Source organism: Doryrhamphus excisus, linkage group LG13 (genome assembly GCF_037039965.1).
Source record: "Doryrhamphus excisus strain RoL-2023G ecotype Guam linkage group LG13, RoL_Dexc_Guam_v1.1, whole genome shotgun sequence".
Classification (NCBI taxonomy): domain Eukaryota; kingdom Metazoa; phylum Chordata; class Actinopteri; order Syngnathiformes; family Syngnathidae; genus Doryrhamphus; species Doryrhamphus excisus.
The window spans coordinates 18,584,730-18,728,908 of record NC_136369.1 but is presented as its reverse complement, the minus strand read 5'-3'; the positions used below and the strand labels follow the sequence as shown (position 1 = coordinate 18,728,908).

At 38.9% G+C, this 144,179-nt stretch overlaps 2 protein-coding genes, 1 long non-coding RNA gene and 1 other non-coding gene across 11 annotated transcripts; all 4 read right to left on the bottom strand.

Annotated features, from left to right (window-relative positions):
- Positions 1–24,215: 24,215 nt before the first annotated feature.
- chd9 (chromodomain helicase DNA binding protein 9) lies at positions 24,216–122,268 on the bottom strand. 8 transcript variants are annotated; one of them, XM_078795571.1, is made up of 39 exons: positions 121,934–122,268; positions 112,264–113,912; positions 83,615–84,015; positions 66,944–67,046; positions 64,554–64,676; positions 62,664–62,732; positions 61,565–61,620; positions 60,144–60,261; positions 58,327–58,413; positions 57,955–58,092; positions 56,603–56,724; positions 55,823–56,066; positions 53,993–54,169; positions 52,345–52,488; positions 50,510–50,765; positions 48,686–48,896; positions 48,322–48,517; positions 48,062–48,244; positions 46,618–46,803; positions 46,391–46,501; positions 44,829–45,028; positions 44,540–44,739; positions 43,064–43,223; positions 39,753–39,842; positions 39,147–39,250; positions 37,984–38,101; positions 37,838–37,895; positions 37,307–37,355; positions 36,931–37,177; positions 35,275–35,480; positions 33,643–34,509; positions 32,783–32,949; positions 31,306–31,530; positions 29,206–29,383; positions 28,986–29,125; positions 28,693–28,917; positions 28,457–28,606; positions 27,970–28,074; positions 24,216–26,542 (listed from the first exon to the last, which is right to left on the bottom strand). In XM_078795571.1, exons 2-39 carry the CDS (start codon positions 113,806–113,808, stop codon positions 25,631–25,633), a joined length of 8,871 nt encoding a protein of 2,956 aa, XP_078651697.1. In that variant the 5' UTR covers positions 113,809–113,912; positions 121,934–122,268; the 3' UTR covers positions 24,216–25,630. The 8 variants fall into 8 exon arrangements, with proteins under 8 accessions (XP_078651697.1, XP_057945432.2, XP_057945433.2 ...); XM_058089449.2 differs by having other exon boundaries at positions 64,539–64,676; positions 121,934–122,267; XM_058089450.2 differs by having other exon boundaries at positions 29,206–29,380; positions 64,539–64,676; positions 121,934–122,267.
- Positions 47,843–47,981, bottom strand: LOC144901643 (small nucleolar RNA SNORA16B/SNORA16A family). The gene has a single exon (XR_013629704.1). It is a non-coding gene; the product is annotated as a small nucleolar RNA SNORA16B/SNORA16A family (small nucleolar RNA).
- On the bottom strand, positions 109,685–111,514 carry LOC144901588 (uncharacterized). The gene is made up of 2 exons (XR_013629643.1): positions 110,625–111,514; positions 109,685–110,006 (listed from the first exon to the last, which is right to left on the bottom strand). It is a non-coding gene; the product is annotated as an uncharacterized LOC144901588 (long non-coding RNA).
- Positions 122,269–123,021: 753 nt separating the features above from the next.
- Positions 123,022–129,809, bottom strand: aktip (akt interacting protein). Its single transcript, XM_058088999.2, has 10 exons — positions 129,676–129,809; positions 128,992–129,133; positions 127,818–128,026; positions 127,635–127,699; positions 127,450–127,550; positions 126,209–126,297; positions 126,040–126,138; positions 124,993–125,100; positions 124,867–124,927; positions 123,022–124,042 (listed from the first exon to the last, which is right to left on the bottom strand). Exons 2-10 carry the CDS (start codon positions 129,031–129,033, stop codon positions 123,935–123,937), a joined length of 882 nt encoding a protein of 293 aa, XP_057944982.2. The 5' UTR covers positions 129,034–129,133; positions 129,676–129,809; the 3' UTR covers positions 123,022–123,934.
- Between the last annotated feature and the right edge of the window lie 14,370 nt (positions 129,810–144,179).

The window sequence follows — 144,179 nt, the reverse complement described above, 5'->3', positions numbered from 1 at the left end:
TTCCTTCCTTCCATCTTCCCGTGCTTCCTTCCTTCCTTCCTTCCATCCTTCCTTCCATCTTTCCTTCCCTCTTCCCTTCCTTCTTTCTTCCCTCTTACCTTCCTTCATACCTCCCTTTCTTCCATCCTTCCTTCCTTCGTTCCCTCTTCCCTTCCTTCCTTTTTCCCTCTTCCCTTCGTTCCTTCCTTCCTTCCTTCCTTTTCTACCGAGGGTCTAGGGCAGTGGTGGGCAAACTACGGCCCGGGGGCCACATGCGGCCCACCAAGTGTTTGAATCCGGCCCGCCAGTTGCTTTTTCAGTATTTCAACTTTTAACATACAAACTGGCAACATGTCTTATTTAGTCATTTTTTTTTTTTAATGTAAAATTTAGTGACATAGTTTGATGTTTAAAGTGCACCTGAAAAAAGCGACATGAGAACATACAGCTACAATTAGACAAATCATTCAAGGAAAATGTGTGTGTGTGTTAAATACATGTTCTGGCCCCCTGGACAATTTTGTTAACTCAATGCGGCCCACGAGTCAAAATATTTGCCCACCCCTGGTCTAGGGGGTGCTGGAGCCTATCCCAGCTGTTTTCGGGCGAGAGGCGGGGTACACCCTGGACTGGTGGCCAGCCAATCACAGGGCACATATAGACAAACAACCATTCACACTCACATTCATACCTATGGACAATTTGGAGTCGCTAATTAACCTAGCATGTTTTTGGAATGTGGGAGGAAACCGGAGTACCCGGAGAAAACCCACGCATGCACGGGGAGAACATGCAAACTCCACACAGAGATGGCCGAGGGTGGAATTGAACCCTGGTCTCCTAGCTGTGAGGTCTGCGTGCTAATCACTCGACACTATTTTATGCGTAATTTTCCATTATTATGTCTACTATATTTGGTAATAAGCATATACAGGTGACTATAGGGGTGTTATTTCATGTCTAGAGGGCTCTAATCGTGTTTGTAAAAAAGCATACTTAGAAGGTTGGAATATTATATATTAGATTTGGTTTGTGTCAGACCTTCTGGAACAGATTGACACTAAGCAAGGTCTGCGCGCTAACCACTCGACTACCGTGCAGCCCCCATTAACATTGTGTAAATCTATTTTATGTGTAATTTTCCATGATTATGTCTACTATATTTGGTAATAAGCGTATACAGGTGACTATAGGGATGTTATTTCATGTCTAGAGGGCTCTAATAGTGTTTTTAAAAACGCATACTTAGAAGGTTGGAATATTATATATTAGATTCGGTTTGTGTCAGACCTTCTGGAACAGATTAATGACACTAAGCAAGGTCTGCGCGCTAACCACTCGACCACCGTGCAGCCCCCATTAACATTGTGTAAATCTATTTTATGTGTAATTTTCCATTATTATGTCTACTATATTTGGTAATAAGCGTATACAGGTGACTATAGGGGTGTTATTTCATGTCTAGAGGGCTCTAATAGCGTTTTTAAAAAAGCATACTTAGAAGGTTGGAATATTATATATTAGATTCGGTTTGTGTCAGACCTTCTGGAACTGATTCATGAAACAAAGCAAGGTCTGCAAGCTAACCACTCGACCACCGTGCAGCCCGGATTGCATACAGTATTTGCAAAATGCACATCTTTTTTTTTTTTACTTTTGAGTGCAGCTCCAGCAAGAACTCACAATGTCGCAGCGTCCTATCAAGTACAGGTAGCGGTGGCGTGTTATTGATGCATGACAGTGAGGAGTGAGATGGCGGCGTATAAATGATATGTATCTACAAATCAGCCGCAATCTGATGGACTCAATGTCTTTCCTCAGCAAAAGTGGCAAAATGTGTTTCTGGAGGGCCGTTAAGCTTCAGCATCTCTGACAAAATATTTATCTGGCAGTGACACTGAGACGTAGATTGCATTTTTATGTCGCTCCATCGCACGGCTGGCTCTGGACTAAAATGTTATTCCAAAAAAAAAAAAAAAAAAAAAAAAGAAAGTGACTCTTACTCTGCTACATTTACTGCTTACTTGGGATTTTCCCCCTCAAGTCTCTTTCCTTTTTAATATTAGCCCCCGCTGACTCTCTCCACGCTGCTTTCTTTTATCTGCAAGTTCATTATCATCAATAAATCAACTACTTTCTATCTTTCATCAGCATATCGTGTTGTTCCCAACTGCGGCACCCGTTCTCTCGCTGCCTTTTTTTCTGTGTAAACCAATTTATTTACCTTCCCTTCTCCTCTATTGCAGATAGTATTAAACAATGCCCTAAGAGCAGTGGCTGTCTGAATGGGAATGATTTATTACAAAGAGAGAAGTCTGTGCATCAGTTTGCAGAGGACTGCGCTGTAAAATAAGCCCATTTATATTCTATATGGTCAGGCCTGCCTCGCTTAATATTCCTGCCAGCGCTTGTACGCCTCGTGTCGGCCTCGCCCGCAATAAAGCCTTTGAAAAGTCTACAAACACTATTAAGCACATTTTTATTGGATTAGTGCATGCAAGGTGGAGCGCTTTTAAAACAACACAGTGGGGTCAGAGTGTGTGTGTGTGTGTGTACATGTGTGTGCATGAGGCTACATGAACATCAGGACCATTACAATGGAGATATGCTTCAAGAAGCTACTTGCTACTGGCTACCTTTGTGTGGGCAGGCAATGTGGTGCCTGTGTGAAATGATAATGATGACGCGCTTGGTGTGTGTGCACAGTGTAAGTCATTGGTCATGTGATTAATTCTTCATGCAATCAGTGATTGTTCACACATGTAATTATGCACAGTGCAAGTTATTGGTCAGTCATGTGACTAATTCTTCATGCAAACATTGGTCAGTTCATGACACACATAATTATGCACAGTGGGAATCATTGGTCAGTCATTTGATTAATTATTCACGCAAACATTGGTCAGTCCACGTTTTAATAATTATACAAAGTGCAAGTCATTGGTCAGTCATGTGACTAATTCTTCACGCAAACATTGGTCAGTCCACATTTTAATAATTATACAAAGTGCAAGTCATTGGTCAGTCATGTGACTAATTCTTCATACAGACATTGGCCACTTCATGACACACTAATTATGCGCAGCGGGAATCATTGGTCAGTCATTTGACTAGTTCTTCATGCGATCATTGGTTGTTCGTAGGTCAATACTTGCACAGTGTAAGTCATTGGTCAGTCATGTGACTAATTCTTCATGCAAACATTGGTCAGTCCACGTTTTAATAATTATACAAAGTGCAAGTCATTGGTCAGTCATGTGACTAATTCTTCACGCAAACATTGGTCAGTCCACATTTTAATAATTATACAAAGTGCAAGTCATTGGTCAGTCATGTGACTAATTCTTCACGCAAACATTGGTCAGTCCACATTTTAATAATTATACAAAGTGCAAGTCATTGGTCAGTCATGTGACTAATTCTTCATACAGACATTGGCCACTTCATGACACACTAATTATGCGCAGCGGGAATCATTGGTCAGTCATTTGACTAGTTCTTCATGCGATCATTGGTTGTTCGTAGGTCAATACTTGCACAGTGTAAGTCATTGGTCAGTCATGTGACTAATTCTTCATGCAAACATTGGTCAGTCCACGTTTTAATAATTATACAAAGTGCAAGTCATTGGTCAGTCATGTGACTAATTCTTCACGCAAACATTGGTCAGTCCACATTTTAATAATTATACAAAGTGCAAGTCATTGGTCAGTCATGTGACTAATTCTTCACGCAAACATTGGTCAGTCCACATTTTAATAATTATACAAAGTGCAAGTCATTGGTCAGTCATGTGACTAATTCTTCATACAGACATTGGCCACTTCATGACACACTAATTATGCGCAGCGGGAATCATTGGTCAGTCATTTGACTAGTTCTTCATGCGATCATTGGTTGTTCGTAGGTCAATACTTGCACAGTGTAAGTCATTGGTCAGTCATGTGACTAATTCTTCATGCAAACATTGGTCAGTCCACGTTTTAATAATTATACAAAGTGCAAGTCATTGGTCAGTCATGTGACTAATTCTTCATGCAAACATTGGTCAGTCCACAATTTAATAAGTATACAAAGTGCAAGTCATTGGTCAGTCATGTGACTAATTCTTCATGCAAACATTGGTCAGTCCACAATTTAATAAGTATACAAAGTGCAAGTCATTGGTCAGTCATGTGACTAACTCTTCATTTGATCATTGGTTGTTCGCAGGTCAATACTTGCACGGTGCAAGTCATTGGTCAACCCTATGAGTCATCCTTCATACAGGCATTGGCCGGTCCGTATTTCAATGATTATGCACAGTGCAAGTCATTGGTCAGTGATGTGACTAATTCCTCATGCGGACATTGGCCAGTTCATGACACACTAATTATACAAAGTGCAAGTCATTGGTCAGTCATGTGACATTTTCTTCCTGCAGACATTGCTCAATCCATGTCCCAATAATTATACACCGTGCAAGTCATTGGTTGGTCCACATCTCAATAATGAAAGTAATTGGTCAGTCATGTGACAAATTCTTCCTGCGATCATTGGTTGTTCACAGGTCAATACTTGCATTGGTCAGTCTTATGAGTCTCATCCTTGGCTGATCCGCATTTCAATAAATATGCAACGTCCAAGTCATTGGTCAGTCATGTGACATTTTCTACCTGCAGACATTGCTCAATCCATGTCCCGATAATTATACATAGTGCAAGTCATTGGTTGGTCCACATCTCAATAATGAAAGTAATTGGTCAGTCATGTGACTAATTCTTCATGCAGACATTGGCCAGTTCATGACACACTCATTATGTACAGTGGGAATCATTGGTCAGTCATTTGACTAATTCTTCATGCAGACATTGGTCAGTCCACGTTTTAATAATTATACAAAGTGCAAGTCATTGGTCAGTCATGTGACTAATTCTTCATGCGATCATTGGTTGTTCGCAGGTCAATACTTGCACAGTGCAAGTCATTGGTCAGTCCGATGAGTCATTCTTCATACAGACATTGGCCGGTCCATATTTCAATGATTATGCACAGTGCAAGTCATTGGTCAGTCATGTGACTAATTCTTCATGCAGACATTGGTCAGTCCACATTTTAATAATTATACAAAGTGCAAGTCATTGGTCAGTCATGTAAAGAATTCTTCATGTGATCGTTGGTTGTTTGCAGGTCAATACTTGCACAGTGTAAGTCATTGGTCGGTTCGATGAGTCATTCTTCATACAGATATTGGCCGGTCCATAGTTCAATGATTATGCACAGTGCAAGTCATTGGTCAGTCATGTGACTAATTTTTCATGCGGACATTGGCTAGTTCATGACACACTAATTATACAACGTGCAAGTCATTGGTCAGTCATGTGACTAATTCTTCATTTGATCATTGGTTGTTCGCAGGTCAATACTTGCACAGTGTAAGTCATTGGTTAGTCTTATGAGTCATCCTTGGCTGATCCGCATTTCAATAAATATGCAAAGTCCAAGTCATTGGTCAGTCATGTGACATACTCCTCACACTAACATTAGCGAGTGTTCCCCCCCACCTGCGCCTCACTCGTGTTCCACCCAGCTGTTTCCTGTTAGCATACCCATACGGTCTATCCACCAGTGTCATCATCCCGTCTCCATGTTTTACACGCCTGTTGATGAGACGTAATTGGTTCTTGTCGCCTCGCCCTTCCTGTTCTACACACCTGAGTCTAATCAGCCTGTCCTCTCGGTTTCTTGTTAGCATGCCCTCATGGGCTATATTTCTGTATTTCATAATTTTGCCTTCATATCCAACCCCCCCCATGTGTCCCACCATCCGACCATGCAGGTCCACATTACATACTTCCGGGGTCTCTTAAAGCCACGCCAAAGTGAATGACGTAGCAGTATAGGAAGCCATTGTGTAAAGATGTAAAAATGCAGCTGTCCAGGTGAAGGCTGCTGACCCGTGAGAGCGCAGCTGCCATCAGGCACACAATACCACACCTTCCTGCGACCCAATTTACACACGCCACTTCACCAACGTATTCAGCGCTCGTTTCCTCTCCGGGACGTTCAGACTAAGATTTTCTCTTATGGAAGGGAAAGAAAAGGTGCAATACAGTAACGTCTTTCTCCTCTTTCTCGTCTTTCTCACGGTTTGCATCATAATAAAGCCTTTTAATTGACATAAATGGAGATATGAGGAGTGCCCGGGGGGGGCGGGTGGTTCGTTGTTTGCCCGGTAGAGGTGCAGCAACAAATGTGTTCTGTTAATCACATGTGAACACACGGCTAATGAGTAAGGGGCCCTGGGCTAATTGGCGGCGTTTGTCTGCAGCTGGTTGTGTTGCTTCGAGGACCTCGCAGAAGCTTCCCACCGCTATTCAGGCTTTGTGCTCCCAAGCTGAGACGCCAAGCCACTAAGGGGGTTAGAGACCCCCCGCCCCCCCTTAGCCCCGGGACCCTTCCGTTTAGTTAACAAGTGCGACTTTGGTGCACCTTGGGCGCTACCTTCATCCCAGGAGCTCAGCTTGATTCTGTGCAGGTTCCTGCTATGTTTCTGTTGGCAGGTGGTCTCGACGCTTGACGTTTTTTACAGTATATTGGATTAACATCATGGCAGCTTCTAAAAACAACAAAAAAAATTCAATTTTCAATTTGCTTTATTCATTTCCAGGAGTCAAAGCAGAAGAACAAAACCTGAAGGAGACCGATAATGATGAAAATCGGTTAATTGACATTTTTTTTGCGCGCTAACGAGCTGTTGTGGAAATTTCTAGTGCAATAAAGTGAGATTTTTACTATGGAAATACAATGTAAAATTAATTAATAGTACATACCAATGACTCAACCACTGTGGTGTTCATTAATAAATAAAATTATTGTAATTTAATGTAATTTTAATTTAAATGATCAATTTAATGCAATAATTTCATTAGTAGTACTATCCGCAACTTAGAGACATTCACATAACAAAATAATGAGTGCTATAATGCTGTAAAAAAAAATAATATATAAAATGCAACAGAGTATTACAGCCGTATTTGACTTATAAATACATTTATGTCTTTATTCATAACTAAATTTATGACAAAAGAGATGGAAATTTGAGGTAAAATAAGTCAAAGGTCACTTAATATAATACATATAATAAGTTGTATTATTTAAAGACTTTTTTCTTTATATGTATGGCTAATTCTTGTTAATTTTCAACTTTATTCTGAGAAAAATACTTAATTTTTAATTATATTATATTTTACTTATGTTTTAAATATGTTTTATTTTACTTTGAAAAACACTTTATTGTTGGAAATGTACAACAGTTTTTTCTCATCAATTTACGACTTTACAGTAAAAAAAAAACAACAAAGGAAAGACAGATGCAGCTGATTGGCTGACACGATAATGAAGGAAGGGGCGGGGCAGGCAAATAAAAATAATACAACAGTTTAAACTACGTGAAAAAATGAAATGTTGATCATATTATTACATCATATTATTATGTCATTATTATTGTGTCGTATTTGGTTAATTTAAATAGAAAATCTCATTTGTTTACATTTTTAACAATAAAAAGAATTTCATGAAAATATGGAGATAATATTTCACTTTATTTATAATTATATTATATTTTCATTATATTTAAAAAAATATTTTACTTTACAAAAAACTTCATTGTTGGAAATTTCCACTGTTTTTTCTCATCAATTTATGACTTTACAGTAAAAAAAAAAAACAACAGAGGAAAAACACAAGCGTAGGGAGGGATGCAGCTAATTGGCTGATGCAATAATGAAGGGGCGGGGCAGACAAATAAAAATAATACAACTGTTTAAACTACGTGAAAAAATGAAATGTTGACTTTACGTCATATTATTATGTCATTATTATTGTGTCGTATTTGGTTCATTTAAATAGAAAATCTCATTTGTTTACGTTTTTAACAATAAAAACAAATTCATAAAAATATGAAGATAATATTTCGCTTTATTTTTAATTATATTTTTGTTAAATTTTAAATATTTTTTATTTTACTTCACAAAAAACTTTATTTTTGGAAATTCATAACTGTTTTTTCTCATCAATTTATGACTAATTTAAATAGAAAATCTCATTTGTTTATGTTTTTAACAATAAAAAACAATTTCAAGTCCACCAAAAAAGAACATCACAATCTCTCCTTTTATCCAAGCGGAGTAAACAAATGACTTAAGAGCAGATATTTCCTACCCGGCAACAAGAGCGAAATCCATAGTGATTAAGGAGGATAAATAAGCGATGAAAACAACAAGCGGCGTCGTGATGGTGGTGGGGGGGGGGGTTATTATGCTGGAGGAGGAGCTCCATTAAAATTTCATCATGCGTGCATATTTCCACGAATGACATTATCCGCATTATGCTAAGTCACGTCAGCTTGTCTGCCACCGCACTAAAGTGGGCACGTCAGCTGACGGCAGGCCGCGTATGCTAATCGCTAGTTAGCCGCGGCACCGGAGGCATCGCTTTGTAAAAGCCAAAGGAAGAGCACGTGTCGCCGTGCTTGGCAAGTTTTGTCTTTAAATCCCAAACCACACGAAAATCATTCAGACATGACTTTTGCAAAGTTTGCTCGAAATCCGTCAAGGTAAAATGCTAACGTATTTTCTTAATAAAAACAAAAATATAAGTAAAATTACTACTTACATGTAGACATTTTCTGTATGTTTTTGTGTGTCTTCTCCATTGCGTTTGTTTTCATTACGCTACTAACATTGTTAGTAGCGTGTCTGCTAAATAAGCTCGTCGATTAGCATGCGCATGCATAAGCGGCGCCGCTCCATTAGAATTCCAAAACATCCATATGTTCTATTTTGTACAGCTGAAAAATGAATACATTTGAATAAGTTTTGCCGCCGCATTGTTCACTGAATCATGTCCACAAAAGTCACATGACTCGCATGCTAAAGTGTTGTGATGAAAAAGTTCACAAGGTATGCACATAGTTTTTCATACATTTGCTGCCTTCCTGCCAGCGTCCACGTGGTTGCTATTTCACCTAAAAGTAAATAAATATCTGCCCCATGCTAACGTTAGCCGCCAGTGCTAGCCGCATATGCTATTCATTCCATCCATTGGAACGTTGAAATCTTTACATTTGTCTTTCAAGAGAGTATTTAAAAAGTATTCCACCTCTGAGACTCACAAAGATGAAAACTAAAATTTGGGTAAAAGATAAATACAAAAAATATTAATTACAATGAAAAAAATTATAGTAATAATAATAATTACATTTTGAAATTTGAACTTGCAAGTATTATTTTGTGCCACGTACCTTTTCAAGAGTAGCAAAATTAAATTAAATTAAATTAAATTAAATTAAATTAAATTAAATTAAATTAAATTAAATTAAATTAAATTAAATTAAATTAAATTAAATTAAATCTTTAATACATTGCTGGCTAATATACCCTAGCAAAAAATGAATTAAAAAAAAATTAAAATGAAAAATGAAATCATAATACTACATTGTGTGACTATAAAAAATATACACAAAATATACATAACACAAAAATGAATTTAAAAATGGCATGATGTGAAGAAAAAATATATATAAGGATAATATGAAATGCAATATGACTGGTAGTGTATCCTAATTAAAAAATCTATATGTGAAATCAAAAATCAAATAACTGGCTAATATGCCCTAATATAAAACTGAAAAAAAATTAAAATACAAAAATATATAACATATGAAAATGAACATAAAAAATAAATAATATGAAAACACACAGTATAAATAAGTAAATAAAAAATACAAAATGTGATTATAAAATAATATAAAAATCTAATAAATTATAAAAAAAAAATCACTAGACTGCCACAGAGTCCTTAAAATGAAATCATAATACATTGTGTACTATAAAAAATATAACACAAAAATATATTTTAAAAATTGCATGATGTAAAGAAAAAATATATGAGGATAATATAAAATGCAATAATCCTAATCCTAATAAAAAAACTAAGAAAACTGAGAAAACAATAATTAAAATCCCAAAAAATAAAATTAACAGTATGAAATCACACAGTATAAATAAGTAAATAAAAATACAAAATTCGATCATGAAATAATATATACAAATCTAATGATATTTTTTTTTAAAAAAATCACTAGACTGCCAGTCCTTAAAATGAAAAATGATGTATGAATAAGTAAATACAAAATACAAAATTCGATTATGAAATAAAATATAAAAATCTAATAAATTGTAAAAAAAAAAAAATTAAATCACTAGACTGCCAAAGTCCTTAAAATGAAAAATGAAATCATAATACATTGTGTACTATAAAAAATATAACACAAAAATATAGTATGAAAACACACAGTATAAATTAGTAAATAAAAAATACAAAATGCGATACAAAAATCAAATAAATTATTTAAAAAAAAAAATGAATCACTAGACTGCCACAGAGTCCACTCAGGTTACAAATGTTTCAAACCGCTTATCCAGGCACGACTGACGGCTGCAGAGCAACAAAGTGAAAACGTTCCAACGTTACAGTAAAAGCAGAAAGCAAGCAACACTCGGCGGTGCCGTGCTGGCTTGCACACTGCACAGCTGTTAAGTGCTATTTAGCCGCGCTATTGTTCCGCCAGACAAAACAGCCCATTCAGCCACCAAATGTTTAGCGTTGTTGTGACACCACAGAGGCCGGGACAGCAGGAGGTCCACCTATGGATGGCAGCCAGCTAATGCGTGTGCGTACTGTAGGTTAGTCAATTAAAATATAAAAGAAGAGCTTGTGTCCGTGCGCGGTGACGTACAGTACGTCAGCATAAACAAACATCTTCTTTCTTCTGTTCTCCAAATCGTGCAAAATGAGGTTAGTGAAGCTCCAAGATACAAAGATGATGAGATAGTTTTTTGAATTTCTTCATCCTGCGCGGGTCATTTCTTACTTTATTCTAATTGCATACTTTCCATTAAAAAAGGGGGGGGGAGAGAAAAGCTTGTTTTCCTTGATTACTTTGATGTAGAAATGGGAGCAAGGGAGCAATTTACATTTATTCTGTACTATCTCCATCCCTCCACCCACCCTTTCCTCTTTTGTGCTAACAGCAGAATTCCTATTTATATATTGGCAGTGGAACTAAATTACTGCAAACATCTCTGAGGGCCAGCCAGGCAGAACAGATTGGCACAGTACTGTATCGTGTCAGTGCCCCCTACCGGCCCTTAGGGGAAGTGCATGGTTGTTTTTTTCCAGTACAGCAATGGTGTGTTGACTTGTGGTTTTTTTTGCTGTGTTTTTAAATAACTGCATCATAATTATTTATATGCATTTAAAGCAGCAAATCAAGGCATGGAAATAACTTGAAGAAGGCCCATGGTAAATACAAACAAGTTACATTGGTACTGCATCACATACAAACATACAAAATAAGAACAACAAAAATACAAAATAAAAAAATAGAGTGGATAACATGCTAACATAACTATCTAGATAGCAACTTGAGTACAGGAAGCATGCCATAAACACGTGAATTAGACTGTATATATGCATCGTACCATGTAAGATACTATTTATTTGATAGTGGTGCTAACATGCTAACAGTTGGTATGCTAACATGCTGTACAACAAGCCAACAGCTTGAGCCCAGAAAGTACAAAAGCAGACCCATAAGGGGTTTAATTCAATTCAAAGAGTGATATAATGATCAAGAGTAATTTCTCAATGATGCACTTCTATGCTAGGACTACGTTATGCTAGCCATAGCATTTCAGTATGTGGAATCAAACTATGGAATGGATTGAGTAAGGAAATCAAACAATGCACAACGATGAGCCAATTCAAGAAACAATACAAGCAGTTGATGTTTGTTAAATACAAGGATGAAGCAGATGAACCAGTCATTAATTTTAATTTTAATTTTAATTTTAATTTTAATTTTAATTTTAATTTTAATTTTAATTTTAATTTTAATTTTAATTTTAATTTTAATTTTAATTTTAATGACGGCTTCATCTGCTTAATTTTAATTTTAATTTAAAATTGACTTTAATTTTAATGACTGGTTCATCTGCTTAATTTTAATTTTAATTTTAATTTTAATTTTAATTTTAATTTTAATTTTAATTTTAATTTTAATTTTAATTTTAATTTTAATTTTAATTTTAATTTTAATTTTAATTTTAATTTTAATTACGGCTTCATCTGCTTAATTTTAATTTTAATTTAAAATTGACTTTAATTTTAATGACTGGTTCATCTGCTTAATTTTAATTTTAATTTTAATTTTAATTTTAATTTTAATTTTAATAACCTAAATTAAAATTGAAATTTTAAAATTTAAACTAATTTTAATTGAAATTTACAAGGAAATTAAAATTAAAATTAAAATTAAAATTAAAATTAAAATTAAAATTAAAATTAAAATTAAAATTAAAATTAAAATTAAAATTAAAATTAAAATTAAAATTAAAATTAAAATTAAAATTAAAATTAAAATTAAAATTAAAATTAAAATTAAGCCGATGAACCAGTCATTAAAATTAAAGTCAATTTTAAATTAAAATTAAAATTAAAGTTAAAAAAAAACTTAAATTATATTAGGAAAGCAGGAAGTGAACAAATGTAACAGTTACTGATTGTAAAAGTACCAGATGGAGGGGTAGGATTTAATAAGCTTTGCTTCTTCCTACTCCTTTTGGACATGTGGAACTGTGAACACATTCAAATAATGAATATTCACTAGGAGTACTGTAGTATCATGCATTGCTGTTAGAACACACAGAGTAACCCCATCAGTGATACTCCCATGACTTTATGCTGCAACACAACCAGACTTTTGCCTTTTAGAGTATTTTGTACACACACACACGCACACACACACACACACACACAACACCTGAGGTCTTAATGGGCTCTTAGCAGTCAAGTGCGGATCAATTAGCAGTGTTCAGCGACTCCACTGGCAAAAAAAAAAAAAAAAAGAAGCTTTCGGTGGCGTTCATCCTCTAAATAGGATCCAGTGTTTCCGTTTCCACGTTTCCAGCCAACTGCGTGATGAAATAGTTCTGATTTTACTCGAAGGGATGAACACTTTAAGACGCGACACTAATTTACGTTTACAAAAAAGGGAAAATGGCGTCGTTAACACTATTTCTCATGTGGCTGGCAAATGCCAAGATAATTGAAATGTCATAAAAAGTTCATGACGCCTGAGAGGTGACTTGTATACAGAAGCTGGCTTATAATTATGTATTTATTTTCATCACTTTCCTGGAGCAGCATAAAATAAGAAAAAATAAGAAACGAAAGATGATCTTAAGTCGACGTCTTTTAGCAACATGTTCGGCTATAATAAAAACGTCTGTGATGGGACCGTTTTGACAATACGGTCGTTAAATGTCTCACGCCGACAGTGTTTGTAGTGATGCCAAATTAGCAGTTAGCTCACTATGCTTTTGAATGGCACCACTCGAAACAATGCACAATGCAACAATATCATTGTTTCAAAATAAAAGTATGTTACATATTGTTCGATACCGAACCGTGACCCCTGTATGGATAGTTGGATATGTTATATGAATATATAAATCATTCCAAAATATTTTTCCGCCATATTATTTTCCTATAAGACGTCACCTGTGTCTCCATTACAGCAAGGTGCTGATTATTGCTATTCCAACGGCGTCGGCTTACAACAGTGTCATCTGCCAACGTTATTTCATGCTCGGTTGGCTGGGAATCAATTTTACTCGGGGAAACAATTACTGAAGCTTTTTTTTTTTTTTTTTTTGTGCATCCTTCCAATCATAATATTTGAATCCAATTCATTGTGCCCGAGCCAGAACCCCAACTCATCAGCTGCTCACTGATTATGTGACACTGATGCGTGTGACAAGCTGTTTGCTTCAGTTTGGGATTCTTCCCAGCGCTTCTCTGGTGTGATGAAGATTCGTGGTGACCCATCACAGCTCCGACTCGAAGCGTTTAGCTTGCTAGCGCTCTCGTACCAACGACCAAGTCCATCTAGTCTCCATTTTTTTAACGATCAGGTGGAGTTTAAAGAGACTACAGGGAGCCTCGTTCTCACAGTACATTTATACCAGGGGTGTCCAAAGTGCTGCCCGGGGGCCATTTGTGGCATGCAGGTGTTTAATTGGTTAAAAATAAAATTTCACAACCTAATTAAAAAGGCAAACATGGAAAATTCCAAATATTAAGAGAAAAAAGTTGTAATTTAATGACAAAATGTTGTAATTTTACAAAAATAATATGAGGAAAAGGTCATTTTAGTAGCATAAAGTGGAAATATTCATGAAAAAAGATTCCATACTATTAGTATTATTCCCATATATTACGGGAATAAAGTCATAATTATGAAAATAATATTTAAGAAAGTTAAAATATTTGAAAAAAATGCATCATCATGAGAAAAAATAATTTTAGTAGCAAAAATTGAAAAAATATTAAAATAAAAATCATAAAATGAAAACCAAAATATTTTTTTTTTTTTATTAGGTTGTGGGAAAGGTTATATAATGGTAATAATATACAAAAATTACTTAAGAAGAAAGTTAAGAAAGTTGAAATATTTGGAAAATAAAAACAAGAACGATTAAATTTATTAAGTAATTTTTAAGAGAATTAATAAATGGTGTTTATGCCATACTATTAGTATTATTCCCATATATTATTGGAATAAAGTCATAATTATGAAAAGAATATTTAAGAAGGTTAAAATATTTGAAAAAAATGCATCATCATGAGAAAAGTCATTTTAGTTACAAAAATTAAAAAAAATATTAAAATAAAAATCATAATAAGAAAACCAAAAAAATGTATTTTTTTTAATTAGGTTGTGGGAAAGGTCATATAATGGGAATAATATACAAAGATTACTTAAGAAGAAATTTAAGAAAGTTGAAATATTTGGAAAATAAAAACAACAAGGATTAAATTTATTAAGTAATTTTTAAGAGAATAAAAAAATGGTGTTGATGCCATAATATTAGTATTATTCCCATATGTTATGGGAATAAAGTCATAATTATGAAAATAATATTTAAGAAAGTTAAAATATTTGAAAAAAAGGCATCATCATGAGAAAAAAGTCATTTTAGTTGTAAAAATTGAAAGAAATGTTACAATAAAAATCAAAACGTAATTAAAAAAAATAGGTTGTGGGAAAGGTTATGTAATGGGAATAATATACAAAGATTACTTAAGAAGAAATTTAAGAAAGTTGAAATATTTGGAAAATAAAAACAACAACTAACCTAGCATGTGTGCTTACGTTTAAAAAATCAGAAATATCGAAGTGATCTTATTGTGGCTAATAATTGACAGCTTCCTGTCCTAAACAGCAGAGGAAGAAGAACTGTCTGTGGATGGTTACCACGACGATATATCTATTTATCCAGCAAGGACGGGAGCCACAAATAGATGAAGTGCAACAACATGACATTTGCTCTACTTCAATTACTTTTGCGGGGCCCGGGCCACGTGGGTTAAAAGCCAACAAACCATAACTTTCTGTGACATTCAGCTCCTCTAACTGCGACCTGTGATGGATTCTCCCCGACAAAGCCTTCATCATCACAAAGAACACAGAGTACAGTCTCCGCCCTCCAGCAGTACACACGGACAAGAACTGAACCCGATTGGGACGTCAGCTTCATCGCTGCTGCAACATGCAGTCATCGACATGTAAGACGGATGCAGTTTTAGACTGGTCATTGACTTAAGTGACTGACCAATACCTACAGTATCAATACTAACATGACTGGCCAATGACTGTAATGATTGATATGTGACTGACCAATACCTAATACTGATAATTGGTAGCATTACTGACCAATGACTGTAATGATTGATAAGTAGACAAACCAATACCTAATACTGATACTTGTTAGCATTACTTACCAATGACTGCAATGATTGATAAGTAGACAGACCAATACCTAATACCGCTAGTTGGTAGCATTACTGACCAATGACTGTAATGATTGATAAGTAGAGAGACCAATACCCAATACCAATACTTGGTAGCATTACCGACCAATGACTGTAATGATTGATAAGTAGATAGACCAATACCTACAGTACCAATACTCAGTAACATGACTCGCCAATGACTGTAATGATTGATATGTGACTGACCAATATCCTAATACCGATACTTGGTAGCATTACTGACCAATGACTGTAATGATTGATCAGCAGATAGACCAATACCTAATACTGATACTTGGTAGCATTACTGACCAATGACTGCAATGATTGATAAGTAGAGAGACCAATACCCAATACCGCTACTTGGTAGCATTACTGACCAATGACTGTAATGATTGATAATTAGAGAGACCAATACCCACTACCAATACTTGGTAGCATTACTGACCAATGACTGTAATGATTGATAAGTAGATAGACCAATACCTAATGCCGCTACTTGGTAGCATTACTGACCAATGACTGTAATGATTGATAAGTAAATAGATCAATACCTAATACCGATAGTTGGTAGCATTACTGACCAATGACTGTAATGATTGATAAGTAGATAGACCAATACCTAATACTGATATTTGGTAGCATTACTGACCAATGACTGTAATGATTGATAAGTAGATAGACCAATACCTAATACTGATATTTGGTAGCATTACTGACCAATGACTGTAATGATTGATACGTGACTGACCAATACCAAATACCACTACTTATTAGCATGACCAACACACATTTAACCACATGATCAGGCCGACCAATGACTGTTATCACATCTGGTGAATTTACAGCAGTTTTTATCCCATTTCTATTGTTTTTTTTTATTTCATTTCAACTTTGTGATTTTTTTTCTCACAATTCTGACTTTATTCCCATTTTTGGTTTGTTTCACATAATATTTTTTTTAATAATGTATTTTTTTCTTTGATATTTCATCTTCATGCTGCTAAATGATGTTTATGTCTATGTGATGCTGCTGGTTGCTATGGTGTTTCCTGGCCCTTGCAGTCTAAAGGTGAGGGGGCGGGGCATCAATTCATGCATATTCATATGAGAGCAACATGTGTCATATTCCACATATGTTCCCCTTTAAGAAGCAGCAGGCTGACCTGATCCAATGGGACAACAAGGAAACCCGGATCCCGGAGGCCACGTGGCTATTGGGGTGTGTGTGTATTGGGGGGGGGGGGGGGCATGGTCACATGATGTGTTTGTGCCCTCACTGTCAACACCGACTATAATGAGCGAGTGCTGCACTTAGCTTCTTTCACAGGAAAGAACAAATGAGGAGGAAAGCATACACCAACACCACCAAGACGAGGAAAAAAAACACTCCCTTTGGACTGGAACATTGTGTTTGGAACACCGTAAATACAATTTGATTGACACAAACAGAAGACTGTTTGTCAGGCGGAGATCAAGACAGGACCGGTGGTGGTCTCAGCAGCTGGTGCAGGTAGACTGGTGGAACAAAGCCTTCTTAATTGGCCTCCTAATGGTCCCTTTAATAGCACACTCATTAGCATTTTAATGATAGGCCTGTAATTAGGGTGGCCAAAGGATATTAGGAGAGCCTAATAATAATAATAATCATTACCATCATAATACCTCTCAGATCACAGGGAAAAGACACCGTCACCACGACTTGTAATATTATGTACTTTTCTCATCAATTTATGACTTTATTCTTGTAAAAATGCATAATATTATGAGAAAAAAGTCATTATGAGAATGAAGTTGTAATATTACGGGAATAAAGTCGTAAATAATTTGAAAGTTTTCTTATAAATGTATGACTTTATTCTTGTAAAAAAAATATAATAAAAAGTTATTATGGGAATAAAGTTGTAATATTAATATTACAACTACATTTAGTTGTAAATAAAAATGCATAATATAAAAAATCCATAAATAAAAAATGCACAATATTATATATTATTGTTGTATATTAATATTACAACTATATTTAGTTGTAAATATTACAACAGTAATATTAATATTACAACTATATTTATAATACATATTATATATTATTGTTGTATATTAATATTACAAATATGTTTAGTTGTAAATATTACAACAGTAATATTAATATTACAACTATATTTATAATGCATATTATATATTATTGTTGTAATATTTACAACTAAATATAGTGTAATATGAATATTACAACAAATATTAATTTATGAGAAAAGTTTCAACTTATTTACGACTTTATTCTTGTAAAAATGCATAGTATTAGAAAATATGAGAAAAAAGTCATGAGAATAAAGTTGTAATATTAATATTACAACCATATTTAGTTGTAAATTTTACAACAGTAATACGTATTAATATTACAAGTATATTTAGTTGTAAATAAAAATGCATAATATGTTATTGTTGTAATATTTACAACTAAATACAGTAAATAAAAATGCATCATATTATACATTATTGTTGTAATATTTACAACTAAATATATTTACAACTACATATAGTTGTAATATTAACATTAACTCATATTAATTTATGAGAAAACTTTATGAGAAGACTTTATTCTTGTAAAAATGCATAATATGAGAAAAAAGTTGTAATATTAATATTACATTTTTTAATATTACATTAATATTACATATTGTAAATATTACAACAGTAATATTAATATTACATTATATTAATATTAATATTACAGTAATAAATATTACCACGATTTAGTTGTAAATATTACAACAGTAATATTAACATTACAGGTAATATTAATTTATGAGAAAAGTTTCAACTCATTTATGACTTTATTCTTGTAAAAACACACAATATTATGAGAAAAAAGTCATTATGAGAATAAAGTTGTAATATTACGAGAATTAAGTCATAAGTTGAAATTTTCTCATAATTTTTGCAACTTTATTCTTGTAAAAAACGCATTATATTATGAGAAAATTAATTATGAGAATAAAGTTGTAATATTAATATTACAACTAATATTAATTTCAACTTATTTATGACTTTATTCTTGTAAAAACGCCTAATATTATGACTTTATTGTTGTAATATGATGTGTTTTTTGTCCGAAATGTCCAGGCCATAGAAAGACACCACATAGAGCAGATAGATGGCGTTTTAGTGGTGGAGTCGCCACCATCACACAGACTTTTATGTCTTTCTCTTCTTATCAAAAGTGGTATTTAGCCAGCCTGCTCACGAGGGGAAGAGATGGCTGTGCTGAAGGTCACTTTGTGAGCTGAAAGAATGACATTTGAAGATACTACTTCCTCTTTTTCCACCCGTGACACACGCACGCACACACATCACTTCCTCCAAAAGGAGCGTAGTGTAGTTACGGCACGGTAAGGAAACAACACCAGATGAGTTGTTGTTGTTGTTGTTGTTGTTGTTGTGTTGCGTCGACTAAAAGGACAGTCAGTGTGTCCTTACGCTGCCATCTGCTATAATCAAGTCACGGCGGTCCACATGTCTCCTCGTATCGGCTGACCTTTTATCTCCACTTAAATCTTATTTGCCTGCAGGACTTTTATGTGCATTCATAATCTATTTGTACTCATGCTTCTCATGACATTTCACCAAAAACAACAACTGCTCAGAGCACTGTAAACATACACCAGATCCATGGAAATGTCTTAAAATATCATCATATCATCATATTGCAAGAAAAAAATAAACATAAAAAATAAAATTATTTAATATATTTATATATAAAATATAAAAAAAATAAAATATATATATTTAACATATAATTAATATATTAAATATATATTTTATAATATTTAATATTTTTATTTATTGAGAAAAAATCATATCTTTGCAAAATATCATTACATTTCAAGAACAAAATAAATATTTAAAACAATAATAATAATAATAAAATATTTAATATATTTATATATAATATATTAAAACAATTTAAAATATATATTTAACATATATTTTATATATTAAATATATATTTTATAATATTTAATATTTTTATTTACTGAGAAAAAAGTCATCATATTACAAGAATAAAGTCAGAAAACATCACCATAAAAGTCTTAACGTTGGTTGGAAGTTGAAATATTACAAGGATAAAGCCATACTGTGGCAAAAAATAAAAGCATAAAATTATTTAATTTAATTATTAATATTAAATATATATTTTATAATATTTTTATTTATTGAGAAAAAAATCGTCATGTCATCTTTACAAAATATCATCATATTGCAAGAAAAAAAATGTAAAAAATAAAAAATATAAAAATATTTAATATATTTATATATAAAATATTAAAAAAACAAAAATATATATTTAACATATATTTAATATATTAAATATATATTTTATATTATTTAATATTTTTATTCATTGAGAAAAAAGTCATCATATTACAAGAATAAAGTCATAATATTGCAGAAATAAGGTTAAGCCAGAAAACATCATCATAAAAAGTCATCATGTTGGTTGGAAGTTGAAACATTACAAGTATAAAGCCATACTGTGGCAAAAAATAAAAGCGTAATACTGCCAGAAAATAGTTGTAACGTGGCCATAAAAAGTAATAATATTAGTAGGATAAAATCATAATATTGTGAGAATATTTTTGTCTTTATCAAGAGGAGAATGTTGCAATATTATAAGGAAAAAGTCACTATAAAAGTCATTATAGAGTAGAATACAAATTAAAAAGTCATAATATTATGATAAAAATGTAATACTACATGGATAAAGTCATAATTTTATGAATAAAGTTGTATTTTGCACTGTTTTGTGCTACCAAACATGATTATTTGGAATTAATTCATTGTACAAAGTACATCATTTTGTTGTGAGAATACTGAGAATCAAACATTTCTATGGATTGAAATACGACAAGGGTCAGACAGCTTAGTGGCTAAAAAAAAAATAAGCACAAGAACATAAAAATATGACCCCATCAGATAAACAGGCATTACAGTAGGTACAGTATAATAGTAATACGGTAAACACGGTAAACACGGGAAGGCGGAAGCAAGTAAAAAGGAAGGCGCTGATTGGTGGAAACGTGATGACGACAGTTGAAAATAATCACGGACAGACACAAAAAAGGGACAAATCATATTAATTAGCTGATAAAGCTTCTAAAATAATTTCTTCTTATGACGCTACTTAAATTAAAATCCTCCCACCAACCCACATTAATAATTTTCTTATTATTCAATTATATTTTCACAACATGACCGATACTTGTTATTCAACATTTGCAGCACTCTTCTGCTCTCTGGTGGCGAAAGAGTGAACTACATATACTTTTTTTCCTTAAATGCGTCGACATCTAGTGGTCGACTGGCAGCACTACAGTTTAATATGGCTATTGGACTCCTTGGAAAATGACTAATTATTTTGCTTGTAGTTTTTCTTGTAGAATTACGAATGAATTCTCATTAAAAACTGTTACTTGCTATATAATATGAGAAAAGGAACCATGAATTAAAAAAAATACTTACTTTTTAAAGTGAACATATATATGTATCACTGATGAAAGTTGTAGAGGCTGACACAAGGAGAGTTATGATGTGAGGGCATACGTCTGGAACTTCCTGGTACGTCACAATTCGATGTCTTCCATTGCTGATAATGTCTTCTAATGTCCTCCATTGAATTCCATTTATTTGGTCAATAGTTTCTTCAAATGGCTTATTAATGCTTGTTAACGTGCCAGCCAGCAATATGTCTTCCGTGGCACGTGCTGGTAAAGTTCCACATGATTGTTATTGGGGGACAAGTGGGAGGAGCTTGCCAAAGACGTTCGGTGGGTTAAGACAATACGCCGCCCGAAAGGATCGCTGCAGGCTAAATAGTGCTAGCTAGCAAAAGGTTGTGATTTTTTGTGATCGATCTCGTGATTTTTGACGAAAATCGGCCTCTTATATGTAATTTTAATGTTGTATAGTAATATTACAACTTGAATTTGATAAAAACGTGGACTGTTTCATATTACAACTTTACTATTATGATTTTATTCATATGAAATGACACTTAAAATACTACAACTTTGTTTAGTTTTTTCCCTGTAATATTCCAACATTCTTTTTATGATTTTTTTCTTGGAAAATACAATTTATACTGGTAAAATTATATATACATTATGTTATAAGTTTAGACAATATATCTATATCTAAACTGAAAATGAAATAATATTAAAAAATGTGTTTTATCCCAAAAATACTTTATTAAGATAAACATTGTGTGTGTGATGGACAGCAGTGGTGTCTTGTTGACCGTAGACATGCCAATCTGTAAATCATACAAATCATAATCAATACCATTTCTGATCACTCTCCTAATAAGGTGATGGTGACTTACTTTAGGATGAAGTGACGCCAATCAGCTGGAACCTTCCTGGTTTTCCTGTTGGTCCTTGTCTCCATCTTCTCCCTTGGCGTCCTCCGGAGGTGTCTCAGGAGCGGACACGGCCGTCTGTGGCCTTTCTTTGGGTTTTTGCGAAGGATCTGCGGCCTCCGTGACGGCGGCGGCTCTGCTGGTGTTGCAGCCCATGACTTTGTCTGATGTTCCTTCTCACCTGGTCCAAGTATGAAGACCCGATCAGGCCGCTTCCACGTGTCCGCGTGACAATGAATCTCAGCATGTTTTGGGTCACCACGGCAACCGCAGACACTTCCTGTTGTCTCGACACGACTGTTTCTTCACCTGCCAGGTAACAACGGCAGAAACCAAACAATGGCATGTGACCGTCTGTGTGGTAACCACGGCAACAGCAGTCCTCACTATGGACATTCTGTTCTTATCAACTCTTGCTGAGTCATCACAAAACCAAAACAGAAGCATAAGACTAACAAGTATGTCATCCTTTTGAATTTTTGGACACAAAATAGCACAAATTTGGTGACAATCGTCTTCTTTTAGGGATTATATTTTTATACCCAAGCATGAAAATCATTATTTGGATTATTTGGTTACATCCAAGCAATCAAAGCATGAAAACTATCACTTTTGGACAAGATTAGGGATTATTTGGTTACATCCGAGTGAGAAAAATACTGACTCACGAAGAACATATATTATTTCATGTCATGGGGGGAAAAATTACAAATTTTAAATAAATTCTGGGATTATTTTTGGAACATCCGAATGAGAAAACTAGAGATTTTGAGCAATATCGTAGATTATTTCATGTTATAGCAAGAAAATTACAGATTTTAAATGAGGCCAGGGATTATTTGGTTACATCCGAGTGAGAAAAATACTGACTCACAAAGAATATATATTATTTCATGTCATGGGGAAAAAAATTACAGCTTTTAAATCAAATCTGTGATTATTTTTTGAACATCCGAATGAGAAAACTACAGATTTTTGACCAATAACGTAGATTATTTCATATCACAGCAAGAAAATTTTGAATGGGGTCAGGGATTATTTGGTTACACCTGAGCAAGAAAATGACATACCTTGACCAATAAAGTATATTATTTCATGTCACAGGAAAACAATGACAGATTTTAAATGAGCTTTGGGATTATTTTTTAACACCGTATTGACAAAATTACAGATTTTAAACAATGGCATAGATTATTTCATGTCCTAGCAATAAAATAATTGTTTGAGTGTGGTCAAGGAATATTTGGTTACATCTGAGCAAAAAATCTGAATGAGCTCTGGGATTATTTTATTATTTTTATTATTTTATTATTTTTAGCATGAACATGCGGATGATTTTGGAAAAAAAAAAGATTTTGGCCAACGATCTTGATTATGTCACGTCAGAGCAAGAAAATTACCAATTAAAATCCAGACAATTTATTATTTTTGAACATAAAAGCAAAAAAAGTACTTATTTTTTAATAATTAAGAATCACGTTTGATCTATTTAATCCGAGCACTGTAGATTTTTATAGGAATGTTAGGAATGTGAAAGTTATTTACAATAAAAATGATTTTCAAATCAAATATTATTGACTTTTTTTTCAAGCATTTGTAAACAATAAAGTGTAATAACAAACATGGCTCCAAACAAAGAGACACGTGATGAATACTCAGAAGAATATGTTTAATAAAAATAATTAAACCTCAGTTTCCTCTATAGAACTTCATAGAAAGTAATCCAATAAATTACAAATGACTCTTTTCTTCTTTTAAGACCCCCCCTCCCTCCCTCCCATTTCTTTTCCCCCACTACATAAAATCGACTACACAGAGCACAACTTTTGCAAATATTACTCAAGAATGAAAAATAACAGGACAAAAAGTGACCATGGTGGTGACATTTACGATATCGTCAAGCTTGAAAAAAAAAAAAAAACGACTTGATGCGAATTCTGTCTCAGTGATGACATGGATGACAACCTTCCTATACAGCAGTAAAGTACGCGCGTATTTAACACCGATGGAATTCCCCAAAATAAAAAAAAGCAGGAGCCAAGGAAAACCTGATGGATTATACCTTAATGAAGTATAAGGGCACTGCAAAGCGTAAGAAAAACATAGAAAAATACCTTCAAGCTAGCAATGCAATGATTTCAGTCTCGGTGCGTTCACTGACCGTGGGAGAACGAGGCTTAACAGCGACTCTGAGCGTGTTGATGAACTAACAGTCCAGCAGTGTCGGAGCCAGCGTCGCTGTCCGATATAACACACGAACAAAAAGGTACTTCGGTTTGATTCAATTCCAGTGTTTGCGTTGTTGCAGTGTCCAAAAAAAAACACAGAGGTACAAGATAAGGGCACTTCTACGTCTAAGCTGAAGCTCCGAAATAAACAAACGAGTGGCGGCGGGGGGTGGAGCCCTTGCCACAGCTAGCTAGCTAGCTAGCTAGCTTGTCATCTCGCTAGCTAACTTGCAATCTAGCTAGCTAGCTGTGGCACTACGTTTCAAAACAAAAACAGAATTTGTGCTTGAGCCGCGCTATGACCCGGAAATAAACACCGGAAGCCGTCACACGACGTTCCGATATCGCAACACATTACCGGAAGCTCGTAGTGAGACATTTTGGCACAGCCGTGTGAAATTTTGGAAGCTAAAAAAAATCTCCGTACACGACCGAGCGCCACGTGCCGTGCGATAACGCAGCCAAAATCATATTTTTTTCGGATTTTTTTTGTTATCGTTTTTAATTTAAATGCTGTGCTAACCGTGCGGGAACAAGCTGATGCTTAAAAAATGCGCTAGTGAAACGGAATCTACAGCTTGAGTGACATTCGTTAGCTGCCCGAGTTATTGCTCACTATCAGACACTATCCGCCATTTGCAAAGCAAACATATAAACATTGACAAATTATAGCCCCGCCCCCACCATCCAAATATATTAATAGCACAGCTCGACCAGCGTGTCGATGTGGTTTTGAATAATAATAATAATAATAATAATAATAAAAGTAAATCCTGACATAATTACAATAATGCCTTTTTCCTTTTCATGATGCATTTGTACATCGTAGGTGTGACGATTCTACATGCAAAATGTCTCAAAACAAGACGGTACCTTTTGAACAAACACTGAAATTTTATTTCAGTTTTTTTGTGCCTTTTTTCGTGTTTTTTTTCCTCATATTTTATTACACAACAATTTTGTTAGTTATTTACATGTAAAGAAAAAAACGTAAGTGCTCGCAAAAAAAAAAAAAATCCATATTTGTGATATATGAATACATTTCTAGGAGGGCCATACATAAATAGATTTATCGTCTTAGTTTCATCCGTCAGTCCTCGTCGCTGGAATCGTCCGAGGATGACGAGGAGCTCCCCGATTCCGATGAAGACGACTCAGCTTTTCCTGAACCGCTGTTGTCTTTCTGTTCCCCCGACTCGTCGTCGTCTTCTTCGTCATCGTCGTCGTCGTCGTCTTCCAAAGTTTCCTGCTTCGCCGCCATTGCGGTTGACTGCGGGGCTACAGTTGGGGGCGGAGCGTGAGAAGGGGCGGGGTCAGCGTTGGCGGGCTGCGCGGCGGGAGTGGGAAGGTTAAGGCCTGGAGTGAGAAGCATCCCTGGGTAAAGCATACTGGAGAGTAACAAGGGGTTGAGCGGGACTGCGGGGGTGGAGCCTGCCGAGGCACTTTGGGGGCCGCTGGCAGAGGAGGCGGTGCTGGAGGTGGAGGAAGCCGCGGCGCTCACGCCCTCTGTCCTTTCTCCTTTGGCGTCGACCGAGAGGGCGGATGACTCTCCTGACGCGCCGCCTCCGCCGACGCCGCTTCCATTCTCCTTCTTGTCCTCGGAGTCCTGGCCGGCCTTCCCGAGCAAGGGGCTCACCCCGAGCAGGTTGGGCATTCCCGCCATGCCGGAGAGCATCATAGGGAACATGGCGGCTAAGTTACTAGCGGCGAGGTTGCCGGCGTCCGACGGCAGGCCCATGAGGCCCGCGGTGAGCTGCAGGGACTGCAAACTCTGGAAGTTCTGCTGGAAGGCCTGGAGGCTGCCCAGGTCCATGCCTGCGAGGAGCCCGTTGGCCAGCAGTGGGTTCAAGCCCAGCGAGGACGCCGAAGGCGTTGCTGCTGCCGCCGCCATTGCCGCCGCTTTCACCAGAGGGTTCTTTGGCCGCCGTCCTCGGCGACTCACCTCCTCGGGAACAATGGGACCCGTCAGGATCCGGTCAAACATGCTCTCTGGGAGGTAGCCCTGAAAGGATGCCAGGTGGATTGGGTTAGCATTTAACGGAACGCTGAAAACGCTGTGTGAAAAGAAAAGGGCGGATAAAACCTGCCTCTTCTGTAATGTCAATTTGATTAGCCAAAATGCTACAATTAGCCATTAGCCACTCTAGCCTCCTGTCACGCCTCAACATCGCCGATTCTGCTCTGTCCTGGCTCCAGTCATACCTCACCAATCGTCAACAGTTCGTGCACATAAATAGCTACCCCTTTACCTCGAGGTGTTCCTCAAGGTTCGGTGCTTGGTCCTCTTCTCTTCATCCTCTACATCCTTCCACTCGGCAATATCATCCGTCGACATGGCCTCAGTTTCCACAGCTACGCCGGTGATATTCAAACTATACATTTCCACCACCTTTATCAACTCCAACATCTACTCCACCCTCACCAACTGCTTAGCTGATATCAAAACTTGGATGGAACAAAAAATTCTTAAACTTAACAATGACAAAACAGATATTATCATCATCGGTCCCAAAAACATCACAACACCTACCCATAACTACAAAATAAAAAACAAAAAACAAAAAACAAAAACCTTAAACTGTATGATGGAAAGCAGGAAGTGAACAAATGTAACAGTTACTGATTGTTACTACTGCAACAGTATTCTCTACGTTACACCATCCAAAACCCTCAACAAACTACAATATATTTTAAGAACTTCGCTGCCAGCCTCCGAACCTCCATCCGCTCCCGCCAACACATTACCCCTGTCCTCCAAAACCTCCACTGGCTTCCCGTCCACCAACACATTCACTTCAAAGTTTTCAAACAGCTAAAATAATGCATAAGGCTAAAAATAACCAATTACTTAAAAATGTCATCCAATACTTCTCTACAAGAGAGGAGAAATATGATCTCAGGGAAGAAGTACATTTGAAACACTTCTATGCTAGGACTACGTTATGCTAGCCATAGCATTTCAGTATGTGGAATCAAACTATGGAATGGATTGAGTAAGGAAATCAAACAATGCACAACGATGAGCCAATTCAAGAAACAATACAAGCAGTTGATGTTTGCTAAATACAAGGATGAAGAGTCTTGAACCAGTCATGATGTGCTATATATATCACTATATTGACACTTACTATGGTACCCATTATGGCATTGGATGCTCATAATGTACTTTGATACAGGACAAAAAATAAAAATAAAAAAATTAAATATAATAAAAAATTAAAAATGAATTGAATAAAAAATAACAATGAATTAATTAAAAAATAAAAATAAATTAATTAATTAATTAAAAAAATAAAAATAAATAATTTAAATTATGTTAGGAAAGCAGGAAGTGAACAATGTATTATTATTATGATTGAATACAGTGTAGTACTGACTGCATTACATAATATGTTGTTTATTCCTGTTCCCCAAACATATCAGACTCACCGACTGCTTGACAACGTCCGCCCATTCGGGCGGGACCCCGTACTCTGGGTTCTCCTGAAGGAAGCGGCACAGATCCTTGAGCGGAGGCGCGAAAGCTCCACCCACCTTTAAAAAAAAAAAAGATAATAATACAGACGGCAAGGAAAAACAAAAACATATAGCATATAATCTAATTGCAGTTCATTAGCATTGTTACAGTTGATAAATGAATAATAGAGTGAGGCTGCACGGCGGTCGAGTGGTTAGCGCGCAGGCCTCACAGAGTTCAATCCCACCCTCGGTCATCTATGTGTGGAGTTTGCATGTTCTCCCCCGTGCATGCGTGGGTTTTCTCCGGGTACTGCGGTTTCCTCCCACATTCCGAAAACATGCTAGGTTAATTAGCAACTCCAAATTGTCCATAGGTATGAATGTGAGTGTGAATGGTTGTTTGTCTATATGTGCCCTGTGATTGGCTGGCCACCAGTCCGGGGGAGTAGTACCACACCTTGCGTGCGTTCCTCCTGTTGATGATCTGCACTCTCTCCTCGCCCGTCAGACTGTTGACGTCGATCTTGTTGGGGTTCCTGCAGCGATGCCTCTTCTGCTTGGGCCGTCCGTCCTGGATGTGGAACTGCAAAGGCATCTTGTTGACGCCCTACGTGGAAAAACAATTAAAAAAAAAAAATGAAGACAAAGGACACATAACTCCTCGGATTTTATGTACGCAGCTCCGATTCTCACAGGGATGAAGGCTCCCGTGTCCGGCACAAAGCCGGGGTGCTCCTTCAGCCACTGTTCCAGATCTTTCTTCCTGGGAGCGTCGTCCCCGGCAAGCCGGGTACCGTCTTTGAGGTTGATGACGGGAACCCTGCTCTCCATGTCTTCGGGACCCGGACCCAAGTTCTGGGTGTAACCCGGCACTGGAGCCACGCCCACTTGGCCGATTCCTCCCCACCCGGGAAGTGCCTGGAATCACGTTGGGAAACCACGGTTATGTATCTGTACTCGTGTATCATCGCGGTCCGGCATCTTACCTGGTCAGGGACTTGAGTCTTGTTCATAAAGAGCAGGTCCATCCCCTCGACGTTCTTCCTCCTCCCCCTTCTCCGCTTCACCACCGGCTGGCCATCCAGGACTCCGTTTATCCTCATGGGACCAGCAAGACCTGAAGGCACTGCAGCAGAAGCAGCATCCAATACTGTAAATCAAGTTTTTGCTGCCATCTGGTGGTAGGAATAAGAAAAGACGGCGTACCGTTCTGGAAGCTGCACTGCGGCTTGGTGATGTCGGCCAGGCCCGTGTCCGAGGCGCTCTGCAGGTCGTGGAGTCGAGCCAGGTACTGCTGCTGTGACTGGGGGCCCTCCTCTGTGTCCAGGGGCCTCTTCAGAGGTAGACCCTGTTTCTGGAAGGTCAGCTTGAGACTTCCCTCCTGCTGCACAAAAGCACAGGGGCAGCGGTTCCGGGTGAGTCCTCCTTGTTGGGTGATGCAATCCATTCAAGGTTCTTTTTGGAGCTCCAATGCTACATGATTATATATATATATATATATATATATCATTGTTATTTCAAAACACAAATACATACAGTGGAACCTCAACATTTCAATGCCCCCATTTGGTAAATCAACACATGTAGATGTGCTAAAATGTTATATACTGTAGATACTATATATATCTTTGTTTTTGTTATTTTTTTTATTGTATTTATTCTTGTTACATAACGTTTTCAGCAACCAAATTTTTCAATTTTTTTCATAAAACAGAAATAAATAAAAAAAAATCTTTAGTATTTCAACTTTATGCTACTAAATTAATGTTATTTTTCCATTACTGTCGTAAAATTAAGATTACAAAATTAACATTGAGACTTTATTCTTGTTAAATGAATTCAGATTTTTCTATTTTTTTATTTATTATGATTATTTATAATTTATTGTTTGTTTTTTAAGTTAAATTTCTAAAAACGTATTTTTAAAAACAGAAATACACAAAACATTTTCTTTAGTATTTCAACTTTATGCTACTAAAACTAATGTTATTTTTCCATTACTGTCGTAAAATTAAGATTACAAATTATCATTTAGACTTTATTCTTGTTAAATTAATGCAGATTTTTCTATTTTTTTAATTTATTATTATTATTATTTATAATTTATTTTTGTTTTTTAAGTTAAATCATTTCTAAAAACATATTTTTAAATTATATGACAATATATTATTATTATGACTATTATTTACAATTTATTTTTTTGTTTTTTTTTAAGTTAAATCATTTCTAAAACGTATTTTTAAACAATATATATTTTTTATTATTATAACAATATATTATTATAATTATTATTCTAACAAGAACACAAAAACTTGACTTTCCGCTACTGCATGCCGTGCATCATTGAATCAATAATGTTAAACGTTTGATTGGTTTTATTTGATGCCGCCAAGCAGTGGTTAGCTTCTTTTTACACTTTTTATGAGTGTCGAGTATGCCGAAATGTTACTTAAACGGTCACGCAGATAAAGTGAGGAAATAACATAAAATAAGTTTACATTTCATGGATGTAAGCCAGTTAAAAAAGATAAACTTTACTTTGTAATTGCTTGTAAACATCACAAGAGTTTGGCGTTTTTTTTGGAGACGCCAAGACTTGGTGTCGCGGGAAGGTGCGTTAATGGCACGGCTCAGTGTCCGTCTTTTTAATTGTCCGAAATATGAAACAGTTGCAAAGAGCTGTACAAAAACAACAAAAAAAGTGAGGGAGGGGCATCGAAGTGGTCGTATTTTAATGACGACGCTTTGAGGACGTTTGCGGTGTTGCCAGATTGTTGGCATATCCGACACCGAAGCTTCCAGCTGTGCGTAGCAGTATGCGGAGTCCCGGTTGGACTTATTGGTAAAAAAATAAATAAAAAATGAGGAGGTTCTCCTGTAAATACTTGCGTTGCCTGCGTGTTAGTACACCCGACACACAGCAGATAGTGCCAAGTGGGTAGAATTGATTGGACCGTACTTTGGAAGCCATGCTGCACAGGAAATGTGGATGTTAAAAGCACCCAAAATAGTAATATCCTTTAGTTGGACACTTTTTACAGTGTTCTCTTCACGTGTGCTGATGTAATCACAACCTTTTGGCCCCGATTCACAGTGAGTGCGTGGGAAAAAGAGAGGAAGGCTGTTATTACATGAATCGCTCCTCATGTGAGGCCGTGACAAGCACTAATTTCACCCCAAAGGAAAGGAAAGAGCAGCGGAAAAAAAACCAAAAAAAAAACATGCTGAACATGGCAGCAGAGGTGCAAGGGGTCCTAACGAGAAGCTGAGGGGGGCATGAGGAGGAACGGGAGAAAATCAACATACATCGTTCAGCTTTACTGAGAACTCCTTGCTTTCTGCAACATGCTTGGTCACCTTTGACCCCTGGGGCGAGGCCGAGGGGTCCTCACACAGACTGCCGTCCAGGAGCTTGGTGGTGTAGAAGGAGGCTATGGCGCCGCCGGGCTCGTAGACGCGCCGCGTCACCGGCCACTTGCCCTTCAGCACCGCCTGGCAGATGCTGTCCAGGCGGTTGATGATGACACGGTCCTGAAAAGGAACGATGCGGAGACGTCAGGGGGATGAATAATGATCCGGCTTAAACGGAAGAGTAATAACTATAACTATAAAAGCAATCTTCACTCGCTAAATGTACTGCAAAAAAAGGCCAGTAAGGATAATGCATAATGCTGCCTACAGAGAACATACTAACTCCTTATTTCTAAAATCACAAATACTTCAACTTGCTGATATAGTTCATCTTCAAACAGCTAAAATAATGCATAAGGCTAAAAATAACCAATTAGCTAAAAATGTCATCTAATACTTCTCTACAAGAGAGGAGAAATATGATCTGAAAATAAAAATAAAAATAAAAATAAAAATAAAAATAAAAATAAAAATAAAAATAAAAATAAAAATAAAAATAAAAATAAAAATAAAAATAAAAATAAAAATAAAAATAAAATAAAAATAAAAATAAAAATAAAAATAAAAATAAAAATAAAAATAAAAATAAAAATAAATTAATTTAAAAAATAAAAATAAATTCATTCATTCATTTTCCAAAGCTTTTTTCTCACGAGGGTGGAGCCTTTGGGCGAGAGGCGGGGCACACCCCGGACTGGTCGCCAGCCAATCACAAGGCACATAGACAAACAACCATTCACACTCACATTCATACCTATGGACAATTTGGAGTCGCCAATTAACCTAGCATGTTTTTGGAATGTGGGAGGAAACCGGAGTACCCGGAGAAAACCCACGCATGCACGGGGAGAACATGCAAACTCCACAATGAGATGCCCGAGTGTGGAATTGAACCCTGGTCTCCTAGCTGTGAGATCTGCGCACTAACCACTCGTACCCATTATGGCATTGGATGGTCATATCACCGCGTACTTCGGTACGGGACAAAAAATAAAAATAATAATAAATAAATAAATAAAAATAAATTAATTAAAATAATTAATTAAAATAAATTAATTTAAAAAATAAAAATAAATAAATAAATTAAAAAAAATAATAAATAATTTAAATTATGTTAGGAAAGCAGGAAGTGAACAAATGTAACAGTTACTGATTGTAAAAGTACCAGATGGAGGGGTAGGATTTAATAAGCTTTGCTTCTTCCTACTCCTTTTGGACATGTGGAACTGGGAACTGATTATGGGATGCACTCAATTGTAATCTGATGCATGTTCAAATGAAATAAAACCATTACCATTACCATTACCATTACCATTACCATTACCATTACCATTACCATTACCATTACCACAAGAGCAGGAGCGTGGCTCACCTTTGGCCAATAGGAGGCGAGCATGTATCCTCCTGCCTGGAAGGGATGGGCTGCGCTGTGGGCGATGCCGTTTTCAGAAGAATGGGGGTCCTGCGTGTCGTCTTGTGTGGCGCCAAGAGATGCCACGCTGTCCTCGTCAAAAGCCTTCACGCTGGGAGCTGCGGGCACTGCAAATGAGACGGTTAGCGACCTTGCAGGTATGCGTGATGTGGAGTTTTGTGATTTCCGACCGCCTTTGAACGTACTACTGTTGTGTACAAAAACATTCGTCTTATTAATGATTGAATGAAAAAAAAACTGTGAAGTCCTGGGTACGAGTGCCAGTAGTGGCATCTATGTACTGTACTATGTACATCAGGGGTCTCAAACATGCGGCCCGCGGGCCAAATGTGGCCCGCAGGACACAAGTTTGAGGCCCCCGCCTTGATATGAACGTTTAATGTTAGTGCGGCCCGCGCAAGTTTGATATGGATGCTGTATGGTATCATGTACCCAGAAAAAATTATTACGTTTGATTAATGTTCATGTTAAAGGTTAAATAACTGTTAATAGTTATACTCCCTATCCGTGTGGAAGTGGTAAGTTTTTGGCTATTTAAGTTGAAAGGAAATAACTTGAAGGCTACTGTTTAGGTCGCTAGCTCTCTAGTTTGCGAGTTAGCATGTGTCTCAAGACCCTGCAGTTGCGCAATATGTTGTAAATAAAAAGAGTATAAATGTGACTATAGTCGTGTTTTGTCAGGTAAATTGGCCCCCAGGTAAATTGAGTTTGAGACCCCTGAAGTACATCTACGTATGTACTGCTATGATATGCTGTGATGGTGACCGCGAGTGAAATCAAATGTAAAATTCCCGACTCACCTTTCTCCTTCCTGTCTTCTCCTTCACTGTCGCTGTCATCAGAAGAAGAGGAAGACGATGACGACGAAGACCCCGAGGAGCAAGACGATGAAGACGACGACGAACTGGACCCGGAGCGGGACGAGGAAGAAGAAGAAGACGATGACGATGACGAGGAGCGTGACGAGGAGCTCGATGAGGAGCCGTCCGAATCGGACCCGGACGCCCGCCTGTTCTCTCTGCGGCCCCGTTTGCTGGCCTTCTTGGGTTTCCTCTCGGAGGAATTGGGCGTCAGGGGTTTGGTCCTCGCCGCCACCATCTGCCTCTCGCTGTCCCTCAATTCAGTGACGGGTTTCTCCTCCGCCGTTCCTGAAGGGGTCGCTGGTGCAACGGCGGGACTCCAGCCGTCTTTCATTTTTTCCCTGCTTTCCTCCCCTTCTGATGGGGGCTCCGCTTTGGGGACGACTCCAGCCGTCTCCGAGTCCCTTTGGCTCGGAGGCGGCAGCGGAGAACCCGTCAGCGGCGAGGCCTGGTACTGAGGGTGCATGACCGGCGTGAACGTACGCGGCTGCTGCGATGCGGGCTTCGTCTGGCTGGAGTTGCGCTGCGCCGCCATGAAGCCCAGTTCGGGGTCTCGGAGTATGTGGTAATCCGTGCGGCTGACGCCGTGCTTGGCGGCGCCGATAAGCAGGTCTCGGTCGTGGGTGCCGACCTCCCACCACACGGGTAAGTCGGAGCTGATCTGGCACAGCGACAGGCGCTCGTAGAGCAAGCGGTGGCGAAGGACCTGCTCTCTCACTTGGCGGAGGAGCTCCACTCGGTACAAGGTGCGAGACGCCCGCTCTTCCGTGATGGGCTGGATGATGAGGGACGGGTCCACCGCGGAGTCTGGAACGCATGTTGGGAAACAACGGAAACAAACCCATGTTTATTTTCCCACCAATCATTAATCAGCCTGGAACTCTGCTGAGTAGTCAGCATGTTGGGTTTGTCAAGTACAGGGGTCTCAAACTTGCGGCCCGTGGGCCAAATGCGGCACGCGAGACGCTACTTTGAGGCCCCAAAGTTTAATGTTGAAATGACAGCTTAAAGCTGTGTGCACATGATTTTGCCCCGCCCCATACTGTTACCCTACCCTGTTACCCCGCCCCTGTTTTGCTTTGGATTAGCAATGAAGCTAAAGGCTTATATGACGCTGGGTACAAATAAATGCAGGAAATGAAACGGAAAATACACGTCAAGATGTTGTAAAAGTTACGACGCCGCTCCCAGATGGAACTGAGTACGATGCTAACTTGCTAATTGGGTCAAATTATTAAGTTTCATTAATGTTCATGTTAAAGGTTAAATAACTGTACATTTGAATATGAAAAAAATAATTTCTCTACCAACTGTATGTGGTTTCTTACGTTTTTCTTATTTGCTGTTTTATTATTATTTTACTTATTTATTACTGATTGATTGATTTATTGTCTTTATTCTTAATTTGTTTATTTATTTTTTAATCTTATTTTGTGTATAGAAAAATAAAAATTAAGATATTTGAGAACAGTGGAATGTTTTATCAGATATTTTGGTGTGGAAAACCGGAACCGGAACCGGTGGCCCCCAGGTAAATTGAGTTTGAGACCCCTGGTTAATAGATGATCTGACCTCCTTCTTTGGGCGGCAGGCGACAGACGCGTCGGCACATGGCGGCGAAGGCGCACAAATATTTCTGCAGGCTCTCGTCGGTCTTCTTGTGCAGTCGAGCCATCGCACGGAACTTCGTCCAGTCGAAGCGGCCCAGCGTCGGGTCGAAGACGACGCCGAAGGTGGAGACCACACGGTAGAAATCAGCTTCTTCCCGCCGGGTCCATCTGTTAACAGCGGAAGGAAAACATTCTACGTTTAGTCATAGTCGAGCTCCGATGCGAGAGCTGAAAACTAAGAATCGACCGATACATCGGCCGGCCGATATATCCAGAAATATTTTGCACATGGATAAATATTAAAGTTGATTATGCCGTTTAAATGTATTTTTAAGGAAGCTGAATCCTACTTTGTTCAATGTTTACATTTTAATAAATATTTGTTTAAAATTGAGACCTGTAATATTTGTATATTGTCGAGTGGTTAGTGCGCAGACGTCACAGCTAGGAGACCAGGGTTCAATTCCACCCTCAGTTCCCAGTTCCACATGTCCAAAAGGAGTAGGAAGAAGCAAAGCTTATTAAATCCTACCCCTCCATCTGGTACTTTTACAATCAGTAACTGTTACATTTGTTCACTTCCTGCTTTCTTAACATAATTTGAATTATTTATTTTTATTTATTTATTTTTATGGCGGCATGGAGGTCGAGTGGTTAGTGCGCAGACCTCACAGCTAGGAGACCAGGGTTCAATTCCACCCTCGGCCATCTCTGTGTGGAGTTTGCATGTTCTCCCCGTGCATGCGTGGGTTTTCTCCGGGTACTCCGGTTTTCTCCAACATTCCAAAAAAACATGCTAGGTTAATTAGCAACTCCAAATTGTCCATAGGTATGAATGTGAGTGTGAATGGTTGTTTGTCTATATGTGCCCTGTGAGTACCCCGCCTCTTGCCCAAAGGCGGCTGGGATAGGGAAATGAATGAATGAATGAATTTATGAATTTTTGTATTTTTTTATTTTTATTTTTATTTTTATTTTTATTTTTATTTTTATTTTTATTTTTATTTTTATTTTTATTTTTATTTTTATTTTTATTTTTATTTTTATTTTTATTTTTATTTTTATAGGCTCCAGCACCCCTGTGACCCTCGTATAAGGATAAGCAGTAGAAAATGAATGAATTAATTAATTTAAATTTTGGGCTGCACGGCGGTCGAGTGGTTTGTGTGCAGATTTCACAGCTAGGAGACCCGAGTTCAATCCCACCCTCGGCCATCTCTGTGTGGAGTTTGCGTGTTTTCTCCGGGTACTCCGGTTTCCTCCCACATTCCAAAAAAAACATGCTAGGTTAATTAGCGACTCCAAATTGTCCATAGGTATGAATGTGAGTGTGAATGGTTGTTTGTCTATATGTGCCCTGTGATTGGCTGGCCACCAGTCCAGGGTGTACCCCGCTTCTCGCCCAAAAGAGAGCTGGGATAGGCTCCAGCACCCCTTGCGACCCTCGTGAGGAAAAAGTGGTAGAAAATGAATGAATATTTGTTATTATTGTCATTTTTTCATGTAAATTGAGGGATCAAAAACAGTATCGACCTAAGCAAAATCGGCATCGGCTCAAAAAAAACCACATCGGTCGATTTCACAGTCGACAGTATGAAAGGTGTTTCTAATTTCTGACCTTTGCTGTCGTTCAATCTTGGCCGCCATCTTGGGGTTGAGTGGTTCGACGAGCGCCGGCGGCAGCAGCGGGCAGAGCGGCGCCGACATCATGGAGACCTGCTGCAGCGACTGAGACTGTACCTGATGGATCTGCAGGATCTGCCGGCTCTTGGTGTAGCGCTGCGAGGCCGTGATCAGGCGTCTCAGTCGAGCGGTGAGCACCGACGATGAGGGCCAGTAGGCGCTCTCCGCGTCCGGAGCCGCATCTGGAGGGAACGGGAAAAAAAAAAAAAAAAATTGCAAACTTGAGTGCTAATTAACGTCTGTGGACATTTCCGACTTGCGGACATCATCCTGATGATTCAACGGCAGGATTACGTGTGACTAACACTCACCTCCGGCGTTGTCAGTGACGACCAAGTCTCCGGGAGAGGAGGCGTCATCCTGCAAGGGGAAAAAAAAGGCTGTTACTTTACAGCAGGGGTCTCAAACACGCGGCCCGCGGGCCAAATGTGGCCCGCAGGACACTAATTTGAGGCCCCCGCCTTGTTAGTGCGGCCCCGCGCAAGTTTGATATGGATGCTGTATGGTATCATGTACCCAGAAAAAATTATTACATTTGATTAATGTTCATGTTAAAGGTTAAATAACTGTTAATAGTTATCCTCCCTATCCGTGTGGAAGTGGTAAGTTTTTTGTTTTTAATAAATGCGTTTTTTTTTTGTTTTTTTTTTAATTGAGTAATTGAGTAAATTGAGTTTGAGACCCCTGCTTTCCAGAACGAAGGATGCCTCAGCAAGAATGAGTAACATGAGCAGACGTGCATCAATGCTAAGAAGGAAAGGTGTTCGTCTCTGTCAGTCTGATTATTGATCGGCCTTTTCAAAAGAGACAACGTGACCTTTCAGGTGGGGGTGTGACATTACCTCCATATCATCCTTCAGCAGGGCCGGAGCGGGCTTGTATTCGGGATCGTCCACATCCCTGCAAACACACACAGAAAAATGTTTAACGTTTGATAACTAGACATGTTTTTTTTTTTTTTTAATTTGTTTGGTGTTTGGTTCCCCACCCGTCCATGAAATCGTTGCCTCTCTGCTCGGCGGCGATGGCCTTCTCGTCCGGTCGACCGACTCGGTCTAGGAAGCACAACGCGGGGTCCGCTCGGATGGTGTTGTACTTTTCATAACCTGGAAGTACAAATGATAGTTACACAATGAAAGCATAACAAATGAACATAATGGCCTCCACAGCGTCCCTATGGAGGCCATAAAATAATATCGGATGACAAAATATAGGTTATTTTCTAATAAAACAACAATTTTTCTGTGTTGTTTATGTTGTGGCATTGTTGTGTAAACATTTTGGCCAAACATATATGGATAAATTTGTGTTAAATTCAACAAAAATGGCTTAATATGATAAGATGCTACACCTACTGGGTGATAATATATAATATGAGAAATGCAACATTAATTAAAATGACAAAAAATATATATATATAAATATATAAAACCCAAATACTTAACTGAAATAAATATTAAATATATATTATATTATTATTTTTAAATAAATACACATTGTACAATACAGACCTTTCCCATAAAATGACAAAAAAATATATATCAAAATATATATATAAAAAATATCAAAATACTGAATTGGAATAAATATTTAATATATATATATATATATATATATATATATATATATATATATATATATATATATATATATATATATATATATATATATAATATTTATTTAATAACTCAATGATTATTTAAATTATTTTTAAATAAATACACTTGTACAAATACAGACCTTTACCATAAAATGACTATATATATATATATATATATATATATAGTATCCAAATACTGAATTGAAAAAAATATTAAATATATATATTTAAATTATTTTTAAATAAATACACATTGTACAAATACAGACCTTTCCTATAAAATGACAAAACAATATATATATATATATATATATATATATAATATATATATAACAATATCCAAATATTGAATTGAAATAAATATTAAATATATATATTTAATATAATTTAAATTATGTTTAAATAAATACACATTGTACAAATACATAATAAATACCTAATCCCCTAATAGATCCCTGGTAGTTTCTACAGTCTGCCATGAGGAAAGATGGTACTGTATGCATAAAAAAATAATAATAAAAAATATAACCCTTTATAAAAGTGTCACTGACCGTGCTTGAAGACCCCCAGTAGCAGACACTTGTCAGAGACAGCGTCCCACCACAAAGCTGGCAGCTCGGAGTGGTCCGGTTCTGGCACCCAGATCTTTAATTCACTGGAGGAGGATGAAGGGGGGGCGGGAAGTCAAAACTGTGTGATATATGATTAAAAGCTAGGAGTGATTGTACGCTTGCCTGCATTGCAGAAGGAGGCGGGATTGACTAAATGCAATATTTTGTAAAAAAATAAAAAATAATAATACTTGTAGTCCCATCACACTGTTGTTATGGAGCCGTTCTAATGCAGTAATATCTTTCACCAGCGGGTGGAGCTGTTTAGCTTTCTGGTGGATTTGTCCAGTGAGTTTTTTCACCCCCACAACAGGTGCGAAAACAACACTTTCACCCACTTTTCAAGCTGTTTAGATATGCATTTATTCATGCAAGTCTTAGAATACTCCCAATATTAAGAGTAATGATAATAACAGTAAAAATGACAAACGACGAGGATCGTTATCATCGCATCATTTGTATTGCTACCACGCATGTAATGGCATCGATGAGGATACCGTCACATCTTCGCCAAGCTGCAGCATAAAACTAAACTGGCGCACTCACCTGGAGTCCACGTTGTTGAGAACCTTCTGGGCCTCGCCTCCTATCACCTCTTGTTTCAGGTAGTACAGCATTCTGACCCGTAGCAGCACCCTGCACACAGAAAACCCACCAACGCGTAAAAAAAAAAACCCTGACCAAGCACAACTGCCTGAGTGAGCATTGAACACGCACACACGGCCGAGTTGAACACAAAGCCGCCATAATCCTCAATGGAGAAATAATGTGGTGGTTTTTTTTTTTGATAGGACAAACACATGACTTTTATCTTATTGGGTGGCGTCTTTAACGTGAATTCGAGCACTTGGACCTGATGTTCAATCAGCTGAGTCGTTGTATCAACTTAATATGGAGGATGAACGTGGTAGAAAGTGTTTTTGGTGTGATGCTGTGACCTTGACCTCTGTGTTTTTGGACTCGGACGTGAGCTTCCTGGCTTTCATTTTTCCTGCCACTTGTTGCTAGGCAGACCACAAATGGCGTCGACTATCACTACCACTGGAAAAAAAAAAAAAAAAAAAGTTGGCATATGCCAGCCACGCATGCCTCCACTTGGCTGTTTGAATGCCAATGGTGGTACTCTGTATTCAATATAAAATGCAGATATTAGACATTTCACTAGATGATAGGCTCATTAATTTTAATTATTTTAATTTTAATTATTTTAATTTTAATTATTTTAATTTAAATTTTTTGATGATAGACTTCTAAATGATAACTTCTAAACACAAATGTAAATATATTATATTATTATTATTTTATTTTAAGCAAATGTCAACGTTCTGAACTCCTGTTTCCATGTTAGTCACATATATATATATATATATATATATATATATATATATATATATATATATATATATATATATATATATATATATATATATATATATATATATATATATATATATATATATATAGTGAAAATATTTGCATGTTGACATTAAGTGTTTGTATTATTTAGTCCAAAATTTTAATTATTTTAATTTCAATTTCAATTTTTTTGATGATAGGCTCATACAATTATTTTTAATAACTTCAAAACACAAATGTAAATATATTATATTATTATTATTTTATTATAAGCGAATGTCAATGTTCTGAACTCCTATTTCCATGTTAGTGTCATATATATATAGTCAAAATATTTGCATGTTGACATTTAGTGTTTGTCTTATTTAGTCCAAAATCCAAAAAAATTAAATAATTTTAATTATTCTAATTTTTATTTCAATTTGAATTATTTTAATTCAAATTTTTTGATGATAGGCTCACAAAATTATTTTTTAATAACTTCTAAACACAAATGTAAATATATTGTATTATTATTATTTTATTATAAGCGAATGTCAATGTTCTGAACTCCTGTTTCCATGTTAGTGTCATATATATATAGTGAAAATATCTGCATGTTGACATTTAGTGTTTATATTATTTAGTCCAAAATCCCCAAAATAAAATAAACTTAATAATTTTGATTTTAATAATTTTGATTTTTAATAATTTTGATTTTTCATAATTTTAATAATTTTGATAATTTTAATAATTTAAACATTTTTAACATTTTTAACAATTTTAACAATTTTAACAATTTTAACAATTTTAACAATTTTAATAATTTTAATAATTTTAATAATTTTAATAATTTTAATTTTAATTTTATGATGATAGGCTCACAAAATTATTTTTTAATAACTTCTAAACACAAATGTAAATATATTGTATTCTTTTATTATAAGCAAATTTCAACGTTCTGAACTCCTGTTTCCATGTTAGTGTCATATATAGTGAAAATATTTGCATGTTAACATTTAGCGTTTGTATTATTTAGTCCAAAATCTTCCACCGCTATTCCCAATTAGGGGCCAGAGTGTGGTGAATAGGCTCCGCCCCTCCGGCCGCCACACTTCTGTGTGACTGGAGCAGCTGCTGTAACGCTCCACAACACCTTGACTCCCAGTCCACCTGTCAGCACGTCCCTTCATCACTCTCCTTCCTGGTTCTGTGCGAGTACGTGCGGCGTGAATCACACACACAAACGCACACAAACACACACAAACACACACTACTGCCAACAATCTCTGCGCTGTCACACACTTGTTAAGGAGCGAGCGGTTGCGTGACGCGGTTGGCATGCGAGGAATCCCTCAAGGATGCGTTCATAGACAAACAATTCATCCAGAAGCCATCATAAGAGAAGGAAGTGGCGTGACAACAAGCAGGAAATGAAGTGTGAGAAATGCTTTCTATTCCTGCAATAGGTGCTCTGGAAAGGAGGCGGGTTAGCGCCCTCCAAAACGCAAGCGTCAGCAAACTGTGTCCCCGTTGGCCCTGCGTGTCACGTATCAGACAATCCCTGGTTTCAGCACTACTGGACGACGCCACACAAAGGGGAACTTTCTACAAAAAAACGCAGCAACCCGTGGGCACGAGCACGCCACTGAACAGGAAGGCAGCCATCTATTTGGCTTTTGTCTCCGTCAACGGCGGCATCCGCCCCGGCAGTCTTTCCTCTCCTCTGTCAGCGATCAAGAGTGATCCATGGTGGCCATTAGCCGGCCTGAAGTCTCATTAAGATTTCTATCACTCAAGCGCCGCCCGTTGTGATCCGCGTCTGTTAATGAATCAGCAGGAAGAGTCAGAACCGGTACATCGTTCAATGCCTCATCGCTGCTGGAGCTGAAATGTGCCATTGTGACGAGGACGCCACGTTTTTATTCTCAAAGACATCGAGTCAGGACAAAAACAAAAAATTAGGAGGTCTATGATATTTCCTAGTATGAGAATCAGCAGTGTAAACAGTACACCTGTACAACCAAAACTACAGCTGCATAATGCAGAATTATAAAGATTACAAGAAATGCATTATATTATTCCCCCTGGCATCTGTGCAACTTATGACATGTCAAAACAAAAAATTAGGAAGTCTGTGAAATTTCCTAGAATGAGAATCAGCCATGTAAAAAGTACACCTGTACAACCAAAACTACAGCTGCATAATGCAGAATTATGAAGATAACAAGAAATGTGTGATATTATTCCCCCTGGCATCTGTGCAACTTATGACATGACAAAAACATAAAATTAGGAGGTCTGTGATATTTCTTAGAATGAGAATCAGCCATGTATAAAGTACACCTGTACAACCAAAACTACAGCTGCATAATGCAGAATTATAGAGATAACAAGAAATGCATGATATTATTCCCCCTGGCATCTGTGCAACTTATGACTGGTGCGTCATGAGCTTGGGTCAAACAATGCCAAGTTTAAGCGGGAGGGGAAAAAAACCAAACACAACAACATGAACTTACTTGTTGCAGTGATGTTTGAGGTGCTTCTTGTAACCGTCGTCCTGGAGCATGTGCTCAGGATTGTGCTTCCGTAACCACTCGGCCTTGTGAATGTCAAAGGAGCTGGACTGGGTCTTCATCTTCTTTCCCTTCCTGCCCCGAGGAACCGGGGCAGAGAGACCTAAGCGGCAGAGGACAAACGGTCATAAACGGTCTTCTGTATGGGCTATCAGTGGCGTCATTAGGCTTAATTTTAGGGGGACTTTAGCACCCTTAAAATGTTCTCAAGTAAATAAATAAATAAATAATTTGATTTTTTTAATTTATTTTATTTTTACAAAAAACTTTATTTTATAGATTTATTTTAGATTTTATTTTTTTTTTATTTTTACAAAAAAATTATTTATTTCATATATTTTTTTATATTTTATTTTTATTTTATTTATTTTATTTTAGTTATTATTATATTTTAGGGGGACTTTAGCACCCTTAAAATGTTCTCAAGTAAATAAATAAATAAATAATTAGATTTTTTAAATTTATTTTATTTTTACAAAAAACTATTTATTTTATAGATTTATTTTAGATTTTATTTTTTTTATTTTTACAAAAAAATTATTTATTTCATATATTTTTTTATATTTTATTTTTATTTTATTTATTTTATTTTAGTTCTTATTATTATATTTTAGGGGGACTTTAGCAACCTTAAAATGTTCTCAAGTAAATAAATAAATAATTAGATATTTTTTATAGATTTTAAATTTTTTAATGGATTTTTTTAATTTATTTTATTTTTACAAAAAAAATTTATATATACTTTTATATTTTATTTTTATTTTATTTATTTTATTTATATTTATTTTATTTTAGGGGAACTTTAGCCCCCTTAAAATGTTTTTAAGCAAATAAATAAATATATAATAAACAAATAATTTGATATTTTTTATTGATTTTTTTTTATTTATTTGATTTTTCAAAAAATAAATCTCTGACAAATTTCACATAACAGGGCAAAAGCAGGCTAATAAGCAAGTCAATAAGCAGGCTAATACTAGCCTACTACTACTACTACTACTAAGAGTAGTAGACCCTAGTAGTAGTAGTAATAATCAGAAGAAGAATAATGATAATAGTAATAATAATAATAATAGGGGGGCTGCACGGCGGTCGAGTGGTTAGCACACAGACCTCACAGCTAGGAGACCTGAGTTCAATCCCACCCTCGGCTATCTCTGTGTGGAGTTTCCATGTTCTCCCCGTGCATGTGTGGGTTTTCTCCGGGTACTCCGGTTTCCTCCCACATTCCAAAAACATGCTAGGTTAATTAGCGACTCCAAATTGTCCATAGGTATGAATGTGAGTGTGAATGGTTGTTTGTCTATATGTGCCCTGTGATTGGCTGGGTTGATTGGCTTCCATCGATACTGCTTAAATACTGATATTGCTTAAATATCGTCTAATGTGGAACCTTCAAGGTGATTCAGGTTTTTATACCCAAGTGATTCTGCAGCTCCTTGGTGCGTCCGTCTTCTGTGGGTGCGATCAGGTCCCACATGAAGCTTTTGATCTTGTCATCGCCACGGTAATGCACCAGACAGTAGGCCAGGAGCGCCCTGCAGATCGACTCCACATCCCAGTCCGTCAGCTGCTTCTTAAAGCGCCCGTGGTTCAGGATGTCCTTCCATCGCCCCCACCTGAGTGACGACACGTTTTATATTTGAATGACATTGACACGATGCTGCTGTGGCGTATTGATGGCGTAGACACGGTTTAATGGCCGCACCCGTATACGAGCAGATTCTTCTCCACTCGGAAACATTCGGTGCGACCGTAGCTGTTGGGACGGTCGTGGGTTCGCCTGAGTTTGGGTTTGGAGTCGTCGCTGTCGCTGTCGCCCTCCGACAGCTCCGCCAGCTCGTCCTTGGTGGAGCTGAAGGGCCTCGTCTGCTTCCTGACACGCGGGGTGTCGATAACCAGGCTGTTCTAAAAACACAAGAGAAGGATTCTCAACGGTGTGGCGCTCAACGGTTTTTTGGAAAATGACCATAAATTTCAACATAATTGGGGACATGACATTAAATCACTACTACGGTATTTACGTGCGGAGTTCCCCAGGGGTCAATACTGGGTGGGGCCAAAACTGTTCAACTAGTACATCAATGATATCTCCAAAGTTACGAAAGACTTAAAGCTAGTATTATTTACGGATGATACCATTGCTTTTTGTTCTGGAGGGGGTACACACGAAATCATTAGAAAGGTCAGAGACTAAGTTATTATTATTATTATATAAAATTAAAATTAAAATTAAAATTAAAATTAAAATTAAAATTAAAATTAAAATTAAAATTAAAATTAAAATTAAAATTAAAATTAAAATTAAAATTAAAATTAAAATTAAAATTAAAATTATTTTATTTTTTGGGATTTTGGACTAAATAATACAAACACTAAATGTCAACATGCAAATATTTTCAATATATATATATGACACTAACTATAATAAAATAATAATAATATAATATATTTATTTGTGTTTAGAAGTTATTAAAAAATAATTTTGAGAGCTTATCATCAAAAAATTGAAATTAAAATAATTAAAATTATTTTATTTTTTGGATTTTGGACTAAATAATATAAACACTGAATGTCAACATGCAAATATTTTCACTATATATATATATGACACTAACATGGAAACAGGAGTTCAGAACGTTGACATTCGCTTATAATAAAATAATAATAATATATTTACATTTGTATTTAGAAGTTATTAAAAAATAATTTTGCAAGCCTATCATCAAAAAATTTAAATAATTAAAATTAAAATTGAAATTAAAATAAAAATTATTAAAATTATTTTATTTTTTTGGATTTTGGATTACAAATTTACATTACAAATTTTTAAAATTACAAATTAAAAAAAATTAACAATTACATATAAAAACGTAAATTATATTAGAAAAGCAGGACGTGAACAAATGTAACAGTTACTGATTGAAAATTAAAATTAAAATGATTAAAAATAGAATTATTAAAATTGGAATAAAAATAAAAATAATTAAAATTAAAATAATTAAAATGAGAATAAAATGAGAATTAAAATGAGAATTAAAATGAGAATTAAAATGAGAATTAAAGGTTTATTTTAGAGGTTTATTACAGGTTTATTTCTTAGAGGGGTTTCTTTCCCATGCACGAGTCTCTGCTCCGGTCGAGGTTTCGTATTCCCGGGAGTTTCTCCTTGTGGACCACCCGTGCCCCACAACCACACTTTGACAAACACTACCCGGCACTTTCTTAGAGAACCCAATCGCTTTACGAATGTGGTAGAAAACACCTTACTCTGCCGTTCACCATATCCATATCGACGTCTGCCTTTTTGGCCCACTTGTCCCAGAAGTTGGGGTCATCCAGAGAGATGTCTGTGCGGTTTCCGGACGCCACAAAACTGGCCTGGAAGAAGATAATGTCCGATAAACTCAACAAGCCGTTGTGATCAATAATCAAAAATAAAGGTGCTATTTTAGGAATATGGGCTACTATTTATATCAACCCTGTTCTTATATTACCTTGGCAAAGGTGGACCCCCGCCCCTCGGACTCAATGGTGATAGTCTTGGTCCTGCGTTGGAGGATCTGGTCAATGTCCTCCTCACAGAACTTGGCTCCTTCATCCTCCTCGTCCATGATGGCGCCGTAGGCCCCGCGTCGCAGCAGATCCTCGATTTCCTTTTTGGACAGCTGTTGCTGGATGGCCTGGGAAGGAGGAAGGATGATTACGTCCTGGCAGCAGATGGCAATGACTCGCCTTGGGGGATTGGAGGTCTTGCTCAAGGACTTTAGCCACGTTCACATGAGGAGTTCTTCTCTTTCCGAATGGAATCTTTCCGAATGACCTTTCCGAAAGCAATGGTATACATGGAAAGGAATATTCCAATCGCGTGTCTACATGCGCCGCTATAATCAACCAGAATAGTCAATGGGGCATGCCCAGTAAAACGTAAACATCAACATCACGTGATACCGACTTCCTTGAGTTTTTCTTTCACTTGTTGGAATAAGTCCGTATTGCCAGTTTTTCCCCGTTCAGGGGTCTCAAACACACGGCTCGCGGGCCATCCGTGTGTTTGAGTAGTAAATTGAGTTTGAGACCCCTGGTTTAGATTCTGTTCCACTTTTGTCCACTTTTTTTTTTTATTAAAAATTATTTTATTTTATTTCATTTTATTATATTATTTCATTTTTTAATAAAAAAATAAAAATAAAAAAAAAAAATAAATAAAAAAAAAATAAAAATAAAAAAAAATAAAAATAAAAATAAAAATAAAAATAAAAATAAAAATAAAAATAAAAATAAAAATAAAAATAAAAATAAAAATAAAAATAAAAATAAAAATAAAAATAAAAATAAAAATAAAAATAAAAATTTAAAAAATGTGTTTTTTTTTGGGAAAACCTGATGCGGCCCAGTCTCACTCAGACCCAAGTTCCAGTGGCCCCCCAAGTAAATTGAGTTTGAGACCCCTGGTTTAGATTCTGTTCCACAGATGGCGCTAATGCACACGAAAGCTGCTTGCCAACCGCCAATAAACAACAGAAGAAGAAAAACACCAGGAAGAAGAACGCAGATTGACAACTTTCCGTTTGAGCGGGTACAAGATACCTCAATCGGATTGGGGAAAGGAATATTCCACCCCTAAATCCCATATATATTCATTCGGATTGGTACTTTTCTTTGGGAATGAGGTGAATACATTGGAATATTTGGGTCCATGTATACGTGGCTAAAGACTCTCAATGTTCTTCCCCAAAATGTTGCTGGAGTAGTTATTATTCAAACTGAACAGCGACCGTCGGTAAAAGTGTTTTATCTTGGCTTCCGTTTGACCATTTCCTGCCACGGGAGAGCATGAATGGCTTCGATCGGAGCCTTGGAATTTACCAGGAAATGTATGTAATTTCCTGGTCATAAAACAATTAACCCTCCAATTCCAATTCCATTTCCAGCACTCACCCCTCCGCCGGTGCCTCCTCCCAGACTGTTATCTCTGCCGCTCATGCTCTGCAACACGGCTTTGTCCAAACCCAGCTTGAGGCTGGCGCGATCAAACATCTCCCGCTCGTAGGAGTTCCTGGTGATCAGTCGATACACCTTCACCGCTTTGTTCTGACCAATCCGGTGGCAACGTGCCTGCGCCTGTCGAGTTCAGTATTAAAATCAGTACCGCTTACCGGGTTTTTGGATTTCATGTCTTTTCTGTTTGTGTGTTCTACCTGCAGGTCGTTCTGAGGGTTCCAGTCCGAGTCAAAGATGATACAGGTGTCGGCCGCCGTGAGGTTGATGCCCAGGCCGCCGGCTCGTGTGCACAGGAGGAAAACAAAGCGGTCTGAGTCGGGTTTGCTGAAGCGGTCGATGGCCGCCTGACGCAGGTTCCCTCGGACGCGACCATCTATCCGCTCGTACAGGTACCTGCCAAGACAGAGCAGTTACTTTCTGTATATGACCCGAATACAAGACAAAACCTGCTGATAAATATGTTTAAACTAAATTTGCATTGAAAAAATGTTTATTTCAATTGCCTAATATTGAGCGTCGTCTTATATTCGGGCAAGTAAGTGCAGCGAGTCAAGCAGTTACCTTCTCTGAATGAGGTAGTCTTCCAAGATGTCAAGGCACCGCACCATTTGGGAGAAGATGAGCACCTTGTGGCCGCCGGCCTTCATCTTCGGCAGGAGTTTGTCGATGAGGACGAGCTTCCCGGCGGACTGCACCATGGCTTGTAAGTGAAAGTCCAAGGCAGCCGGGCTGTAAACCTCCCTGAAGTCCTCCAAGATCTTCTCTTCTGCCCCTAAATTTCATGAAAACAAAATTCGAAATTCAGAGATTTGGAATGACATTTTTTGAAATTATGAAAATTTATTTTTTTTAATTATGAAAATTGAATTTTTTGAAATTAGGAAAATTGAAATTTTTAGAAATTATGAAAATTGAAATTTGTTGAAATTATGAAAATTGAAATTTGTTGAAATTATGAAAATTGAAATTTGTTGAAATTATGAAAATTGAAATTTTTTGAAATTTTTTCTTCAGATTTGTTGAATTTTGTTTAGACTATTCAACAATTGTTTTTTTGGTTTTGTTTTAAATTGTGTAACTTCCAATTACAGGTTATAACTCACATTATTATTAGTTTCTTTTTTTATTCATTTGTTTATTTTTCAATTGACATGTGCAGGTTAAAATTAACATTCTTAATATTATTGTTATTATTATTTTGCATGAATTAGTTTGATTTTGGTAATGGTTTTATTTCATTTGAACATGCATCAGATTACAATTGAGTGCATCCCATAATCAGTTCCCAGTTCCACACGTCCAAAAGGAGTAGGAAGAAGCAAAGCTTATTAAATCCTACCCCTCCATCTGGTACTTTTACAATCAGTAACCGTTACATTTGTTCACTTCCTGCTTTCCTCATATAATTTAAGTTTTTATTTTTAATTTTTTTGAATTAAAAATAATTATTTTATCATTTTATTATACTATTTCAATATTAAAAGTAAAAGTAAAAGTAAAAGTAAAAGTAAAAATAAAAATATTTAGTTGACTTAGGAAGGCTTATACAGTACTACAAATTTAAATTTAAATTTAAATACAAAACACAATGTAGTAACGTATAAGCCTTCCTAAGGTGACTTAAAAAAATTAAAATTAAAATTAAAATTAAAATTAAAATTAAAATTAAAATTAAAATTAAAATTAAAATTAAAATTAAAATTAAAATTAAAATTAAAATTAAAATTAAAATTAAAATTAAAATTAAAATTAAAATTAAAATTAAAATTTTTAGTCAACTTAGGAAGGTTTATACGTTACTACATTGTGTTTTGTATTAGTTTCATTTTAGTGGACCTGTATGGGTTATAAGTGGCTTTAATTCAAGTAGTTTACATTTTTATCATACATATTATATATGAATGAGGTCCATCATCCATCACTTGTTTATGTTGTTTTTATGCTTTGTTGTTGTGTCTGTATCATGTCCATGGGTTTTTAGAAAAGCACTTACAAATGAAATATATCCTTATTATTATTATTATTATTGTGCAGGTCCACACCAGTGCAAGATACAAAGAAAGTAAATGTTATTAAATTATCTTTACATCAGCGTCAATTAAAGGTTATCATTAAACACTGCGCTATTGTCAAGGGAGTAAATAAATAAATTTGTATCCATTTACTAAAACAAAATGCGGCGTAGCAGCGGTATCAACATAACCTTCAGACATCACTGCTCTGCTCATGTCTCCTTTTTAGGTGCTCTTCAAGCAGATGCAGCAATAATCCCTCTAATGGTGTCATTGAACACGCAAACTAATCACACGCTGTGATGCGAGGATCTGTTAAGACAACCACTTTCATGTGATTAGTGACGCAAGCGCACACACAGGAAGCAGTTACCTTTGATGAGGTAGGGGTGGTTGCAGCACTTCCTCAGCTCCATCATGGTGTTGACCAGGTTGGGCATGTTGGACTGGCCGGCGCCTTTGGCCAGGAAAGAGAAGTTCTTCTCCAGGATGGCGCGGTAGTACTTCTTCTGGATGTTGGTGAGCTCCACCTCGATGATGGTTTCCTCCTTGGGCGCCAACTTCTTCTCCACGTCCTCCTTCAAACGCCGCAGCATCATCGGCTTCAGGATGCCCTGGAGCTTCTGCACCTGTTAGCCAATTAAAAAAAAAAGACGATTTAGATAGTGAAAGTTTTAAACAAAGCGACAATAAAAAGAGGTTATTATCCTGAGAGCTGGGATGTGTTATTGCGTGGAGCTCAAACAAAACCACAAGCTTGGAGGGCGGAAAAATACACAGCAGCTGTAAATGTTAAGTGCTGCGTCTGCTCACGAGAACATCGCAACTTGAGGTTGGTAGTTTTTTGTTTTTTTTTCTCTCCCACACTTTCCAAACAATTGCAGGCAAAGCCATTAGCATGGCTTCACTTGTTGCTTCCACCTATGTAGACCTCATTTTCACCATTTTACAGCACACGCTGTGTCTTATTAATGCATTTATTTTATTTTATTGTTTGATTATTTTATTTTATTGTTTGATTATTTTATTTTCATTTTAATATTTTAATATTTTAATATTTTAATGTTTTAATATTTTAATATTTTAATATTTTAATATTTTAATATTTTAATATTTTAATATTTTAATATTTTAATATTTGCATGTTTTAATATTTGCATGTTTTAATATTTTAATATTTTTTACATTTGAATATTTTTACATTTGAATATTTTTTTTTATTTTATTATTTTAGTATTTGTTATATTTTTATATTTTTTATATTTTTATATTTTTATATTTTTATATGTTATCATTTTCTCATTTGCTCATTTTCTCATTTTATTTTATTATTTTCTCATTTTATTATTTTATTTAATATAATACTATTTTATTATTTTGATATAATACTATTTTATTATTTTGATATAATATTATTTTATTATTTTATTATTTTATTATTTTATTATTTTATTATTTTATTATTTTATTATTTTATTGTTTTATTGTTTTATTGTTTTAAAATTAAAAATTAAAAATTAAAAATTAAAAATTAAAAATTAAAAATTAAAAATTAAAAATTAAAAATTAAAAATTAAAAATTAAAATTTAAAATTTAAAAATTAAAAATTAAAAATTTCATTAGTTTCAATTTAGTGGACCTGTATGGGTGAAAAGTCGCTTTAATTCAAGTAGTTTACCATTTTATCATACATAATATTTATGAACAAGGTCCATCATCCATCACTTGTTTATGTTGTTTTTATGCTTTGTTGTTGTGTCTGTATCATGTCCATGTGTTTTTAGAAAAGCACTTACAAATGAAATATATCTTTATTATTATTATTATTATTATTGTTGTTACAGGTCCACACCAGTGCAAACTACAAAGAAACCAAATGTTATTAAATTATCTTTACATCAGCGTCATGATGCTTCCGCCAATGTAGACCTCATTTTCACCGTTTTACAGCACACGCCGTGTCTTATTGATGCAGTGCAGCACTGATGAAATCATCAGAGAGGCTTCATAGTCAGAGACTAGTGTAACATTACGCCTAAATCAATATTAAATTAAGAGCGCTAATTACAAACTTCATGCCTGCAGGAATAAAATGAGTGCGTCTTAATATTGACACTTTGGGTGCAGTGGTGCAACGTAATCACGGTTGGGTAAGTTCCTCAATTCTAAGGTCACGTGACAGGTGTGTTACGAGGGTGTGGGTTCACCTGCTCTTCAGTTTTGAGGTCTCCAAACTCCTGCATGAAGGTGTTTTCCGAGGGGAAGCGCGCTGGCTCCAGGAAGTGAAGCAGGCTGAAGAGCTCCTCCACGGTGTTCTGGAGAGGGGTGCCCGTCAGCAGGACCTTGTGCTCCTGAAGAATGGAGATAAGCCAATAAAAATAAGCACGGGCTTATTCATGCTAGTACAATTCTGGACACAAACTGGGGTGCACTACTGGGCGGCGGCTGACTAATTTGCATCCGCTATAGGAAGTTGAGCTACTCGCTACACTTATGCACAACTCAAATATGAAAATATAATATATCTACAGCTCATACAAGGAAGTCTGAATCGCATTAATGTCAGTTCAGCTCAACGTCAATGTACAGAGCCATCCAAAACTTCTTTCAGGGCTCACTTCCAAATGTCTAAACCTCATTATCTTACACTTTGGAATTGTTTAACATGACAACACAACATGGTAACAGCATTTAGGGGTCAGAAAAGCATAATAAAAGCATAAAAAAGCATCAAAAAAGCACCAAAAAAGCATAATAGTTCCCCTTTTAGAGTGTTAAAATGTCACATTAAAAATATATGCCATTTTGGATTCAACCAAACTTGGAAGTTGAATAGCCATTATCATCATTATGTGCATTTTGCTTTTTCTTTGTTTTATTGGCATTCATTCATTCATTCAGACATAGTGCAGTTGCCAACGGTGATTAATCATTCATTCATTTTCGACCGCTCATGAGAGTCGCGGAGGGTGCTGGAGCCTATCCCAGCTGTCTTTGGGCGAGAGAGGTGGGTTACACCCTGGACTGGTGGCCAGCCAATCACAGGGCACATATAGACAAACAACCATTCACACTCACATTCATACCTATGGACAATTTGGAGTGGCTAATTAACCTAGCATGTTTCTAACCTAACATGACTAGATGATGGTATCATGTCGCTCAGGGGTCTTTTAAGAGTGTTTTTTCTTTAATTTAATGTAATTTAATTTAATTTAATTTAATTTAATTTAATTTAATTTAATTTAATTTATTCATTCATTCATTTTCTACCGCTTTTTCCTCACGAGCGTCGTGGGGGGGTGCTGGAGCCTATCCCAGCTGTCTTTGGGCGAGAGAGGTGGGTTACACCCTGGACTGGTGGCCAGCCAATCACAGGGCACATATAGACAAACAACCATTCACACTCACATTCATACCTATGGACAATTTGGAGTGGCTAATTAACCTAGCATGTTTTTGGAATGTGGGAGGAAACCGGAGTACTTATAAAACATGACTAGATGATGGTATCACGTCGCTCAGGGGCCTTTTAAGAGTGTTTTTTCTTTAATTTAATTTAATTTAATTTAATTTAATTTAATTTAATTTAATTTAATTTAATTTAATTTAATTTAATTTAATTTAATTTAGTTTAATTTAATTTAATTTAATTTAATTTAATTTAATTTAATTTAATACAGTGGTGACATTTTGATGCTTTTATGGCAGTCAAGGATTTTAACAAGCAACTTCCCTGGACAGTTAAAAGTTTTACAACGGCAGCAGTGTTCTCTATTGTTTTGGGATTCAAACAGCGTTTAAAAAAACGTTGAAATGTAATTGATCAAGAACATAAGCGACACTCGGACTTACGAGGCTCATGAGTTTAAAGCCCTCCAGCAACTTGCAGTTCTTGTTCTTGAGGCGGTGGGCCTCGTCGATGATGACGCAGCGCCACTCGATGGCGTTGAGTTCGGGGCAGCCGCCCAGAATCATCTCGAATGTAGTGATGACCGCCTGGAACTTGTAGGCGCCTCGAATGACGCGGCCCTTTAAAATAATAACAGAAAAAAAAACAAACATTATGAAATATTGTAAAACAAGAGCAAAGTCACTGGTGAGACTCAACCGCCGTCTCCCACTGGATTGTTTATCTGTCAGCGTGCGACGGGGAAGCGTCGACTCACTCCGCCTCTGCATTTGTAACCATCGCCTTGACAACGGGCCTCTCGGGGCCACTCAGTTATACAGCGTCCTCCTCCTCCTCCTCCTCCTCCTACAACCAGACGAGCCTCAGAAGAGCCTGAGACGCGCTGACAGCGAGCGTTCCGCTCAGAGGACGCCGTGACATCACGGTGCTGCCGCCCCGGGAGACTGCGAGGTGGCGGGCTTGGTTCTGCTCCTCTAAACCTCGCCTTTTATGAACATATGAACATACATGCTAACAGCCACTAAACCACCTGAAATCACATTAAAAAAATAATCTCAACTGACAACTGACACTAAATGTTGGATTAGTGCAGGGGTGGGCAAACTATGGCCCGGGGGCCACATCCGGCCCGCCAAGTGTTTGAATACGGCCCGCCCAATCTTTCCAAAGTATTTCATTTAAACCTTTGGATGGTTTTATCAATTTCGTTTTTTGACATGGTCTGTTGTTTACAAAGTGCTCCTGAAAAAGGGACACAAGCACATAATAATTATTATTATTATTATTAGATTATTATAATTATTATTAGAACTACTATGATTATTATAATTATTATATTAATGCTAATTATTATATTAATTATATATAATATTATTGTTATATTTGCATATTTTACATAATAATAATAATATAATAATAATTATTGTAATTTTATTGTAATTATTATAATATTTTATTATTTTTAAAATATTTAAATATAAATATAAAATAATAAATAATAATAGCAGATTGCATGACAATTTTACAGATACAAAAATACCAGGTGGACTGTTACGTGTAAAATATATAGTCTGCCCCCCCCCCGTGCTCCTGAAAAAGGGACACAAGCACATAATAATAAAAATTATTATTATTATTAGATTATTATAATTATTATTAGAACTATTATGATTATTATAATTATTATATTAATGCTAATTATTATATTAATTATATATAATATTATTGTTATATTTGCATATTTTACATAATAATAATATAATAATAATTATTGTAATTTTATTGTAATTATTATACTATTTTATTATTTTTAAAATATTTAAATATAAATATAAAATAATAAATAATAATAGCAGATTGCATGACAATTTTACAGATACAAAAATACCAGGTGGACTGTTACGTGTAAAATATATAGTCTGTTTATTTATTTTTCATCTTATTTTGTGCAGAAAAATAAAAATTAAGATATTTGAGAACAGTGGAATGTTTTATCAGAGCTTTTCTTGTAGAAAATCGCAACCAAAGCACGGAAAAAGTTTGTATATTTTTCTGTTTTTAATAAATGCGTTTTTTTTTGGGGGAAAACCTGATGTGGCCCAGTCTCACCCAGACCCAGGTAAATTGTGTTTGAGACCCCTGCCTTATATTGTCTATTATAAATGTCTAAAATTATCGATATACTTTTTAATATTGATACAGTATCGTGGAACAAAGTATCGCGATATGTCGCCGAAACAATATTTTCTTACACATCTATACTGCCCCCTTACCTGCGCGTCCCTGAAGTACATCTCGTACTGCTGCAGCATCTGCCTGCTGACCATGCTCCCGTGGTACACAATAACGTTCAGGTGGGTCCAGGTTCGGAATTCCCGCTCCCAGTTAGCAATGGTGGAAAGCGGTGCGATGATGAGGAACGGCGCCTTGATGCCCACGCGGTGGATCTCCTCCAGGAAGGTGATGGACTGGATAGTCTTTCCCAGGCCCATCTCGTCCGCCAGGATGCAGTTTCGCCTGAGGATGACGGGCAAACCAAAGGGAGTTTTGTTCGTTCCCTGACAAAGTGATGTTTTGAAAGGGTGGGTGGTTTCAAGCACATCATAAAACCGATCGGGAGATAAAAATAACGATGAAAAAAAAAGGATATTAAAAGACTGAAGAGAGCAGAGAGCATCAAGAGATGAGCTACGTAATCAAGACTCCTCCGCTCTCTTCCAGTGGGGCACTTAAGCGCCGTCCAGAGGGTGGGGGAGGGGGGACACGCCGCTATTCTCACTGGCCTCTTAAGCAGCTTTGCATTGCTGATGGATCTCACCGCGTGGGATCACACAGGAAGTAAGGCAAGCTGATCATTCAATTAACCACAGTTTCCTGTAGTTTTATCTACCTCTGCATGCGCTTCACAATGTCGACGGAGCGGTTTGCCAATTAACACTACGACAATATTGGTTCTGTTTCCGATGTGTTGTGCAATATTCTTGCTAATAAATTACCAAGCGAACAATTCATCGTGCATTTTCTCATGCACTCCACATCATCGTGAAACTGACCTGTTGTACCAGTTGAAAAGGAGCCAGTTGACGCCCTCCAGCTGGTAGTCCCTGAGGCTGTTGTCGTTCCGGTACTGTCGCGACTGCTCCCTCTTCTTCCACAGGTTGGCTGGGGGACGCTCCTATAATGGTAATGGTAATGGTAATGGTAATGGTAATGGTAATGGTTTTATTTCATTTGAACATGCATCAGATTACAATTGAATGCATCCCATAATCAGTTCACAGTTCCACATGTCCAAAAGGAGTAGGAAGAAGCAAAGCTTATTAAATCCAACCCCTCCATCTGGTACTTTTACAATCAGTAACTGTTACATTTGTTCACTTCCTGCTTTCCCATTATAATTTAAGTTTTTGTTTTTTTTAACTTAATTTTTTTAATTATAATTTTAATGTTTTTGTCACCTAATTTTACAATCAGTAACTGTAACATTTGTTCACTTCCTGCTTTCCTAATATAATTTTAAGTTATCTATTTATTTTTTATTTTAATTTTAAAGCTTATTAAATCCTACCCCTCCATCTAGTACTTTTACAATCAGTAACTGTTACATTTGTTCACTTCCTGCTTTCCCATTATAATTTAAGTTTTTTGTTTTTTTAACTTTATTTTTTTAATTTAATAATTTAACTTTAATTTTAATTTTAATTTTGTCACGTACTTCGAAGTACGAGGTGATATGACCATCCAATGACATAATGGCTTTTTAATTTAATTGTAAAGTTTTGTTGTTGTTTCTTTTTTTTTTTTTTTTTTTTTTTATTAAATAAGACATCCGACTTGCAAGTCATGTTGCCAGTTTGTATGTTTAAAAGTTGAAATACTTAGAAAGCAACCGGCGGGCCGGATTGAAGCTCTTGGTGGGCCGCATGTGGCCCGCGGGCTGTAGCTTGCCCATCCCTGCCCTAAATGATAACAGCAGGGACGTTACGTTTAAGGTTTTTTATTATTTTTTATTATTTTAAAATTTTTGTCACATACCGAAGTACGAGGTGATATGACCATACAATGACATAATAGTCATATAAGTAATATAAATATAGAATATTAAAGAATAAAAATGAAATAAAATATATTTTATTATAAACTATAAAATTATTACATTTTTATTTAATTAAATAATTATTATTTATTTATATATAATTATTATATGTATATATAATAATAAAATAAAATTATTAAAAACTATAAACTATAAACTAAAAAATAAAAAAAAGTTTATAGTGCATTTTAAGAAAAAATAATGGTAAACACAGAAATTAAACTCCACCACATACATATATGTTGACTAAAATACATAATTAAAAAAAGAGATGAATACAGCCGCATTGGCGACAACATGTCCACTTACCACCCTGCGCGAGTCGGGCTTGGCTGCCTGCAGCTGCTCAAACTCTTCTATCTTGCTCTGATCCACGTCGTCCTTCAGCTCCCAGGTGCTGTCCTCGTACGGCAGCGAGCACCACTTCACCAGATAGTACACCACCTCCTGCCGAGACAGGAACGCACGGGGGCAGACGGAGAATGAGGACTGGAAAAGACGGCGCCGCTTTAAGAGCGTTTATAAAAGGGACCGCCGGCAAGCCCATTAGCTTGGCCTTGGGCACTTGTCAGGTACAAAGGCTGCACTCGAGTGGAGACGATACGCAACTCAACTGTGAGGAGAAAACTCGCACCTAACAGATATGATTACCGCGTAGAAAAAAATAATAATAATTTTTACCTCCCCGGTGTCTTTATCCTCACAATAAGACACCTCGAGCACTCGGTCCACCTCGACGTAGTCTGGGTTGAAGGGCTCTTCTTCCATCTAGGAATCACAAGAGGGAGACAAAGATGGAGAATCATAAATATATGTACATAAAGACACACAAATACATACAAAAGTAGATACAAAGTTAAATCAGATTAATCACGGTTTTACAATGAATTAATTATGATTAATCACAACACCCTCGGCCATCTCTGTGTGGAGTTTGCATGTTCTCCCTGTGTTTTCTCCAGGGACAAGAGAGGCGGGGTACACCCTGGACTGGTGGCCAGCCAATCACAGGGCACATATAGACAAACAACCATTCACACTCACATTCATACCTATGGACAATTTGGAGTCGCTAATTAACCTAGCATGTTTTTGGAATGTGGGAGGAAACCGGAGTACCCGGAGAAAACCCACGCATGCACGGGGAGAACATACAAACTCCACACAGAGATTTACATAGCTGGTTTTCTTTTTCTTTTTTAGTCGGGAACTGATATTTTCCTGTAATTTACGTAGCTGGTTTCTCCCTTTTTTAGTCAGGAACTGATATTTTTCTGAAACTTACGTAGCTGGTTTTTCTCCCTTTTTAGTCGGGAACTGATATTTTCCTGAAATTTACGTAGCTGGTTTCTCTCTTTTTTAGTCAGGAACTGATATTTTTCTGAAACCTACATAGCTGGTTTTCTCACTTTTTTAGTTGGGAACTGATATTTTCCTGAAATTTACATAGTTGTTTTTCTCCCTTTTTAGATGGGAACTTATATTTCCCTGTAACTTACATAGCTGATTTTCTCCCTTTTTTAGTTGGGAACTGATATTTTCCTGTAACTTACGTAGCTGGTTTTCTCCCTTTTTTTAGTTGGGAGAAAAGCCATGCATGCACGGGGAGAACGGGGTGGAATTGAACACTGGTCTCCTAGCTGTGAGGTCTGCGCGCTAACCACTCGACCACCGTGCCGCCAGTGTGAATGGTTGTTTGTCTAAATGTGCCCTGTAGATTGGATGGCGACCAGTGACCCGGCCTCTCTCGCCCGAAGACAGCTGGGATAGGCTCCAGCACCCCTGCGGGATTCTAAAAAAATGCTAGGTTAATTAGCGACTCCAAATTGTCCACAGGTATGAATGTGAGTGTGAATGGTTGTTTGTCTATATGTGCCCTGTGATTGGCTGGCCACCAGTCCAGGGTGTACCCCGCCTCTCTCGCCCGAAGACAACTGGGATAGGCTCCAGCACCCTCCGCGACTCTCATGAGGATAAGCGGTAGAAAATGAATGAATGATTAATCACTGCATTATGTCTGAAATATGAGAATTTACTGTTTTATTTGTTATATATTTGTATGTATTGACTGCACCAAATTAAGTGAATATGTCCATCAAGTCTAAAAATCCTTTGTTCCAACACTGGTCTCTTTTATAGTAGTTTCATAACAGAAAATATGAATCACACTTTAAAGCGTGTTATTATGAGCAATGAGGGGTTGACTTCATAGACTTAAAAGGTAAATGTACTCCTTTTCAGTGTATTTTTCTGGCATACTTAAATGTAGAAAATTGTACATGGACTTAAGATTTATACAAAGCAAGTGATAAGAATATCCACGCTGTGTTTTTCTTTATATTGTTTACACACACGTGCCTACCCACACATCTAAATAAGCGTGCTCACAACATCCACGCAAATGTGTTATATGCATAATAAGCATGTAGGCAACACACACACACTCGTCACAAATGTCAGCCGCACGCACGCACGCACGCACACACACGGCGTCTTACGTCGGCGAAGAAGAGCGCCCTCTGTGCCTGTTTCATCTTGAAGCGTTTGATCTTCTGCTGGATCCTCTTGTCCTTCTCCAGCTGCTCCTCTGCGGCCCACTCACAGTGGAGGTAGGAGCTGCACAAAACACACACAAACACACACATATAGTGAGTGAAAGGAACGTGAGAGAGCCTGAAAAGGAACCTTGTGAAAATACATCCTGCAATTAGCAGGTGTGATCAACCCCCCCCCCCCCCAGTTCTAAATATCACCAAGTCTCTATTTAGTAAGACACTGGACCAAAACCAAAAGTAAAACGTTCAAGAAAATATGCTTCAAAAGTTCTTTTTTTGGCATTTTTACACAAGTATATCCTTTAACAAGAGTGAACAAAAATGAAAATATAGCAATACTGCGAGGTTTTATTTTGCGGCCCCCGGGCGACACTTTGGACACCAATGGCATCACAAGAGGGAGACAAAGATGGAGAATCAACTGGAGTACCGACTCGCCATCTGGAATAAAAATGCACATACGTATGTACATATACAAAAGTAGATACAAAGTTAAATCAGATTAATCAGGGTTTACAATTAATTAATCATGATTAATCACAACACCCTCGGCCATCTCATTCCAAAAACATACTCAGTTAATTAGCTTTTTTTTGGCATTTTTACACAAGTATATCCTTTAACAAAAGTATCAGTAATGATACGGTGAACAACAATGAAAATATAGCAATACTGCGAGGTTTTATTTTGCGGCCCCCGGGCGACACTTTGGACACCAATGGCATCACAAGAGGGAGACAAAGATGGAGAATCAACTGGAGTACCTACTCGCCATCTGGAGTAAAAATGCACATATGTACATAAACAAAAGTAGATACAAAGTTAAATCAGATGAATCAGGGTTTTACAATTAATTAATCATGATTAATCACAACACCCTCGGCCATCTCTGTGTGGAGTTTGCATGTTTTTTTTGGCATTTTACACAAGTATATCCTTTAACAAGAGTATTAGTAATAATACGGTGAACAAAAATGAAAATATAGCAATACTGTGAGGTTTTATTTTGCGGCCCCCGGGCGACACTTTGGACACCAATGGCATAAATCAGCAAAGAACATTAAAAGGAACTTTTATTCATTTTTATTTTATTTCATCATCTGACAAGCCAACTATTAAGAGCGATATCTATTTCCTGCATCTTAAATACTTTATGGCCTGAAAACATTCTCCATAATAGGAACCCTGTTCTTTTTTGTAATTTAACATTATTTTACGAGTTTCTCTCTTTTGATATTTTTAGAATGAATAAATTGGATATACTGCATCTCTCCCGTGGATGGTGACCATACATGAAATCGATTACTCGTAAACAAGTCACATGACAATGCATGCCAAGCATAAACAAACAGAAAAGGACTTACTAGTTTTTGTATTTGACAAAAAATTCCTCCACTTCCACCACCAATCCTGGAGAGATCTGGACCAGGATAGAAATAAAAAAAATAAAAAATAAACATAAACACAGAGGCAAAACAACAATTGACCAAAAATAGACATTTAACATGTTGCTATAAAGCAGTGCTGGGTAGGGGCTGCCAACGTGTACACATTTGCTGTACTCAACATGCAATTTGACTCCTTGAATACGCTTCTGCATTTTGTTGTATTTTCCTGGTTGCACAGTACAAATAAATAAATAGATACTAGTTTCTCAACAGTATCTCAAAACAGGGGGCGGGTATTAAAACATTTTTGAGAAAATAAGTGAGAGCCATTGCTCTAAACCAGGGGTCTCAAAGTCAATTTACTTGGGGGCCACTGGAGCTAGGGTCTGGGCGAGACTGGGACGCATCAGGTTTTCCAAAAGAAAAAAAAATTAAAAATAAAAAAATTACTAAAAATTCCACTGTTCTCAAATATTTAACTTTTAATTTTTCTGCACAAAATAAGATGAAAAATAAATAAACAAATCAAGAATAAAGAAAATCAATCAATCAGTAATAAATAAATATAATAATAATAATAAAACAATAAATAATAAAAACTTAAGAAACCACATATAGTTGGTGGGTAGACAAATTATTTTTTTCAGATTAAAATTAACAAAGCATTATTAGAGCCCTGTAGACATGACAAAATTTATACTTATATTTATACTTTTTTTATTTACAACATATTGTGCAACTGCCGGGTCTTGAGACACATGCTAACTCGCAAACTAGAGAGCTAGCGACCTAAACGGTAGCCTTCAAGTTATTTCCTTTAAACTTAAATAGCCAAAAACGTACCACTTCCACATGGATAGGGAGTATAACTATTAACAGTTATTTAACCTTTAACATGAACATTAATCAAACGTAATAATTTTTTCTGGGTACATGATACCATACGGCATCCATATCAAACTTGCCGCACTAACATTAAACTTTCATATCAAGGCGGGGGCCTCAAACTAGTGTCCGGCGGGCCACATTTGGCCCGCGGGGCCGCGTGTTTGAGACCCCTGCTCTAAACCATTACCTCTTTCTTGACGACACGGGACGACATGATCTTGTCAACGACGGCAGCGTCTTCTTCACTGGGGTTCTCCTGCAAAATAAAGATAAGAGGAAACATGGACTACTGTCTAATAAGTGAACGCCTCGGGACACCTCCACGCCGCGGTCACATGAGGCTTTTTTTGGAGAGTTTCTAATCTAACTCGGGAGTCTTTTAGAGACGCTCGTAAATTGTGCGGGTTGTAAAAAGCCCTGAGGTGAAATTGAGATTTTCGGACAGTTTTAATAATTTAGTGAGGTTGTAACATTTTCTCTCTTGAGCTGCGCTGCGCCGTTAAACTTGGCTTATAATTTAGATTTCATTCATAAAAGCAACTCCCCACTATAGTTATAGAATAGAAAAGTGTGTTGATAACCATAGAACCAGAAATGGAACATCAGAAAGGTTATATCAGGTTGAAGGACATAAAGAGGATGGATAAACTGATCTGGAAAGCCAAACAAGCTCAGTCGGAGGTGTTTGTACCCACAGCATCGGACAATAGACAGACTCCTGCAGTTCCATTCACACAGTAAACGCTACATGACTTCATTCATTCATTCTGCATGCCACTATTCCAACCAAGCAAATTCCCTTGTGGATCAACAAAGTCTGTCTACGGCTACAATGTGGCTAAAAGGACATTAAGCCAGCAAAAGAACCGCAATCCGATTTTTGGGGTGTAAAAATATGAGCTAGAAATCTCAAATATACAACATAAGGTGGCCAGAAATATTTCAATATTGACCAAAGCTACATTTGTTCTCATTCAGAAATCCCTCCACACTCTTTATTGCTCTCTGGTTCTACCATATCTTACTTATTGTGTGGAAATATGGGCTAATAACTATAAAAGCAATCTTCACTCGCTAAATGTACTGCAAAAAAGGTCAGTAAGGATAATTCATAATGGCGCCTACACAGAACATACCAACTCCTTATTTCTAAAATCACAAATACTTCAACTTGCTGATATAGTTCATCTTCAAACAGCTAAAATAATATAATAATAAGAAAATTAAAATTAAAATTAAAATTAAAAACTTAAATTATATTAGGAAAGCAGGAAGTGAACAAATGTAACAGTTACTGATTGTAAAAGTATGTGACAAAAAATTAAAATTAAAATTAAAATTAAAATTAAAATTAAAATTAAAATTAAAATTAAAATTAAAATTAAAATTAAAATTAAAATTAAAATTAAAATTGGAAAGCAGGAAGTGAACAAATGTAACAGTTACTGATTGTAAAAGTATGTGACAAAAAAAATTAAAATTAAAATTAAAATTAAAATTAAAATTAAAATTAAAATTAAAATTAAAATTAAAATTAAAATTAAAATTAAAATTAAAATTAAAATTAAAATTAAAATTAAAATTAAAATTAAAATTAAAAAAATATTCGTTAAAAAAATAAAGAAATGACTTAAATTATATTAGGAAAGCAGGAAGTGAACAAATGTAACAGTTACTGATTGTAAAAGTACCAGATGGAGGGGTAGGATTTAATAAGCTTTGCTTCTTCCTACTCCTTTTGGACAATGTGGAACCAAGAACTGATTATGGGATGTACTCAATTGTAATCTGATGCATGTTCAAATGAAATAAAACCATTACCATTATTTCCATTATTTCCTACAGAACAATTTGTTTTGAAACAGGTTCCACAGCAATAAACTTTTCATTTCTGCATGCTAAAATAAAGGTCTAAAATATTGTTGACTTTTTGCAGATCCTGTTTTTTGTTTTCATTGTCCAACCACATTCACCATTAAAGAGGAATGGGAACACGTTGCTGGGAAGTGCTGAACTCCTACTGTATGAATCATAAGTACTTTAAACCCGGTCAAGTACTCACGACAAAGAGCTGTACCGCGGGCTCCTTGGACGCCGCCTTCTTGGCCTTGACGATCACTTTGCCGTCCTCGTCCGACAACCTGGCCTCCAGCTCTTCGGCGTACTTCTTCCTCTTCACCTGCCGATTAGATCGCCTCTTCTGGTGCGACACAGGAGATCAATACGGTTAGAAAAACAAGCGTTGACTCAAACAGGACACAATTATCATCCGGAAAGTTACTAGAAATAGACACAAGATTTACTGAATAATTAACAATATCACAGTGTTTATGGCGGCACAGCGGACGAGTGGTTAGCATGCAGACCTCACAGCTAGGGGACCAGAGTTCAATTCCACCCTCGGCCATCTCTGTGTGGAGTTTGCATGTTCTCCCCGTGCATGCGTGGGTTTCCTCCCACATTCCAAAAACATGCTAGGTTAATTAGCGACTCCAAATTGTCCATAGGTATGAATGTGAGTGTGAATGGTTGTTTGTCTATATGTGCCCTGTGATTGGCTGGCCACCAGTCCAGGGTGTACCCCGCCTCTCGCCCAAAGACAGCGACACTTGTGAGGATAAGCGGTAGAAAACAAATGAATGAATGAACAGTGTTTATGGCGGCACGGCGGTCAAGTGGTTAGCGTGCAGGTGACCAGGGTTCAATTCCACCCTCGGCCATCTCTGTGTGGAGTTTGCATGTTCTCCCCGTGTGCATGCGTGGGTTTTCTCCGGGTACTCCGGTTTCCTCCTACATTCCAAAAACATGCTAGGTTAATTAGCGACTCCAAATTGTCCATAGGTATGAATGTGAGTGTGAATGGTTGTTTGTCTATATGTGCCCTGTGATTGGCTGGCCACCAGTCCAGGGTGTACCCCGCCTCTCGCACGAAGACAGCTGGGATAGGCTCCAGCAACCCCCCCGCAACCCGGTGAATGAATGGCCCACTATAAATAGATACTTTATAAAACTTGATTTCACCGGCTCATAAACACATTATAATGGGACTGTGTAGCTTGCCTTTTTAACGGGACAATAACAATGTTAACCTACTGTAAGTTTCGAACAATATGTTTTCAAATGGATTCGGTATATGGCGCTCGGTGCGTAGGAAGTTTTTTTTTTTTTTTTTTTTTTTTTTTTTTTTGTGTGTGTCCCGTCCAGCCAGGGAGACAGTCGAGAGATAGAGAGACAAAAACAGCAGCAACAACAATTCCCATAACAACAACAGTGACAAACAGAACAGTTAAATGTCAATAACGGCTAAAGGTCACAATGGAGATGATATCACTGAAATGTATGGAGGAAGTGTTTTAATTCTCATGTCTGTGTGAAAGGAGGAAGTCACGAAAGAGGATGACACCATGTCGCCTCGTGTTACAAAAACACCCGACTCGCCTTCGACATCATTTTGAATTCTTTTCATTCTTTAGGGTTATAACGTGAAAAAAAAAAACGAGTGACGTTAAAATAAAACATCAAGCTGCGTCCCCTTGAAGTCTGATTCGCTGAACGTCCGAATAAACGCTCCGTCGCTGTCAGCACATTCTTTATTCGACTCTGTGAAGGTGCTATTGTTCTTGTTTTGACCTCATGCATTGAATGTGCACTGAGCGTCGAGCCGCGATTGTTGTTATAATTTAATTTTACTATCAAATAAGCTGATGAAGAGACAAAAAAATACACGTTAACCCCTTCTGTTGTGTATTTGCTGTTAGCTATGTAGCTAAAAATTGCAACACAACAACAGAAATCTGCGATTTTGAGGACGGCGTTGTTGATAAAATGACCCCAGCATGGCAAAGCTGATCACATGACAAGCAAAACATACACCACATGACCAAGGCCATCATAGTGCCTCCCTTTGTTTACATATTTTGCCTGACTCTCACTTGTCTTCAGTCTCTCTAGTGGCAGCGTGGTCGGTCCAATACCCGTTTCCAGGTAACGTCCCTGCTGTTATCATTAAGGGCAGGGGTGGGCAAGCTACGGCCCCGGGGGCCCACATGCGGCCCACCAAGAGTTAGAATCCGGCCCGCCAGTTGATTTCTAAGTATTTCAACTTTTAAACATACAAACTGGTAACATGACTTGCAAGATGTCTTATTTAGTAAAAAAATAAAAAGAAACAACAACAAAACTTTACAATTAAATTAAAAAGCCACAGCATTTCAGTATGTGGAATCAAACTATATATATCACTATATTGACACTTACTATGGTACCCATTATGTAAAATGTAAAAAAATAAAAATAAAAATAAAAATAAAAATAAAAATAAAAATAAAAATAAAAATAAAAATAAAAATAAAAATAAAAATAAAAAGCAGGAAGTGAACAAATGTAACAGTTACTGATTGTAAAAGTATTAGATGGAGGGGTAGAATAACATAACATATCATAACATGTAATAATAAGGGATCTTACAGAGTCTTTCGAGGTGTGTCGAGATGGAGGGTCTTCGTCCGAGTCCTCTTCTGATGAGTCAGGCTTCCTCTTCTTCTTCTTCTCAATCTTGATGACAATTTTCCTGAGGAGCAAAACAACAATTTAGTTCATGAGGTTTGATCAGAAGCCTTTTCTACCGTGGGCTGGCTCTCCACAGCAGATGGCGTGTTTCCATCTCGCCCTGTACTTTACATTGTTCTCCGTCAGTCCTATCATCTGTATGTCCCATCTAACCACATTTACCAACCATCTCTTTGGTCTTCCCCTTCTCCTCCCGAGCAGCCCCATCTTCAGCATCCATCGACCAAAAATAACCACCATGGCTCCTTCTCACATGGCCAAACCATTTCAGTCCGGCCTCTCTGACCTCGTCTGCTCGTTTCTAATCCCGTCTATCCCGGTCACTCCCGATGAAAATGTAAACATCTTCATCTCTGCCTCCTGTCTGCTGGTCAGCGCTACCGTCATCAGAGTTGGTCTCACTACTGACTTCACTGATACTCGTTTGTCACAAGAGACTCTTGACACTCTTTTGCTTTCCTCGACACCCTTTCATCATCTCCAGCTCATTCCGACAACTCTCCAGGTTTACTTCGACCTGCTCTCACAATGACATCATTGTCCATGAAGCCTCCTGTCTGACCTCGTCTGTCAATCCGTCCATCACCGCAGCAAACAAGAAAGCTTGATGCAGGCCGACTTCAACCTGGAACCAATCTGTGTCACCCACAGTGCACCTCACTGCTGCCCTGTTACCCTTGTGCATGTCCTGTATAAATCCAACATACTTCTGTCACCACATATTTTCCTTGCAGTCTCTCGTACGCTTTCTCAAAATCCACAAAGTTACAATAAAACTCATTGTGTTCTCTGTTTTATTTCTCCAAGGGTGATAAAATACTAGCGTGAACACGCTATCCGCTATCTGATTGAATTGTCATACTGGCGGTGGCGTGACGCAGCAAGATACGGGAGGAAGGCCAGTGGAAATGTAAATACACAGCTCCAGGGAGGTTCCCGTTGTATGCTTATATCACACAATTATTTGTTAGCTCTTCAGTTGGTCGCCACCGGGCTCGTACAAAGTAGGTATGTTTAGGTATCGGTATGTTTCAGTTTGAGTCCAACCTTATGGAATCGATTAATAAACGCTAAACAAGGTTCCATTGTAAAGCCAAATCAAAAAATCAAAAAAAAAAAAAATAATAAACGTCCGGCTGCACGGTGGTCGAGTGGTTAGCACCCGGGCCTCACAGCTAGGGGACCCGAGTTCAATTCCACTCTCGGCCATCTCTGTGTGGAGTTTGCATGTTCTCCCCGTGCAAGCGTGGGTTTTCTCCAAATTGTCCATAGGTATGAATGTGAGTGTGAATGGTTGTTTGTCTATATGTGCCCTGTGATTGGCTGGCCACCAGTCCAGGGTGTACCCCGCTTCTCGCCTGAAAACAGCTGGGATAGGCTCCAGCACCCCCTTGTGAGGATAAGTGATAGAAAATGAATGAATGAATATTAATAATAATAACAAAAAAGGGCTGCACGGCGGTCGAGACCCGAGTTCAATTCCACCCTCGGCCATCTCTGTGTGGAGTTTGCATGTTCTCCCCGTGCATGCGTGGGTTTTCTCCGGGTATTCCGGTTTCCTCCCACATTCCAAAAACATGCTAGGTTAATTAGCCACTCCAAATTGTCCATAGGTATGAATGTGAGTGTGAATGGTTGTTTGTCTATATGTGCCCTGTGATTGGCTGGCCACCAGTCCAGGGTGTACCCCGCCTCTTGCCCAAAGACGGCTGGGGTAGGCTCCAGCATGCACCTGTGATCCTTGTGAGGATAAGCGGTAGAAAATGAATGAATATTAATAACAAACAAAAAAGGTCGAGTGGTTAGTGCGCAGACCTCACAGCTAGGAGACCCGAGTTCAATTCCACCCTCGGCCATCTCTGTGTGGAGTTTGCAAGTTCTTCCCGTGCATGTTTTCTCCGGGTACTCCGGTTTCCTCCCACATTCCAAAAACATGCTAGGTTAATTAAATTGTCCAAATTGTCCATAGGTATGAATGTGAGTGTGAATGGTTGTTTGTCTATATATGCCCTGTGATTGGCTGGCAACCAGTCCAGGGTGTTTGCGGTACCAAATGAATGAATGAATGGAAAAACAACGTCCTGTATTGAGTGTCTCCACTGTAATTTTAATTTCTCCTGAAAGGCTCAGTTCGGCCATATATCAAATTAGAATTAACGCCGACCTTCACCAAGGACAAAGAATCCTAATTTGAATTGGCAATAAATTAAAAAACGCCCATCCTCCTGCATATGCCTGAATTGTATTATTTGTGCGTTAATTACTGAGAAAGGAAATAAATCAAACAAATGGAAGAAACCACCTTCTCCATTTTGTCTGTTACCACAATAAAAATTAAATTGCACGTCAATGCAGCAAACAAGAATGGATGGAAAAGCTACCTTAAAACGTACAAAAACAAAAAAGACATTGGAGCATTTCCATTTCAGCCCCTCTGGCATGGGTGCGCGTATGTGCATGCGTGCGTGCGTGCGTGCATATGTGCGTGCGCGGTGGGGGTGGATGGTGTAGGTTAATTGCACTGTGTCTCCATGTTTCAACTCCAACAAAGACCCAACACGGGACAAAAAATGTGGACCTGCCTGTTATTCTGCTGCAAGATGACGTATGTTTGCTAAAAAAAAAAAATTATCACTAATAAACAAGTACGCTAAAAACGCTGACATGTCTAATTTGCCGTTGCAATGACGCTTGCAGCTGGCGAGTCAAGGTCGTGAGATTCACTTGAAGACCCAGAAGGAGCCCAGATGAAGATAGCCGTGCTGACTGAATGTATTATTTAGACAAGAAAAGGGGGAAAAAAGCAGATTCCTACAGCAGTGCAGTGCTATAAAGAGCTGCCTCTTCTTCCTGCTGGCCCCTCCTCCTTCTCTCCCGGCCCATGATATTACATTTCACATATCCTCCGACAATGACACTTTACGGTTGCCACGCAACGTGCCCTTGAGAGGCGTGTTGGGCTCTTGGTGGTGACATCACATCCTGTGAAAGGCAACACCGGTACGCGTCCGCTTTGTCGGCCTCGTCTGACAGGGAGGGCAGAGAAATGTGCCGAGTCAGAGCATCACCGACTCGATTGGCTGTGACATCTAAAAAAGGTTAGAGAGACACGAAAAAGCCACATTGGACGACTAATGAAAATATGTCTGCCGCTGAATAATAGTGTCACATTGCCGAGCGGCAGCTCTGCAGATTACAGGAGACAACGGGGATCAAGCGACGCTGATCCCCCCCCCCATGCAAAGGAAAACCTGAAGTGTGAAACAAGATATTTGAAGGCTGTGAAATCGTCAATAGAGGCGCTTTGAGGTGGTTCCCTGGTACCGCCGATCTAGCTGGCGAAACACTGGACCACCCGCTGTTTTACAAGCAATGGCTTTGACAACACACCTGCTACACAAGCTAACGTGGCTTCAGTTCAATGGCGGGAGCAAAACATCCATCCATCTATCAGTTTTCTATCCTTATCCTCAGGAGGGTCGCAGGGGTACGCTGGAGCCTATCCCAAACTCCACACATTCCAAAAACATGCTAGGTTAATTGGCGACTCCAAATTGTCCATAGGTATGAATGTGAGTGTGAATGGTTGTTTGTCTATATGTGCCCTGTGATTGGCTGGCCACCAGTCCCGCCTCTTGCCCGAAGACAGCTGGGATAGGCTCCGGCACCCCGGCGACCCTCGTGAGGTAGAAAATGAATAAATGGCAGCAGTGGCAGTCCACCCTCCAATGCAGCCCACCACTACAGCTTAAAAAATAGTGAAAACCCCGCATAGTTTGGTGTTTGAGGGGATGACTTCACAGACAGCTGGGATAGGCTCCAGCACCCTGGCGACCCTTGTTAGGATAAGCGCTGGAAAATGAATGAATTAATAAATGACAGCAGTGGCAGTCTGCCCTCCAACGCAGCCCACCACTACAGCTTCAAAAAAATAGTGGAAACCCTGCATAGTTTGGTGTTTGAGGGGTTGACTTCATAGACAGCTGGGATAGGCTCCAGCACCCCGGCGACCCACGCGAGGATAAGCGGTAGAAAATGAATGAATGAATGACAGCAGTGGCAGTCCGCACTCCAACGCAGCCCACCACTACAGCTTCAAAAAAATAGTGGAAACCCTGCATAGTTTGGTGTTTGAGGGGTTGACTTCATAGACAGCTGGGATAGGCTCCAGCACCCCGGCGACCCACGAGAGGATAAGCGGTAGAAAATGAATGAATGAATGACAGCAGTGTCAGTCCGCACTCCAACGCAGCCCACCACTACAGCTTCAAAAAATTAGTGGAAAACCCTGCATAGTTTGGTGTTTGAGGGGTTGACTTCATAGACAGCTGGGATAGGCTCCAGCACCCCGGCGACCCACGCGAGGATAAGCGGTAGAAAATGAATGAATGAATGACAGCAGTGGCAGTCCGCACTCCAACGCAGCCCACCACTACAGCTTCAAAAAATTAGTGGAAAACCCTGCATAGTTTGGTGTTTGAGGGGATGACTTCACAGACAGCTGGGATAGGCTCCAGCACCCCGGCGACCCACGAGAGGATAAGCGGTAGAAAATGAATGAATGAATGACAGCAGTGTCAGTCTGCCCTCCAACGCAGCCCATCACTACAGCTTCAAAAAAATAGTGGAAACCCTGCATAGTTTGGTGTTTGAGGGGTTGACTTCATAGACAGCTGGGATAGGCTCCAGCACCCTGGCGACCCTTGTTAGGATAAGCGCTGGAAAATGAATGAATTAATAAATGACAGCAGTGGCAGTCTGCCCTCCAACGCAGCCCACCACTACAGCTTCAAAAAAATAGTGGAAACCCTGCATAGTTTGGTGTTTGAGGGGTGGACTTCATAGACAGCTGGGATAGGCTCCAGCACCACGGCGACCCTTGTGAGGATAAGAGGTAGAACATGAATAAATGTATAAATGACAGCAGTGGCAGTCCGCACTCCAATGCAGCCAACCACTACAGCTTCAAAAAAAAATAGTGGAAACCCTGCATAGTTTGGTGCTTACAGCCTTAACACCAATGACACTATGTTAGCTATTAAAAGCTGACTTCACCAATTAGGTATAGCGTCATACGGTATGTCATATCATTTCAAAACCAGCCCGACTTGTATCCATGTATTTGTTTTTCCTTACGCCATCCCAAATTTTAAAAAAAAAATATCAGAATCTCAAACAGGCCCTAGAGCAGTCCTCACTTTTTGAGCCACGCCTTGCGATGCTACAATGTAATCAATAGTAACTAAACTATGTACACACATCATGTGTGTGTATTTATATTACCGTTAAAATGAGCATCTAAAAATGACACAAATGCGCCATACTGTGACAACACAAGCTCCACGATCCATTGCTTTGACCTTTCCTGTTTCAGTCATCAGTTACACCTGACCCTTGTGTTCCACCCACCTGCGTCTTCGCCATGATTCTTCTGACTGCCATTTTTTTTTATCCCATTGTATTTCCTGCCAACCTGCATTCTTCTTCAAATCTTTTTTAACGGTAAATTGATTCTTTAGTTTCCGCCTGCTTTTTAGACGCTCATTTACTTCCTTTAAAGGTTCAATAGCAAAAACAACTCCATTAAAATATTAAAATATACCGTGTGTGATCTTTCTATTTAAGAAATTAGATCAACATTATGTTTTTTTTTTACTCCTCCAGAAGACTTCAAGACTAAGACTGCTAACTTCAGTTACTATATTCATTTATTCATTTTCTACCGCTTATACAGGCGGGGTAAACTCTGCACTGGTAGCCAGCCAATCACAGGGCACATATAGACAAACAACCATTCACACTCACATTCATACCTATGGACAATTTGGAGTCGCTAATTAACCTAGCATGTTTTTGGAATGTGGGAGGAAACCGGAGTACCCGGAGAAAACCCACGCATGCACGGGGAGAACATGCAAAACCCACACAGAGATGGCCGAGAGTGGCATTGAACTTGGGTCTCCTAGCTGTGAGGTCTACGCGCTAACCACTCGACCGCCGTGCAGTCCTCAGTTACTATATTCATTCATTCATTTTCTAACGATTTTTCTTCACGAGGGTCGCAGTGGTGCAGGAGCCTATCCCAGCTGTCTTCAGGAAAGAGGCAGAGTAAACCCTGGACTGGTGGACAGCCAATCACAGGGCACATATAGACAAACAACCATTCACACTCACATTCATACCTATGGACAATTTGGAGTCGCTAATTAACCTAGCATGTTTTTGGAATGTGGGAGGAAACCCACACATGCACAGGGAGAACATGCAAAATCCACACAGAGGGTGGGATTGAACTTCGGTCTCCGAGCTGTGAGGTCTACGCGCTAACCACTCGTCCACCGTGCAGCCCTCAATTACTATATGTTTAAAATAAACATTAATTGATTTGTAGTTCGATGAATAATAACTACTAGATAATATTTCCGATAATATTCCGATATCCAAGCGCGCCTCTCAGTGATGATGGCATCATGGCATTGTGACCTGAACACATCAACAGCAGTTCAATTCCAACACAATATATTGTATCTACCTTGAACTCACACAGGTCTCTAGCCCATTCATCCCGGGAATGACACTTCCTCATTCTAATAACAAGAACGCGAGATGCATTCAGGGACACTCCGAACATCAGCAGTGGCTCAGAATGGTACAGCGGTTGCTGGTTTGATCCTCGCTCCCTCCGCCCAGTCACTGTTGTTGTGTCCTTGGGCAAGGCACTTCACCCACCTAGTGCTGCCCACACTAGTGTATGAATATGAATGTATGTTTGGTGGTAGGTGTGAACCGACAGTCACTTTAACATCCATCTAACCGAAAGCAGCTGTAACCACAGATATAGTTTACCACCACCAGAAGTGAGTGAATAATGGGTTCATTTTACTGTGAAGTGATTTGGGTGCCTTGAAAATCACTATATAAAATCTATATATATGTGTATTTATTTTATATATTTTTTATATATTATTTTATAGGATTTTCGCAACATTTGCAAAGCGTAAGAAACGTTCCCGCTCGGATCAGAAGTGGATAAAATTGTATCCGGACACCCTTATAGTGCTACATAATAAAAGTTACACAGATTAAACCCAGCGTTCAATCACAATCGAATGGAACTCGTGGGCTACTTTGACGACTCGTGATAGTAATAAACTGCGTAATTACACAGCTGCACCCTAAGGGGATCTGTGATGCTCTTGGTTAAAAAGGTAGCCATTTTCTGTGCAACATATCTTAGGTTTTAGTTTTTCTACTAAATTGCGTGATGACAGTCAAAGACAACAATACGGCGCTTTAGCCCATTAACAAACATTTACAGTAAATATGGCGCACAATGACACACAGGCATGCACACCCTGCAAGAGATGAACAATGGAAGTGTTCAATAGGAAAAAAAAAAAACAAAAAAAAAAACAGCCCGAGAGATGACAAAAAGTGAGAGAGGTGAGTGCAGTATATGCCGCGGAATATAGGCTACACATTAAACCTCCATTTTCTATCATGTAATTGATCTCCCTTGCACCATTTTGTGTTAATATTTTCCCCTGTTAGTCTGCTAGCTTTGTAGCATCAGCGGATTCGGGAACAGGCCAGCGCACAGGAAACATTGAACAACAGCTCCGAGCATGCTGGAAGAAATTTATAATCAGGGGAAAAAAAAAAAAAAAGCCATAAAGTAAGGGGGAGGGGGAACGAGCTGCACAATGCTCTCATCTGATAATTGCACACAAGGTTATTTCACAGCCAGGTAGGCCGCATGGAAAATCTAATTCCCAGCCTTTCCGGGAAGCTAGCATCGCTGAGGCTTTGCCTTGAAAATAACCTTTGCCTGAATATAATATAATGGACACATCTTGTAGGTACATTCTGAAACAGGAAGCTACTCCACATCAAGTCTTGTCAGTGTTTTTTTTTTTTTTTAAAGCCCACCTGGAAATCCACACGTGCCCTGGAATTCCAAGCACGGAATGATTCACCGCCGTCAAACCTTTGATGGATCACTTCACTGATATCTAGGAATCATAGACTGAAGTACAGCTGCGGATACGTACAAAGTAAATCACCTGTGGCACGGAAACAAGAGTTCAGAACTGTGATGACTGACAACCAGGCCAGGTGGTACCCCGCCTCTTGACAAATATTGTCTGAAATCGCCTCCAGCTCACCTTTTTAGTCACCTCGTGGTGCTCACATTTTTTTCCTCTACATGATTGGAAATGAGTTTATTAATTTAGTAGCATCGAGATTAAATCATTACAAGATTTCTTCTTCAGAGAAAACTGTCGTGGGCGGTCGGGCCTGGGATGATAATTAATGAATATATCGCCATGAGTAATTAATGAATACATCGCCATGAGCGTGCAAGTCCGTTTTCCTCGTCTCCCTCATCCAAAAAGTCAGAAAGAGAGTTCACTCTGAGCATTGGTTTCAGCACATTGTGGTGTTTGTTTCATAAAACAATGGCATGAATGGAGTGAGCCCTTTCTAAGTCATATAATCACAGCACATAAGAGTAATGTAATAGAATTTATATTAGCAGATTGCAAAATATTCATTCATTCATTCATTTTCTACCGCTTATCCTCACGAGGGTCGCAGGGGGTGCTGGAGCCTATCCCAGCCGTCTTCAGGCGAGAGGCGGTGTACACCTTGGACTGGTGGCTAGCCAATCACAGGGCACATATAGACAAACAACCATTCACACTCACATTCATACCTATGGACAATTTAGAGTCGCTAATTAACCTAGCATGTTTTTGGAATGTGGGAGGAAACCGGAGTACCTGGAGAAAAAACACACATGAACAAGGAGAACATGCAAACTCCACACAGAGATGGCCGAGGGTGGAATTGAACCCAGCTCTCCTAGTTGTGAGGTCTGCGCGCTAACCGCTCGACCGCTGTGCTGCCCTTTTTTAATTTTTAATTTTTAATTTTTAATTTTTAATTTTTAATTTTTAATTTTTAATTTTTAATTTTTAATTTTTAATTTTTTTATGTTTTTTATTTTTTTATTTTTTTTATTTTTTATTTTAGTAAAGTTAAAATCTCATTTTATGAAGTGGATGCCGTGTGACACAAACTAGAGAGCTAGCGACCTAAACGGTAGCCTTCAAGTTATTTCCTTTAAACTTAAATAGCCAAAAACTTACCACTTCCACACGGATAGGGAGGATAACTATTAACAGTTATTTAACCTTTAACATGAACATTAATCAAACGTAATAATTTTTTCTGGGTACATGATACCATACAGCATCCATATCAAACTTGCGCGGGCCGCACTAGCATTAAACTTTCATATCAAGGCGGGGGCCTAAACTAGTGTCCTGCGGGCCGTATTTGGCCCGCGGGCCGCATGTTTGAGACCCCTGCTCTGAAGTTACAGTGTGTTGTTTTGAGCTTTGTGAATTGAATATCAAATCAATCTGTTCTATAGGGGTTCAACTTTGGGGTTTAATAAAAGTGTGTATTTGTCAGAAAAGTAATAGCACAAGCAACACTGTACGGGTGCATGTTGTGACAGGTTTTCAGCCGTTTTGGTGCAGCTTTTCAGTCGGAGAAGAGTTAGATTACTTTAACGCTGTCTGACCTGGTGGACACTTTGCAACATTGAAACAAACAAAAGCGATGTTCCTCGAAGAAAGCGATGTTGCCATGGCGCTAGCATGTAATCGACCCAGACAAGTCTCGTTGGAAACTCCATTCCGGCCGTGTCAAATGGCATGATGGAAGTGAGCCTTGGGTGCGTCTAAGCATCAAGAAGCTAAGGATGACGTCTGAAGCGGGCGAGCAAACCCTTATGCTGAGAAGCTTTAATATTTGATGGGAGATTCTGGGTGGTGCATGCAAATGAGCATTAAAAAAAAAACAAAAAGACTTTTCCCCAAGGCTGCTTGTCATCGTGTGTGCAGGCTGTTCTCCATTATGCTCCTTACATTAGCAACCGGACACAAAAACAAAAGACTATCAGGAGGTTCAAGCCAAATACAGAAAAGCAGTCGTCGACATAAACATGGCAGCCAGACGTCAATAATGACGAAACAATGACAGGACCTTGACCTTCCTAATAAACATTTTTTTTAATTATTATTGGTCTTTATCTGTAAAGGTTCATCGCTACCCTTTGTTCCTTTGAGAATCTCTGTCAGTCGCATAGAAAGATCCTGCAGCCATTGACTCAATGTCCCGTGAATCAATTTAGTTTACACTTTTATGAAAAAAAAAAATTGAATAAATGCCGTAATCCTTAATCCAGCACCTAAGGTAATGCTCCTTTTATAGAGCATCTCTGTTCCTCGGCAGAACAATCACTCCTCTGCATTTTTGTTGCGAGTAAGTGACTCTCCTGTAATATAGATGATCATGACTATCAGTCATGCTCAGTTAAATAGACAAACAATCTACTGTATCTTTGAGGGCAGGGCAATCCGAGGTCATTTTTGTTTCTATTTAGTTGAATACCCTAGTGATGTAGTAATGTAGAGTAACTTCACATAGATCTCGTCATATCCTCTTGTGTGGAAATATGGGGCAATAACTATAAAAGCAATCTTCACTCGCTAAATGTACTGCAAAAAAGGTCAGTAAGGATAATTCATAATGGCGCCTACAGAGAACATACTAACTCCTTATTTCTAAAATCACAAATACTTTAACTTGCTGATATATTTCATCTTCAAACAGCTAAAATTAAAATTAAAATTAAAATTAAAATTAAAATTAAAATTAAAATTAAAATTAAAATTAAAATTAAAATTAAAATTAAAATTAAAATTAAAATTAAAATTTTTTATATTTTTTTAATTTTAAAATAATTTAAAATTAAAAAACTATATTAGGAAAGCAGGAAGTGAACAAATGTCATGTGTCTGTGCCAAAATTAAATTAAATTAAATTAGGAAAGCAGGAAGTGAACAAATGTCATGTGTCTGTACCAAAATTTAATTAAATTAAATTAGGAAAGCAGGAAGTGAACAAATGTAACAGTGACTGATAATTAAAATTAAAATTAAAATTAAAATTAAAATTAAAATTAAAATTAAAATTAAAATTAAAATTGTGTGGCCCAGCCTCACCCAGACCCTAGCTCCAGTGGCCCCCAGGTAAATTGAGTTTGAGACCCCTGGTTTACATAGTTGATAAAACTATCACCATTCAGCCTACGCAGCCCAGAGTGGAAATACGAGCCTGAAGAGGGTTTTTACTTGACTTGGACCATGCCATCCCGCGTTGAACTCAACAATACTGCTTCATCATTATTGAAACAAACACGACTAAATCATCCATTCTTAGCCGTTTCTACACGGGAGAAAGAGCCAAAACATGAATATTTACGCCTTTAACAGAACATTTCGCACACTCCCACTGACACGCTCGCACCGAAAGCTTTGCGCAGCTGAACTTGCTGTCAGCTCACAGCGAGAGTCGTTTGCAAGGACACGGCGGACCATCACTATGGCTTCATTCATCGGGTGTAATATCTTCTATATCTTGTAGAAAGGCTTGGTACAATACATGATGTAATGCATGCTAAATGTACTGCAAAAAAGGTCAGTAAGGATAATTCATAATGGCGCCTACAGAGAACATACTAACTCCTTATTTCAAAAATCACAAATACTTCAACTTGCTAAACAGCTAACAGCTAAAATAATGCAACAGGCTAAAAATAACCAATTAGCTAAAAGTGTCATCCAATACATTTGAAACACTTAAATGATAGGACTACGTTAAAAAGCCATAGCAATTCAGTATGTGGAATCAAACTAAAAGTACCAGATGGAGGGGTAGGATTTAATAAACTTTGCTTCTTCCGACTCCTTTTGGACATGTGGAACTGGGAACTGATTATGGGATGCACTCAATTGTAAGCTGAAAAATTAAAATTAAAATTAAAATTAAAATTAAAATTAAAATTAAAATTAAAATTAAAATTAAAATTAAAATTAAAATTAAAATTAAAATTAAAATTAAAATTAAAATTAAAATTAAAATTAAAATACTTAAACTATATTAGGAAAGCAGGAAGTGAACAAATGTCATGTGTCTGGGCCAAAATTAAATTAAATTAAATTAGGAAAGTAGGAAGTGAACAAATGTCATGTGTCTGTACCAAAATTTAATTAAATTAAATTAGGAAAGCAGGAAGTGAACAAATGTAACAGTTACTGATTATAAAAATTAAAATTAAAATTAAAAAACTATATTAGGAAAGCAGGAAGTGAACAAATGTCATGTGTCTGTGCCAAAATTAAATTAAATTAAATTAGGAAAGCAGGAAGTGAACAAATGTCATGTGTCTGTACCAAAATTAAATTAAATTAAATTAGGAAAGCAGGAAGTGAACAAATGTAACAGTTACTGATTATTAAAATTAAAATTAAAATTAAAATTAAAATTAAAATTAAAATTAAAATTAAAATTAAAATTAAAATTAAAATTAAAATTAAAATTAAGTAATATCTTCTATATCTTGTAAAAAGGCTTGGTGCTATACGTGATGTAATGCATGTTACACAAGTAGGCCTGGGAACTGTAAGCTGCATACATACGTCCTGATCCCAATGTAGGCCAAGCACGGTTACGCTGAATATAAAAATGGGTTATGCAGCTCATTACCTCGATGGGAGGATGCTACCTTTTTCAATGACAGAAAGCAAACCGACTGGGAATGCCTTTCATGGAACGCTTTTTGGTCGCCTGCAGAGTTGGCATAGAGGAAAAAGCTAACTGGTGTACATTTAAAGTAATATTTTTTGCCTCTGTGTTAATTACACAATCAAACAGAGCATTAGTTTATGATTTTAGGGACACTGCAGAAGATAAAACTGCATCACGGAGGCGTGCGATGCGTTTCGCCCGTTTTATCCTCAGCTAATTAACACAGAAAGCTCCATAAATTACTCTGGGCAGACACCAAATTCCGCATATTTCCATTTATATTAATTCATTTCATGGCTCTGATGGAAGAAAGGTGTGGCCTGGAAGTATTCGATCTCCTCAAAACAGTGAAATGAGGGGGATGGGAGGCAGATTACGCTGGCTTGCATAAACGAGCCAGCGCCGAGTCACATGTCTGAATGCAGCTTTTGTTCGTTTCCGTGTCTCCGCCGATGGCCCAGGCCTGCTTTATGGTCACAGCACGCTGTAAAAAGCTGACCTTTGAGCTCTCACTATAACTGCAAGTAGACCATGAACCCTTGTGGAAAAAACAAAACCAGAATCTAAAACCGGGGCTTTGCAACTTAAAATCCTGGGAATAAATTTCATAAAAATGATCAACTCAATTCACTCATACTGTATTGGTTTCTATTGCTGGAATACGGCAGCGATCTGGCACCACGTCAGACACAAAGACCGTAAAATCCAAAGAACACTGTTGACGCTGTTCCGACACAATGTGTATCTCAGCAAGATAAAGCCTCCCTTTCACACTCATTCCAAGCCCGAGAATGTCGCGCCGCCACTGTGCAAATTTAAAGTGGAAAAGACTTGATATGATGTTTCGACGGCAAGGTTAATGTGGAGGAACTGGGACGGGCGAGAACGGCTGCGACATTGTTGACATACATCACATGGAAAGTTTTGTGTAAATAAGAGTGGTGGCGTGATGGTGGAGGTTTTTGTGAAAAGGTGTTCTTGTTTTTTAGTGCAAAGAATTCCACTCACTCGGACCGGAATTCCAGAGGCTACATTGCAACACAAACTAGTCCATTGCTACGTTAAAAAGCCTTAGCATTTCAGTATGTGGAATCAAACTATGGAATGGATTGAGTAAGGACCTCAAACAATGCACAATGATGAGCCAATTCAAGAAACAATTCTTGAAAAACAATTACATTTTAATTTAATTTAATTTTAATTTTGCAAAGCCCCGTTTTTAGATTCTGGTTTTGTTTTTCCACAAGGGTGGAATTTTAAAATTAAAATTAAAATTAAAATTAAAATTAAAATTAAAATTAAAATTAAAATTAAAATTAAAATTAAAATTAAAATTAAAATTAAAATTAAAATTAAAATTAAAATTAAAATTAAAATTAAAATTAAAAAAAAACTATATTAGGAAAGCAGGAGGTGAACAAATGTAACAGTTACTGATTGTAAAAGTACCAGATGGGGGGGAAGGATTTAATAAGCTTTGCTTCTTCCGACTAGTTTTGGACATGTGGAACTGGGAACTGATTATAGGATGCACTCAATTGTAATCTGAAAAATTAAAATTAAAATTAAAATTAAAATTAAAATTAAAATTAAAATTAAAATTAAAATTAAAATTAAAATTAAAATTAAATTTAAAATTAAAATTAAAATTAAAATTAAAATTAAAATTAAAATTAAAATTAAAATTAAAATTAAAATTAAAATTAAAATTAAAATTAAAATTAAAATTAAAATTAAAATATATTAGGAAAGCAGGAAGTGAACAAATGTAACAGTTACTGATTGTAAAAGTACTAGATGGAGGGGTAGGATTTAATAAGCTTTGCTTCTTCCTACTCCTTTTGGAAACGTGGAACTGGGAACTGATTATGGGATGCATTCAATTGTAATCTGATGCATGTTCAAATGAAATAAAACCATTACCATTACCATTACCAAACATCCAGGAACATTTTATGTATTAGACCCAGAAACCGAAACTAAAATTACCATACAACTAATCAAGAGACCTCATACCCAAAATAAATGTTAACATATATACTGTAACTCAGCACTTATCAGCACAAAAAACACAAATGTTAGCGTAGCTATGTGAGCTACAGCGCTAACATCACCCTCACATTTTAATAGCATCATCATGCTAGGTTCGCTGAAGCAAAATGAAATGACCCAAATCTGTAGATGACTGGAAGACAGTCCAACAAAGCAGCTATCTGGTTTGTTTTAAGATGTGTAGTGAAGCCTGATTTTATTTTTAGTTTTCCACTGCTGTCTGATGTTGAGTCGGGGGCATATATAGGGGGCAGACGCCCATCAATTTCAAGTTCTAATGCAATACAGTTTGATTCCAGTGACACTTTTCAACTTACAGTTGCTAATTTTGTCTCCAGGCACAAGTAGCTCAATCTGTGAGCTATGGGTTGCAGAACTGCTCCAAGTGGAAATGGAAATTCCATCGGCTGGTAGCATCATGTGGGGTTCTGTGCCAACTCGAAGCAGAGAAGTGCTGTGAGTTATGCGTTGCCCGGAAGATCCCGCGACAACAGCCATGCAGGAGCATGAATTTGAACCCATTTGCATTCACGAGGCAGGCAGAGGATCAATCATTTTCCATGATAATGTCACCATTTCCTGAACAATTCACCTTTTTGCTTATTGCCCAGGACGAGAACACGAGCCAATCATTAGCCACGTATACATGGACCCAAATATTCCAATTGCATTTGGTTTATTTGCTCAAACGGAAAGAATCTAACCTTTGTATACACCTCTTTCCTTTTGCTCTATTTTCTCCTATTTTTGCTGTTTTTTTTGGTTTACTTTGATTTCCTTAATGTCAAGCCAAGAAAAACAATCGTACTTCGGTAAAAGGTACATTATTCATTCATTCATTCATTTTCTACCGCTTTTCCTCACAAGGGTCGCGGGGGGTGCTGGAGCCCATCCCAGCTGCCTTCGGGTGAGAGGCGGGGTACACCCTGGACTGGTCGCCAGCCAATCACAGGGCACATATAGACAAACAACCATTCACACTCACATTAATACCTATGGACAATTTGAAGGCGCCAACCGGAGTACCCGGAGAAAACCCACGCATGCACGGGGAGAACATGCAAACTCCACACAGAGATGGCCGAGGGTGGAATCGAACCCTCGTCCTCCTAAGGTACATTATTTAAAAAAAAAACAAACAAAAAAAACCTTAAACTGTATTATGGAAAGCAGGAAGTGAACAAATGTAACAGTTACTGATTGTAAAAGTACCAGATGTAGGGGTAGAATTTAATAAGCTTTGCTTCTTCCTACTCCTTTTGAACATGTGGAACTGTGAACTGATTATGTGATGCATTCAATTGTAATCTGATGCATGTTCAAATGAAATAAAACCATTACCATTACTAAATGGTTCCTGGGCCGCACTTTGGACACCCGTGCTTTTTGCATGATCACATGACGTGAGCAGCCACGGCTCTCATCACAACCATTTAGCTTGTTAGATTCCCGTTGGGAGCGAATAATGGAAATTAAACAGGGAAGAGGGGTGTTAGTAATCGATGTAGTACAACAGTCAGTACATCCCAAAGCAGACGAGAAGTCATTCTCAGGGGTGGGCTGACTACCTTCTGAGCGAGTTGTAGACAGACAGGAAATAATGTATCACAACTAATCATAGTGTCACCGCGAGGCCAAGATTTCTGTGTGAAATGCACCAAAATGCGTACCTAAGAAAAAATGTGTGCATTGTAGAAGGTCAACAATAGATCCAATCACAAGGTTGGTACCTTTAAATGTATTATTTATATACATTTCACGTTTGGAAGGCTATTGCTCTTTTTGGGTCCTTAAAATGGTATAAAAATTGACCCTGGAGTCCCGTAGTTAACCCAAAAAGGTTCAAAGACTTACCCAATCTTGGGCTTCTGCTTGGACGTGGAAGATGGTATAATGCAGGCCTTTCTGGAGGCTTTCTCTTTAGATCGTGCTTTTCCATTCCCTTTATGTTCCTGCCGACTCTTGTGATGAGACGAGCTGGGAAAGCACTCAGGGCTCATCACCCTGGGGATGTTCTTCTCCCCCCGCTGCCGGGCCTTTGCTATGGCCTCCGATATGATCCTGTTGGCCTTCTCCTGCTTATCCGGGGACACCGGATCGGACTGGTGGTGCGACCGCCGTGGCTTCCTCTTCTCCGACGAAGAGCTGGATGAGGACGAGGATGACGATGAAGAGGAAGAGGACGACGAGCTGCTCTTCATCACGGGGCTGAGAACCCGGACCTGGCTGACGGGACCATTAGTGTTCTTCCGAGGCTTTAAAGAAAGAGAAATAGAGGAGGAAATTAAACTTCAGTAAACATGCAGTTGATTTAACGTTTATGGCAAAGCTTCCAGCAGCAGACAACTTGTAGTTCACATCACTAAAAATACCTTTTTGTGGTTTTGACCCATTTTTAAAAATAATTTTCACAGAAAATGACAGCACTGACATTTGCGCAAACATTGAACTCCTGTGGTGTAAAAGGCCGCCGGCCCTTTAAGACCTATACATATTCCTGCCAGGCTGATACTGTACATGATAATATGTGAATGATGACTGCGGTGAGGCCTCGTGGTGCGGTGGGCCTTGAGCTTCATGAGAGAGAGGACGCCGATAAATGAACGACTCAATGCCAACCTGGGACCATAAATGTCTATGTTGCCATGTATACATGGACCCAAATATTCCAATTGCATTCGGTTTATTTGCTCAAACGGAAATAATCTAACCTTTGTTTTTAAAAAAATGGAGGCGAGCAATCGGTACTGGACTTCTGCGGAAAGTTTGTTTTTGATTCAAACTAAATTCCAAGACTGGACGAACGAAAAACTGGTAATACGGAGTTATTCTAACAAGTGAAAGAAAAACTCAAGGAAGTCGGTATCACGTGATGTTGATGTTTACGTTTTACTGGGCATGCCCCATTGACTATTCTGGTTGATTATAGCGGCGCATGTAGACAAGAGATTGGAATATTCCTTTTCCATGTACGTACATGGCCACTGCATTGCCTTCACCTTCCTAAGAAAAGCTCTTGATCATCTTGGAGGTGTGTTTGGGTTTTTTTTTTTTTGCGTTTTCTCTCAATGAACCGCAGCATCCTCCCAATCCTGGCAGCACTCGTGCAACCCCAGACCACGATACCACCACCACGCTTGACTGAAGTCAAGATGCGATAATTTTACCAACAGACCAAAATAGTCGCTAATTTGGTTGATATTGACAAATGCACAAACCCAGGAAGTGTCTGATGTGAGGATGCTTTGATATCCCTATATTGGCAAGACAGCGCATTATATGCTGCATGCTGATATGCCTCATTACAAGAAAAATAGGGTGCCTGATGGCTCTGTTGCAGAGTTATTTTTTTTCCTGCACTGAGCCAATTCCACAATATCTCATTCAGAACAAATCTGAATGACAGCTACAATATTGGCGTTACATATTATCACTCCCTCGCTAAAAGCTCACAGTTTTTCAGACATTACTTCATAAATAATCATCGGTTTGTGGTAGACTATTATAGGGTTAGGATATGTAGTACACCCTGGTCACTTGGTAGTAATGACACGTTACCTTAACACTGCAAGCCTGGCATGTCCTACATGATAAAGTAAAAAAAAATCCTCCCATTCTGTGAGGAAGTGGTAAAATTTTGGCTAATTAAGAAGAAATAAATAAAAGTCTAACTGGATCGCTTGAAAGCTAGCGGCCGTCTCGAGCCCATGCAGAATAAAGGTTGAGCAATGTGGTGCAAACAATGAATGATAGAAGTGTAAATGTGACTATAGGGGTGTTATTTCATGTCTACATGACTTTAATATTTTCAAAAACTTATTTAAAAAGTCAGGTTTTCTGTACTCCAACTACAAAATATTCCATTCAATAATATTGAATCGTTCATCGTTCCCAGCTGTCTTCGGAAAAGAGGCGGGGTACACCCTGGACTGGTGGCCAGCCAATCACAGGGCACATATAGACAAACAACCATGCACACTCACATTCATACCTATGGACAATTTGGAGTCGCTAATTAACCTAGCATGTTTGTGGGAGGAAACCGGAGTACCCGGAGAAAACCCACGCATGCACGGGGAAAACATGTAAACTCCACACAGAGATGGCGAATGGTGGAATTGAACTCGGGTCTCCTAGCTGCGAGGCCTGTGTGCAAACCACTCCCCACTGTGCAGCACATTGAATCGTATATCGCAGAAATACATTTATCACAGTCAGGTACAAAGAAGGGACGACCGTAAAGTTGATATCGGAAGCACTCGTGCAGCCTCAACTTATTTTCAGTGGATACAAAACTTCTCTACAAGCTGTACACCGACTACTCTAAAGCACAAAAACAAAAATTTTTGCATGAGAATGCATACATTATGTATATGTGTGCTAACTGAGAAAACGGAAAAAGATGCTAACTGAGGCGTACTCTAACCAAGGTTCTACTGTATACAAAGATCCTACTAGGACTATTGTAAAACATTTTGTTCAGATTTGGACAGTTGCATAGCCAAACATTCTTGAGTCTTAAAGCACATTCAAGTTTAATTCCCAATCATACTGTCCCTTCAGAAGACATACTGTAATAAATAAATACATCTGCGCGCTAACCACATGACCACCGTGCAACCTAGAAAACATAATAATTGGGCTAATTTTAACAAATAATTTTGCATGACAATGCATACATTATGTACATGTGTGCTAACTGAGAAAACCGAAAAAGATGCAAACTGAGGCATACTCTAACCAAGGTTCTACTGTATACAAAGATTCTACTAGGACTATTATAAAACATTTTGTTTGGACAGTTGCATAGCCAAACATTCTTGAGTCGTAAAGCACATTCAAGTTTGATTCCCAATCATACTGTCCCTTCAGAAAACATACTGTAATAAATAAATAAATCTGCGCGCTAACCACATGACCACCGTGCAACCTAGAAAACATAATTGGGTTAATTTTAACAAATAATTTTGCATGACAATGCATACATTATGTACATGTGTGCTAACTCAGAAAACCGAAAAAGATGCAAACTGAGGCGTACTCTAACCAAGGTTCTACTGTATACAAAGATCCTACTAGGACTATTGTAAAACATTTTGTTCAGTTTTGGACAGTTGCATAGCCAAACATTCTTGAGTCGTAAAGCACATTCAAGTTTGATTCCCAATCATACTGTCCCTTCAGAAAACATACTGTAATAAATAAATAAATCTGCGCGCTAACCAGATGACCACCGTGCAGCCTAGAAAACATAATAATTGGGTTAATTTTAACAAAAATTTTTGCATGAGAACGCATACATTATGTATATGTGTGCTAACTGAGAAAACCGAAAAAGATGCTAACTGAGGCGTACTCTAACCAAGGTTCTACTGTATACAAAGATCATACTAGGACTATTCTAAAACATTTTGTTCAGTTTTGGACAGTTGCATAGCCAAACATTCTTGAGTCGTAAAGCACATTCAAGTTTAATTCCCAATCATACTGTCCCTTCAGAAGACATACTGTAATAAATAAATACATCTGCGCGCTAACCACATGACCACCGTGCAACCTAGAAAACATAATAATTGGGCTAATTTTAACAAATAATTTTGCATGACAATGCATACATTATGTACATGTGTGCTAACTGAGAAAACCGAAAAAGATGCAAACTGAGGCGTACTCTAACCAAGGTTCTACTGTATACAAAGATCCTACTAGGACTATTGTAAAACATTTTGTTCAGATTTGGACAGTTGCATAGCCAAACATTCTTGAGTCTTAAAGCACATTCAAGTTTAATTCCCAATCATACTGTCCCTTCAGAAAACATACTGTAATAAATAAATAAATCTGCGCGCTAACCACATGACCACCGTGCAGCCTAGAAAACATAATAATTGGGTTAATTTTAACAAAAAAATTTGCATGAGAACACATACATTATGTACATGTGTGCTAACTGAGAAAACCGAAAAAGATGCAAACTGAGGCGTACTCTAACCAAGGTTCTACTGTATACAAAGATCCTACTAGGACTATTCTAAAACATTTTGTTTGGACAGTTGCATAGCCAAACATTCTTGAGTCGTAAAGCACATTCAAGTTTGATTCCCAATCATACTGTCCCTTCAGAAGTTATACTGTAATAAATACGTGAGGGTTTGTACTCACAGACTAGCTCACAGTCTAGCTTGGACCTTTCCAGCAACATGTGTATGAACGTATGCATACTGGAGGGAAGCCAAGAACACGCACACACAAAAGCTGCATTATGACCCATCACGTGTTCAAACGCCACCGAGACTATTAGGTAGAAAAATTGACTGGATCAAGCTGGAATGTTCCCATTGAAGCGGATAGGAGGGGAGGGGCTGAAAGTAAAGCCTAGGAGTGGAGGAACATGAGAGCACATGCAGAATGAAAGAGAAGGAGAGAGTGGAGGGGGGGGGGGGTAAAAATATGAAAACAAGCAAGAAGCAAGGGGAAGGGAGAAGGGGGGGGGTACATGATAAAAATGCAGCAAAATTGAGAGCACTGCAGATGTGTAATGTAGTCTATAAATAACTGAAATTACAGCCTGCTCGTACTGCGATGACTTCTATCGCCCCGGGATGAAAAAGGAGGACTATTAAGACCTGAACTCGCCACGGAACAAGAGAATCAAAGGAATCATATTGTTTGGTTTTTTTGCTGACTTTCCACATTTGTAGGTCCCAACTCTTGAAGGGCACACATAGTACACAGTACACACATACACAGTACACACAGTACACACACTGTACAAGCAAATGAGAGAACGGCGAAGCGGCGGCCGACGGAACGAGGACTTTGATGGGCGGGTGGAAAGAATAGTGCACATGTCGGCTCTCCGTAAGCAAAGCATGAGTATGGAAGAAGAAGAGGAGGAGGAGGGGGGGGAGAGAAAAAAAAGCAGCAATGAGTTCAAGATGGCGGCGGTGCAGCATGAGTAGGTTGTTCAGTTCCTGCCTGGCTCCTCCCCCCTACCCCCCCCCTTTCACCGACCCCTCCCTCCCGAGGCTCACTTACCCTTCCTCTTGGCCTCTTCACTGTAGACATTTTCTTCCTCTTTTCCTCCCCCCCCCCGGGCAAGACTCCCTCCCTAACAAAAGCCTCTTTCGCCGGGTTTTTTCGTCCCCCCTCGCCGTTTTTCACACTTTTCAGCCTCTTCCTCTTGGACCCCCCCCACCCCTTCCCCGTGTCCCCTCCCTCCCTCTCTCTCCCTCTCACACACACTCTCTCTCTCCTCTTCTGGTTGGCCTCCCAACCCTCCTCTTCCTCCTCCTCCGCCGCCGCCAGCGGTCCGTTCGACTCCTCAAGGCGGGTGTGTGTGTGAGAACGCCGGATCCGTTTGTCTCCTCCCCCCACCCCCCCCACGCCTCCCCAAGCGGGCAGGGCTCAAGAGGAGCGCATGGGAGCTCCCTCACCCTCCCTCCCTCGCTCCCCCCTCTGTCTCTCTCTCTCTCTCTCTCTCGCTCTCTCTCACTCCCTCACCCCTTGCTTGTCTCTTCACAGGGTGATGCGGCGCTGTGGGCGGCAGAGGAGGTGAGTGGCAGTCCAGGAAGCGCTCATTCTGTTCGCCGTCCCCCCCTTTCGTCTCTCTAGTTTTCCTACCCTCCGTCCGACGCTCTCATTGATTCCTAGTCCGTCTCGATTCAGTCCTCTTCGTTGTGTCCTCGCCACCGCCGTCGTAGTCGTCGTAGTCGTCCTCGTGCGATGGGATAAGGTAGGTTTACTCTTTAAAAAAAAAAAAAAGCACACGAGGAAAACCTGCTTCTTGTTTGGATGTTTTTCCCTTCTTGTTCCCGGTGTTTTCCTCCCCGTGCCGCCCTCCCCTCTCGCTCCAGACTGCAGCAGGCGGCGCAGGCGGCAGGAAAATGAAAGCACAAAGCGGCAAAATGCATCAGCATGAATATTAGAGATGTCGTTAAAACCCAGGCTCGTTTCTCTCTCTCTCGCTCTCTCTCTCTCTCTCTCTCCAGCTCGCTCCCCCCTCTCGCTCTCTCTCTTTGTAAAAGGAAGTAGGCCAGCAGATGGTGCTAACAGTTATTACATTAACTTTCACAAATTAACCCTCAAACTGCCGCCTCTCTCTCTCCCTCGATGTCCTCTTTTTAAAAATGTACTTGAGCTTGTAACCAATAATGCGATGATTCATGTACAAAAAAACCTTGCAAAGTTCCCAGCAAATATCAGTTTACAGTTTAAACATCCATTACACACAAAGGGTGAGTAGTTTTACTTGATTTTAGTTTTATTGTACCGCGTTTAACTTAGTTTGATACCAATATGACTGTTGAAACTGCCCACGATGCCGAGATTGGGACAGGAAGTTGATCAATGGGTTCTGTTTAAAAAGGTACAGGCCAATAAATAGCACATCAACTGTTACAGTACAGTGCAGTACAATGCTCAGTACAATATATAATTTACCAAGTGGGCGTAAATAGGCAAAATGTACTATCTTCAATAATACCTAAAAAAGCCACCAAGTGACAGTATCGCTTTGCAAACACCACCCTGATTACATATTACATCCATTACACACAAAGGGTGAGTAGTTTTACTTGATTTTAGTTTTATTGTACCGCGTTTAACTTAGTTTGATACCAATATGACTGTTGAAACTGCCCACGATGCAGAGATTGGGACAGGAAGTTGATCAATGGGTTCTGTTTAAAAAGGTACAGGCCAATAAATAGCACATCAACTGTTACAGTACAGTGCAGTACAATGCTCAGTACAATATATAATGTACCAAGTGGGCGTAAATAGGCAAAATGTACTATCTTCAATAATACCTAAAAAAGCCACTAAGTGACAGTATCGCTTTGCAAACACCACTCTGAATACATATTACATCCATTACACACAAAGACTGAGTAGTTTTACTTGATTTTAGTTTTATTGAGTTTTATTTAGTTTTAGTTTTATAACAGAATCAGTGACAAAGGGCAGCCTTGGCGGAGGCCAACGTTACCGGAAACAGGCTCGACTTACTACTGGCAATGCGAACCAGACTTCTGCCCCGTTTGTACAAGGACCAGATAGCACGTAGTAACGCGCCACCAATCCCGTACTAAAAATACTCGCAGCGTAGTCGAGTCATACAAGAACGATAACAGTCGCATTTTATACAAAAATATTAGTTGATAGTATATCATAAAACAAATACGGCACACGCGTTAAAAAAAAGACGTGACACCACAACTCATGGTGCAAACACCACCCTCATTACATATTACATCCATTACGCACAAATGGTGAGTAGTTTTACTTGATTTTAGTTTTATTGTACCGTGTTTAACTTAGTTTTATACCTCGCCAGTTATATATGGTAACAGTTGCATTTTATACAAAAATATTAGTTGATAGTAAATAAAAAAAATTAACGTTGAAGCCATTTAGAAAGAAAATTTTTCTTAAATTTCCTCAGTCATCCATGAAATCATACCTATTATCTTATAAATAAGATAAATAAGATATTACCGCACCAGCTATGACTGGAAAAACAATGATCAACGTTTTTTGCCGCCTTTCCGATATGCTTTGTTTGTGTTTGGTTCCTATTGATTTGGTCCATCTAGGGCAGTATTCTCTGCTGGGTCGGGCTAAAAAAAAAAAAAAAAAAAAAAAAGTGGGTCGCAGAGCCGCAGGTCTATGCCTGGGCAATAATTAAATAAATAAATAATGAAATAACCCGATGTCCATGAATGCACCTCTTGCTCTTGTCTGTGCTATTCACTTTCTACGCCGCCACAGGATGCGTGCCACGGACTTGATGTGCCGTCTGTCCGACACACAGCTGCAGATATCGGTTGGAGAAGAGCGCACCGTAAACAGGACGGCGTCTCAGCGCTGCAGCTCACGTTGGGTTGCAAACATAAAAAGATATCTGAGAATTTTGAGCGAAAAAATTCCCATCCATGCCGTTGACGACAAAAAGCAGGATAACCACAGAACCAAAAATCGCGACTTTTTCCTGTGTCATTCCTGATTAAATACGGAGATCTAACCTGGGCAGCACAGTGCCCACGATACCAAAAGTTGATCAATGGGTTCTGTTTAAAAAGGTACAGGGACGTAAATAGGCAGAATATACTATCTTCAATAATACCTAAAAAAGCCACCAAGTGACAGTATCGCTCTGGAAACACCACCCTGATTACATATTACATCCATTACACACAAAGGGCGAGTAGTTTTACTTTATTTTAGTTTTATTGTACCGTGTTTAACTTAGTTTTATACCAATATGACTGTTGAAAATGTGACTGAGGGTGCTATAGTTTAAGCCTGGAACCAAATTAATTCTCACTTTGACATTACTTTCCGATGAGAGACTGTTTATGATCATTCATTTTGAAAATTAAATAAAATTAAAGCTAAAACAGCTTTGAAGTCAACTATAGCCAAGAAACAGTTTGTGGACTTTAGAGGATCAACTGAATTTAGAAATGAAAGTCCTTTCAACCTCAGAGGCAATGAGGACTTTCTTTTTGTGGGGGGGTCGAGACCTGGGGTCCTGACTATGAATCCTGAACAACAAAAAAACTAAAGAATCCAAGAGAGGAAGTGCAAGCTTTTCCTGGGGTCCAGAAGCGGCAGTTTACAAGAGGATCTGGCCTTTCGATGACTCCCGACGCAGGCGGCCATGTGCAACAGCTGGCACATGGCGCCGGGAACGAGGAGACACATGGCTGGCCCGTTGCCAGGTACAGTGCAGCGGACAGCGCTGGTCCGGGGCCTCACAGGCGAGCGACAGGGAGGCCGTTGGCTTTGGAATCTTACGTTATAGAGAGGCGCTACTATCCATAATGACAAACTGCACCATAAAGGCGAGTCATGTGACAGGCGGTGTGTGTGTGTGTGAGGGGGGGCGGGATTAGCAAACATGAACAAAACAGTCATTCAAACATTAGCCAGCCTTCGAAAACCAGTCAGCAAGAACCGGTGTTTGAATATTAAATGTCCAATGTTGAAGTCATGTCAATAAACATTTGTATGGCTGACCAACAGCAGTGGTGTCTTGATCTCTTTGAAAACAAACAACAGCAACAACAACAACAACAGCAACAACAACAACCGAAACGGCAGTGGCATCATCAGATCCACCTGCCAGGCCTCGCTTTTTTGGAGTTTGGACTTTAAAACAGAGGCCGTGTGCTCGCTGGAAGCGGAGGAGCGGAGTCCCCGTCCAAGCTGAGCAAATGTATCGTCTGATAACGCCCAGCAGGGTACAAGCGCTTTGGCAATTGCACACACACACAGCGATAGCACAACAGGTGGTAAAGCTTATGTACAGTATGTAAGCATATGGTGAGGTTTTGTGTGATAAAAATGTATTGTACAGAATGCAACGTTAAAAATGGAGGGGTCATTTTTTTTTTTTTTACATATTAAAGAACACCAACACCAACTATTAGCGTTAAAAACAACAAGTCATTGAATGACTAATGTGATTACTCGTCACCGTGGAAACAAGGCAACACAGAAGAATAGAACATTTTACATATATAAGTGACATATGATGAAATATTTAATAGCGCAAGCTGTTGTACCTGGGGCTTGCAATAATAACATAGACTTTCTTTATTGCACAATAACACAGCAGTGAAATTGCCAACGAAATGTTGTTGCCTGGCTCCCATGTAATAATAAATAATAAATAATAAATAATAAATAATAAATAATAAATAATAAATAATAAATAATAAATAATAAATAATAAATAATAAATAATAAATAATAAATAATAAATAATAAATAATAAATAATAATAAATAATAAATAATAAATAATAATAAATAAATTAAATAAATTAAATATATTAAATATATTAAATATATAATATAATATTTATATTTATAATATATAATATATAATATAAAATAAATAAGTGGAGAATAAATAGATTACATCAAATATGTCGAATGTCGTTGCCTGGCTCCCACGTAATAATTGATAAAAAAATTAAAAAATAATAATGTGTAGAATAAATATATCAAATATGAACAATGTACAGCGTGAACAGTAATTTGTACAAATAATTTAGTGGCGAATGGAGAATAAATAGATTACATCAAATATGTTGAATGTCGTTGCCTCGCTCCCATGTAATAATAGATAAAAATAAAAAATAAAAAATAAAAAATAAAACAAATAATAATGTGTAGAATAAAAATATCAAATATGAACAATATACTGCGTAAACAGTCATTTAAATAATTTAGAATAAATAACTAAATTATTGAGTGTCTCCCTCACATACTTTTACATGATATTATATATCATAAAGCTATGAGCATGAAAAACAACAACATTGCTTCAGCTCCACCGGCAACATAAGCGTTAAATATGCAAAACCAGCCCGCACAGCTCTTTGCTGGAGGGCGTGGCTTCCTCTCAAAGCAGATAGGAGGGGGGAGGATGAGGAGGAGGTGGCGGGGGGCTGGGTATGGGCGGGAGGCGGTACAGGAAGTGAGACGGGGGAGGGTGGGCTGGATACAGAGCCACAGGTGTCAGTCTCTCTGGAGGCTGCATGACTTTCTCGTCACGGCGTCGCAACAGGAGGCTTTTTCTTTTTTTCTACTTCTGACTGAACTCGCCCCCGAAAAAGGGAAGAGAGAATGAAGATGGGTGATTGGCATTAAATAAAGAAGATCATGTGATGATTTATGTAAGGACGTTTACAGTGGAAGCTTTAAAAAGGTGAATTTCCTGGGAAAAATATTATTAATATGTACCCCTAAGTTTGATGACATCACTAATATGTGCATAACATAGCCTTCACGTCAAAATCATGTGACTCAAACATGTCATATGATTAAGAGAAACTAATTTAGAACAAATAAATTAAAGGCTAACTAGTCAGGTTAGTAGCTTGCTATATGCTACAAACGCCAGCAGTCTCTTATGTCCCTATAGTGATCCCATAGCATGTGCATTAGTGTTGCATAATGTAGTGTAAACAAATAATAGACTATAGGGGTGTTACTTCATGACTACAGAGCTCTAACAACAGTTATCTAGTCTGGAACCATTCATTCATTTTCCACCGCTTATCCTCACAAGGTCGCGGGGGATGCTGGTTCTCACAGAAGGCCTTCTTGACACACACTCACATAGCACAATCACAGTTGCGTTAGTATGACACACAGTATGACACCGTAAGGAGTTATGGGAAAAAAGACCTATTAGATATGATTGTAATATCTATAGATTCAATGTAATAGATTGTCACAGAAGGCCTTCTTGACACACACTCACATAGCACAATCACAGTTGCGTTAGAATGACACACAGTATGACACCGTAAGGAGTTATGGGAAAAATACCTATTAGATATGATTTTTATATCTATAGATTCAGTGTAATAGATTCTCGCAGAAGGCCTTCTTGACACATACTCACATAGCACAATCACAGTTGCGTTAGTATGACACACAGTATGACACCGTAAGGAGTTGTGGGAAAAATACCTATTAGATATGATTTTTATATCTATAGATTCAGTGTAATAGATTCTCGCAGAAGGCCTTCTTGACACACACTCACATAGCACAATCACAGTTGCGTTAGTATGACACACAGTATGACACCGTAAGGAATTATGGGAAAAGAAGAAGAAGACCTATTAGAAATGATTGTTATATATATAGATTCAGTGTAATGGATTCTCACAGAAGGCCTTCTTGACACACACTCACATAGCACAATCACAGTTGCGTTAGTATGACACACAGCATGACACCGTAAGGAGTTATGGGAAAAGAAGAAGACCGATTATATATGATTGTTATAGATATAGATTCAGTGTAATAGATTCTCACAGAAGGCCTTCCTGACATACACTCACATAGCACAATCACAGTTGCATTAGTATGACGCACAGTATGACACAGTAAGGAGTTATGGGAAAAGAAGAAGACCTATTAGATATGATTGTTATAGATATAGATTCAGTTTAATAGATTCTCACAGAAGGCCTTCTTGACACACACTCACATAGCACAATCGCAGTTGCGTTACACGTACATATGGCACACAAAAGATGCATTGTTCTCACTCACACAAGCTTCACATTCACTTCTACACAAACTTAACATTCACATTTCATTCTGGGTTCCTTCCCCAAGCTTAACAAAAAGTTTATTCATTCATTCATCATATCGTCACAAGGGTCGCGGGGGGTGCTGGAGCCTATCCCAGCTGTCTTCGGGCGAGAGGCGGGGTATGGATAATTTGGAGTCGACAATTAACCTAGCATATTTTTAGAATGTGGGAGGAAACCTGAGTACCCGGAGAAAACCCACACATGCACGGGAAGAAGAACATGCAAACTCCACACAGAGATGCCCGAGGGTGGAATTGAACTCGGGTCTCCTAGCTGTGACATCAACAGCATACGGGGAGTTGCATTCAACAGCAGCAAGAGATTTTAATGTTAACTGTTGTTAGCATCTTTTTTTTACACCCGTGTGACATTTAAGAATGTCGAAGCGTGACGCCCATTTACACCTCACATTAAATTCATGATGACATTTAATACTTTTCCCACATTTTTATTACTGTTAAGAATGTTAAAGTGTGACTTAAAATGTACCTGTGCAGTCAATAAAAACTTTTTTTTTGCGGTTAATAGTATTTTTATGATTTCCTCCGGTAAATTGAGTATGTGATCGACGTTCCAGTCACAGTAAGATTTATAAAATCGCATTTTAAGTTACAGGTAAGAAATATCTTATACTGGATTTTGGGCTTCACTATTCATAAATTAACTCATTCGATATACTTATACGTTTTAATGGACCCGGATACCTGAGCCCAATTAATATGTCTTTAATATATGTCTTCTATACATTACCAAAACTTATTTAAATTTATTTCACATAGACCAGGAGCTTACTCGTCGACAATAGCAGCATAAAAACAACAACAACACTTAAAACGTCTACTCTCATTGGCATGGTTGTATCTTCCAGCACAGAACTTGTAGTCCAGACCGCTAACGAGACGTCGGGTTACTCTGCCAATTATATTTTTTTTGTGTTAGCTGCTACAATAACAATGTTACTGTATTTTTATTTTTTATTTTTATTTTTTATAATTATTTTTTTCCATCAAAATAGGGAACTCCCATGACGTGCATTGTTAGCTATCTTATTCTAACTTGTTTTCTGTCGTTAGAAAGCTCAAAAAAGGGAAAGAAATGTGTTTCATATAAGGATTGTGAATAATGGGATAGAGTCTTCAGCACCCGGGGGGGTGGGGGGGGGGGGGCATTATGACCTGCACTCGGTTGTCTCTGAAGCCTGAAAATGAGAGGCTGGTATTTATCAGTACAAAATTGACTCTGTAGGCCTTTTGTATGTTCCTGTTCCTTGTATGTTTATGATTGCATGTTTATTTTTTTGTTTATTTTTAATTAAAAATTTGAACTGAAAGCCTTAATAACAAAGTGCAAAAAAAATTGTTTTCAGGGATTTCAATAATGATAAAAATAAACTTGATTATCATTTTGACCATAATGGTACAGTCCTAACCGAGCCATTAAATGAGTGAGAATAGCTGAAAATGAATGAAAAATGTTGATGCTCATAATGAGTCAGGTTCTTGTTGTATCAAAGAGATGCAAGTAAAAGTGAAAGATAAAAGCAAACATGAAACACTGCATTGCATTCTCAACTAATTCAAAGCACAAACATGCTATCAACGAACTTTCACTCATGTTGTACGGTATAACGGTTGAGGCTACCACAGCCCAACAGATCATTATGACTGCACCGGACCCCCTTCTGCTATCTGGCCTAGTCTACTGTGACCACACAGACCGAATCAGAGCACACAGTTGCACAGAAACAGGATTCAGTTCTACCCAAAACAAGACATTTACAGTGCCGGTTGGTGCAGATGCTACACCGCCGACCACAATAAACTTCTGTGTGCTGCTAATTTACATAAACGCCCGACTAAGTTTACCAATACATCGAAGCCGCGAGCCCCTTTAAAACAAAAAACAACAACAGCAAGACACGCATAAACACGAGTGCAAGCAGATCAGGGTGGAGTGTTTCCGGTATAACAGGTTGAAACTCCTCTTTATGTCATGACAGGGCTGAACACTGTGGGTGGGTGGGTGGTTAGGGGGGGGGGGGGGGGGGCAATGGGTCGAATGCTAATGGTTTGGTTTATTTCCAACATACCTACCGAAATGCCATCACAGAACATTATACACACATGAAAAGAAGCACGAATGAACCTACTCCATGTCTCGGCAATTACTGAATGTGTTCACTGCGGTGATGCAACCGACAATTATTTTCTTAATCCAAAAGAAATGTAACTTACAGACTTCTACCCCTCCCCCCTCGATGCTTTGAACTCCAAGGTTGAAACAATGACGCGGCTAATTTATGGCTAAAAGAACTACAGTTCCCATGATGCTTAGTCTGTACCAGTAGTAATCACATTTTTTCTTTTGATCGGACAAATCTTAAATAAATTTGATCAAGTGTAGAATTAATACAGTTGTTGAACTGCAGTGAAATAAAGCGCCTCACATGTCACTCGTCTGAGATATTGAATGACGCTGGGGGCACTAAGTGTAAGAATTGCAAGGTTTATAGCGTGTTTTTTCTGTGTAAATATTCCGTGTTATAACATGGACACCTGTGGCTCTTTAACTTTGGGGGGCACGTCTTACATTTCAAGTGTGCTCAATCCAGAATTTTAGGTCATTTGAAACGGCGGTCAAGTGGTTAGCGTGCAGACCTTACAGCTAGGAGACCAGGGTTCGATTCCATGCATGTTCTCCCTGTGCATGCATGGGTTTTCTCCGGGTACTCCAGTTTCCTCCCACATTCCAAAAACATGCTAGGTTAATTAGCGACTCCAAATTGTCCATAGGTATGAATGTGAGTGTGAATGGTTGTTTGTCTATATGAGCCCTGTGATTGGCTGGCGACCAGTCCAGGGTGTACCCCGCCTCTCTAGCCCGAAGACAGCTGTGATAGGCTCCAGCACCCTCCGCAACCCATGTGAGGATAAGCGGTAGAAAATGAATGAATATTTAGATTAATGAAATAATCGGTTAGGCCAGACCAAGGGTCTACAACTCACGGCTCCGCAACTGAACGATACAGGCGACGTTACCTTTAATTTAGTGGTCAAATAGGTTTTGTGGCTACGAGTAGGGTTTAATTTGGTAAAAACAGGCTCAAATGTCTCTCTTTTTATGTTGTGCCGGCATACCGATGTTTCAGATGTAATAATTTTCCACTCTTGTTGAAAGAAAATGCTATATATAATATAATCTGCATAGTCTTAGCAAGTATACCAAGTTAATAACATCTAAAAAAAAGTACAACTTCTACATCAAAAATTGAACATAACGATATTACCAACTTTTTCTTCGTTCATATCTGTGTCCTATTTCGTAACACTGCTAACTTTCTCCAACACCTTAAATAAAAAACTGTTTAAGATGGATTAGTCCTTGCAAGAAGTGCTTAAAGGTTCATCTTTTCGGGTCTGGTAGCAAGAGGTCAATCGTCCATAAACAGTGCAACAATTATACAGAACAGTGGGCCCCATTCTCAACACTTTCCTGTACTTTATCACACTAAATGTGTTGCTGTTTCACGCTCAGTAAAGCTGTAAAATAGAGCAGCAGTAACAATTTAAGGTGATTTTAATGGTACTAATCATTCATTCGTTCATTCATTTTCTACTGCTTATCCTCAGGAGGGTCGCGGGGGTGCTGGCGAGAGGCGGGGTACACCCTGGATTTGTCGCTAGCCAATCACAGGGCACATATAGACAAACAAGCATTCACACTCACATTCATACCTATGGACAATTTGGAGTTAACAATTAACCTAGCATGTTTTTGGAATGTGGGAGGAAACCACACAGAGATGGGGTGGAATCGAACTCGGGTCTCCTAGCTGTGAGGCCTACGCGCTAACTACTCGCCACGCAGCCCCAAAACAAAGATCAGAAATAAAAGTTTGTGCCTAACTTTTTCTGTTTGTTAGTAATCAACAGTAGAACACAGATTAAGTTCCAGGAAAATATCAGTTCCTAACTAAAAACACTTTGACACAAATATTTCTTGCCTTTGTACATATTTGGTATTGAGTGAGTTAATTGGCTCCTTGTTACAGCAAGAAAGGAAAAATGTAAACTCCACACAGAGATGGGGTGGAATCAAACTCGGGTCCCCTAGCTGTGAGGCCTACGCAGCTAACCACTCGCCGTGCAGTCCCAAAACAAAGATCATAAATAAAAGTTTGTGCCTAACTTTTTCTGTTTGTTAGTAATCAACAGTAGAACACAGATTAAGTTCCAGGAAAATATAAGTTCCTAACTAAAAACACTTTGACACAAATATTTCTTGCCTTTGTACATATTTGGAATTGAGTGAGTTAATTGGCTTCTTGTTACAGCAAGAAAGGAAAAATGTAAACTCCACACAGAGATGGCGTGGAATCGAACTCAGGTTTCCTAGCTGTGAGGCCTACGCAGCTAACCACTCGCCACGCAGCCCCAAAACAAAGATCAGAAATAAAAGTTTGTGTCTAACTTTTTGTGTTTGTTAGTAATCAACAGTAGAACACAGATTAAGTTCCAGGAAAATATAAGTTCCTAACTAAAAACACTTTTAGACACAAATATTTCTTGCCTTTGTACATATTTGGTATTGAGTGGGTTAATTGGCTCCTTGTTACAGCAAGAAAGGAAAAATGTAAACTCCACACAGAGATGGGGTGGAATCAAACTCGGGTCCCCTAGCTGTGAGGCCTACGCAGCTAACCACTCGCCGTGCAGTCCCAAAACAAAGATCATAAATAAAAGTTTGTGCCTAACTTTTTCTGTTTGTTAGTAATCAACAGTAGAACACAGATTAAGTTCCAGGAAAATATCAGTTCCTAACTAAAAACACTTTGACACAAATATTTCTTGCCTTTGTACATATTTGGAATTGAGTGAGTTAATTGGCTCCTTGTTACAGCAAGAAAGGAGAACATGTAAACGCCAAACAGAGATGGGGTGGAATTGAACTCGGGTCTCCTAGCTGTGAGGCCTACGCGCCAACCACTCGCCATGCAGCCCCAAAACAAAGATCAGAAATAAAAGTTTGTGTCTAACTTTTTGTGTTTGTGAGTAATCAACAGTAGAACACAGATTAATTTCCAGGAAAATATCAGTTCCTAACTAAAAACACTTTTAGACACAAATATTTCTTGCCTTTGTACATACGTATTTGTTGTTGAGTGAGTTAATTGGCTCCTTGTTACAGCAAGAAAGGAAAAATGTAAACTCCACACGGAGATGGGGTGGAATCAAACTCAAAATCAAAATTTTGGTGGGCTTCTTGGAAAACTCAATCCTGATTCAAACATAGCTAGGTTGAGCGTCGCAATTCAGATTTTTTTGTCCGTCATGCATTTTCAGATCGTAATCAGGTCTTTCCCAAATGCGAATTAACATCGGATCTGGATCAGATGACAGCCAGTGTGACTCCAGTGTAAACAGAGATTTCCGTGCCAACACACCCAAGGTGAATACAAAACACACCATTGGTTCATCAAAGCGCTAAATCTATTAGAACTAAATGAAAATGAATGGCAGCAATGGCCTGTTGTGTCCCAATCCAGAGTTTTAGGAATGATGCCTTCAAGTACGAGGTATTTTTTACATGTCATTTGCATCGGTCATAAACTCAGTGTTGCTTTATGACCCAAAATAGTACAAGTTGGTGCGATCGAGAAGAGGCCTGATTTTTGTAGGTTTGGTTGCATCGTATGTAAAACGACCGTAATGTATTAATGCATAGCACTTATGGCGTCTTTGTGTAACTTAAGGGCGAGTTACATTCTGTCTGGTTGCTCTGACATCATATTATTTACATAACCAACATAATTATGGCCACCACGTGGAACCCTGATCAGGGTTAAGAACAGACAATCCAAAATGAACCATCTTTAAGTTGGAGGGGGGTTGATGAACTCAGCATTTCCAGACGTTCACAACTCCTCCATTATTGCAGAAGAGCTAAAAGGGGGAGGGGTGGAAAACGAGCCCCGTCCAAAGACAGGCTGGCACGTGCGCACGATGAACATGTTCCGGCAAGATGCACGTGCGCACCATTAAGGATTTTTCACTCGCTTCGATTCCCCGACTGTGATGACAAGACTGAAAATTGCAAAGCAGGTGTCAGTGGAACGATGTCCACCCGGAAGTGTAGGAGCCAACCGGTCTAACGACAAGAGAACGCTATGATGAGCAGGAAGCTGGGAAGCAGGCGCCACACTTCCAGGACAAAAAATGCATTGCATAGAATGCAGACCACGCGTGTCTGGTCGATGCCGTTAATGTCTACAGTCATCGGTGTATTCCAGTTGACTATGTTTCCGACATCTTAGAACTTAATCGATTGTCTTACAACCAATTAAACACAGACAAATGTAGTCCGGAATGCTGGAGGAAAAAAATAATACTGGTTCTACAAAATATCAAAGACTGATCCAAAAATATCGGATTATTATTTTGATGGGAATCACAAGCCATGAGTTTTTCTCTTTCCGAATGGAATCTTTCCGTATGACCTTTCCGAAAACAATGGTATCCATAGAAAGGAATATTCCAATCGCGTGTCTACATGCGGCGCTATAATCAACCAGAATAGTCAATGGGGCATGCCCAGTAAAACGTAAACATCAACATCATGTGATACCGACTTCCTCGCGTTTTTCTTTCACTTGTTATTCCCAGTTTTTCCTTTGTCCAGTCTTGAAATTTTGTTTGGATTAAAAACAAACTTTCCAAAGCAGTCCAGTGCCGATTCCTCGCCTCCATTTTTAAAACCAAAGAACGTCTCGAACTGCGTGTTACGTCATATCGAGAACGCACCCGGGATAAATTTAAAACAGGAAAAGATCAAATTCAATCTTGCTAATATTTTATAATTAAACTCGGGACATGTTTTATATAGATATATATTTTCTTTTTTTAATAAAAGTGGACTTGTGAATGGCGTATAGAAGGGTTTAGATTCTGTTCCACAGATGGCGCTAATGCACACCAAAGCTGCTTGCCAACCGCCAATAAACAACAGAAGAAGAAAAACAGAACGCAGTCTGACAACTTTCCATTTGAGAGGATACAAGATACCTCAATCGGATTGGGGAAAGGAATATTCCATATATATTCATTCGGATTGGCACTTTTCTTTCGGAATGAGGTGAATACAAAAGGTTCGATTCTTTCCGTTTGAGCGAATAAACCGAATGGAATTGGAATATTTGGGTCCATGTATACGTGGCTACTATATGGGGAACTATGGCGCTTGGCTCTCACAGTACTTCTGTAGTTAATATAGTACTTTTATCATAAGAGGTGTGTCCAACCCAATATACATGTACAATGTATACACAAATAAAACCAATTCAATCAGAGCAAAATTCAACATACATAGCGTTTTTTTTACTTTCTTTTTTCATACTACCTTAAATATACAGTTAATGTGAGCCTCTAAAACCAGTTATATTCACTATTTACACATGACTCAGCCTCTGTGAAAGAAAACAGTGAAGGGAGTGAACACTAAAAGGCAGTTTGAGTCTTCAGTTAGGGAAAAAAAAAAAAAACAACAAAAGTTGCAACGTTTGCCTCCATGGGAACAAGCTAATGACTTCCTGTGGTTTTTAACCTTCATGTTGGAGTTACAAATCAGTAACCAGACATCACTTGGTTGATGAGGAGCTATTTGTATTATAATAATAATAATTAAAAAAAATATATTTGCACTTGTTTTCTGTAAGTTTGATGTATGGAGTTGTTGACGTTTACCCTTCAGTCCAGCAGACCACCACTAGATGACCATTATATATATCATACACACAAGGGCAAAGAGGTCATTCTTACAGTTGGACTACTTTTATCTGTTTAAGCAAAAAAAAAAACTTGAGGATCACCTCGATGGGTTTTTTTCCTAAGATTCCTCTTTAGATGCCAGACAGACTGTGGTCGCCGAACCACAATAGGTTGTCCACAAAACTACGGGTCAAACCAAGTTCAGTTCCACAGTTGCCTCGCGTCACTACGCTCTCGCATTCCAGCCTCGTACAAATTCACCATTCTTTTTTTTACACAGACATTCTCTCTCTCTTGCTCTCTCACCACAAAATACTTGTCGTTTACTTCCTGGAGAAGAAAACACGGAGAGAAGAAGAAAAAAAAAAAAAAAAAAAGGACAGGACTAGAAGAGAAACTTAAAAGATTCGGACCTACGGTGCTGCTACGGTTGAGGCCGTCTTCCCACATGCTCGGCACACTCTCACTCAAGTACAGCTACCCCCCCTCAGCCCGCCCTCTTCTTTTGAAGCTCCTCCCCCTTTTGGTTCCTCCCCTTCCGCCCAACCGCCTGACATCCTGTTTACCTCTGACCCCCCCTCCCTCCCCGTTCTCAGCCTTCCTTATCTGTCAGGCCTCCCAGTAGAGGAGCTGATGAGCCGAGTGCAAACGGGGCAGACTACTTGACACGGCGAGGGCGGGAGGCAGGATGAAAAGGGGGGGGGGGGGTGTGGGAGGTGGGGGGCAACTGAGACAGCCTATCAGCATGTTGGCTATCAAAGCAGCAGGTTTCCATGGTGTGTGTGTGTGTGTGTGTGTGTGTGTGTTTGTGGCTGTGTGAAATATGCGCATGTTGTGTGGCTCATGTGGGTGGGGGTTGGGGGCCCGGCGTTGGGTGTCGTGTTTCAGGGCCCGATGACAGCTCTGATCGCTCGTTTGAGAGAGACTTATATAAACCTCAGGAAGGTCGTCGGCAGTAGGCGGCGAAGCGAGCGTGACGCAGGTGGAAGACGACCCCGCTCGTGAGCGCACACTCGGCCTCAGCGCAGGGGTGAGTGGCGGCACTTAGACGGATAATAAATGGCCATCAGGAAAAGCGGGAGTGCGTGTGGCGTACCCGTACAGCGTCACTGCATCCATCAGTACTTCCTGTACCGGTCAGTTAACCCTTAAGTGGAATATATTCAAATCCACTGAGGGCCGCATACAAAAAAAAAAAATCTAATTTGCATAATTTTTTTTTGTCTTAAAAAGGTCGACTTTGCATTTTAGAATCTTTAGAGTCAAAATTGGGTTCATGAAACAGATTTTAACTTTACAATTTAGAAAAGTACAACGAAAAATCTAAAAAAAAAACATATTGCAATAAACTAATATAATTTCTATACAATACACTCTTCTGCACTCTGTGTGTATGCTAGCGGACCCGCCTCCACCCACCGAAACAAAGAGACTGTATGACCGACAAAAGGGCTTGCTCTGTTCATGCCATTGTTCTATGGAACAAAGGTGGAATAAAGCCTCTTTCTGGCTACTGAATTATTTTATTATTATTTGTATTATTATTATTATTATTTTTCATTCATTCATTTTCTACCGCTTTTTCCTCACGAGGGTCACGGGGGGTGCTGGAGCCTATCCCAGCTGTCTTCAGGCAAGAGGGGTGGTACACCCTGGACTGGTGGCCAGCCAATCACAGGGCACATATAGACAAACAACCATTCACACTCACATTCATACCTATGGACAATTTGGAGTCGCTAATTAACCTAGCATGTTTTTGGAATGTGGGAGGAAACCGGAGTACCAAGGGAAAACCCACGCATGCACGGGGAGAACATGCAAACTCCACACAGAGATGGCCGAGGGTGGGATTGAACCCTGGTCTCCTAGCTGTGAGGTCTGCACGCTAACCACTCGACCGATGTGCAGCCCAATATTATTATTATTATTATTATTTTTCATTCATTCATTTTCTACCGCTTTTTCCTCACGAGGGTCGCGGGGGTGTTGGAGCCTATCCCAGCTGTCTTCAGGCAAGAGGCGTGGTACACCCTGGACTGGTGGCCAGCCAATCACAGGGCACATCTAGACAAACAACCATTCACACTCACATTCATACCTATGGACAATTTGGAGTCGCTAATTAACCTAGCATGTTTTTGGAATGTGGGAAGAAACCGGAGTACTCGGAGAAAACCCACGCATGCACGGGGAGAACATGTAAACTCCACACAGAGATGGCCGAGGGTGGAATTGAACCCTGGTCTCCTAGCTGTGAGGTCTGGGCGCTAACCACTTGACCACCATGCAGTCCAATATTATTATTATTATTTTGTTAGTCTGTTTGGGCTCACCCCATTCACACGGTTGTTCTATGGAACAAACCATAGTACAACCCTGCCCGTTTGGAAGCAGAAGACAAGGTAAATAAAACATGCATGAATGCGGCAATGTATTGAGGCCGGCAAAATTACCCAGTTTTCATTTTATTACATTTGTTATAATTTTTTTGTCATGTTTTAACTTAGCGAGATCTTGCGACAACGCTAGCAATCACTAAGAACCAATTAATTCTCCAGCGGCCATTAATGGCCCTCCTCCTCCAATTGAAAGCCAAAGTGTACCGAACTTGATCAGAGCACTCAGCGTCGCCAAACATTAGGTGTTAAGTGGGGTCAAGGGCCCAGTTTGAATTCACCCTTAGGAATATGACTCAAGAATGTTTGGCTATGCAACTGTCCAAACAATTTTTTTTTACAATAGTCCTAGTAGGATCTTTGTATATAGTAGAACCTTGGTTAGAGTACGCCTCAGTTAGCATCTTTTTCGGTGTTCTCAGTTAGCACACATATACATAATGTATGCATTCTCATGCAAAAAATTTTGTTAAAATTAGCCCAATTATTATGTTTTCTAGGCTGCACGGTGGTCGTGTGGTTAGCGCGCATATTTATTTATTTATTACAATATGTCTTCTGAAGGGACAGTATGATTGGAAATAAAACCTTGATTGTGCTTTAGAGTAGTCAGTGTACAGCTTGTAGAGAAGTTTCGTACCTACTGAAAATAAGTCAGGGCTGCACGAGTGCTTCCGATACATTCATTACGACATTGTGACATCGACTTTACGGTGGTCACTTCTTTGGAGCAGCGACTTAGTTCCAGAGTTCGAGTGGTTAGCGCCCAGACCTCACAGCTAGGAGACCAGAGTTCAATTCCACCCTCGGCCATCTCTGTGTGGAGTTTGCATGTTCTTCCCGTGCATGTTTTCTCCGGGTACTCCGGTTTCCTCCCACATTCCAAAAACATGCTAGGTTAATTAGCGACTGAAAATGAATGAATTATGTTTTTAGCTCCTGAAAAAAGAACACACTACATTTGTCCAGTACACTGAATTTCCAATGCATAAAATCTCCATATCAGGTTATGTACTGATTTCAAAATAATTGTATGTCATTCATTTCAAGGTGCACCTGATCAGGTAGAAATAGCCGATTGCAGACCACGCCGATTCACACGCAGGGTTACAGGAAATGTGCACATCAACATCCATACAGGAGTCAAAGACATTATTTTTACCCAATTGAACCTCTGAGTAAGTCCAGTCCTTTGGGACAATGACTCACGCTTGAACCCCAGGGGCTCATCACACCTGCGAGCTGATGGTGGCAGCATTCGGAGCTCCTAATTAGGTGCTTTCACTGCGGGGGAGTGGAGTAGAGAGAGACACAGAGAGAAAATGGGCCCCCTAACCCCCTGATGTCTCGGCTGTTCAGCAAACACACCACAGTCAGCAGGCTCTTCACAAATCAGTGCACATGTTTAGCACTGTCAGCCTGGAGGCATCAACGCGAGACCGGACAAAGGGTACAGTCAAAAGGGGTCTTGATAAGGACAAAGGCAAGGCAGCAATCGCCCATTTCTGTTTCAAAATGGGGGCTTTACTTGGACACACAGCTTGTAACTCAACTTGCAGTCTTCTTGCTTAATAAAAGAAATGAGAGGAAAACATGGTGGACATCTCCTGGTGTTCTGCCCTGATCTTAGTTTGTGTTCTGATCCCATCAGAAATGGCGCTTTCAGGTTAAAATGCAGCAAGTATAATATCCTTTTGGAATCTTTCCGAATGACCTTTCCGAAAGCAATGGTGTACATGGAAAGGAATATTCCAATCTAGTGTCTACATGCGCCGCTATAATCAACCAGAATAGTCAATGGGGCATGCCCAGTAAAACGTAAACATCAACATCATGTGATACTGACTTCTTCGAGTTTTTCTTTCACTTGTTGGAATAACTCCGTATTGCCAGTTTTTCGTTCGTCCAGTCTTGGAATTTAGTTTGTATCAAAAACAAACTTTCCGCAGCAGTCCAGTACCGATTGCTCGCCTCCATTTTTTTTTTTATATCAAAGAACGTCTGGAGCTAGTCGCAGACGCAATGGGAACGTCGCCTTGGTGTAATTTTCTGAGTACTTGGAAAAACGTGGTTAAAACACACCTCATTAGCCATGTTTACATGAGGAGTTTTTGTCTTTCCATATGGAATTTTTCCGAATGACCTTTCCGAAAGCAACGGTATACATGGAAAGGAATATTCCAATCTCTTGTCTACATGCGCCGCTATAATCAACCAGAATAGTCAATGGGGCATGCCCAGTAAAACAAACCCCAACATCACGTGATACCGACTTCTTCGAGTTTTTCTTTCACTTGTTGGAATAACTCCGTATATCCAGTTTTTCGTTCGTCCAGTCTTGGAATATAGTATGGATCAAAAACAAACTTTCCGCAGCAGTCCAGTACCGATTGTTCGCCTCCATTTTTAAAATCGAACAACGTCTGGATCTGCGTGTTACGTCATATCTCAGCATTCGCTGAAAGAACGTACCCGGGAACAGGAAAAGATCAAATTCAATCTTCAATTCAGGGTTTAGATTCTGTTCCACAGATGGCGCTAATGCGCACCAAAGCTGCTTGCCAACCGCCAATAAACAACAGAAGAAGAAAAACACCACGAAGAAGAACGCAGTCTGACAACTTTCCGATTGAGCGGGTACAAGATACCTCAATCGGATTGGGGAAAGGAATATTCCATATATATTCATTCGGATTGGCACTTTTCTTTCGGAATGAGGTTAGATTATTTCCGTTTGAGCAAATAACCCGAATGGAATTGGAATATTTGGGTCCATGTATACGTGGATGCTAATGCAAACATGATTACTACTATCAGTAATATAGAAGTATCTATAAAGTCTATACACAGTAGTTGCCATAGTTTCCCTACCAAATGGGGATGGGGGTCCTGCAACATGTGGTCAACACCAAAGGCACGTGGAGACCCCCCAGTCTCTACGCTATTAGCACACTTTGACACTCGCTCTAATTAAACGTTTGTGTTGCCGCCTTGGTGGTGTTTGTTTGGTCAGGTTGGAACATGGTAATCGCACTCGGGTGTGCACCAAATCAACTGGTTTCTCATCTCGGTTTGGTCTAAAACAAACAAACAAACTGAAGGAGAAAAAAAAAAAAAAAAAAACATCTCACTTCGCATTGCAGCGATGCGGACCGTAAGGGTTTTGACTGGTTGGATATATTATTACGTAAATTAATTCTTACAGGGCGTGCAGATAAATAATCAACAAGTGTCATGGTTGCTGACCGAGTTGACTCTCTGGGAAAAACGCCACGTGTAGTGTTCTCAGTAGGGAATTGAACATTAAACGCTGAACCCCAACAAAGACCTACCAAAGGTGTGACTGCGTAGAAGCATAATTCAGGCGATAAGGACATCCAGACGGATGCACACGGACAAGGAACCACAAGACTCACCAAACCATAGAAGAAGAAATGACACATGCGCATCATCAAGCGAATCATTATGGAGAATAAGATAACAGAATGTCGACAGGATTGAGTCATGCCAATCGAAATATTCAGATATTACGTTTGCGTGCCGTTAAAGCTCACTTCTGGTCATGTGATGGCAACAAGGTGGCCGTTGGTTTTTTCATGTTGACAAGCCTCCGTTTAAAAAAAAAAATAAAAATTAATTTCTGGGCGCCCAGAATGCCGTTTCCATGTGGATAGGAGGCTGAAACGTTAAAATATTTGTCCGTTTTGACGTGAAGATGTTTCGATATGAATGGTCCCTGGGAAAAATAAGAGTACCAAACCACAGATGCTACAGCACCATTATTCAAGCCACAGGTCCAAGTGACAATTCCTATTTTGTACCTGTATTGGAGTTTTTACCGTATTTTCTGGACTATAAGTCGCTCCGGAGTATAAGTCGCACAAGGCCAAAAATGCATAATTAGGTAGAAAAAAACATACATAAGTCGCTCTGGAGTATAAGTCGCAGGAACAGCCAACCTATGGAAAAAAGTGTGACTTCTAGTCCGCATAATACGGTATATATACCGTATTTTCTATTTTCTGGACTATAAGTCGCTCCAGAGTATAAGTCGCACAAGGCCAAAAATGCATAATTGGGTCGAAAAAAAACATACATAAGTCGCACCGGAGTATAAGTGGCATTTTTTGCGGGTAATTTATTTTCCAAACTACTTGACCAAAACAGACATTACGTCCTCTTGGAAGGCAAGTTCTAACAATAAAAGAATAGAGAACAGGCTGAATATGGTGTAAGATATGCTAACACAATGCTTATTCAGCTACACAAAAAATAAACATGAACAGAAAAGGTGTCCAGTGTTTATGTAACATAAACACTTTTTTCATTTATAAGTCGCTCTGGAGTATAAGTCGCAGGAACAGCCAACCTATGAAAAAAAATGCGACTTCTAGTCCGGATAATACGGTATATGTACCGTATTTTCTGGACTATAAGTCGCTCCGGAGTATAAAGTCGCACAAGGCAAAAAAATTGGTAGAAAAAAACATACAAGTATGTTACATTTAAGTATGTAACATAAACACTTTTTTTCATTTATAAGTCGCTCTGGAGTATAAGTCGCAGGAACAGCCAACCTATGAAAAAAAGTGTGACTTATAGTCCGGAAAATATGGCATATATATTGTATTTTCTGGACTATAAGTCGCTCCGGAGTAAAAGTCGCACAAGGCCAAAAATGCAAAATTAGTAGAAAAAAACATACATAAGTCGCACAGGAGTATAAGTGGCATTTTTTGCGGGTAATTTATTTTCCAAACTACTTGACCAAAACCGACATTACGTCCTCTTGGAAGGCAAGTTCTAACAATAAAAGAATAGAGAACAGGCTGAATAGGTGTAAGATATGCTAACACAATGCTTATTCAGCTACACAAAAAATAAACAGGAACACAAAACAGTTCTCGCTCTGGAGTATAAGTCGCAGGAACAGCCAACCTATGAAAAAAAATGCGACTTATAGTCTGGAAAATACGGTATTTATTATTTTAGGTAAGAGTGTATAGAAGTGACATATTCAACCATGTTTGTAGTTTGTGAAATTTATGCAGTTAAGAGTGGAGGCTGACGCGATCGCAGAAAGCTCAAACCTCACTCCCGATGATAAAACATGAGCATATCCATGCAAAAGAAAAACTAGTTCAATCGTATTACCTAGGTATGTTTTTAAAAGCCTGAAACAATCTAATTAAGGTGTTTACATGCCCTTTAAAAAAAAAAGCTGTTTTTAAGTGAATTCATGTAATAATTTGTTGTTTTCAAGCGCATGTAAAACGTGTGAACGCACATGACTGCGTCGCCGCCACTGTCAAACTTTGTCGGCTGCTTTAGCCTTTGGACGTGTGTCATCACTGAGTGTCTGTGCGGATGCTGCTAGGTAACGAGCCAACTAAAGATCCGGGATCTGCCTGGAGCCTGTTACAGCCAGCTGAGGCAAATCACCCAGCATCCGCCCCCCCTCCCCCACCCCCCCAACTCATTGCTCTCCGCTGCTGTCTCATTCCCTCCCTTCCTTTCCTAAGCTGTCCGTCTTTTTTTTTTTTTTTTTTTTTTTCCATGAGCTACTGCTCTCCACATCTCTTGGACCCCTTCCCCCTCCCTTGAGTGCTTTCCTTCAGCACACTCTAGTTTTTTTTTTTTTTTTTTTTCCTTCTTCCTCCTACTGCCGCCTGCCTCTCTCGCACATGCACACGCCGGACACTGTGGCAGCTACCACAACAGTGCGCAACCTCCCCCACACTCCAAAGCGAAGCACTGCGCGAGAGTGCTCCTGGCTTGCCCTGACCCACATCTTGATATAGCCCTAAGTATGCTTACAGCTAAGTCCTGAAGACACTCTGCTCTTAACCTAATCAGGCCTGACCTGCTGTCGGTGTGCAGGACAGACAGACAGATAGACAGACAGACAGACAGACGAGCCAAAAGTGTGGACAAGAACATCGGTGACATATTTCCAGTGCCTTGCTGCTCAATAAGACGTGCCGATTCCCGACAGGTTTTATCAAGCAAAGCTAGTTAAACATTACACGACGGGTTAGATTCAGTGCCACCAGAAATGGTCGCAGAGTTGAGATATGCTGCTGCAGCCATCTTTGATGGAGATTTAAAGGGCCAGATTCCACAGATTCAAACCTGAACCTTTTTGCACTTCGGACAAGAGGCGTGCTCACCAACTTGTTACACTAACGACAATTAAGTAATAAAAACGTATATTACCTCTTCCCTTTGTTCAACAGGTAGTGGTTTGCTGTGCTTGGGCCCCCATGCCTGGTTTGCATCCGCCCAGGAGGCGTTTGATTGATCCGGCTGGCTGAGGGCGGCCTCCAGCTGGGGCAGTAAGTCAGGCAGGAGGTCAGGCGGATCCAGGACCCCTCCCAAATCTCCATCCTGAGCCTCTGATGCCAGTAGGCTGTCTCCGAGAGACGGGTATCCGTTAGCGTTGACGGCCCCGCAGCTTTGCGGCTGCTCAGAGGGCAACTGGCGGGTCAGGCTCGGGTAGCAGCTCATGGATTCCCCAAAAATCTCAGACGACCTGTTGTTTCCTGGCGTTTCTCCAGAGCAGCGCAGAGCCCGGAAAGGACACTCCTCTGCCTGGCTCGCTGGCATTCTAGCATGCTGCTGGCCTCGAACTGACGCCGATGGAAACTGACATGCCGCCCCTGGGAGCTCGGGGAGAGCTGCGGCGAGGGGAGCGGCGGTGGCGGCGGGCCTCGTCGCCACCGAAGCCGACGACAAAGACGGCTGACCGAGACTGGGCATTTCTGGCTCTCCGGGGTAGGCAGGGTACTGAGCCGGTTGGTACGTGGCGGAAGAACTCACGGAGTACGCGGGCAGCGAGTGGACCATGGCCGACGCGTCCATGGGAACGTTATTGTCGGTCATTCCCGATCTGCAGAAGTCTTGAGCTCGCATCTGATAGCCGCACTGCTGCTGCTGCAAGCAAGACGCGGGGTCTCGAAGGGGGCCGTTTTGACCATCCGCATAGGTCTTACTCGGCAGAACCCCTGAATGAAACCGCGTTCCTCCTGCGGTCAGATGGTGTTGGACCTGCTGTGGACTCTGGTGGAGTTGCTGCTGCTGACTCCGAGGTTGACTCCCCTGGTGAAAGGAGAAGCCGTGATGGTGCCGTGGCTCCAGGGGGATGGCCTGGGTGTTAATTTGTTGGTGCGGGCGCTGGTTTAACAGCTGTTGCGGGTGACTTTGCTGTTGTTGCAGCTGCTGGCGCATTCGGTGATGCGTCGGTTGTTGTCTGACGTGTAGCTGCTGGTTGTGCAGTTGCTGCTGCTGCTGTTGACAAATCTGCTGTTGCGGCTGCTGGGACACCGGGTGGTACATGTTCCCGTTCTGGTCCTGGTTGCCCCACATTGCGGTGCTGCTGCTGAAAAATAACCCGTTGGATTGAGGGACTTGGGTGACGGTGGCGCTGTGGTACGGGCCCGGTTGCTCCACAATCATGCCACCGCCTCCGCTACCCGTACCCCCGAGACCAGGAAATGCCTGACCAACCGGATTCTGCACTTTGCTTCCAATGTAGTGACCCATCTGATTGTAAGACGGCATCGCTTGTTGAGTCGACGTGGAAGACGCCGGGAGAATCATGTCCTGGCTCTTCCCCGGGCCAAGAGGCTCTGGTACTTGGATGGGCTCAAAGTCGGTGCCGAGATTGAGCTCATCGGCAAATGACGGCGCCGAAGGGAAGCAGTCGACGTCCACCCCTTCCAGACCTCCACCAAAGAGGTTGGGGTCGTCAAAAAAATCCATTGCGATGCTCTGAAAAGTCGATGGAACCTCCTGAAGTGTGTGGATCCCGGTTGGTTCCGATGAACCACGGCGGCAACGGAGCTATGGCATCATATCAAATGTGCCTGGGGAGATAAAAAAAAAAACAGAGAGTTTGGTTAACAATATATTTGGACTTGGTCGGGAACCAAAGAGAGACCCCAGGCCGCCAACTGTCAAAGTAAAATGTTGTTAGCTAGTTTATTGTCGGTAAAATAGGCAAATATTGTGCCGGTTTTAGGGATGGGAAAACAGAGTTCACTAGCCACGTATACATGGACCCAAATATTCCAATTCCATTCGGGTTATTTGCTCAAACGTAAAGAATCGAACCTTTGTATACACCTCACTCCGAAAAAGAAAAGTGCCAATCCGAATGAATATATACTAGGATTCCCAGGGGTGGAATATTCCTTTCCCCAATCCGATTGAGATATCTTCAATCGGAAAGTTGTCAGACTGCGTTCTTCTTCGTAGTATTTTTCTTCTTCTGTTTTATTGGCGGTTGGCAAGCAGCTTTCATGTGCATTAGCGCCATCTTTGGAACAGAATCTAAACCCTTCTATACGCCATTCACAAGTCCACTTTTATTCAAAAAGAAAATATATATCTATATAAAACATGTGCCGAGCTTAATAATAAAATATTAGCAAGACTGAACTTTATTGTCAAACAATAATTTTCTTAGTCGATTAATTAGTCAATTAATCGAAGCTTGTTGTTTTGATTATTTGAGTAATCGGTTAGACCCTAGATCAGGGGTCTCAAACTGGGGCAAGGGTCTGGGCGAGGCTGGGCTGCATCAGGTTTTCCAAAAAAAAAAAAAAAAAAAAAAAAAAAAAAACGCATTTATTAAAAACAGAAAAATTAATAAACTTTGCTTTGGTTCCGATTTTCTACACGAAAAGCTCTGATAAAACATTCCACTGTTCTCAAATATCTTACTTTTTATTTTTCTACACAAAATAAGATGAAAAATAAATAAACAAATCAAGAATAAAGAAAATCAATCAATCGGTAATAAATAAATAAATATAATAATAATAATAAAAACGTAAGAAACCACATATAGTTGGTAGGTAGACAATTATTTTTTTCAGATTAAAATGAACAAAGCATTATTAGAGCACTGTAGACATGACAAAACACGACTATAGTCACATTTATACTCTTTTTATTTACAACATATTGCGCAACTGCAGGGTCTTGAGACACATGCTAACTCGCAAACTAGAGAGCTAGCGACCTAAACGGTAGCCTCCGAGTTATTTCCTTTAAACTTAAAAAGCCAAAAAATTACCACTTCCACACGGATAGGGAGGATAACTATTAACAGTTATTTAACCTTTAACATGAACATTAATCAAACGTAATAATTTTTCTGGGTACATGATACCATACGGCATCCATGTCAAACTTGCGCGGGCCGCACTAACATTAAACTTTCATATCAAGGCGGGGGCCTCAAACTAGTGTCCTGCGGGCAGCGTGTTTGAGACCCCTGCCCAAGATTAACCAAGTCAATATGAAACTTGTTGTAGATGATCGCTGTATAAAACAAATCACACACACCGATCATTCTCACCGTACACGACTAACTCAAAGTGACCCCCCCCCCCCACTACCAACCTCAATTCTTACCATCTGCTTCTGCTGTGAAAACATGCTGGAAGAACTTCATAATGGCCCACCCTGCTGGTTTGAAAAAGGGGCGCTACAAAGCCACGTAATAGCTAGGTCAGAAACCCAACGCTGTCAATTATCTATCAGCAGGCCTTTCATGTGTGCAGCAAAGCAGCTGCTGCCGCGAGCCAACTGCCAGCCACCGGCAGCAGGTGCCTTTTCCTGCTACAACCCCCCCCCCCACCCAGTCTTTCTTTTTCCAATCCAACCAACCCTCCCCGAGCTCGACAACCGACGGAGCTGCCGGGTCAGGAAGCGAAAGAGGAGGCGTTAGACAGCTGATAGAATTTCAACAGCGCAGAGACGCAGGAAAGACGAGGTTTCTTAGAAGGCGTGGACTCGTCTGACGTCGCCGCTGCAGGAAGAAGGAGCGTTTATTTGGGAAAACCCAAACAGCACCTGCCTTCATGACTTGTTTTGAAACCCTGAAATTCTACCATTGGTTAGAATTCCGAGCAACTCTTGCAATCCAGATGCAATTTTTCAGCCGTTCATCAAATGCGAGGAAAGGCGGACTTCTTTTGACGGCCAGTCAAAGCCAACGGAGGAAGCGCCGCACTATGAATGAACACACATTATGCTCGGAATATTGTACGGTCATATCACCTCGTAATTTGGTACGTGACAAAAATAAAACTTCAACTGCAAAAATTCAACTATACTAGGAAAGCAGGAAGTGAACAAATGTAACTATATATATATATATCACTATATTGACAGTTACTATAGTACCCATTATGTCATTGGATGGCCATATCACCTCCTACTTTGGTACGTGACAAAAATAAAATAAAAAAAATACTTAAACTATATTAGGAAAGCAGGAAGTGAACAAACTATATATATATATATATATCACTATATTGACAGTTACTATGGTACCCATTATGTTATTGTATGGTCATATCACCATGTACTTTAAAACTTAATTTTAATTAAAAATTAAAAATTAAAAATTAAAAATTAAAAATTAAAAATTAAAAATTAAAAATTAAAAATTAAAAATTAAAAATTAAAAATTAAAAATTAAAAATTAAAAATTAAATAAACTTAAACTATATGAGGAAAGCAGGAAGTGAACAAATGTAACAGTTACTGATTGTAAAAGTACCATTGTAAAAAGGGTAGGATTTAATAAGCTTTTTTTCTTCCTCTCACTCTTCACGGAAGATAGGTCTGGCTTCACTACACATCTTAAAGTAAAGCCCAAAACTCTGCCAACTAGTCAGCTACAGAAATGGGAACTATAAGTTTAGACAAGAGGCTGAAAGAATAAAATACTTTGCCGTTTTGATCTTAAAAACATTTCCGTGTGGATAGTCTCTAAAAGCGGTCTAAATTCCAGTGTCATGGCTAGATTTTGGACACACCATCATGGTACCCCAGGTAGCACCATAATTTCTCAGACAAATTATTGTCAATAATTGATATTGACCACATTTGAGTCAATTTTTTCATCACTTAATTTATATGATGGCTGCACGGAGGTTGAGTGGTTAGCATGCAGACGTCACAGCTAGGAGACCCGAGTTCAATCCCAACCTCAGCCATGTCTGTGTGGAGTTTGAATGTTCTCCCCGTGCATGCGTGGATTTTCTCCGGGTACTCCGGTTTCCTCCGACATTCCAAAAACATGCTAGGTTAATTAGCGACTCCAAATTGTCCATAGGTATGAATGTGAGTGTGAATGGTTGTTTGACTTTATGTGCCCTGTGATTGGATGGCCACCAGTCCAGGGTGTACCCCGCCTCTCGCTCAAAGACAGCTGGGATAGGCTCCAGCACCCCCCTGCGACCTTTGTGAGGATAAGCGGTAGAATTTTAAATAAATTAAATCATCATAATAATGAAAAACAAGAGTATTTACAAAAAAAAAAAACGTTTTCTTTCTGTACACGTGCTAAATGACTTTGAAGGTTTTTGAGTAAACAATCCATTTGGGAAGTCATTAGAATGGAAGCAAGCTAAAAACAACTTTACCTGCTTACTGACTTGCCTTAAATCAACATAATCCTGAGCCTCCTAACCTTTTTACGCCCCCCGCCCCTGTCCCTGCCCCTCGCCCCCCTCCCCACACATCTTCCTACTTAACCCCAAGGCTCTAACCTTCACGTGGTGTCGACTTCCAGCTGTTTCCTGAACAATCGTGACGACACATGCCCAACAATATCAACACGCGGCTTCACCCTCTCCTCCCTTCTTAACCTTCTCAAGGACCCATTTGTTGGCGAAAACTCAACACTTTCGACACCAAAACATGACGATTGACATGTTTTGCCAAGCGTGTTTGCTATGGACAGGACTACTTTGCTGTTTTTAAGCATCCACTGTAAAAACGTAAGTCGTATATCTTCTCTATGAGGGGAGAACTCTGCTGTTTTTAAGCAACGACTGCAAAAACGCTAGCCAAAGATCCTTTATATGACAGGAACACAGCTGTTTTGGAGGACCAACCATCCGCTAAAATACAGCTGTGCCCAGCTATTTTTGAGAACCTACAATAAAAGCTGTATCCCGGCTGTTTTTAAAGACCTACTGCAAAAAAATGCTAGTCCAAGATCCCCTATCTGACAGGAGTACTGATGATTATAAGGAATTACTGCAAAAATACCAGTCGGACGCTCGATATGGCAGGTACACACTGCTGTTTTTAGGTATTTCTGCTAAACTGTAGTCAAAGATCATTTGTATGACAGCCGTTATGAAAGGACCTACTGCAAAAACACTAGCCAAAGATCCTTTATATGACAGGAAAACAAGTACGCAGCTGTTTTGGAGGACCGACCATCCGCTATAAGACAGCTATTTTTGAGAACCTACTATAAAAGCTGTATCCCGGCTGTTTTTAAAGACCTACTGCAAAAAAATGCTAGTCCAAGATCCCCTATCTGACAGGAGCACTGATGATTATAAGGAATTACTGCAAAAATACCAGTCGGATGCTCGATATGGCAGGTACACACTGCTGTTTTTAGGTATTTCTGCTAAACTGTAGTCAAAGATCATCTGTATGACAGCCGTTATGAAAGGATCTACTGCAAAAACACTAGCCAAAGATCCTTTATATGACAGGAAAACAAGTACGCAGCTGTTTTGGAGGACCGACCATCCGCTATACGACAGCTATTTTTGAGAACCTACTATAAAAGCTGTATCCCAGCTGTTTTTAAAGACCTACTGCAAAAAAAAATGCTAGTCCAAGATCCCCTATCTGACAGGAGCACTGATGATTATAAGGAATTACTGCAAAAATACCAGTCGGATGCTCGATATGGCAGGTACACACTGCTGTTTTTAGGTATTTCTGCTAAACTGTAGTCAAAGATCATCTGTATGACAGCCGTTATGAAAGGACCTACTGCAAAAACACTAGCCAAAGATCCTTTATATGACAGGAAAACAAGTACACAGCTGTTTTGGAGGACCGACCATCCGCTATAAGACAGCTATTTTTGAGAACCTACTATAAAAGCTGTATCCCGGCTGTTTTTAAAGACCTACTGCAAAAAAATGCTAGTCCAAGATCCCCTATCTGACAGGAGCACTGATGATTATAAGGAATTACTGCAAAAATACCAGTCGGACCCTCGATATGGCAGGTACACACTGCTGTTTTTAGGTATTTCTGCTAAACTGTAGTCAAAGATCATTTGTATGACAGCCGTTATGAAAGGACCTACTGCAAAAACACTAGCCAAAGATCCTTTATATGACAGGAAAACAAGTACGCAGCTGTTTTGGAGGACCGACCATCCGCTATAAGACAGCTATTTTTGAGAACCTACTATAAAAGCTGTATCCCGGCTGTTTTTAAAGACCTACTGCAAAAAAATGCTAGTCCAAGATCCCCTATCTGACAGGAGCACTGATGATTATAAGGAATTACTGCAAAAATACCAGTCGGACGCTCGATATGGCAGGTACACACTGCTGTTTTTAGGTATTTCTGCTAAACTGTAGTCAAAGATCATCTGTATGACAGCCGTTATGAAAGGACCTACTGCAAAAACACTAGCCAAAGATCCTTTATATGACAGGAAAACAAGTACGCAGCTGTTTTGGAGGACCGACCATCCGCTATAAGACAGCTATTTTTGAGAACCTACTATAAAAGCTGTATCCCGGCTGTTTTTAAAGACCTACTGCAAAAAAATGCTAGTCCAAGATCCCCTATCTGACAGGAGCACTGATGATTATAAGGAATTACTGCAAAAATACCAGTCGGATGCTCGATATGGCAGGTACACACTGCTGTTTTTAGGTATTTCTGCTAAACTGTAGTCAAAGATCATCTGTATGACAGCCGTTATGAAAGGATCTACTGCAAAAACACTAGCCAAAGATCCTTTATATGACAGGAAAACAAGTACGCAGCTGTTTTGGAGGACCGACCATCCGCTATACGACAGCTATTTTTGAGAACCTACTATAAAAGCTGTATCCCAGCTGTTTTTAAAGACCTACTGCAAAAAAAAATGCTAGTCCAAGATCCCCTATCTGACAGGAGCACTGATGATTATAAGGAATTACTGCAAAAATACTAGTCGGACACACAATATAGCAGGTACACACTGCTGTTTTTAGGCCATTCTGCTAAACTGTAGTCAAAGATCATTTGTATGACAGCTGTTATGAAAGGATCTACTGCAAAAACACTAGCCAAAGATCCTTTATATGACGAGAAAACGAGTACACATCTGTTTTGGAGGACCGACCATCCGCTATAATACAGCTGTGCCTAGCTATTTTTGAGAACCTACTAGAAACGCTGTATGCTGGTTGTTTTTAAAGACCTACTGCAATAAAAATGCTAGTCAAAGATTCCCTATCTGACAGGAGTACTGATGATTATAAGGAATTACTGCACAAATACTAGTCGGACACTCGATATGGCAGGTACACATTGCTGTTTTTAGGTCATTCCGCTAAACTGTAGTCAAAGATCATTTGTATGACAGCCGTTATGAAAGGATCTACTGCAAAAACACTAGCCAAAGATCCTTTATATGACGAGAAAACGAGTACACATCTGTTTTGGAGGACCGACCATCCGCTATAATACAGCTGTGCCTAGCTATTTTTGAGAACCTACTAGAAACGCTGTATCCTGGTTGTTTTTAAAGACCTACTGCAATAAAAATGCTAGTCAAAGATTCCCTATCTGACAGGAGCACTGATGATTATAAAGAATTACTGCAAAAATACTAGTCGGACACTCGATATGGCAGGTACACACTGCTGTTTTTAGGTATTTCTGCTAAACTGTAGTCAAAGATCATTTGTATGACAGCCGTTATGAAAGGATCTACTGCAAAAACACTAGCCAAAGATCCTTTATATGACAGGAAAACGAGTACACAGCTGTTTTGGAGGACCGACCATCCGCCAGTAAGGAATTACTACAAAAATACTAGTCGGACACTCTATATGGCAGGTACACACTGCTGTTTTTAGGCCTTTCTGCTAAACTGTAGTCAAACTAGTCAAAGATCCTCTACATAACAGGAGCATTCTGCTGTTTTAGGGGGATCTACTTCCAAAACATCAGAAATCCTGCTCTGCTGTTTCTAAGGCGGTAAACACTAGTCAAAGATCCTCTACTTGACAGGACCACCACTGTTGTAAGGATCCACAGCAAAAACATTGGTCAAAGATCCTGTAATGACTAGATCTCCTTTTAAAAAGGAGGGACAACTATTCATTGATTCTGTATATGGTTGCTGTTTTTGATGATCTTCGGCTAAATTAGTCAAAGCTCCCCTTTAAAAAGTTTGCCAAACATGGCACCATTGAAGAGGAAGAGGTCGCCATGTTTGTTCTCGTCTCAATTAGCGGCCACCAGGCTAACCTCTCAAGTCAAGTAGCATCCTCCTTCCGCCCTTCCTTCGAAACTCCAGCATAAACAATGGCAGCCAAACTAGATCAAATACGATTAAATAAGAACTTAAAAGTGTTAGCTTCACTTTGACCGCTTCAAATAAGGTGTCGGGGAAGAAGGGGGCGGTTGGTGAATGGACGATGGCTTGAGATTAGAAAGAGGGTCGACTGTGATGGTGTCCGAGATAACACCGAGATAACAACACTACCAGCAGCTACGCCGGGTGTCATTTCCTGGGCCGAGTTTCGGATTCATTCGGCCCGGCAGACGAGCCACACGACACGGGTTCGGCTCACTCTGAACTGGTCGCTGTCAGTTCAGGACTACCACCCAACCCTCCAGCGTACACACGCACACTCGCCACTTGCCACCCGGGAAACTGCGCCAAAGTGCGGCCATGCTGTTCCAAAGTGGCCCCGGAACAAGTGCGCTAAAGTCAACGGGCGTCAGAATGACATGAGGCGCAACACTTGACAGCTTTCTCCTCCTCCCTCGCTTGACGGAAGAAGTATCCGAAACAAAACCCAGCCGAGCGGCGGCGTCTTACCCGAAATGGAGCCCCGGTTCGCTTGCGTGTTCTCGGTGTGAAGTTAGTTTTTGCAGTCCTCAGCTCCACACAGCTGCTGCTCCTCCACCAGCGCCGCCGCCGCCGCTGCTGCTGTTGCTGCTGACGTGACTGCGATAACGCCACATTTGCATACTAGTGACCTCCTCCCTGATTGGTCGTCCGACGGAGCGTTCGCCTCAATTTGGCCCCGTTTAAAAACCCGTTCCCCAGGTCTGGGAGACGGTGAGGCGCGCGGCACCGCCCACAGCCATTGCACAGGAGAGCGGTTGATTCAATCATGGATTCGCGACCAAAGTCCTGCGCTTGATGACACGGGCGCATATAAAATGGCCGCGTTAGGAGCCAAAGCCAATCCGGAGAGCTTTTACTTTGGCAGTACGAGTCAGTCCTCCATGCAAAACATGTCAGAAAGGACCCGCGACGGCGTAATTCACCGTGAGAATATACGGACCTCTAGTGGACAGATTGGGGTATTACACCCTTAAAGCCACTTTTTACGGAACTATGCAATAACGCTTGTCAAAGACACTTTTGTAACAAAGATGCCACGCATTTTTAGGACCTACTGCAAAAGTATACAGCCAAAGATCCTTTAAAACAGAAGATCTTTACTATATTAACCTACTGCCAAAAACAATGGTAAATAATTCCCGACATGACAGGCGCGGAGTTTTGTTTTAAAGGACCTATTTGTTTTAAACTCACCACGTGATGTGGATGAAACCAAAGTATAGCAAGAGGGGGCGGAAAAGAGTTGAAAACAGCAAATCTAAGAATCTTTACATGACTGGTGCTCTAAAACGTTCAAAGACATTCGAGATCCTGATGTTTATAAGGATATATTGTCAATAATCCGCTATTACAAGAGTGGATCTCCTGTCAAAAACACGAGTCAAAGATCCTCTATCATAACAGGAGTGCTCTGCTGTTTAAACAGAAAATACTGACAAATGATGTCCATTAAGGTAAAAATCTGAAGTCTGGCATTGAAAATAATCTGAAATGTGATGCTGCAACACAACAATATATGCTGTAAACATACAAGTCAGATAAAACATAAGCGTATGGAGTATTAAATCAATATTTTATTGTCATCAAGAGAAAAAAAGCATTGATCGATCTATGCCGTAATGTCATTCACACACAATGCAAAGGATCTGTGGTGAACATCAGGTCAATAAAATGGTTTGATTTAAGATGGGAGGCTAAATGGCAGCAACATATTTGTCCTTTCACAGCGACTATAAATAGATCCAGCGGCTTTTAGCACCATCTAATATTATATTCTTACACCAGTCATACAGTTAATTCATGTGCAACAGTGGGAAAAGAAAAATATGTCAACAAATGTGATTATCATTTGAAGTTGAATCCTTGAATTGTGTGCCAACTGATAAAGGTGCAATAAATCAGATTGGGAAAACACCATCTCCGGAAATCAAACCTTGAACCATTATTTACATAACCTATCCTTTATAATAAGAATTCACCAATTTAAAAATAATAAAATGCTACTTTACTTCTAGAGCATATTTAAAACCATTCGGCAATATATTATGAACCGTAAGACGATGCTTTGCACATCATTAAAAATAAACCCAATTAGTAAGAAAACAATACAAACATTGCCATGATTGACAGATTGGAGGTCTTCAACCCAGCTGTGATTGACATTCCTGGTCTGATGAGTAGAACAGTCCTGAGCCAGAGAGAGAGAGAGCATGTGATCCACTGCACTCACGTCTTATGAGACGACTCTTTGATTTTACTTGGAGACATCCATTTGTCATCTTTGCCTTACAAACTTGGTTTTTCCTTACGCTAAAGCTGTTGCGTGTTAAACTTTTAAAGCTGAGCAATTAAAAACAAAATGTTCCTTTTTCCTTCTCTTGAGGAATCCGGCTCACAAACATTGATTGGGGAGGCAAAAGTGGCATGGCGAGTGGTGCGAGTGCTTCCCTCTAGTGGCCGTGTGCGGGTTCAGCTACGAGGGGGGCTGTCGTCTTTGCTGAAGGGCTGCGTTGATCCCGGTTTGACCCAGGACAGGCCTGTGCCCTGCGTTCCCTTGTGGTGATCCTCGGGTCGTCTCTAGAGGAAATCGGCCAGGTAAAAAGTTGTCTGGTAAAAGAATACACCTTTCTCTTGCTAACCACCTCCAGGTTGCTGGTGTGTGCGAGTGACAGGAAGAAAAGCTCTGACTCGCCACCTGTGTGCATATGTAAATCCCGAGACGGTGAATATAAGACAACTCATCATGACTGTTAGAAACCATTTTTTTCCTTTGGAAACCAAATAACGTCAGGCTGCACGGTAGGCGAGTGGTTAGCACGCAGACCTCACAGCTAGGAGACCAGGGTTCAATTCCACCCTCCCCGTGCATGCGTGGGTTTTCTCCAGGTACTCCGGTTTCCTCCCACATTCCAAAAACATGCTAGGTTAATTAGCGACTCCAAATTGTCCATAGGTATGAGTGTGAATGGTTGTTTGTCTATATGTGCACTGTGATTGGCTGGCCACCAGTCCAGGGTGTACCCCGCCTCTCGCCTTGTAAAGATAAGCGGTAGAAAATAAATGAATATCTACGTCAACAAATACACAAGAGCTATGCTAACTGCTTATGTGCTGAACCAAAGACGTGTTTATCGAATCAATGAACGGTTAAATTTTCTGTCCTACTCATAGAAAAGTCAAAATAATTTATTAGGGTCAAATCTAATGTGGAAAGGAAAGAGATCGGCTAACATGTTTAGCCCATTATTATAACTGGAAGAGAAACTGCCCAATAAAAAAGGAAAAGCATTTGTGACGTATTAAATAAATAAATGTAAAGCACATTTCCCGAACAAACAGAACCCGTGCACAGCAGTCTTCAGCTACGACAGGCTAAGAAAAAGAAAATAGAAGATACCTACTTTGTATGCGAACATTCGTTCTTTTGCTTCCTCGTGAACAGCTGGATTCCATGGAGAAAAGCTGCAGCAAAGACAACAAGACATTATTTATCATCAGGTACACAAAAGGTGAAATAAGGAGGTTACCTTATTGCGTAGGGATCGTCTATCTTGGGCTGGTCAAACAGACGACTGTTGCATAGTTTCACGCTGTCCACCACTTTGCTCTTGAACAACTGCACGTCCTTCTCATAGCTGAGGGGAGATGACTGTTTAGAGAACTTAAGGTGCAAAACAATCACGCATAAAGCAAACACTCCAAAATATATCAGCAGCAATGGAGTCTAAAGGGGAAAAAACGGTGTTTTAAACACTTGTGTAACACTAAAAACATTTCAGTATGTGGAGGAAAATAATGGGACAGACTGAGAAGAGAACTGGAACACTGACTTTTAATTTTAGGTTAGCCAAACTGGTGCACTTTGAGATCATTTATTTAATGTAAAGTGCATTTTAAATTAAATTTATTATTATTATGTAATTGTTCAATACATCAGATGCTCACAACTCCAACAATCTGTAGCGTGTGGTTGAAACATCATGATGTGCTTTTTTTTTTAACTGTGAGAAGTTGTTTTTAATAGTAAATTGCGGTGTATAAAATATGCAAACAAGTACCAATACAAGTTTAACATAAAAAAATAAATACATTTTCCCAGGATGTATTGCGTCCATCCAATGAAATGCTTTGCTCAGACGCAATGCATGATAGTAAAAACTTTTACATCTTCTTCCTCTTTGAACTCATATTGGTAAACCTTTTGAGTGTTAAGTTGCTGTGTGATGGTTTACCGTGCATCAAACTGTAATAGCTCAAAAGCTCTTTGAGTTTTTTTTCATAGCTCATGATTTGCTCCGGGCTGCACGGCGGTCTAGTGGTTAGCACGCAGACCTCACAGCTAGGAGTTCAATTCCACCATCGGCCATCTCTGTGAGGAGTTTGCATGTTCTCCCCGTGCATGCGTGGGTTTTCTCCGGGTAGTCCGGTTTCCTCCCACATTCCCAAAACATGCTAGGTTAATTGGCGACTCCAAATTGTCCATAGGTATGAATGTGAGTGTGAATGGTTGTTTGTCTATAGCTTATACACCAAAACTGATGGTATTTTTGGAGGTGATGATTTTGGACACTCACAGGACAGCAGCTTCTGGGTTGAGGGGTTCTGTGGTGTGGATCTTGTAGAAAATTGTACGTGCATACATGAGGACTTGCCAGATGTGGTTGTGATTCCGTCTGCAAAGGAAAATGCCTGTTGGAGATGTTCTATAAAGTTCATAGGTATAAAAAAAAAGCAAAGACATACCTCCATTTGGTGAAAGCTCTTTTGACATCAAGTTCTCCAGAAACGGGGTCGACGAGCGGGTGGAAGACTGGCATGTCAAACACTAATTTCTGTAATAAACCATTGAAACAATATAAAATTAAGACCATTCTAAAAGAAAGCTACTGAAGAATGTATAATAGTTGAATTGGTATTTATTTTTTTTTTGTTTTTAAATGCAGTTGAACCCCCAGCTTCAGTTAACCCTCCTCTTGCGTTAGGGTCGGCACCGACCCGTTTTACATTTTAATGCATAAAAAGAATCCCATAACATTTGTTTATTGCATCAAGGCTTTTTGACTTTGTCAGGAAACTCTATTTCAACAAAATAAAACCAAAAAAATAAATTTTACTACATTTTAAAATGGTCTGGTTGAAATGATGACCACTGTATTGTTAGGGTCGGTTTGGACCCGGTTATAATAATATGACTATAAAGCAATATTTTGAGCCACAACTGAAATCATAAGTGTACAATTAGCCAACACAATGACAACCAGCTCCTCTTCTCATCATGGAAGCTTCAGGGGATTCTCATCTTGACCGTTTTTCCAGTATACCAGCAGAAAAAACAATGTCCAGACATATGAGGTGAATTCACTCATTCACCATCGATGTTTTTTTTAGTGATTAATACTAAAATGAGAAAATAAATAAAACTAATTGATTGAAGAGATATGTTCTATAGCCCTCAGTAATAGCCAGGTAACAAAAGAACCTTCAATTTATTAATTATGATTTTTTTTAGGTTCATTTTACCATTTTTGGAAATTGAAATGGAGGGGTATAGTGACAAAAAAAGGCCTACATGTCCAAAAATATAAAAAAATATATAAAAAATATATAAAAAATCCAAAAGTATTAAAACCAACGTTTTCGTGGATGAGGAAGCCTACAAAGATAACCAAGATATGATGGTAACTTATTGTTTTTAGTGTATTTTATAGCTGATTTAATCCATGGGTCAAAACCGACCCGGTAACATAAGAGATGATACCAGAAAGCTAACACAAGAGGAAGGTTAAGCAAGCAACAAATGATTAACTCCAGCCAAGAGCTTCTGCTTTTACTGTAATTACTCGATAAGAAGCCTTGTAGGTTGTAGCTACATTTCCTGTATCATGAGCAGTCCGCATCCAGCGGCTTTATCTACCCGTACATGCGCTTTAAACTCAGCTGTTGGTGTGAAACTCATGAATGCGAATCCAGTGAGCACTACTCACTGGACAATCGCCGTCTGGATAGTTATCTGGGATGTACACAGTGAATTTAAAGACTCCATCTTGGTACAAGCCATGCCTGATGAATATGACTCCAAACCACACTAAAACAAAGAAAAACAGAAAATATTAGCAGTGAAAGTGCAAGGCGGATAAAGTGACCGATTTCCACATGCAACAACACTCACTCAGCGCTGACTTGTAAGACGGCTGCACATAAATTCCAGGCAGTTTCTGCTTAATCACGAGTGTGCTGCAGGGCACATGACAGCCAAGTTCAAATCAATTTGAAACACAGACACGGGAAAAAAAATGCATACAATGCTACTCTTTCAGCATTGAATAAAACAGATTCCTATGTAGAAACTTACAACTCAGCCAGCAGGGAGTACTCCAAGTAAAACGGTCCGTAGGGCACATGCTGGCTGTTGGCTGAGTGGGCCGGGCTGCCCATGCCTGTGGGCTTAGTGACGGCGGCTGCATTCTTGGGGATGGCTGGAAGCTGCTTCTTGCCGAAGGGCTGCCGGGGCGGGCTGCTTTTCTGCTCCCCGTGTCCGCCCTGGTCCTCGCTGTCAGGTCTCTGCAAAATAACGCAGCTGACATCTCAGCATGGGTGGCGCTCAAAGTGGGGTCGACATGTGCTTTGAGCATCTTCTCAGGTTACGGTGCAGCTCATCGAGATGAGTCAAAGCGAAGGTGTGTTTATGTAAGTCAATCGTTTGAGGAAACGGCACCGTAGATATTTATAACTGCACAGAAAGACGTTAGGAATGTACCAGGAAGGTTTGCTGATGACATTCAGCATTTGAAACGAATGCCAGCTGGAAATTTTGGTGGCCACGAATGCGACCTGTTCCTGTCCGTGTCTCTTCCAGCATAGGTTCCTTTGATGGTTTTCCGAAATACCTGTCCGTGTGCGAATACAGTTGTCCCTCGGTTCGAACATTGCATCCTCACTCTTTTTCCACAAAGTCATGAATTAATAAATCAGTGCTGTTTTGTGGTTGAATACAGCCTATTAGTAAAAACTAAAATGCAATGTAATTGTACTTATTCTTGGCCTGAACACTGCATTTTCAAGCACATAAATTGTTAAATTAAATGAATAAATACAAATAAAAGGCAGAAGAAGCATTCTAATTGTGAATATAGTATTCTAAATTGTCCACTTGGTGTTCAGTGAAACCAGGGCCAAATTATTTATAGGTGTAATTTTATTTTCTTTGATTTTAGCTGAACTGATATAATGTTTCCGTATGAGTAGAACAGATTTCTAATTGCCATTATTTTCTATGTGGAAATTTTTAACTCTTAACATCAAACAAACTTTCATAGGCTCATTCCATAAGCTGACACCACATGCACGGTGCTTTCAAAGCCGGTGTTTTTGTGCTTTCAAGTGCTTTTGAGCGTTTGTGTGTTTGACTGCAAAGTACACAGCTGACAGTTTCATGAGAAAGTAGCAACTCCACAAAAAATTGTTTTTACCATACCTTTAATTACCACCACAACTACCACACTTAACTGTTTTCTTAAATACCTTACCTTACGACTCGTATTGGCAGACATGCTCCAGAAGGGGTTCATTACTCATGAAGAGGATCAGTATGGTGCTCCCCTTTTCTCCCTTTAAGTAGGTGCCATGACAAGGGCTTTTCAGGCCATACATGAAACAAATTGTGTGGCTCTGCAGACAGAGAACAGATAAACATGCAACAATGTTACACAACACACCTCAGAACATCTGCACAAGAGTTTCTTACTTACAGTAGCACCACTGCATTGTCAAATTGTGTACGTTAACAATCGTATAACCACATTATTAATGCTCAAGTCGGCTAATAATATTAGTAAACTTATACAAAATTAACTGTCGGCGTTGTAGATCGTCTGACAAGATAGCAACTTGGGTGCCATTCGCCTAGCAAGGGATGAGGGCTTATACTAGCAGGATAGCGATTGCTGTATCACGGAAAACTTCTTATATTGAAGTTCATTTCCATTCGGAGCATATCATTGACTTTTCCAAACCGACTGTTAAAGACCAATACATGAATTTATAAACAATTTGACGTTACCTCACCTGCTTCCTTGAACCAAGCAAGCTAGCTTTAGCTTTAGCAAGATCGATTCGGCGTCTGTGACAACGTGAATATACCTCAAAATTTACCGCGCTAGCCTTCCGAAGATAGTCAACACACTTCCACAAAACTTAAAAAAGCAATTTACCTCAGTTTATGTGCTGCAAATACTCATCTGTTCGTCATCCCATGGGTGTAAACACGGCTAACTAGCTGATAGCATTAATGGAGCTAAACACTTTGACAGCCGGAGCTCAAACTAACATGAAGCGGAGGGGCGTTTCTATGTATCAGCGAACATTCTCATTGGTCCGGTAACGTGGCATTCGTGTTTTTGATTCGCCGGAATTCAGACGCGTGAAAAACAGGAAATGGGACATCGGCGACAGCGACGACTTGTGGAAGAAACATGAAAAAAAACAACAAAAAAGTACACTTTTGGAGAAACAGACACTTAGAAGGTCATTTAATCATTAACTATATACAAAAGCACTACTATAAATTAGTAACGCTATTCCCTCAGTAGGTTTCACAACTGGAAGTGGACACAAGGCTAGCAAACACCTGTCACTATTAGCAGCTGTCAAGTGCCAAGACATCAAATTACAGTACTTTTGTCCATCAAATAAAGCCAGGAATAGAAAGTGACGGCGGGTGTGTAAGGAACTTATGCTTGAAAATATATCAGAATTAGGAAAGTAAGTGAACAGTCACTAGATAACTTACAAATGGCGGAAAATCTCAGGTATTGATGACACCCCCATCAAAGCCTCTTATCAGTATATTTGAGAATTCAGAGAACATTGACAATACTTGCAATAAATTATCTTGACATTTCACCCACGCACACACCAACAGGAGGCCATCAAACAAAATGCCTCCCTCGTGCAAAATAAGATAACAAAATAATTCAGTAGCCAGCAAGAGGCTTTATTCGCCTTGTACAGTGGTTTCAGCGCCTTTGTTCCATAGAACAATGGCATGAACAGAGCGAGCCCTTTTGTCGGCCATACAGTCTTTTTGTCTCAGTGGGTGGAGGCGGGGCCGCGAGCATACACACAGTGCAGAAGAGTGTAACCTAGTAAAAATTAGATGAGTTTGTTTGTTTTTCTTTCGGCTTCTTCCTGATTGCGGAGTCGCCACAGCGGATCTTTTTGATCCCCATATAAATTTTTGGCTTGAGACCTTTAAATAGAGTCCAGTATGTTATGTTTATATGATATAATATATTTTTTATGATGCAAAGGTTTCATATTTTGTCATTTTCTTCTCATTATGATTTTATTGCCGTAATATTTTGACTTTATTCTTCTAAAATGTGAACTTTTTCCACAATATAATTTTAATTGACTTATTTTTCGTATTTGAACATCAAGCAACTAAAATGTAATTTTTCCTCATACTACAACATCATTTTCATAAAACTTTTTATTTTACCTGTTAATATTTTGACATTATTTTTTTATAAAATTATTGTTGATTTTTATTTTTTTTTTCTATTGTTTCTGTTAAGTTGCATTTTTAGAATGTATTTTTAGAATGTTGTATTTTTAGATTTGTCATTTTCTTTTCACAATTATGACTTTATTGTCGTAATATTTTGACTTTATTCTCCTAAAATTGGAACTTTTTCCACAATATAATTTTAATGGACTTATTTTTCTTATTTGCACTTCATGCAACTAAAATGTAATTTTTTCTCATATTACAACATCATTTTCGTACAATTTTTTATTTTTCATGTTAATATTTTGACATTTTTTAAAATAAAATTATTGCAGATTTTTTTTCTATTTGTTTCTGTTAAGTTAAATTTTTAGAATGTATTTTTAGATTTTTTTTCACAATTATGACTTTATTGCTGTAATATTTTGACTTTATTCTCCTAAAATTGGAACTTTTTCCACAATATAATTTTAATTGACTTATTTTTCTTATTTGAACTTCCTGCAACTAAAATGTAATTTTTCCTCATACTACATCATTTTCCTAAAACTTTTTATTTTTCCTGTTAATATTTTGACATTATTTTTTATAAAATTATTGCTGATTTTTTACTTTTTTCTGTTGTTTCTGTTAAGTTGTATTTTTAGAATGTGCCGTAAGCCAATAAAAAAAAGACATCATGACCCCCGGGCCGCACTTTGGACACCCGTGTGCTTAAAGACACTTTGATGAACAATACACTCTTGGCATTAGCGTCGGTTTAAATTGAACGTTTCGGTGCGCTGCGCAGCAACCGTCCCTCGAGGGTAGGGTGCATCCAAGCCATCTGTGTCTCGCATTTCTTTTAGTTTTTAACCACAATTTCTTTGGCACTCGCTTGATGAATTGATTTCCTTACAATTACACCTCATTATTTTTCCGGGTGAGGGGAAAAAAACTAATTTAACGCATGAGCGACTGTATTAATTGGTAGGGATGACATTGTCCAAGTTTTGGAGTAAATACAAATTATTGACCTCATCATTGTTATTTGATTGTATATTGTCCCATGTACACTTGACTGACAAAGCTAATTAGTGTCCTGCTTAGTTTAGTTTGCGCAGCAGAGGAGGCAAGGTCACCCGCAGCACTTTTGACACGTACAAATCAAAGACGACCACAAAAACAAATAAGTTTATGGCGCCATTGCCTTCCTCGACATTGAGCTAAACTATCCGAGGCTAACAAGGGTGCAAATATCCACACCACTGCTTTTGTAATGAGTTGTTTTTTTTTTTTATTCTTTAGCAAATCAACTTGTGACCTTGCTTGGTCAAACAAATATACTAATGAAAGTAATTACAGCGGGGAGATTGGATTGACTAATTGAACGTGTGACACTCTGCAGTTTTTTTGTTATTAAACTGCCAACCGTCGACTTTCTTAAATGCTATGACTTGCTCATTTATTTTAGACACACAAACAAACTTATTTTGAAATTGTACATTTATTTAAAGACATGCATTTTTCTTAACTCTCCTATATTTAGAAGGATAACTAAATTTATACATAAATAAGCCACACTGTTTTATAAGCAGCAAGTGCCTTTGTCATAAAACAGCATATTGTGGCGCGCACAAATCCATGAAAACAGCTCTGTAATTGACAGGAGCCAATCATCAACTATGAAAAAAACTCCCAACGAGCTTGCCAACCCGCCGGAAATTTCAGGGGGTCATTGCTCACGGTGATTAAACTCATCACACAGCAACTTAACACTCAAACTTTACAGCAAAAATACACTAATAAGAGTTTGTTTGGGGAAACCATTTCTTTGTAGGGTCAATAGACAATGGTCGATGGTGCTACAATGCTGCCTCTGTCCACTAGAGGGAGCCAGAGAACTCAGACTCCAAAGCCTAGAGGGAGGCTGACGTCATTGCAGTGCTCCAATGAATGCATTGCTCATACGCAATACCGGAATTTACAGTACATATTTTATATACAGTATAAGTTAGCCTGGCAAAGGCTTTGTTTGTTTATATTATTGATGGTGTATAAAATTGTGACATGATAATGGTGGTATTTAGAGGTTGATTGGGTTGCTTAGTCAAGGTCGTAATGGTTGTGGTTTGGGAAAATCCTTTTCCAAAATGTCAAGTAAACAAGAAAATTTACAGTTTTTACAGTTTTTGTGTACCGTACACAAACACAGACTCACGGTGATTAAACTCATCACACAGCAACTTAACGCTCAAACTTTACAGCAAAAATATACTAATAAGAGTTTGTTTGCGAAACCCTTTCATTGTAGGGGCATAAACAATGGTCGATGGTGCTACAATGCTGCCTCTGTCCACCAGAGGGAGCCAGAGAACTCAGACTCTAAAGCTTAGAGGGAGGCTGATGTCATTGCAGCGCCCCAATAAATGCATTGCTCATACGCAATACCGGAATTTAGAGTACATATTTTATATACAGTATAATTTAGCCTGGCAAGGGCTTTGTTTGTTTATATTATTGATGGTTTATATAATTGTGACATGATAATGGTGGTATTTAGAGGTTGATTGGTGCTACAATGCTGCCTCTGTCCACCAGAGGGAGCCAGAGAACTCGGACTCTAAAGCCTAGAGGGAGGCTGACGTCATTGCAGCGCCCCAATAAATGCATTGCTCATTGTGACATGATAATGGTGGTATTTAGAGGTTGATTGGGTTGCTTAGTCAAGGCCGTAATGGTTGTGGTTTGGGAAAATCCTTTCCAAAATGTCAAGTAAATAAGAACATTTACAGTTTTTACGGTTTTTGTGTACCGTACACAAACACAGACATGTTTTCACTACAACGAAGCCTTCCATCCGAGATGGTCTGCAGTGCAGTGAAACATCATATCTTCATATTAGTCTGCCTAGTCAACAACAAAAAGCAACCACTCATTTTATCATCTAATTGTTTGCATTTCTCATTCATAATATTCAATCTGGACAGCTGGTGGCATAGTTAAACTTGGAGATGAAATATGTTCCTTCACGCTTTTTTTCCTCCCCTCCGAGAGTTTTAGGCCTGCCGATTTTCACATCCACAATTTGGTTTAAATGACAGCTGGCAGTCCCCCGTGGAAGCAGCCTTGGCAGCCCGAGCACAGAGAAAAGAGTGAAAACGGATGACTCCATATTCAGATAATGCTTAATAACAATGTTAGTTTGAATAAAGAAAGCCAGATCTGGATTCAAATGTAATATTCATTTTGGACATATGAACAACTGGGGAGCACGGGTTAAAAAAACAAATCCACCCAGCCGGCAAATCCTTCATATAGCAATAGTCTGTTCTTATCCCCGAGGCTATGGCCGGGCTAAAACCTCAATGCAGCAATTATTTGCTGTAATGACTGCAGTTCAAATAAGCCCGGAGATTTTATTAAACCAAATGAGGGAATCGTCTGTGTATTATCGCCTCGTGATTGACAGTGACAAGTGTTGGCCACACTTGGATGTGAGCAAGACGAAGACGGCTCTCGGCAAAGCTCTTGATAATGTTAGCCTCTGATAAAGTTGCCCGGGTAAAAAAAAAAAAAAAAAAAAAAAAACTCATTCAACAAATGGAGAAGTGTGAGCTTTGCGCATATTAATTCCAATTGTCAGTGAAGGAGCAAGAGGAGACATGACGGGGGTGGTAATCTGTCATCCACTGCCCTTCTAGTCATTCACTGACTGGCATTTTACACAACTAATGAAAAAGAAATCCATTGTGCTGATCATATGCATAGATTTCACTCCATAATAATAATAATCACGCTGAAATAGACATATTCATAATAAAAGTAAAGGTCACTCTCCGCCACTCATAAGCTTCCTAAAGCTGCAACCTTTTGCAAGAGCAGATTCCCTGATAAAAATCTCAACAACACAAGGGTGCAAAGTTCTAACCTCTAAGAACTCAACTTTTCGGTCACGAGTTGCCCATGTGTGGTTTGGTGCTTGTGTGTTACATACAACACAATACATACAATCTAAATACAAGACAATAAAAACAGCCATCTTTTCATCCTTCCTACGTTTTTATGTAGGTCATCTGGGTCCCCCCCAATGCCCCCCCCCCCTCCTGACGTTATTACTGCATCGCCGCGACTTCCACGCTGAGCCCCGTCTGCATATGCATCATACATTGGCATTTATTAGTGCCATGTACTAAGTACAGGCCATGTTATTGAATTTGAATATCATCTCCTAACCACATTCGGAGGCTCCCGGAAATATATTCTATTAAGATGAAGCAATCGCGTTTAATAACACCCAAACTAATAAAAGGAGAGCAGATCAGAAATCAAATTTAGGAATATTGCATAGCGGCAGGAGTGATCCAAAAGAAGAGCCTTGTCTAATATGAAGATATTTCTGGAGCTGTCAACGTCTGCCATTGTAAGTACGCATGCATCTTTGTTAAACGGTCGTCTGCCTTGTTAGCATCAACAATCAAAACAAAAACTTTGGCTGACCCGGGGAATGTCCGGAAAAAAGGTGCGTAGCTAAGAATTTTATTTACTTTAGTTGAGTCACCCATAGACGCAATCATACTGTGTGTTGCCTACCAAGCTCCGGCACACTTTTTCTGTGTGTTAGTAATCAACAGTAGAACACAGATAAGTTCCAGGAAAATATCAGTTCCTAACTAAAAATACTTTGACATAAATATTTCTTGCCTTTGTACATATTTGGTATTGAGTAAGTTAATTGGCTTTTTGTTACAGCAAGAAAGGAAAACATACAAACTCCACACAGAGATGGGGTGGAATCGAACTCGGGTCTCCTAGCTGTGAGGCCTACACACTAACCACTTGATGTGCAGTCCCAAAAGAAAGATCAGAAATAAAAATTTGTGTCTAACTTTTTCTGTTTGTTAGTAATCAACAGTAGAACTCAGATAAGTTCCAGGAAAATATCAGTTCCTAACTAAAAACACTTTGACACAAATATTTCTTGCTTTTGTACATATTTGGTATTGACTGAGTTAATTGGCTTCTTGTTACAGCAAGAAAGGAGAACATGTAAACACTACACAGAGATGGGGTGGAATCGAACTCGGGCCTCCTATCTGTGAGGCCAACGCGCTTTTTGTAGTTACAGCAAGAAAAGCTGTTCTGAATACAGTTTTTAACATTATTAGACATAAAATAATACCCTTTAGTCACCTTTACACTGGTATTACCAAAATAGTAGACATAATCCAAGAAAACAAGCCATTTAAGACGTAAATTAAGATCCAGTTCTAGCTTTATAAAGAGTTTAGTTTAGAAAGTGCTTAGTTTAAGCAAAATAATATGTAACATTTGCTTAAATACGCACATTATCATATCCAGCCATAAAACAGCATGATTTATTGGGACGGCTGTAGCAGCAAAATGTTGGTTCACTGCTCCAAAAACAACAGTCCTTCTTTTCCCTTGTAAAGCCATCACTTGTTTCCGGCAACGGCAGCCGTCTTGCAAGGCAAATTGATTGAGCCGTCCTTGAACATCTGTTGTTCAGCCAAGTCTCAAAGGTAATCCGGCTAATGGCCCTCTAAGCTATCCACATAAACACAAACATAAATAAAAATGTTTCCGAAGAGACTCAAGTCATTGACTCGCTTCGCAATCAATTCTGCAGTCACATCTGTTGATGAAGGTTGGCGAAGTAGAGAACAAGATATATACGCCGATCAATGCCTGGCACCGCACCGGCGCCGAGTGACAGTCCCGGGATCCGGCGGGAGTCCGAATTTACGCAGTCTGTCGGACGGAGGGTGGTGGTGCAAACACACACCAAAGTGAAAAAGCCAGTGACGGAATGTTGTCCGCATCGACTCCGGAGAGGGAATTATGGGCTTGAGGGAAGTCGGTGACGTGTAGGAGTGACATTCTATTATTTCTATCTGGCAACCACAGAATAGGACTGGCGGGATGAGTGGCACCTCGAAATAGTACCAGTCATTTATTGTTTGGATTAGACGAAGTCGAAAAACAAAAGCTAATATTTATAAAATTATCAAACAATTTAGTCACAGAAAATTATTCCCAATTAAATTAATCCCAGTTTTAGTACTTTGGATTTCAGTAAACATTTCAATCCACCAATGGATTGAAACGGAATTAAACAATATTTTAGTGACTCTATCCATCTTGATTACTAACAAACACAAAAATGTTTTTCTTTCTTGCTGTAACAAGAAGCCAATTAACTCACTCAATACCAAATATGTACAAAGGCAATAAATATTTGTGTCAAAGTGTTTTTAGTTAGGAACTGATATTTTCCTGAAACTTAATCTGTGTTCTACTGTTGATTACTAACAAACAGAAAAAGTTGGACACAAACTTTTATTTCTGATCTTTCTTTTGGGGCTGCATGGCGAGTGGTTAGCGCACAGGCCTCACAGCTAGGAAACCCGAGTTCGATTCCACCCCATCTCTGTGTGGAGTTTACATGTTTTCCTTTCTTGCTGTAACAAGAAACCAATTAACTCACTCAATACCAAATATGTACAAAGGCAATAAATATTTGTGTCAAAGTATTTTAGTTAGGAACTGATATTTTCCTGGAACTTATCTGTGTTCTACTGTTGATTACTAACAAACAGAAAAAGTTGGACACAAACTTTTATTTCTGATCTTTCTTTTGGTGCTGCACGGCGAGTGGTTAGTGCGCAGGCCTCACAGCTAAGAGACCCGAGTTCAATTCCACCACATCTCTGTGTGGAGTTTGCATGTTCTCCTCGTGCATGAGTGGGTTTTCTCCAGGTACTCCGGTTTCCTCCCACCTTCCAAAAACATGCTAGGTTAATTGGTGACTCCAAATTGTCCATAGGTATGAATGTGAGTGTGAATGGTTGTTTGTCTATATGTGCCCTGTGATTGGCTGGTGTGTCTTGAAAGATCGGTCAAATAGTCTGAAGTGCCGATATTGAAGGGGTTGGGTTTTGAAAAATTAGTTAAGATCAAGAATCAAGACTCAGAATTCAATCAAGAACCGCGACTTTAATCTTGTACGGTTTCCCGAACAACAGTCGACAACTTCCGATACTGACCTCGACTGGAATTAAGTGGAAAGCCAACAATTCAATTGCGTGGTCGCTAGTTTTGGCATTCCGTGTAGTTCTACAGGTTAGGAATTCTGTCCATGTCGATTCGATTGTCGATGATTTCATGTCATCGGTAAAAAATAAAGTGCAGTACTTGGCTGCAACCAGCAGAGGCGCTTGACTGGCACAGTTAGCAGGTCAGTAACGTTGCAGAACCTTATTGTCAACATTGTTTACGTTTGCTGGGATATTAAACTAACAACAACCGGCAAAGTTACAAACGATTTTCCCGAGCCGAACCACGTCGATCATTTCGCTAGCATACTAATTTAGTAGCTTGACTTAACTGGAAAAAAAAAATCTAATAATAATACTTACACTATATGTGCGGTACATGTTTTGGCGTCTTGAAAATCATTCTTGCCGTTGAGTACAAGTACTTTCTTTATTCAATAAAGCTTCGATAGAATGAAACACATTTAATAGGTTGTTAATTAAATCACTCGCAGAAAAGGCGCGGTTGTAAGTAAAAAGATTATCAAGCAGCCGCAGCCTTTAGAAAAGCCCAATTTCATTTATGCAGAGTAGCATATTTTAATTACTGCAGCATCGCTATTAAATTCCAATGAATGTTTGATATGGATATTTTTCATTATAGTCAAATAATCTCAATTTGATTTCATAAACTGTAATTTCTCCGAGAAAATCACACTCTTTCATTTACTTTTTTTTTCAACCCCCCCCTCCATGAATGAAATATGTTGCACCATCTGTCTGTCAAGTCTGCACTTTCTTATCTGCTCACTTATTAAAATTAAGTCTCAACGCAAAATGGTATTTAAAAAGTTGAAGTGAAACAATTTGCATCGGGAATGTGTGTGTGCGAAAATGCTAATGCCTTCTTCCCGGGCTAAGCCTCCAAATCGCTGTCATCCGTTCTGGAGCGGTGATTGCTTTCCGCGTGGATGCCTTCATTTCATTATTGCTAAAATTACAAACATAAAGAATATCGCTGTAATATTTCTGCTTTTTGTAAAAGCTCAATCAACCATAATGTCCTAATTTCTTTCGCCGCGAACCTCATTTTATATTATCTCCCCACTCAAGAAATGGATGTCCCAGAAGGGATTTATTTCATTTATCGGGATTATTGAATTAAATTAAACGAGACACACTTAGCACAAGCAGAACAGAGGTACCTTATCCACTAAGAGGGTAAGGCCCGCTCTTTACTTGCTATTTAGGCAAACACATTAGGCGGCAATGCCTTTTGTTGGCGGCGCCTGCGTTACTGAATAATTCATTCATTAAGAAAAAAAAAAAAATTGTTGCAAGAGTGGGTTGTTGAATGGATTTTTAATTCAGCTAATTCCCAACTGCAATATGTTACATGACGGATTGCGTGCTATATATTCTTTTAACATGCATAAGACAATTTTTAAAAAATTAACATGATATGTTTTTACATATTGTTGGACACAAAAATATTATTTTAGGCTACTTAGCTATCAAAAAAGTGTTAATGACCTCTTTTCAAAAGTGCTGTTCCTTCACCCAGCAGCAGATGGCAGCCTGTTTCCACTGTTGAAACCCTTGCAAACTGAACCACTTCTTCCCTATGAAATGCATTCCCATTTATTATAATTTTACCTTTTTGAAGCCAGTACTATAATAATCACCCCCCCCCCCCCCCCGCCTGCCTGCAAAAGCTGTGAGCTCGCCATTGCTGCCACACAGGCCGACATGTGGCGGCCCGTCTTTCCTACGCAGGCCGACCCGAACCGCAACCACGATGTGAGGTCCCCCCCCCAATATGCCCCCAACATCAAGGCTAGGCTAACCATCATAAACGGTCATACGACACACCTGTGGGGGTGCGTTCAAGAAGCCTTCATCCACCCACACTCTCGCTGCTGGCATATAAATTAGCAGACATCCTGAGCGGCTGTGTGGTCGCTTTTTTTATTTTTATTTTTTTTAAAAAGAGCGACAAAAATAACAGGGCGGGGTGACAATGGCGTTGTCACATGTGTCCGTCGCATTTTGCTGGATGTCAACAAGTTCAGGGCTTTATCTCGGGTTTTAAACCGCTGCACGCTGACACATCACAAGACTCTTTTTATTTCCAAATGCTGACCAGAAAGAGAATGTTTAAAAATGGACGCCAACCAGAAATAGGATTTAGCTTCTTTGGGTAACTTTTCCTAGACCCTGACCCCAGGTTCCCTAACGTGACCCCCCACAAAGTTGGTAATTTTATCATGATATTTCGTGGTAGATGTCAGAGTTAGTATATGAACACAGTTTTCATCTTTATTTATTCATTTTTGACCTGTAAAATTCACAATACTGCTAAAAAAAACAATATATCGTAATGTTTCAATCATTATTTCTGGATGATGCACATTATTATCAAATATCACAATAATAATAATTTATAATACTTATTTAGCATTTGCAATAATAATTTACAGTACAGGCCTCTCACACAGTACTTTTTAAATATTTTCTCTTTATTTATGAATCTATTTATTCAGGACAGTGCACATTAATGGACATCTGCAACCAATACAAACATAATACAGATTATTAATATACATTATATATATTTATCAGCATATATTTTAGAGTATTATTTTAATTCAGTATTTATTTCAGTAAAACGGAAAAAATATACAGAATACTATTACATCTTGCATTGTTTTCCTTTTCTAATAAATGCCTTACCTCTAATAAATCTCTTGAAATCTTCTTGAATTTATTTATCCCAACACATTTGTAAGAATGTGGTATAATAAACTTATAATACTGTAATACAATAAAAAACACTTTCCCTATAGGCCTCAAGTCTAATAAACGGCAAACCTCTAATAAACCTCTTGAAATTTTCTTGAATTTATTTATCCCAACCTATTTCTAAGAATGTGGTATAATAGACTTATAATACTGTAATACAATAAAAAAACACTTTCCATATAGGCCTCAAGTCTAATAAACGGCCAACCTCGAATAAACCTCTTGAAATCTTCTTGAATTTATTTATCCCAACTCATTTGTTAGAATGTGGTATAATAAACTTATAATACTGTAATACAATAAAAAACACTTTTCATATAGGGCTCAAGTCTAATAAACGGCCAACCTCGAATAAACCTCTTGAAATCTTCTTGAATTTATTTATCCCAACTCATTTGTTAGAATGTGGTAGAATAGACTTCTAATACTGTAATACAATAAAAACCACTTTCCATATAGGCCTCAAGTCTAATAAACGGCCAACCTCTAATAAACCGGAAATCTTTTTGAATGTATTTATCCCAACACATTTGTAAGAATGTGGTATAATAGACTTCTAATACTGTAATACAATAAAAAACACTTTCCATGTAGGCCTCAAGTCTAATAAACGGCCAACCTCTAATAATGAATATGTGTTTTTTTTTAAACACCGTGATTGAGTGATTGATAAAGACCGGTGTCGTGTCCCGTGGCTTAGCGGTGTAAGTATCAACACGCTTGAGGCCCTACGACGTGCATTAGCATCATAAGCCGAGGTTCACACAGCATTTGCGATACCTCCGTGGGCGGCCATGCTTCACGTCCCTACGCTCATGCGGCCGCCTGCTAAATAATGTGTGCTCATTTGACGGGGGTCATTGGATAGAGATTCTGGCGCCTGAATAATTAATAGAGACAATCTAAGGAGCCGGCTTCTGTTTCTGTTTCCCCCCCCTTTCGCTATCGCCGGCTTTCAATACAGACTTCGCCGTCTGATTTAAACCTCCATCACAACAACGCTGTAGGTCGACGGGTGCGACGACAAGATTGTCCCGAGCATGACCCAGAAGACGGAGTAGAGCAAACGCAGCCACGGAATCTATTTGCATTTTGAAAGTAAAAGTAAAACAAAAGCTATTACAGCGGCAGCTCTGTTTAGCTAAGTAATTGCTTTTCATTATTCACGGTGCAATTGATACCCGCAGTGTATCTTGAAAGTGGTGCAGTTGTTGGAGTGAGGCTGGAAATGAGATCTTTTATTGATAGTCCCGTGTCTCAGATCTGATTGGTACAAATGCTGGGTGACAAAAAAAAAACAAAAAATGGTTGATCGTGATTGTGTGTCCGTTTGAGTGAATTCTAATGCCAATCTTTGGGGTTTCGAAATTTGGAAATTTGGAACGTGGAGATTGTTATTGATGGAATTCAACACAAAATCTGGGGCAGGCGGAATCTACAAACTAATCCAAACTTTTGCTTAACTGCTACTGAAAGTCCCTGAAGCAACGCTCTGGTGTTGTAATGTTTAGAGTTGGATATCCATTCAGTATATTCAGAAAAAAAATTATTTCTTCAAAAATCCTGAGAAATATTAAAGATTTACGGTAACGCTGCTGATATAGACACGCAGTACAAATGCTGGGTGACAAAAAAAAATGGTTGATCGTGATTGTGTGTCCGTTTGTGTGAATACTAATGTCAATCTTTGGGGTTTTGAAATTTGGAAATTTGTAACGTGGAGATTGTTATTGATGGAATTCAACACAAAATCTGGGGCAGGCGGAATCTACAAACTAATCCAAACTTTTGCTTAACTGCTACTGAAAGTCCCTGAAGCAACGCTCTGGTGTTGTAATGTTTAGAGTTGGATATCCATTCAGTATATTCAGAAAAAAAAATATTTCTTCAAAAATCCCGAGAAATATTAAAGATTTACGGTAACGCTGCTGATATAGACACCCAGTACAAATGCTGGGTGACAAAAAAAAATGGTTAATCGTGATTGTGTGTCCGTTTGTGTGAATACTAAAGCCAATCTTTGGGGTTTCAAAATTTGGAAATTTGGAACGTGAAGATTGTTATTGATGGAATTCGACACAAAATCTGGGGCAGGCGGAATCTACAAACTAATCCAAACTTTTGCTTAACTGCTACTGAAAGATTTACGGTAACGCTACTGATATAGACACCCAGAAATCAGACACCCGTTTCCAGAGTCTTGTCAACGAGGCTTAGCTACATTATTTTGGCCTCCAGAACCAAGTGTCCAATTCCTGTGTGGACATTGTTCAAACACTTCACAGGCAAATTCCTCTCGCGTTCATCATGGCGGATTCCCTTGCCACATCCTATTGAGTTCCATCCTGGTTGGTTGTTTGGAGGAGATCTTGAGATCTTTTATTGATAGTCCCGTGTCTCAGATCTGATTGGTACAAATGCTGGGTGACAAAAAAAAAAAACAAAAAAATGGTTGATCGTGATTGTGTGTCCGTTTGTGTGAATACTAATGCCAATCTTTGGGGTTTCGAAATTTGGAAATTTGTAACGTGAAGATTGTTATTGATGGAATTCAACATAAAATCTGGGGCAGGCGGATTCTACAAACTAATCCAAACCTTTGCTTAACTGGTACTGAAAGTCCCTGAAGCAACGATCTGATGTTGTATTGTTTAGAGTTGAATATCCATTCAGTATATTCAGAAAAAAATGAATATTTCTTCAAAATCCTTTGACATATTGAAGATTTACGGTAACGCTACTGATATAGACACCCAGAAATCAGACACCCGTTTCCAGAGTCTTGTCAACGAGGCTTAGCTACATTATTTTGGCCTCCAGAACCAAGTGTCCAATTCCTGTGTGGACATTGTTCAAACAATTCACAGGCAAATTCCTCTTGCGTTCATCATGGCGGATTCCCTTGCCACATGTGTTTAAATCCTATTGAGTTCCGTCCTGGTTGCTTGTTTGGAGAACAGCTAGGGACGGTAGCCATAATACCCCCCCAACACGGTTGTCAGGGCCTGTGTCCCTTCCTTGCAGGCACGGGGGAGAATAGGGTGATAAGTCGCAGGCTCCACGGTTAAAAAAAAAAAAAATCGCAGTAAGAAATAGAGCTCTTTAAAACATCCACCAAGACAGGAAGAATGACACTTAGCCCTTAATCATCTCTCTGTCTGCAGGGATCCCCTGTACTTTTGTGTCTATTGCAGATAATGGCCTTTCCTCACTTGACAGCGTGTCTTTTGCGAGTGCAACCAATGCTTAAGTGTATCAGGGTGACAAAGCGATGCCAGATTCAGTGGTGTCGCAGCCCGTCATGTTGTGACAACGCTGACAGCTGCGGCGTTAAGACAGGGCAGGGCGGCGGCTGTTAAATGGAGTTAGA

Bases quoted from the DNA above. Each gene is read 5' to 3' on its own strand.
- chd9 (XM_058089449.2), bottom strand. From the start codon at position 113,808: ATGGATTTTTTTGACGACCCCAACCTCTTTGGTGGAGGTCTGGAAGGG. The intron at 52,489-53,992 runs GTAAGTCCGAGT...TCCATTCTTCAG, and splicing joins GCTTTAAACTCATGAGCCTC to GAGCACAAGGTCCTGCTGAC. The intron at 35,481-36,930 runs GTCAGAAATTAG...CGCTGTTAACAG, and splicing joins AAGATTGAACGACAGCAAAG to ATGGACCCGGCGGGAAGAAG.
- aktip (XM_058088999.2), bottom strand. From the start codon at position 129,033: ATGAACCCCTTCTGGAGCATGTCTGCCAATACGAGTCGTAAG. The intron at 128,027-128,991 runs GTAAGGTATTTA...GTTATTTTGCAG, and splicing joins CTGCCAATACGAGTCGTAAG to AGACCTGACAGCGAGGACCA. The intron at 124,928-124,992 runs GTAACCTCCTTA...TCTTTGCTGCAG, and splicing joins GACGATCCCTACGCAATAAG to CTTTTCTCCATGGAATCCAG.